Genomic DNA, 121,896 nt, shown 5'->3' on the forward strand with positions numbered 1-121,896 from the left:
AAACTTTTGCTTCGAGACAACCGCAAGTTCGACATATCAAAGTTCGATACAACGGTGTTTGGCTGTATATGTATCTGACAAGTACAACTGTATGGTTGCTATCTAGCTGGGGTGGGGGCGGGGGATGTAGGGGTGGGGGGGAGATCATAGATATTAACAACTTTGACATGCTGCTCACCATCAGCAAACCTTGGCACACCTAAGAAAATATTTCGCTTTGGTTTTTTTGAAGATAGCATGTACATGTCATGCTATATATTTTGAAGTTGCGAATTGTCATTTACCTGTTTCCATAGTATCAAAAGGTTGTATGTGTCTTGTTTTTTTTTCACATGTTCCGCAACTGACCGGAAATAATACAATGTTCTAAAACCCGACCACGACAGACCTGCTTGTTTCCGGTCGCAGGTGAACAGTCAAGATTGGAAAAACTAAATCATCCAACATCATATTTAGAAAATACTAATTCATTTTCCCAGAATAATTATACTTGGTTGAATTTGTAAATTTGTGTATGATACCAGAAACCACATACCGAGTTCTGTATATATAGTCTCTGATAATACCAATGAAAAAATATATGCATCCTTCCTGTCCTGGATGGTGATTCATAGAGACATGCTCGTGTCAGAATCGTAGAAAGGACTCCGCTTTTAGTTGATATTTCCTATGGTTTCTGAAATGGTTCGACTTTGTTAATGGCAAAGAACCGCCCATAAAATGCCAGAATGCACACATAAGGAAATAAAGACCACTGAACCGCCACAGGACCACTTGTGCCTGCTTCTAGAACCGCCACGGGATCACTAGTATCTGGTTCTAGAACCGCCACGGGGCCACTAGTGCCTGCTTCTAGAACCGCCACGGGACCATTGCTGCCTTGGTCTACATGTAAACAGGACCAGCGGGATGATAGTCATCAGTTACAGTTATAATTCATGAATCAAGGTGTCTCAACGACAACGTCATGCCCCGTGCTAATTTTCCTGAATAAACACTCTATACTCTAAGGTGTGTATTGAGGGTGTGGAGTGAAAGTGTGTGTGCTGGGGGTGGGGAGTGAAAGTGTGTGTTTTGAGGGTGGCTTGTGATAGTGGGAGCGATGATGGGGTGGGGTGTGTGTGGGGTGTGTATGTGTATGTGTATGTGGGTTAGTGAAAGTGTGTGTGTTCAGGGTTGGGGAGTGAAAGTGTGTGTTGAGGGTGGGTTGTGAAAGTGTGAGTGTTGAGGGTGGGTAGTGAAAATGTGAGTGTTGAGGGTGGGTTGTGAAAGTGTGTGTGTTGAGGGTGGGTAGTGAAAGTGTGTCCGTTGAGGATGGGTTGTGAACGTGTGTCCGTTGAGGGTGAGTTGTGAAAGTGTGTGTGTTGAGGGTGGGTAGTGAAAGTGTGGGTGTTGAGGATGGGTAGTGAAAGTGTGGGTGTTGAGGATGGGTTGTGAAAGTGTGAGTGTTGAGGGTGGGTTGTGAAAGTGTGAGTGTTGAGGGTGGGTTGTGAAAGTGTGTGTGTTGAGGGTGTGTGTGTGTGTGTGTGTGTGTGTTTATTCATTGTTTGTTTCTGAAACGCAGAGCCAAGACAAGTTAAGTATGTCCTCCTCAGGATTCAGGATCGCAAATGTATTTCTAAAAAGGACATACACATTATTATTTTGCTGCCCTAGTATTCTGAACCCCTCACAGCATAAAACATGTCTCTGTATGTTTAGTGTAAGATTTACTGTTATTGCTCCAAGATGAAAAACACAATGTAAAAACTGACGCACATTATGTAATCGGGTACACAATCTGAGCACGCAAATCTAAAACTCAGAATGTGGTAACATGGAGAATATCTCCCAGTTTCGCCCGAGATGCACTCTGTTGTCGCGAAGAAACAATTGCAAAAAAACATTTCCTCTCCACACTCAAAAAGCCTTAATAACACACTGTTAATAATACAATACTCAATAAAAAACAATTCCTGTAAGGGAGATAATCGCCGTGGTGATTAGACGAAACTGGTCTGATTTGTTTTCGTTATATAGATATGTATGCTATTGACAACATTTACAATGCGCACTCGTAAGATATGAACATCACTCAACATGATATCAACATGATATTACATTTTACACTAAGCACGCTGCATGAGCGCCAGGTTAACCAGTCTAAACGAAGCTGTTCTTTCAGGCACCGTGCTTAACAAAAGAATTGGTTCTTTGTACTGCAACTGTTCAAACCTGTTGTTGCGATTTTTCATCGAGTAGATTTGTGATTAGATTCTGTTTCTTGAAATGGCGAACAACTACTGTCATCGGTTATGTTAAAACACAGTAACAAGTGTTCACCTTTGTGCTTAGTGCGTGTTGGGTCGCGACCAAAATAATGATTTACATGCGTATTGTCGTTTTTGAAACGGTGAAGTGAATGCTGTTACGTGTCATCAGCACTATTCCAACTATACCACTCAAAAGAAGTTTAAGAGCCCCCGATTCTTTTATATTACTATAGTTAAAAAAACTTCTTAACTATAGTCACATTAATTATTCGGGTGTTCCTTAACTTCTTTTGAGTAGTATATATCACAGCGGCCTATATGTAACTGGACTGGTCAAACATATAGGCCTTGAAGCTATATATAATGTTAATGCACATAAGACATTGAAAATACGTTTTGTTAGCTTAACATGTTATCTTGTTATTAAATTTACTTTAGTTTTTTTTAATACGTTTCTTGTTCCTGGTGATCCGACCGCCCCTGAAACTGATTTTCACTTGTTTTATCATTTTTGCGTACACTATGCCAGTCAAAACGTGCCACGAGAACCTCGTCGTCATAACCGTAGATTCGGGCCCGTCTCTCCATTGATGTTCATGATGTCAATCACTGGATTTTCTGGTCAAGACAAGATATTTTCAGATCGAATATTACTGAGTGCGGCGTTAAACAACAAACAAACAAACAAACAAACACACATACAAACAAACAAACAAACAATAAAAGGGTATCCCAGGGAGTTTATGGCAGGAGATTGAGTGAGTGAGTCAATGTTGATTTACTCCGCATTAGCAATGTTCCAGTAATATCACAGATACCTGTAAACAGTCGCGGCTTGACTAGACAGACCATTTCGTGAAGCTGTCTACATACTTATATGTTTACACTCACTGACATTCATTCGCTTCATACTTCAAAAAGAATTAATTCGGCACATACAAGTATATCATACAAGTGGTTCATGGGTTCTGAGACCCAGTTCGATTCCCAAGTTCACTGTTAGCCTCTGACAAAGGATATTTATCTTGGGATCAAAACTTAAAATTATTTTCAACAAGTCCGAACTATACTGATACTGAGTTCAACATAGGTTTTATAATATTACATTGTACGAGGGCTGGTCAAAAGGTTCTAAGCCTAACAAACAAAACCAACAATTGTGAAAGTGTTTTTATCTTATTTTTCACCATAATGTCCCTGTTTTTCAATAAACTTTCTCATATCGAAAGTGAAGCTTTTCAATTCCCGTCAGGATTTATGTTTTCTGAAGCCACCCTTAAAACCCCAATCATGCCAGCTTTGAGGAAATGGTTGTCGTCATAGCCCTTTCCATGAAGGTGTTCTTTCAGCGTAGGAAACAGGTGGAAATCACTTGGTGCCAGGTGTGGCGCGTATGGGGGGTGAGGAATCTCTTCGAACGCGCATTGCCGCACAGCAGCCTGTGCAAGTCGAGAGGTTTGAAAAGAGGCATTGTCATGAAGTAGCAGAACTCCAGCAGTCAGCATTTCTCGCCGCTGTTCTTTGATATAATCTCTCAGGCTATGAAGCAAATCAGCATAATAGGCATCGGTCGTCGTCTTTTGACTTTCTAAGTAAGGTTACACACCTTTTGCATCCCACAATACAGTGGCCATAACTTTCTTCATTGAACTTGAAGACTTGAATTTCTTTGGTGCCGAAGAAGTGGAATGGTGATTGATGTGTTGACTCGGGATCATAGTGGTAGACCCATGTTCCAACACCCGTTACTGATCTCTTTTTGCACCCAACGAGCAGATAGTTTATTCATCTGTAAATGTTCATGAATAAAAGTTTCAATGACTCCATGGCTAAGACCTGTGTCTTCCTCATCTTCAGCAATGGTAGTAGGTCTTTCTAACGTATAATCTCCTTGATTGAAATTTCATTGGTGGAACAGCGGAATAGCTAGGGCACTTATCCCCATGCACTTGTGACATGCGGTCATGAATTTCTTCGGGGGTACTTTTCTCTAAAGTCAAAAACTTGATGACTGCACAGTACTCGTTCTTTTCCATTCATGTGTCCATTTGGACGACTATCGCGTTCAGCTGGCCGTCACTTATATACAAACGGCCTCAACAGGCCAAAAACACTTGCAATGAACTACTCAAACAATGTACTACATTGATTAATTCACATTGCAATGACTCATAGTTGAAAGTTGGTCAGACTTAGAACGTTTTGACCAGCACACGTGTAAGTGTAATATTGGGTCAATACTAAGTCATTCAAACAATAAAAATATTTATCACATAAATAAATAGGAACACTGCAGACTCCGTCGTCGAAGGAGCCGCAATGTAACACTGAAAACTAGCGGCGTTAAACCGGACTCGCTCATTCGCATTTATAATATTAAACCTATTTTTATTATATATTTATCATATTATTATGATTATACCTACAGTAACCCATTACACATTAACACCCTAACGCCACATTGTCACCTACAGCATCGCTTATTTTCACAGCTGTTTGTGTATCGGTATGACGCACTGTTTGTCCTCCCCGTAAAACCGCCGTAGACATTTCCACTAATAATTGAATTTACACACCCCGAACGCTAACATTTACCTAGTGAGAATACTGTGGTTAACACAGAGAGAGCAACTAAATAGAAATATATTGACAGGATTAGCTTAGTGAATTGTATGTCGCTTAATCATTATGCTTCAGTTTGTATAAATGTTTACTTCACAGTAATTCTGTCCGCGGGCAAATGTGAGACACTATAGCAGGTTTTGTCCAATGTTGCGGCAACGCTACGAAGCGAGATGGAAGTAAGAAAAACATTGTCATTACTAATGTATTGGCCAAACTGGAGTTAATTTCGTTACAGGCGTATTTGTATTCCGAATAACCAAATTGATCAATAATTGGTAGGTAAACGATAAATGTTTTATCTTATTCTTCTGTCAGTCGATTACCTGATGGGGTTTATTCATAAAACACACTGTAAACTGGATGTTGTTTTTTAATTATAAGGAGTAATCGAACCTTTTGAATAACATTGACTTGTAGAGGTAGAGAGCGTCATAATATCTGGTTGTATTGCTCATTTTCAGATTTGGTAACTTACACTCGTGTTTGGTCATGGCTCGAACCAGTTGAGATGTAAGTGCGTGACTGGGTGTTTTATTGTCTTGTGAACACTATGCCAGTTACGGTGTGCAGTTTAAATGACGAAAACCGCTGTAACACTTGGGGGAAACCCATAGTACTGACAAGCTTAGGTTTGTTGTCAGGAAGAATCCACGTTCATCGGATCCTGGCAAGTGTAGGGGAAGCAACTCAACTCGGATTGAGACCTCCAGATGGCTCAAATGGCTTCAGGTCGTCGCCTATGCTTTCAGTTTGTGATTTGCTTTGTCCAACAACAACGGCTATTACTTTACTCACTGACTCACTGACTCACTGACTCACCCACTCACCCACTCACCAACTCACTCACACACTACAATGATAAATCTATATCCACACCTTTTAGGCTTTTATGATCTAAGTTTGTAAAATATCATTGTCCAAATATGGCAAGAGGTCATACAAATATTGCCATTTCAAAATGTAATCCTACCTAAACATAGATGTGCGTTTCTTTTGTGCACGGGCCTACTTTCCCAAGTGATACATCTCATTTCTAGTTTTGTTCGGCGCCGATTCAACGTCGAATGAATAAAATCGTATTACTCACGCGCTCAACTATTCCTGCAATGATAAATTATGAAACTAGAAACGACATAAGAGCAAGTAAAACATACATCTTAACCAAACCCGGATGGTCTTTGTACGATAAACCGTCGGACAATAATGACATTGGTTCCTAGCCTCCCAGTGCTAACACAGCCACCAATGGCGTGTACTTGCTGACGTCTCTCCAGGTCATTTAGTCGTGTGTTGCACGTAAGTGTTTGTGTTGGAATCTCAAACACGACACAGGGTGTGAGAAAGTAACTCATTTCTTGGTCTCGTGGTCACTAGTCCAACAGGTGCGCGACTGACCCCTGGGGTCACTTCAGACAAGAGGGGACAGGTATTTACAAGAGCTCTTACGTCCGTACTTGGGCTGTTGTGTGTTGTCTTTCGTATGGTCTCTTGTTCATTTCATGTTTTGACATGGAGGGCATGTGACGGTAGCTGTGAGATAGCATGTGGGTGGATGTACATTTCGTGTACATTTCGTGTGAATGGCTGTTGATTTCAGAATGACGTCCATGCTCTGGGTGGACGTTGTATTTGAGTGAAAATTTGTGTTAATCTGATGCATTATTATTATCATTAGTATCTACACATATACGTGAAGTTTACTATATAGCTATGGAATTAAAAAAAATTAATTATGATATTTCAAATGAAATTCATTGTTTAATATTGACATATTGGCATATATGCATTAAAAAAAGTCAATGAATAAGTAGTGTACTTTCGATATACTCCATAGCCGACAAAGTTGTTTTGAAAGGCAAAGAAATATTTGTGTGAAAAGGTAAAGTGTGTCATTCTATCAATTTTTTTACCTCAATTCTTTCTTCCTGCGTTCCCCCCATGTAGTAGATTTTGATTATTAATCATTGATAAACTATGTACGCCGAGAACCTTAGTCGCACAAACTGAATTCATAATTCCAAACACTGAACAAACATTTACTTTTAAAGGTTGTTAATAATTGCGGCATAATTAGTGTTTTGGCCGGGATCTGCCTTTGTGGACCAGCAGTGAGTTTTATTAACAGATGTTAAGTAGGGGGAAAATCCTTACATATAACTCCGAAGTGATTAATTTTATATTAACATTAGCTCTGTTCATGTTAATGTCAATATAATTGCTCAAAACGGACTGATAGTCCTATAAATAACAGACACGCGTTATACCGAGATCAAGAGGGGGACAATAGTTGTAAACATTCGTTGTAATCGTTCAAGAATGATGGGGGTGGGGAACCACCGTGTCGAGAGCTCTTACCCTCAGCTGACCCCCTCAATGCCTGCCCCACCCCCTCTCCAGCCAAGCTCGCCACCTGGCGACGAGAAATACAACTAATGGCCATAGTTATTGTGCGCTGTGTGTGAAGATAAAATTATTCGAAGATAAACACTTGATAGTTTTGGCATTAATTTATGTGTGCCTTCACTTCCTATAGTTTTGTATGCCTCATCGTATGGATTTGTTTGCACGAAAACAGGACGACAGTCAGGTATTTGTTCCCATGAATACGACAAGCCCAGGACAGTTTTACATTCATATATATTTGTTGAATTTACATGGCGATAGTTCGCCGCGGTGTGAAAAGGTTAGTGTTTACATCCTTATGATGATATTATATTCAAATGTAAATTTGAATTAATCATGACACATTCATTCCAGGGTCGGGCCAGATGTCTACTAGCGAATATGGGTGTTCACATAATGATTCACATATTAAGCAACAAAATCACCATAAATCAACTTATAATGCTTATAATGAATACAATACGAAAATGATTTCGTTACAAACACTAAAGAACTACTTTTGAACATTTTAACTGCTATTTTGTTACCATTTCTTATTTATAGAAACGACACATTCACATAATAAAACCAAACTACCTGAAAAGAGAGAGAGAGAAATTGGAGTCTTAGTGTTCCTTGCTTTTCTTCAAATTCGTTAAAATAATTTAAGATTTGTACAAATTCTTAAATGCATGATTTGACAGTTGATATATTTATAGATATTTATATTCATGTTTGGATATATTTATTTAAAGTAAAGTAATGGCAGATGGACATATATTCACAATGCACTCTCGTTAAGAGACAAATCAGTGATTAAGCCAAAGCTATTTTTTATCCCGTTTGGACTTATCCGCCAAGGGTATTTCCAACTTTTTTAACACTTACTAAACTTCTAATATCACATTGACACTAAGACATTAAATGTTACTACAACTTTAAGAAATGATGCATAGTAATAATTTGTTTGGAAACAGGTTCAATCATCGATATCAAAATAATAAATAAACAATAAACAACTCCGATACCTATAAATGTGTCGTTTAAAATCCTGTTAAAATGTCATAAATAGCGTCCGTTACATTTGGCATTGTCTTTCTACTTAACACCATTTGCTAAGATCCTATCGATGAGTTATTTTCACTGTAAATGAAAAATGATTTTGTTTAAGCTTTGATTTGTTAAACAATGTAAGCTTATATACGCAATCAAACAAACCATTAAGTATCTTAAGAGAATAACATACACAAAGGTTGTCTTCCATCAACCATAGGCCTTGTTGTACATAATTTAGGAATTTCGCACAAAATGAATGTATTTCGCGTTAAAACACGTCCTACATATTTTCATTAATATTTCACTTTTCTTTATCAAGTGATTGAATGTGATAATAATCCCACAATCACTCATCCCGCTTTCAGCATATATGCTCTTTTTCCTCGGTCACTTAACGTTCTTGCTATACGCGCTTCATACACCTGACCCCACCCACGGCCACACCCACCTTCCGTAGCTGCACAGACCACCAGAAAACTTCTAGCCAGTGAAAAAGGAAAAATTATGATACTTTTCTAATAACTTTTCAATATCACTGCAGCTTATATTTTTGGCATTCGTTACACGTGCGTTCATCAACATTTGAATGTGGGTCACGGGTGTTGAACGAGTGCAAGTTCAACTCCTCGAGTCGATTGAGGTAGTTCGGGTGCAAACTGCCTCAGGTAAAACAAACGCCTCACTGTTTTACACCTAACTACACCATCAAAGATTCACAAGGCCAGATCGATTTCAGAGTGGAACTGGCTTCGCTTTGTCGATTTCAGATGAACTCATGAGTTGCGTAAACAGTGCATATAATGGCTACCTACCACAGACCGCTAGTTTCAAAGACAACCGAGGGCGTTTGTTATTTCGTCTCAAATCGTTACATTTTTCGCTGCATTCACGAAACAATTGATCTGGCTGAAAGATACACCAGCCGGGGGCTTGTCTATTGCAACAATTTGTTTGTATATTTCATTTTGCGGCAGGTGATTGATCCGTTATGTATTCAAATGTTTGTCTTTAAAAGTAAAAGTGCGTGTTCGTATCTGTCATTGTCGACATTGATGGAATGTGAACTATTGTTTGACACAATGTTTGAGAATTATTCGATTGGATAAACAGTTGTTAAATCAGTTTAAACATCTCGTGTGTTTTATTTATTTAAATGCCGCTTTCAGGTAGCATTGATTGGTTGCGTGTTTTCAGTCTAATCAGGTATAGTCGTTTAAATGAAACCATTCGTTCTGATCATTTCGCAGCGAGCACAATAGCTCACGTATAGTGTAAATATATGTCTATTTCATGTCTATATAACCACACGTTTCTAGGCTAGGAACAGAGTAGACTAAACGGATATAGAATTGTTTAACATTTACTTTTCATCCATGATATGTCGAGACGTGTTTACACGTTCTAAAGGCTTGGATTCATGTTTTCAAAAGACTTAATTATTATAAGATACAACAGAAAAAAGTCGTGCTATTTTTGCTGTGGTCGAAAGACGCTTTTTTCTTTTACTGTTAAAACATAAATAAATCATGTTCATAATTGTTGTTATTGCTAATTTTGTAACTTATTGTGTTTATTCACATAATCATGTCAATAACACTGTCAATAAATAAATAAATAAGGCTTATAATATATTGATTATGTATCAACTACTATTGTTATTTTTATCAAACTATTATTTCTGTCAATATGAAAATAATAGCCGTCATATTAATTTGAAGCATCATCGATATCTTGTTGTAACCTAGGAAGACAACTCCGCCATGTGGACATGACAACCCAGCCTCGTCACCTCGCATCAATTTCGCGCAAAATGATATGTTAATTATTTTCTCATGAGTATACCAGCACCCCTGTGCGAAACATTCTCCCCTCGCCGTGAGTGTTTTTGCAAGAAAAATACAGATATAAATGTTAAATGTTTGCGTTGCTTGTCGTCCCTGGAAAGAACCAGTCTAACAACCCACTCACGGCTCACGGGCTTTGACAACGAGGTTCCTGGTCACGTGGTAATTTGTGATTACTCTCGGAGCTTGAATGAAAAAAGATTGCCAATGGCAAAGTGTTGTCTTTCTTCTGTGCATCGAAGGAGATCGGCGTGGGGTCGTTAAGTGCTCGGATTGTTGACAAACACCTGGCCCATCTCACATGTGACGCGAGGGAAATCAAACGTCTTACAAAATCTGTCCTGTCCCAAGTCACGGGGTACGAGGCTCCAGTGGGGTGGGTGACGTATGGCCCATTAGAGTTATCTACCTTGATTCGTGTCTTTACAAGCTCCTCACAGAGATAGCCCGTTCCCTCAGCTCATTATTAGTTTAACGAAGGTTGCGCGCGCTGGAATGGAGCTTGACGTTTCGGGAAACAAGTCAGAGTTATCTCCCATTTCAGTGTGACTTGAATATTTTCAGATTAGAGGTTTGTTTTCCCTTGAAAGTTCATTGCTGCGACCAGGACAGTTGTGTGGTGTGCTTTATGAATGTGTTTGTTACATGACATGTTTTTTTCAGTTGAGTTAAAATAAATGGTGTTCATCCATTCTTTTCAAGGCTGTGTTCAATGGAACTTTGAATGGCATGTTCTAAATACAATGTGGTTCTTTTCGTTTTTAAAATATTGAGTGATAACGGGTGACAGGTCATAGCTAACATATTCATAAGTCAGTGGCATTTGTTTCTTTTTAAAATGTGTCTACAGATGGCCACTTACAGCTCCCTTCATTCAACCCCAAACTTTTTATTGTCATACCATTAAATTCAAGATTTATCCCCCAATCACAGACAATCGACAAAAAAAGATGATATGTCCATCAGTAGTTATTTCAATATGAAGCACGGTAAAATCTGAAGTTGATTACACTTGATTTGTTTATGCCTTCTGTAAACATTGCCTAAAACTGAGATTTATAAAGATCCAAAAGCAAAGCATTTCCAAATAAACGTCAATTATGGCAAACTGGACGATATCAAATATTTTGTGCTCCAAACTCGAAATCAAAATTAATGTTTTATCTCTCCGCTTACAGCTTAAAATATCAAACCGATCAAGTGACCCCTCGTTTGGCCCCTCAAAGCTTCCGTCCACTTTGCCTGTATAAGTGTTTATAATCCGGGGTGAGGGGGCCAAGGAGGGGGACCGCTGTACCATAGAGGAATAATTAACCGCGAGAGGATACTCGATCTGCCGAGTTGAAGCTCTCGCCTACTTTTCATTTTTACTCCGAGTAAACATTTGCCAACTCAGTTTTCGTTGTAATCATCGTTCTTTGAAAAAGAAATGACAGTAGGGCCGGTCGATTGCATAAATACTGCAATATTATTTTCGATATTTTCTCAATGGATAACGATCAGACGGTACTGCAATCAGTGACGGAAAGAAAAGCACTAAAAGTAGCTCAAAATTTATCCCCTGCTCTCTCGATGGGGTGTGAGCCAAAAATGACGACTCCGTAAACAAACGTTTTGTTCCGGCCGCCATGATGGTCATTGATTGTCGATGAGGTTGGTCACGTGACGTTGTCGTGCATTGTGGGATATGTGCCGCCGATTTCTGGCATGCCGTTAACGTTAAATGTGCAAACTTCCAAACGTTTGGTTATCAGTATAATCCTTTTTGATTTTCATCAAATGCTTTTTGGCCCTTTGAGCAAATGTTGACAAATTTTCAAGCCTAGGCATCGTCTTCATTTTGGTTTTTCAAAAGCAAGAACAAAAGGTTCGGATACCCTACCTCTGAATTAAAAAAGGGAATTAAGTGATTTTGTGCATTGCCTCCTGTTTCTTTCTTCGTGATTTTTTGTGAGAAAACATATCCCCCGACAGTGGACAATGGGCAGCGTCTTGTACCATCTGTCTGGACATCGTAGTATTGGTCCCTCCACTGTCCATTATTGGCCTTTATTGACTAGGGAAATGGTACTTTGATTTGTTGCCAAAGTCATTACGAGATTTAATATAATTAAAACTTTCAATGGGATAGCCTTTCAGAATTGTATTTTTTCATGTGCAAGCTGGATGTGTACGCAATTCATATCTATGTCGACTATATTATTATCATTATTATTATTATTATTATTATTATTAGTAGTAGTAGTAGTAGTAGTAGTAGTAGTAGTAGTGGTAGTGTTGTTGTTGTTGTTATTATTATTATGTACAGATTGAAATAAAAAATGCTGGAAAGAGGGCTTGTGGGATTCTGGTAGTCAAGCTGGTTAGGCTCATCAGCTCAGGGCCCTTGCCCCTCTACAAGCAGCCCAGACAGCGAATGGGACTTCTCCCAGGAAGCGCTGCCTAGTCAAACCCACCCAGAACTGTTTTGGGAATGTGAAAGACTCCCCAACACTGCAGCCCTCTGCATTGCCCAGATTGTCGGAAGGGCTGTATTCCTGGTAACAAACCCGGGTACTCTCCCAATAAAAAGAATGGGAGGTACCAAACCTAAGGCACCGAGAACAATGGGGAGTCTTACAACTAACTAAACTGACTAAAATGGGGATCGGTTGATAAGGCTCTATGACGTGACTGATTGGATGCCACCATGCCCCACCGGCGTGGTCCGTCCCTCATTACATCAACCTTCGGTCTGCCTGGCCCAGGTTCGATTGGTTACAGACAGCCGTGATATATCTAGACTGAATACTGACGACCAATGGTACGACAAAAAAACCCATAGTAATGCACCACCTAAGTAAATGCTGAAAAATGCAATCCTGGTCATTGCATGCAGGCTTCTCGCCCGGATAACCAAGGGTAAACTGTGCTAAAAACTCGCGACAGTATTGCACCTTAAAGTGTGACACAATAGCGTCAGTCCTGAAAGTCAAACGTGCGGACATTATAACACCGACAAGCATGTGTTCGCCTTTCAGCAGAGTAAACCATCGAAACATTAGTTTCCGATTGACTGCAAACCAGCTGAATGGTTCATGATTATCTCTCCTGCGAGATGGGAACAAGAAATAAGATAGGAATTATTTCCCTATTCTAATCTAACGAGTCTCCTTCAGTATGGTTTCAACGTTTCCTCGCCAAAATATTTTAACAGCAAACAAGAAAGTTTCAAAACATTTGAAATACTGTATCAGATTACTGATACACCATTTTCAATATTTTCACGCCTCTTTCTAACTTTTTATTCCAGAAGAAACAATTTGTTATTATTGTTTCAAAATACTTCATTGCGTAACAACTGTTTACCTTTCCGATTGGCGGAGTTGACGTCATATGATCTAGCCATTTCACCAATCATATTCAATAAAACCTGCTCCTTGACCCTTGACCTTCTCGTTAGATCCCTACAGTGCGACGCCCTCCATGCCGTCTGCTATTGTAATGGCGGTAGCTATCTCAGTTCATAATTAGGCTTATTGATAACTGCCTCGAATCAGCTAGCCTATTGCTTTGTGTATTTATTTAGAACCTGAGCGGCAAAGAAGGCTTATTTTCTTGTAAAGAACCAGTCGATGAAATAAATTGGATGGAAACAATCATTTTGACCTTTGCCGACATTTTCAAGATGGCGGCGAGAAATCCAGCTAATTATTGGCATTTTTTCTCGCCGCCGTTTCGAATGATCCGACTTTAAGCAGATGTTTGGGGTTGATTTAAACGAGATGTTTAATCCCGGGATTAAACTAATGAGGTCGATTTTCGGTCAAGTAAAAGCGAATGACCAAATATGATGGAAAAATACTGAGAAAATTTGCAAAGGTTTTTTAGACCTGCTTTTTATTTTACAGCAATCATAAATCGGCCTCAACTCATACAATAAGCCAAGCAATATTGTTAGTATCTACAGCCTGAACTGGTGCTTGGTTTGAAGATACTGTCGGGAACTTAAATCAGGCAATCATGAACATGTGCTACAAGATTGTGCCAACATAATCTCCTCCAATGTGACTTATCCCGAAAATTGGCAATCAGCGTTTCTGTAAAACAGAGACGGTCAAAAGGGGATTAGAGATACCAACTAATTCAGATGAATAAAAATATAAATAAATATGCAACGTTTTTCCGGCTTTGAAAATCAAAATTGTACGATCTTGATTCGTTTTTTATTATATATTTTTTATTCTTACTATTATTATTTTTTTATTATTATTATTATTTTATTTTTTGGGGGTGGGGGTGTGGGGTGGCTACTTATACCGTCGACGTTATCTGTTATTGTAGGGAACAGCTGATACGTATTTTATTGATAAAATCTTGATTCAATTTAAAAAAGTTAGTTTTTTCAATAACTGTAATATCACAAATTTGAGAAGCATTTCACTTGAAATACAGGTTCTGTTCCCACTGTTTACACGCATAGTGACGTTGAAGCGTTCAACGAATATATACACTATTACGACCCAACTCTTCATTGGTTTAACGTAGCAATTACGGTAGAGTTCTTACAAAGTGAAATTGATTTTGCGATCGAAGTTTTTAAGATGTCTAAATATCTAAATGAGTTGCTGTTTCAATATTCAATACGCTCAGAAGAGTGTTTCAAGCTTTACATGCGGGAGTCGATTCTCAGCGACGCTATGTTTTCTGTAGGAGGTGTGCGGAGTCAGCGTTCTGTGGGAGGTATGAAATCACCATGTAATTCCGCTTAAACAAAGAATGTCAGCTAAAACAAGATTAAATCATAATCAGCACCAAGATAATTTGTTTTGTCTTAAACGGAACATCGTTCCTTGAGGCACGCTTGCACAGGAGGAAACCCTTGTCTGCGCAGACTCACGCGGTGCACGAGATGATCGCGAGATCTCGCTGTGTTTATATCAACATGGCCGCACGTGTGAAAACACACAGTCTTTCCTACGTTTCTTCATTATCAACGACTCTCGTCTTGTGTACAGCAATCACTAATTAGATTCAATAAACTAATTACACATTTCTCGACGGGAGTTTGTGACATTCTCGAGCCCTCACATGCAGAACAAACACGTAAACACTTTCTGCATCTGAGAGATATGCCGAATTTGCTGGCGGTATTTTGTCCGGCCCGGCGGCCATATTTTCTCAACATTACTCAATGATATTTACAGATGCTGAGTAAACACAGTGAAATTGCCAATGTAACATTTGTGAACGATATGTTGGCTACACATTTTTATTTCTGGGTGGCTGAGGGGGTGAGGCTTCTAAACAGGATGAAGGGGTGTTTAAGGTGTCCCCTTTCCCAGGAAGTAAAAACCTGGATCTCAAAAAATATTTAGAAAATAACGGGAATATTTATCAAATTTTAAAACAAGGTTTTGTTTTCATACACATGGCTAGAATCTGTAATCCTAATGAGGTCGGAGGTCAAATATGACATTCTCGTTGATAGAAGAAATTTACTTGGGCCATTGAGCTAGTTATTTACTCATTGGCACAATGCCTTGTCGCAAATTATACACGGTACTCTTACTGTGGAATATGATTTAGTTAATATATGATGTTCAATGTTTAAAATTACACACTATAATTATACTGTAGTATGTATTTTATAGGGATCGGGTGATCAGGCTCGCTGGCTTGGTTAATGCATGTCGTATCCCAATGGGGTAGATTCATGCTCATGATGTCACACACACACACACACACACACACACACACACACACACACACACACACACACACACACACTTGCACAGGCTTTTTTTTAAATCGAGAAGAAGCTCATTTCTTTTCGATGAAGCATACACCAAAAAGACGCAGACCCTCTGAAGAAAGTTGTAGCATTGGATCTTGCATATAATTAAGACAGGAGCCCAGTCGAGACAGTTACCAAGGTGTGTCGCATTGATACCAATAGCAGGTTACGTTTTTTTAAGCATTTCTGTTTAACTACCATACCATGTGTTTGTTTCTTTGCCTAACTATCTTCACGATTTATCTGTAAAAAACTGTTTTAACTGTTTACACAAAATACGGTAACTCTTTTAAAATCCGATTACAACAGATATTCCGAAAACAAATATTTAAATTAGAGACAGAAGCGTCAAATAACATGTACATAACAAAGGAGGCTTGTTAATAGATTTCACGTGAAGTGAAATAATATTTACAAAATAAGATAACGATTCCTCAGCGAAGGTAATTCATTGTCTCTCGGTCTTCCCTTTTCACACAATGGCGAAATGGTAGTGGGTAACGCACGGGTAGTATTGAATTGAGCTTGATTGGGGAACGCATAAAGGCATATTTCGCGTAACGGCAGAGTGAGTGTATGAGTGATACCAGGGCGTGGCAGGTCTTACCACTTTGGGTATTGTACTGACACCTAGAAATATAATCTTGGTGAATCTAGGATTCGAACCCACGATCATAGGTTTCTGGCACGCGTAAGGGAGGCAACTCTGTACGTGCCACCTGTATTCCTGTCCTCTTGTAGCACCGGTTTCGAAATATACTACTGAACTAATTTAATAATCCTCGGATGCAGTGACAGATTAATTATAGTGATATGAAAGAATTGAATGTTCTGTATCGCCTTTTAACAAGAAAACTAAATGACTGTTGTCTTTAGTGTGGATATAATGCGATCGACCTTTTTAACCGACCGATGTGTCTTTGCAATTTGATCTCGATTGCGTGTACATTTAAACACAATGTTCAGTGAAAAGTCTTTTAAATTTCAATTCACTTTCACAAAACACAAAAAACAGCTAAACGGACCTAACTCGCAACCCCCTTACATGATCAAAGTCACGTGAATGGCGAACGTGAAGCAATGTCGACAGTAATAAATTGACACGATATTTTACGACAATCTTTTTATATTTTTATTCAAATACGAAATTTTATTTTATTTCGACACGCGGTTCTTTGTCTTAGTTTGTTCTTTTCAAAATACTAGAATATTGCCTATGGTTTCGTGAAGTTAAACGGCCAGAGACATGTATAAGTAGTATATTCTTTCCCGAACGCCATATGATTGAGAGTAACGACCGTCAGTTAAAAACATTCTCAACCTCAGTTTTATTTCTCGTAATAGATTTTGATTCTGTTGGCATGTATATATTCAGTGCCATTAATTTCCGACACCATAAACAAACATCGCGCTGATTCATTTCCGCCTAATAAAATCAAAGGACGGAGTCAAAACATTACATTAGCTAAAAAGCTTTAAACAGCTTTACAGTGCGCAACATTTTCCACCTGTGGCCTGAGATATTTAATGAACACAGTCAAAATCTCTTAACTACAAGAGCCTAACACATTTCAGTTAAGTTTCTTGTTGCCATGGAGGAAGAAGAAATAATCGTTAAGTAACTGCTAAAACATATTCAATATTTTGAATTCAAAATATCGCAATGGGCCCAGCTGCAATAATATAATTGTGAGGTTTTCCCTCCAACCCAAAATATCACATTCTCGTCTCATTACCAATATTTTTAAATACGCATTTTGCTACTGCAGAAAAACTTAACCTTATCCACGGGTGTCCAGGAAAAGGTGTTTTTACATATGGAGAAGTACAATATTTATAAAGAAGTCTAAACTGTACACAGTTCCCATAGGAATGTATAGAACTGCACACAGCTTGTTGGGAACGCGCAAGATATTTGGCCATGTGAAGTTATTCGTAACGTGTTAATGGGGTGTGATGTCGGAATTTCGCAGAATAACACTTTAAACAATCATGTCAACAAACAAACTTGGGATATAAAAAGCGAGTTTAAATACAAACAGAGGGTAGATGATGTTTTAATTGATAGCGAGGCTTGCAGTGCGGCCACAAAATGATGGTGTTAAGATTGTTCCCGTGGCGCTACGAGACATGGTTTGTGAGTCTGAAAGACGGAGATGGCGGGGGGTGGATGGGCGCTGAGCGCATAGCCGGTAGTTCGGAAAGTGTTGGTTTAAATTGAGTATGAAATCAAGATATATCACTTTCGAAAGAGTTTATGATTGGGGGCAATGAGTACTCTAGTTCAACTGATATTCATTGGGAATCAAATGTTTACGTGTTGTAAATTAAGCGGATCAAATGACGCCGTGTTGTTTAGGAATGAGACAGGCGACTTTATTTATGCACTGTATACAATTGTAAAATCATAGATGTTAGTATACTATCTGTAAGTACAAAAACAGCTGATGGACCCCACGTGTACATTCAACGGTGGATCGGATTCTTAGTTTCGTCTGCATTATGATCCTGCGTTTGTGGATGAGGTGTTTGGCTTTCATTTAAGTGGTACCGTCTATAGCTTATGTTTCTTTGAACTTTCTCCTACATTGAACTGATATGTGACTGAATCATAGTTAAAATAGTGAATTAGTGACTTTAGTTTTGAACAATATTTCATGGCTTTTCAGAAGACAGAAGTCACTGGTAATTTCTTTAAAATCCACGAACATGGACATGGTGCTGAGAAACCAAGAGCTATAAATCTGGAAGTTCAACAAACGATCATAGGTTTCTGGTACACCCAAGGGACGCAACTCTGCACAGCGAATTGCGGCGCCTGAGGCGACTGGGCCACCTTTAAGCCTACATAGACTGGCTATGTGCCCCAGTTCGTGGAGCATAGTTCCCCTTTAATGATAGATCTAGATCATTAAAGTAGAATCAGCAGATGGGTCAAGTATTGTTTGGGTGAAACTCACACTTGTTTTAAGGTTCACTGTAATGTTTTCTTCGTTTGTACTTCTGTCCTACGTGCAAGCTGTACACAAATAGCATTGGGCCGGGAAGACTTCAGTGCATGTGCCATAACGAAAGCTGTTCGCACTACTAGTCAAACGACTTTTCACTGTTATATCGAGTAGTGGAAGAAGTAGTATTTGTAATGGCAGTAGTAGTAGTAGTAGCAGTTGTAGTAGCAGTAGTAGTAGCAGTTGTAGTAGTAGTATCAGTTGTAGTAGGTGTAGTAGTCGTAGTAGTAGTAGCAGTAGAAGTAGTAGTATCAGTTGTAGTAGGAGTAGTAGTCGTAGTAGTAGTAGTAGCAGCATTATTATAAGTAGTAGTAGTAGTAGCAGCAGTAGAAGTAGTAGTAGTAGTATCAGTTGTAGTAGGATTAGTAGTCGTGTAGTAGTAGTAGTAGTAGTAGTAGTAGTAGTAGTAGCAGATAGCATTATTCTATTTCATGAATGGTACCTATATACCATTATTTCTTATCAGGCGTGACTTGTTTCGGGTATGTTATTCCAGTAAAATAAAATAATAAAATAATAAATCATAGTAATGAATTGCTTTTTTTGTGTGTTACAATTTCCGAAAATTCCGATTTGTCACGACGGAAACTTTCAGATTAATTACTGTTTTGATGATCAAAATATAGGGTGAGTGAATGTTGTTTTACACCGATACCAGCATTATATAATGGCGCATGTAGAACCTGGGTGACACACACCAGCACGAAAACACATTATGATAATAATAGGCCATTTATATTGCGCATATTTCACACCACACAGGTAATATGCTCCAAGCGCTATTATTACCCCGGTCAATGGATCAGTGCGTAATCAACAATCATTCTCAGCTCCCTTGGGAGTATACAACACAAGCTTCTCGTGAGGCGCTAGAAGGTTATAACCGGGTACCTATTCACCGCTGACTGAACTGAGCCACATTTCAAAGAAAAAATAACTTTCCCGAGGAGAGTGTCTGAGTGAGTTGGGTTTAACGCCGCTTTCTCGGACGTTTACCACTTCGGTGAAACCCACGAGCACGGATATGGTGCTGACAAACCTAGAAACATAATCGGGGAGAACCAGGATTCGAACTCTCAATCATAGGTTTCTGGCGTGCATAAAACGGACGCAACTCTGCACAGCGAATCGCGGCGCCTTAGACGACTGAGCCACCCGTGCCCCCTGCCCGAGGAGAGACCACATGTGTTACATGTGCATCGGTGTGCGGCAGAAGCCCTCGAAACCCACAGGAAACGCGGTCATTCATCCTGTCACACATTGTGACCACCCGATCCTCAATAGTCAGCTCTTACGATGGTCAGTGGACACTGGGGAGGTAATCCACCCCTAAAGTCCCACTAGGCTGATGTGTTTTTTGTTTGTTTGCTTGTTGTTTAACGCCGCACTCAGCAATATTCCAGATATATGACGGCGGTCTGTAAATAATCGAATCTGGACCTGACAATCCAGTGATGGATATTATGAGCATCGATCGACGAAATTGGGATACGATAACATGCATCAACCAAGTCAGCGAGCCTGACAACCCGATCCCGTTAGTCGCCTTTAACGGCAAGCATGGGTTGCTGAAGACCCCGGATCTTCACGGGTCAGGTTGATGGGGAGTCGGGCATGTCTAGGGGTAGGTTATGTAAACTGGGCGGCAAAAGAAAGTATAAGTCGAGTTCCATGATCGATAAAAAAATAACAAGAAGAGGTTTTGTTGTGAATTATAATATAATCTAGGGAGGGGTAACAAATGATTGATCAACCACAGTTTGAATGAAATTGTGCAATCACAGGTAATGTAAGCTCAAGGTAAACAATGGTGGGATGAGAAACTTCATTTTCAAAAGTTGTCTGAAATGTCACCAAACAATTGTCAGACACACTACAAGTTCATTGTCGACACAGTTGCCTTTAATAGCGTGTATGACTTCCAGCTGCCTCAATGTATGCTGTGATACACCGCCTCATCGATGACGTCAGTCTTCTGATGACGTGGACTGGAATCCGTTGCCACTCGTCTCTCAGGGCCTGCTGCAATTCTTGTCTGTTGACGGGAGGCTGATGGCTCAATAGGATTCATTTCGGGTGAGTGGGAAGCCTAGGGCAAAACGTCAACGTTCTGCTGGTTTAGAAAGTTCGGAGTCAGTCTTGCAGTTTTGGGCCTGGTATTGTCGTGTTTAAGCGATGGCCCTGCTGTTGGTTTTGTAAGAACGGAAGCACAACTGGCTGCAACACTTGGTCTCTGTACTGCACAGCGTTCAGGTTTCCCTGTATAATCACCAAATCAGTCTTCTGATCTCCACAAATACCGCCCCACACCATGACACCTCCAATGGATGGACCTCTCGAATACACGCCGGAGACAAACGTTCCCCTCTGCATCGATATACTCGTTCTCTGTCGTCATTTCGAAACAAGTTAAACCGACTTTCATCAGTAAACAGCACTCGACGACAATTTCTCACTTGCCAGCGTCGAACCTGCCTCGCCCATCGCAGTCTCAGACGTCGATGTTGAGGAGTCAGTACCATTCCTTGGAAAGGACGATACGATCGGATTCCAGCAGCCCGAAGTCGTCGAAGTACTGTACGTTGGCTACTCTATTGCTGCCGTCGCCGTCGCCGTTACGAATCCGTTTCGCAGGTGAATGAGCCGTATCTGACCGTCTTCCATTGGTGTTGTCACTCGGGGTCGTCCGGTTCTAGGCCTGTCCTGTGTCCTCCCTGTCTGCCTGTACCGTTGAATCAGCCTGGCTACTGTCAATGGTGTACAACCAAACCTTCTGGCAATTTGCCCCCATTTCGGCCATACCGATGGCTCTCTCTCTCTGCTCCTGTGACAGTCGTGGCATTTCTTTTGTGTGCTTTCATCACGTGTGGTTATACCCTGCAGACGAACGCATTTATACAGCTAACATGCACGTGCAATTTAAATTCCAACATGAAGCACAGTAACACAATGTAATCAAACAATTTTAATTAACTGTCGTTTTACCTACCAAAAACTTTTTCTTCAAAAGAAAAAAAAATTTAAGGACATGGAACACTGAAAAAAAAAAATAATGTTGAAATTTAACAGTTGGATGTGACCAAACAATTACACACGTCATCAAAACGTTGGGGCGGTCGGATAGCCTAGTGGTTAAAGCGTTCGCTCGTCACGCCGAAGACCCGGGTTCGATTCCCGACATGGGTACAATGTGTGAAGCCCATTTCTGGTGTCCCCCGCCGTGATATTGCTGGAATATTGCTAAAAGGGGCGTAAAACCATACTCACTCACTCACTCATCAAAACGTTACAAGGCTGAAAACAGTCGCTGAAAACACTGCAAACGTAAGTTCCAAAATACAACTATGATACCCCTATCAAATACATCACCATTGGAGAACCATTTCTTGTTTGTTTCATGTTTAGAAACATCAAACATATGGGCGTTTACTTTTTTTAGCCCGGCAGTTAAGTCATGATCGATATTAGAAATTCATGATAAACTAATTGTCAATTTTTATCACGCGAGTGGCTGCACGATTGCCGACAAACAATATTCGTTCATTCTCTCAACTTTCGACTCGTTCCATGTATGGCTACATCACTATTTGTTTCATATTAATCCTGCTTTTTTTAAATCTGAAATAAAAAAGGTTGAAAAGAAAGGAGTGCTCAGGACTACAAGCCAGATGAAGTATTCGGTGTTTCAAAACTGTTTTAACATGCCACAGAGGTATTGCATTCTTAGCTTCTGTTAAAAACGACACCATGTTGAACGTTTAGTTTTCTATGGCAAACATTTAAGTCGTTATGCATCAGCTGTGTTGCCTTGTCAGCTAATTCATCACAAGCCTCAACAGAGGGGTTTGATTGTCAACACAATTTCTTTGACTTCGGAACACTCCGAGTCATCACCTTTACCGCAGCAGATTTCAGAGGCAATTTCCAAACATTCTATTGCCATGGATACCTCCCCCTGTTCATGTGTATCCATCACCTTCAAAAACATTTTCAGAAACCCGGCAAAGGGTAGAGTAATGCACGTGCAGATCGTTTCATGTCAGCTGCGCAGTAACGAACATAAACAACCAGCACGTGGTTTAGGTTGCCACGGAGCAACACCCTTCTCCGTATCTGTCCGGATCATATCATTGTAATAAGACAACATAAACAAACAAAAGATGGCGTTTCCTAGGAAGAGAGCAAGCCCTTATGGCGGCCGCGGACAGGGAGATATTTCGAATTGGGCTGTTTGCATAACCCGTTAAATATGTTGGCAACTGCCATCGGTGTTACAAGACGGTTACTTGGCAAGGGGTGGAACGCATACAAGCTTATTTGAATAAACTGATGGAATCGAAGATAACAGATCCCACAACATGCGCCACAGGGCTTCTATGTAAACCACTTTACCAGTTATCGTCTGCAAACAGTTGCAATATGATGATCAGTCCAATATGGCGGCCATGGAGCAGACGACTCTTTGAGTCGTCATACCCGGATGTTGGGGCAAGATGGCGGCGATAAGACCTTGTTTTGCTTGCTTCGGAAAACATTGTGATTGCGAGAAAAGATCTTGATTAATGTTATGCATCCTTTGAAAACACGGAACAAGTATGTGATCTCCCTTTTGTCTGAGTTATGTGATGCCGATCTACTGGAGAGGAGTGATTCTCGTCATCTCTCGAGCTTTGTGGGACATCTATCTGAGTTTCACTTCACTGGGAGGCGTACAGCGCTATCGGGTGAAAATCTAAGAAAACAACATCTCCTCGGAAACAACAATGATGTTGTTCCCCAAGAAAACATTTACGGACCGCGTATCTTCTCTCTGGAAGCACAAATGGATTCCGTCTCCCCGAGTTCTTTCACACAGGCTGTCATTCTGCTGAAGGGTGAACGCCTAGTCCCGCATGTGAGTTGGAGCTCATTGGAAGCAGAAACAATATTTTATAAACATTACCATTGCAGTCAATGTTGCAATTATCGTTATCAGATATTCTGAAAAAAAACACCGACTTAGAAGATCAGTTCATGTATTAGATGGGGATGGTAAATATAACATGCAGCTTTTTTCAGGGGAACAATAGCGTAACTCATATCAGCGGGGTTTTTTTATTTCAGACAACGATATTTGAACTGAATTTCAAAGGAGCATTCAGCCAATCTTTGTCAGAACATGCATGGTGCCGATCCTGGAAATAAAATAAAAACAAATTTCGTGAGTTGGTTTTTCATTTGAATGAAATATAAACCGTCAACGCCAGAGAATAACCTGTCTCGGTTATCTGCACAATCAGATACACAGATATAAATGGGTCACTTATCAGTGAGTGAGTGAGTGGGTGAGTTGGCTTTAACGCCGCTTTGAACAGTATTCCAGTCATATCACGTCGTGTCAGCTTAATGTAGGAGGAAAGCCCGAAGTGATGCAGGTCTCAGACGTTTACCACTTTGGGGACGCTAGGCGTCCGCGAAAAGGGTCAGCTTGTACCGGATAGCACAAGCACTCGCATAAATTGCATAAAAAGAAAGATAAGTCAATCATCCACGAGAATGGTTATGGTGCTTGTAGACAAAGCACCAAACGATAGTATTCGATGCTAGATGCGGTTATAAAACGATACATATAACAACAACAAAAAAATTTAAAAAAATAAAATAATAGTAACAATATTCTATATGGAATGCGATTGAACTGGGAAAACTGCTGCCTAGTGGTCTTATGTACCCTAAACCCCTAATAAGTGTTGCTTCCCCTAGCTGATCTGATCCGCTTCGTTACTTTCTTGTGACCGATTATGTAGCATAAATACGCACAATGAGTCTGGGTGTTGATGGCGACAACTCAAAACTCCTACGTGGCCGGGTAATGACACGAACAAATCTGGCATGGCTGAGTTCTACATCCAGACATTAAATCGATAACTTTCTTTTAAATGAAAGGAGACCGATTGACTTAATTCAAAGCGATTATACAGCTTCATCTAACAGAATGTGCCCTGTGGTAGATACAGACTAATTTACATAAAACTGCATTTATTCCCTGTTTTCATAACAACTGAAACTGTGTACAGTGAAACTTGGTAAGTCGTGATTCGTTAATCCGGATTAACGAGGTTTCACTGAATTTGAATATGAACACATAAATCGTATACTAATAGTAAGCTTGACATAAATACAATTCCATGTACATAATTATCATAATAATTGTCTTAATTCGCATTTTAGAAAAAGGGATTTGTCCAAATAAGAGGATTTTTTAAAAATCAGTCAAAATAAATAATGTACTGTAACATGTTAAAAATATGGTTCACCACAAATGTCATATTTCTGGATTTTCTTCTCAGTCACGCAACTCATGTCTACAAGCTAACCAAAATAAGAGGTCCCCAAAACACATCTATCTTACGTCAGCAAAGTGGCTCTAGATCATACAATTACTCTTTGTTTTCACAACCCTGTCAGCGCATGCTGTAGAAATATGTCTTAAAAGCCAACAGCCGAAGACATCTGCAAGATACAGCGGCCATTTTGTATTCGGAACACCTGCCACGTTCATTTGTAAACATTGTGGGAAATGTGAAAACGTTTAACAACCAAATATGATTATTAACATACATATCTTCCTGTTTCGCTGTCCATACTTTAAACACACCCCATGTGGTCCGTTCACTAAAAATCATATTTGCAAATATCCGTTCCGTTTCCATTGATCCGTGTTCACCAACATCTGAGATTCCACGGCCTAGTCAAAGAGAGGCATATGAAAAAAACTCGTTATTGTTTATGAAACGCCCCCAAAAATTGTACCGGAAGCGGAAGGTCGAGGCAGGTGAGGCAAATGGGCTTCCACGTGCATCACACGTGCACAAGTCGAGGCGAGGCCAAGATTTTCGGCGAGTGTGTTTTACATTATAGTAATTTCCTAGAAGCGTGTATCAAAAGAAAAGAGGATCATTTTCGGCCTCTTACAATACATCGGCCACATCCTTGCTTTGACTACAATGCTAAACGCTTTGGGGTGTTTGTTCCAAATGGCCGAACCAGATTCCGGTGAAGGCTGCCCTGCCCATCTTTGTCCATTGCCTCGAGGGAACTAGTATCCCCTTCTCTTTGATTTCGACACCATAAGTGGGTTGGTAAATTGAATATCACTCTGATTTTCTTAGACATGTGAAAATTGAGGTCGGAATTCAAGCGATGAAAAGATAAAATATGACCTAATCAACTATGAATAGTTAAACGTCTTAAATCAATATGTTGTGTATCTAAATATTAAGTCAACTATACATATTTAAATTGTACTTGGAAAGACGAGGCTGTGATTGATTACTGGTTTTACGTTGAAATTTAAAATGTATAAACTATATAAGACCTTTCCACGACAAATGAACTAAAATACAGAATGTCCTAATAAAGGGGACCCTTTTAGAAAATAGAAGATAGCATGAAAATGTACAATCGCGTCCTCTAAATATCGATTGATATAAATAAGAAGTTAAGAAATAACGAGGTACGTTATTAAAACCAAACTGGGAAAGAGACATCAATCATTATCAAATATTGTATGAAAGAACTGGACACGGACATGCCTTTATGTGGACAAAACTAGTCAAACGTTATCCTTTTTTTTGTTGAAATATTGATTGTTGAATATATCTAAAGTAGCGGTGGATAGCGTCAATATCGGTACACGCAATGTCAGTACCGAACGCCTTCACTAAAACCACCAACCATGGACCTTATCTCGACTTAGCAGAAGTTCGAGACAATACTATAGCGCCGATAGTGTTACAGAGCTGAGTAGTTCAACTTAACGAAGTTAGACTTTAAAGTGAACTCTATATATGCAGATTAACCCTATTCAGGGAACGACCTTTTTAATATCATTGATGGGGAGATATGGGGAAAAAATAAGAAAAACTGGAAAAAATTAATTATGCTTCAGACTTTCAGACAAACTTTCAGGCAAATGTTGTTTTTAATTAAAAAACAATTAGGCTCATAGTTTGTTTTTGTTTTTTGTGTTGTTTAATCTTATTTTGCAGGTTCAGGTGAAAAATATCTAATCTCCATACAAAAAACCCTACACACAACCCTTTCCCCCACCCCACCCTACCCCAGAATAGGAGATGGTCGGTCTCTGATATGAAAGAATCGAATGTTTTAACTTCTTTTGAACGTGCACCAAATAAAACCTCCACGAAAGTAATATCCCTTCTCTCGAAGCTAAACGGAAATAATGTTGAATTTGTATCCGTCTAGTAATATACTGTAATGGTGTATTACCAGAACTTTGAAGTCGAAATAGTTCCATCGGTTTGGTCTCCAACTGTAGAAATATCCTTCATTCAAAGGAAGATATTAGTACCGAGAATTCGATTGTTTAAATACTTCATATTCGAGGGTTTCGTCTCTGTTTGTAGACGGTTGTGGTTAGGGTGGCCCACAATGAAGTCATTAGATTAAACGCTTAGCTCCTTACAGAACACATCAAACGTAGGCAACGCTCATGGTGTGTAGAGTTCCTTTGTACTCAGCGTCTAGATTAGAAACTCATTTCTTTCGCGTTATTCTAATTTATTTCATTTCCTCCTGATGAGAGCCGTATATGAGGTGGGGAGAAAACAACACTACTGTTGTGTTAAAAAACGTAAACTGTCGTGGGTTTAACCATAACTCTAAGTGCAAATCGTGCTCTTGACTCCAGGAGCTCTATTAGCGATCGCGCATGCTCGAAATTCGATAAACTATATGCCTGACAAAAGCTTTCATATGAGGTTTCGTAAATATTCTGATCAGTACTTATGATGTATATATATTCCTTGGCATATATGTGAAATCCTAATCATATAAAAATATAATGTTGATTTGCAAGCTCGTATAGTGATTTGGTTACACGCCACCAACATCGTCATCGTCAGTACAACTGTTGTCAGTGAAAGCAAGCAGCAGATGTAGTAGTCTTTGTGACAATGGTAGTCGATAAGAAGTAGAAGCAGAACCGCGACAGAGGTGACAGCCGCAGTAGCAGTAGTGGCGAAAGTTGAAGTAGTAGCTGTGATACTAGACGAACATTTAGTTCACGAAAACATTTGTCTTTAAATAAATGTAATGTATTTTATAAACACCACCACCACCCCAACCCCCCCCCCCCCCCCCCCCCCCACAGCCCCACCACCACCACCCACCCCACCCCCCACCCCTTCCCATCCTCTGTTTTAATATGGAATCAAGGAAACTAGACTTGCCTAGGCTTTTGGTAAAATAATATATATACATATAAATTCCAGAGTCATTGCACAGGACTATTGTGATGGCATTAGCAGCACTAATTGACAATGACAGCAGTATTACAGTGGTGACAGTAGCACCAGTAGTAGTGGAAAGAGTAGCAGTAGTAGTTTTCACCACAGTAGCAGAAAAAGTAGTCATGGCGACAGTAGCAGACGAAGTAGTCATGACGACAGTAGCAGAAGAAGTTGTGATGAATTCGAAGACAGCAGAGCAGTAGTAGTTGTCATGGCAACAGTAGAGCAGTAGTAGTAGTCATGGCAACAGTTGAGCAATAGTAGTCATGGCGACAGAAGCAGAAGTAGTAGTCATGACGACAGTAGCAGCTGTAGGGATATTGACGATAGAAGCAGTAGTAGTAGTAGTCTTGCCAGGAGACTTAGCAGTCATGACGACAGTAGCAGAAGTTGTACTCATAGCGACAGTAGCAATAGTAATTGTCACGGCGACAGTAGCAGAAGAAGTTGACATGACAAAGGTATCAGAAGTAGGAGTCTTGACTACAGTAGCGGAAATAGTAGTCATGGCGACAGTAGCAAAAGTAGGAGTCTTGACTACAGTAGCAGAAGTAGTAGTCATGATGACAGAAGCAGAAATAGTAGTCATGACGACAGTAGTATTGGAAACTTCATCAGCACTAGTTGTGACAACAATAGTTGTAATCGTGACAATACTTGTAGTCGCGACAACAGTATCTGTAGTCCTGACAACAACAGTTGTAGTCGTGACAACATTAGTTGCAGTGACAATAGTTGTAGTCGTGACAATAGTAGCTGTAGTCATGTCAGCAGTAGTCTTAGTCGTGACAACAATAGTTGTAGTCGTGACAACAGTAGTTGTAGTCATGACAACAGCAGTTGTAACCGTGACACCAGTTGTAGTCGTGACAGCAGTAGCTGTAGTCGTGACAATAGCAGCTTCAGTCGTGACAATGGTAGCTGCAGTGACAACAGTAGCATTAGTCAAGACAGCAGTAGCTGAAGTTGTGATAACTGTAGTAGTAGTCGTGACAGTAGCCGTAGTAGTGACAATAGTAGCCGTAGTCGTGACAACAGTGGTGGTAGTCATGACAACAGAAGCTGTAGTCGTGACAAAAGTAGCAGCAGTGATAGTGAAAATGTCGTGATGTGCACGTGGTAGGAGAAGTGAAAGTTTGAGTTGCCTTGTCAGTAGTAGCAATGCAGTTATAGTGACTTTATCTATGCTAATACTAATACACAGATAATACAAATCTTGCAATACCGGTGATAGTGGGAGCTTAATGTCATTATATTTGTGATAGCAGTACAGTTGTATTCCAGATTATAGGAGTGTTCCTAAAGCTTCTATAAATCAGCTTGCATCAGTATGAAACAAAACCCTTTCCCATCGTCCCAGAACCATTCTGCCCTCGAAGATACATATCTTAAACAGTTCTACTGCTTTATAAACAATACTTAATGGGCGTTTAGAGAGTCGAAAAGTTCATACAAATAATGAAGCAGTAAGTCAAATCAAAGAAAACAGGCGCCGTTTTTGAGTCGCTTTTGAGAGCATTTTCACAGTCTCGAAAAATAACGTTGTCAACGAGATCATAACGCAACTGACGGATAGACGTGCTATGGCAGAAGGGCCAAAAGTGAATCGAGAAAAATCGGAGAGAAAGTACACCCATCGCTACGTGTGCACACGTGTTTTGTCAATTTCAGAAGGCGATTTACACAATTACCTATCAGGCCTCGTTTATAACTGTCAATATTTTTCAGATGCTACGCGGGAAATGATGTTTCGCTAATTGCTACTGCAAACATCGCTGGGTTGCTGACGACAGATAGGTCGCGCAGTGTAAACAGAGCCGTTTCCCGTTCCAAGATGTTTTACCGTAATGGTTCCCGACTTCGCTTTCAAACATTTGTGCTTGTTTCAGACATTTCTACACCCATTTCTCTTTCCTCTCCGGTTTTATCTAAATTCCAAAATTGTAACTAAAAAAGTATGACTCGTGCGAAAACGTAAAATGGCTACAGATTTCATGATGTGTTAACGTTTAGGAAACAACTTTTCGAAAGCTTTTTTTGGTGCAAGTTGTATATGTTATAGTTTCAAGGGGTAAAACTAACAGTTCATTTTCTAAAAGTATAGTTTGGTATATATTCCACATAAAAAACGTGACAAGGAAAACCTAATAAATACGTTCCTCTTGGAGATACGTTTAGATTCAGTTACATGTATATGTACATGTAGCCATTTTTAAAAAAATATAATTATATTTTTAAAGTAAAAGTAAAATTAAGAGTGTCTACAATACTACTACAGTGGCGAACGTATGTTTTCAGTCATTGTAAACTATGAAGTTTCAATTAAAGTGATTATATTGTGGAAACGTTGAAAGATATAGGTAAACTTGACATCTAGACCCGTGTTTGAACCGGCACTCATACACCGGTAAACAACATTCACTCGCGCCGTGAACTAGTGACAGAACAGACCTCCGTCCCCCCATGTTGTGAATTCAGACAGAATATAGATAGATGCCGACCATGCTGTGACATGGGCTGCCGACTGTAAGATCTCTTTGTGCAACACGACCCTGGCTGACGTACTGGCGTGTCCAAGGTTTGTGCAACACGACCCTTGATAATGTGTTATGGTGTCCAGGGTTTGTGCAACACGTGATGCCGACCATGCTGTGACATGGGCTGCCGACTGTAAGATCGCTTTGTGCAACACGACCCTGGCTGACGTACTGATGTGTCCAAGGTTTGTGCAACACGACCCTGGTAGACGTACTGACGTGTCCAAGGTTTGTGCAACACGACCCTGGTAGACGTACTGACGTGTCCAGTGTTTGTGCAACACGACCCTGGCTGATGTATTGACGTGTCCAAAGTTTGTGCAACATGACCCTGGTAGACGTACTGACGTGTCCAGTGTTTGTGCATCATGACCCTGGTAGACGTACTGACGTGTAAAACGTTTGTGCAACACGACCCTCGCTGATGTGTAATCGTGTGCAAGGTTGCCACTGAACAACTTATTTGTCTACAAATTCCGTAAACATTTTTGCTTGAAATCACCATCCTAGCTAACAAAGGCTTACAACCCGTTCAGACACTTTGCCCTTCCATCGCCACCAAAAATATAAATTCGGTCTCGAAGGGAGATAACTGATGTGCACATTCAACTTGTCCTTGAAAAAGCGTGTAATTTGCACCACCGAGGCGGGTAATTAGAGATGAAATTACCCCTGCGTGGGTCTCAGGTCCAACCATTCTACAGTTGAGAAACATTTTGACGAGTTACGCTAATGTTGTCGATTACATATGTGTCTAATTGGTAACGGCATCTCCAGGGACGGACGCCTCCCGGTACAGACCCTGGGGGACAGCTCCACGTCAATCAGCTGTCGTTGTATATTGCAAGGAAGTAAGTTTCTTCACCCAACGCTAATTAACGTTAATCGTGCTATTGCATTTCCCCGTCAACATTGTGTAACAAAATTGGAATGATGTCTATTTCCTAGCAACGCGTTTGTAGTTGGCCGTTGCTTAATTATCTATGTAAATGCTATTTGCAGATGGTTAAGGTTAGAGTAAATTAACGGTTTCTCAACATGACATCCGTAGCGAAATAACAGTAACTCTCTTGTGGGGACATAGGATGTGATGTTAAGTTAGGAGTTGCCTTTGTTTACATCTCTTTGAGAAAACGATCAAATATGGTGATGTCTGATTTAATTTAACGCTTTGTTACGTATCAGTTATATGTCAACATCAGAGTGATGTAACAATAATAGTTCAAACGCATAATTGTAGCCATGATGTGTGGATGCATACGCACGCACGCACGCACGCACGCACGCACGCACACATACATACATACATACATACAAACATACATACATACATACATACATACATACATACATACATATATACATACATACATACATACATGCGAAACATGCATATACATCAATGCATATTGTTATTTTGGCAACAGGCATTACATTGGGTCGAGGTGAATAAGAAGCATGCATTAATGTATGCATGACTACTTCTGACGAAATCTATGCATTGTCATCAACCCAATGCATGCATCATGCATGCACATGTAGAAATACACATTTATGTTGCGACATGCATTTCATGCAACTCAATAAACGGCAAGTACAAGACTATGCATTTTGGTCAGTTGGTCACGTGCATGCATCTGTGTCAAGATGAACATGATGTTTATCGCAAGAGGCGACTAACAGGCCAAGGATCGGGTGGTCAGATTTGGTGACTTGGTTGACGCATGTCATCGTATCCCAATTTTGTAGACCGATGCTCTAGGTGTCAGTCACTGGGTTGTCCAGACGCGATTATTTACAGACCGCCGTCATATAGCTGGAATACTTCTGAGTGCGGCGTTAAACAACAAACAAACAAGATTAATAATGATATGTGTATTTCACCAAACACATATTATGCATGTACATATATATGCAAGTATAATACGACTATTTGGGCATACTTTTCAAACTGAATATGACACATGTATTTAAGTATACTGTCTGTATAAGTATGCATCACAAGGTGACTATTATGCATACATGTAGGTATGGTAACAATGGTGACTTTTCAACTTTGAATGCATTGTTAATATTACAGAGTACAGGATTCAACTGCATATATATCCTTGTATGGCATGTCAACTCTGGCTTCAGATATGGTTTGAAGGCTGTAAAGAACGTACAATGGAACCCCATTAATCCACACAGTAGTGTTTCATGCAAACTCGTCCGGGTTAACGAATGTCCATATCAAGGAGTCGTGGGAACAACGGAATGTATCTTTGTTCATGTGTAACGGCCCCCACCAGTCATCGCCAGGAATTAGGGGGTTCTGGATTAACAGATTCCGGACTAATGAGGTTTCACGAATCATCACAAACTCATCAGATATAGGGAAGGTGTACATGTACATATCACAGGTCAGCCGAAATTGCTAAGATAAAAGGCGACATCTTAAACACTTAACGCAACAACAACAACGTACATATCATTGAGACTCGTGAAGATCCCGGGTAGAATAGGTCTTCAGCAACCCATGCTTGCCGTAAAAGGCGACTATGCTTGTTGTAAGAGGCGACTAACGGGATCGGGTGGTCAGGCTCGCTGACTTGGTTGTTGCATGTCATCGTATCCTAGTTGCGTGATCTGATGCTCATGGTGTCAATCATTGGTTTGCCTAGGCCAAACTCGATTATTTACAGACCGCCGTCATATACCTGGAATTATGCTGAGTGCGGCGTAAAACAGCGCGGCGTGTGTGTGTGTGTGTGTGTGTGTGTGTGTGGCTGCTTGTACTAGTACTGTACTGATGCCGATTTATAGTGCTAGCCCACAGAGATACCATATAATTGTTTTGTTTTTTATAAATAGAGTTGATTTATTAAATATTCAGTTTTATTAAGTTGTTTTAATAAGTGTACACGATACGTTAAAACATGTCTAAGTGGTACATGATACATACGTGAAAACGTAACCAATGCAAAGTGCAATGAGGTACATTGTACATGATAGTACGTATCGCATCAATGCATTTTATTATGAAAACAGCGCCCCTAAATTCATAATAAGTATACACAAAATAAAAGAATAAGTTTATAAGTGAAATGAGCTGCTAAAAAATGATATAAATCCATCACAATCATGCCATTACGTGAGTCTGAAAACTACATAATTCGTATTCTCAGATAATTAATAAATATAACATGAATTATTTTAGCATATACAATAAAACAATAAGTCACTTTCAACCCGTTAATATATTATTTCCCCATTGCCTCCCCTCTATGCCACAGTGAGCTACTCTGCCGCTCCCTGCCCAAATCGTCTTACTGGCACGTGCCCGACGTAAAGGCCGCAATTACTCCTAGAAACATATTTCCCTCAATAATCCATCGAGTTTACATTCCACCTGTTTACTGATTTTAAAGCTCCAAAATTCAGTTTAAACCTTATAAAAAGGGTTAAACGGAAGTTGACCTCGCATAATTAAATAATTTTCTTAGTTGAAGTTAATAACTGTCGAATTCCGCCAAAGCAAAGGATTAAGAAAGATTCTTACAAGTTTTAGCGGTTCCTCGTTTTTCATAAAGCGGCCATGGCTGATTGTTAACTAGCTTGATTTAGACCCTCCGGGGCGTGTGGCGGGACCTCCCTGGTCAATTAAAACGGGAATGGATCAACCAATAAAACATTGACATCTCCATCAGTCACGAGTAGTCGCCATATTTGCATTAAGGGGCGTGCTTCGACCTGATGTAAATGCTGGAGTAACGTTGATGTACCCGGGGAAGTAAATTCAAAGAAAAAACACGATTTCGACACTGCATGATAATGTTCGATGCCAATGGGTAACATGCTCTTGTCCGACACAATTCTGAACACAAACCTTACATATCTCATAAACAATTAAAGAAAGAAATATTTCTCAAAGATCACGTGAAAAAGCAATACAATGAGATCTGTTAAAATACCGGTTGGTAATGGTCGGCTTATACATATCATAAATATTATTTCATTTGGGGATCGTAGAATCTTGAGCGCTTCTACAAAGGTTTAAAATACAACATAATTGAAGACGGTATACGTGATTGCTATAGAAGCAGTCGGCTTCATGTGGCTTACAGTATGGACGGTGTGTATGGTTATTTATTTAGAAATCGCTATGTTGAGGCTTGTTTATAACTGTGTTCAAGAAATAGTCCAAAGTTTATATCGTGTGACGTATACACAAGGTGAGACTTAAATAAATAACCTGTAGGCCACTCTGCTTGCTCTCAATACCCGTGTGCAGCTGATGCTAAATCTGTAGACAGAGTGTATTCGAATGATTTTATCACCAATTCACTTGATCTTCACTAAAGTAAAAAAACTCCTTTTTATCTGGAACCATTGTCGAGACAGAAAATATTTTCTTTTCATACTGAAATCTGTTTGTAAGGATTCTTTAAATACAGATGTCAGCGCTATTATTTTTACTTGACTGTGCATTTAGCGTATTGCTTTTTCTTTTTCAAAAACAACTTATTTGAAGTATATACATTAAGCTGTCGTCCTTGTTTGATGGAAGTCAATCATGAGAGATGTAAGTTTCGAAATACGCATAATTTGTTTGGAAAATAAGTGTGATGAAATATGCCATCAATCATATTATTCATAATCTGATTGAAGTGGATTCGTAAAGAACTTGATTAGAACTTGAAAATCTTGGAGTTTTCAACAAGCTTTGGATATTTATATATCACGTGTGAAATGATTTTTGAAGAAAATACCTTGGCATATGTCCGAAATAGCTGCAAGATATATTGACATTTTTCGTTTTAGAGCTTCAAAGTGTTCGTCAGTTGTCATGGAAACGAAACTGATTTGTGTCTTTTTCTCGCTGTATTGCATCTTTGTCCATACCCTTTCAAACACAGCACTTGGATATCAAAATTAATGTGTGTTCCATTAATTTGTTTACTTTCTACTTTGCACTTTCTTGGTGAGAGCTAATAGAATACACACATAAAATGTTGTCGATTTCATATTCATTAGATTTAACACAATTGCAAGTCAAATAATTTGTATGGGTTTGCTTCAAAAACTAACATTAACACCATGTTGTTACATTAAAGGTTAAAAGATTTTTCCATGTATTGTTAAATTAAAGAAAATGATTGCTACAAAAAAGGCTCGTTTTCATAGAAAACCGGCCCCTCGTTCGTATAACTGACAAATGTAATCCGTTTCCCAAACTTTTTATCGAACGTTGTCAATTTCGTCATTGATTTCATAGTCAGTTACATTCCTGTGATGGGCAGATGTAACAACGTATTTCCGTGCAGAGTAAACACATTCTAGTCGGCAACCTAGGACGAGTTAACGGTCCTAGTTCATGGCCCTACTTGCTTGACAAGGAGGCATCGTTCATCGGGCTTATGTCGTCGGCTTCACTTAGGTAAACAGCTTCACCCAGGCTTGTCAAATCTTTAGGAAAATTAAAAATAATCTAATTAATTCCTATGTCGATATTTTCTCATGGGAAGCTCTCTGTCCCCCTCTTAAAATCACTCATCTTTCGCCGAAGTTAAAACCTTGAGAGCATCTTCAGAATATTGATATTGATCAGGGGACGTAACCCTGCGCAGCTGTCGAAGATCGATACCGCTAAAGAACACATTTGTCCAATGAGCTGATACACATTTCGGATTGCAATCCTCACCAGCAGTTATCCCCCTTTGACCAAACATTCACATCTATAATAAACCATTTCCTGGCTTTTTTCTTCGGGTTGTGTCTCTGATTTTGGTCAATAGGGGTTGAAAAATCTTCACCCCTATGTTCAAAGGCGATAAACTCTAGTTTGTCAACATCTGCATCCTTATAGAGACTGTTTTGCGGAGACCAAGGGGTTCGATGCCAATATTTTGAGAATTTAAAGCTTAGAACTGTCAATAATCGTAAAGATTTGCAGACAGGTGTAACTGCGAGGAGTACAAGAGCGATGAGAATACCCTCGCTTCCTTTTGATGTTGCGTATCAAATTTCACAGAGTTTTTGTGAAATAATTTGTTAATGTGCTTGAGTATTCTTAGAGGTTATATCGAGGCAAGAGACAGTAACGATCGCACATAGATGAAACTATTCTCATAACACTTGGTTGGGCTTTAATCTCTGCTAAGATCTCAAAGTTGGGTTTGTAAACATTGGTGGAGACTTGTAAATTGTAGAAATGTTTGAAATGGGCTATTTAGTCGATGGCATTGATTACTGTGGCACAGATCTCGCTGGTCCCCCGTTGTCAATTTCACACGGATATTTGACAGCAAACATTGGTATTACACATCAACTGACCTGTCAAAACAATTTCAAAATCACCTCCAATATTTAACATTTTACTACATCATCGCTTAATATCGTAATGGTTTACATTTATAACACTTCCTCGTAAAATAAATTTTGTTTCGTTTTATTCATCATTACTTTCCAATCATTTCCGATTCATAATTGAATAAAAAGTATTAATTTTTAGAATTCAAAACAAAAGAATTGAAATGTCATATTTTCGGTTCAACTTTATTATAAAAAAACAAATATTATATTTTCGCTTCAACTTCCTATATAATGTGTTTTTTGTAAATATAATTAATGCATTAACGGATTTTTATATCAGTATTAAGTAGTGATAAATCTTTCCATGCGCTGCTAAGTAATGCACGTCATACTAGCATTTTCAATACTTTACAAGTTTTACAAGCGAATAACTCAAAACTGTTTTCATGTTGTTGAGTAATATTTTAAAAATCCCTCTCTCGCTCACTCACTCACACAGCCTGAGATCATTCTAATTTCAAAGGAAATACCTGTAACGTGATCATTTCCAAAAAATATTCAAAACAGTCAACAAAGCTCCAGATGTTTGATCCTATATGTGGTTCTCTACAAATGTGATTATTTAGCCAGTATCATCGAGTTGTGGGCGGTCTGGGGAGTGAGGGTTTGTTAGGAGTAAAACTAACAAACAAGGGCTAGAATTTCTGTCAACTGGAGTGTCTACTTGTGGCTAATAAAACCTAAGTAGCTCGCATCTTTAAACCGTGTTTATTTGACCCTGAAGCAATGTCAGTATCAGACTTGGATGTTACAATACAGAAGCGAGCGATGCGCCAACAATTCCCAGACTGTGTAGATTTCGCATTTCGCCTCAGGGGAGGCAACTCTTGCGAGCTCGCGAACACGTGCAACCGTATTTGCGTATTTTCTCAGGGGTTGATACACTGAGAAATTAGGTTTATTGTATGCCTCCCGCTTGAGAGAATACAGGAAGCAGAGTCTGAAATAATAAACTTGAAGGGTATTGTTTTATCTGTTGTCGCTGTTCCTTAGGATCGCTAAAATGACAAAAGCTGATTCATTTCATGTTGATTTCTTTAGATGTCAATTTCACTTGTAGATTTCACGTGTTGTTTGCTGGTTTGGGCGTGTAGATTTGACGTTGACAAAATATCGCACAAGAGGAGAATTTCCTGTTGATGGCACCCACAAGTGTTAAATTTACAAAATATCTTTGACTTAGCATAGTTTATGCAATTGTTCACGCCGCATTTTGGTTCCATAGAGTGCGATTTGTGTATTCCATTAATGCAACCATCACTTTCGACAAGGCCCGTATATTATTTACATAGCGCACGTGATGCATGCTGCACGTGCAAACCGAAGCATGCGACTCAAAGAAAAGCTCGTGTGATTTTTACACACGAGTGGTATGGGAGAAACAGATTTCCAGATGATATCTGGCAAGACTGGAATATATGTCTAACAGTTAATTGACTCAACTAGGTACTTGTCCTTTAAGACAACACTCTTCTCTGGGGATTTTATACTTTTGATCGTTTGTCCCAGGGAAAAGTTCTCCGTATACAGGTTTTTAAGGAAATGTCTCGTATATACAAGAGAGGGGTTTTGCCTTGCGCATTTAAGTAAACATCCCCGAAGATTGAGCGTATATCAATAAATAATGCCAATGGCAGATTTATTTATGTATATACATAAAATCAGGCATAGACTTTTCTTTATTTTCATTGTTTTTAATTAAGCGTAAATATTTTCTCATAATTGAACATGTCTCTCCATATTTTTGGTAACTAATACGAAATTCGTGCAACGTTTAAAACCCACTTGCCATTTGTACGATCACTGTCTGTTTTATTTGACCTATTTGCATAACATTCATCCCTTTTATATTGCTCTCCCGACTAGGGGACTTTATTGTAATTCTATCATATTCATATAGTATCTTAATATTCAATCGAAACTTCTTAATAATAAAGTTCGTGATTCGTTTCAGGAAAAAAGTAAAATCAATTTTGAAATACCTGTATCACGATTTGGATAAGTCGAAAAAACATGATTAAACAGACAGATATACAGATACACCAGTGTATTTGAATGATAAAGAAAGATTATGCCAATTGAAAAGTGAGCTTAATTGGTCATTGAAGCAGAATTATTTGTTTTTCAGATACATGATCTGTCAAAATGAAAGCACCCGCCTGTCAATTTAACTGAAAGCGATGATTGACACCAGCTTCGTGCTAATCACACGCACGCGCAGGCCCAAAAGGCTGACTATGGCTGTATAGCCCGCTTGTCATCAAACTGTTCAGCAGAACTCGGAATCGGATAACAAAAGCCATGGACTTGACAAGGCAGCTGGAATAAAAGGTATTTGGTCTCTACTTTGGATTCTAAGAACTTTTTCAACACACGGGACTGGCGATTTCATAACATTGAAACATCGTTAGCCCGAACACCTCACCTCCGGAACGATTGACTTTGTGAGCATTGTATATTCAAAAATATACAACCTTGTACACATTCCTCGGTATTCCGGGCGATTTCACTGAAATAGGTACGGTACGGATCAACGATGCGGCAACAATTAAAAATTATGCGTATGAATCCTATGCATGCATACATCAACTTCAATAACAATTCATGTCATCATTAGTCCACCTACATATACATCGTGTGCTTCTGGCATACGCAGGAAAAGACAGGAATAAAGTTTCAGTTCAGTAGAGTGGCCTAAATCATTTCAGTTTTCAGTCTGCACCCCACTCGATTGCAACTACATACAATGAACTAGAATTCGTCAAAAGGACGTGCGCCGCCCGGGAATCGAACCCGGGTCGCAAGAATGGGAATCTTGCATGATACCACTACACCAGCGGCGCTCCCTGATATCATTCTCTCTCACTCTATTCTTCTTGCTGTCCACAGATCAAAGAAAATAAACACTGTCGACCACTCACTTTTCTCCCGTGGTAGTCAGTTTAATTCTATATGCAACTCGAAATGATCCTTAAATGAAATTCTTGCTGACCATATATCTGCGTAACTTTTACTCCAGCTAACACCTTTCCTCAAAACATGGAACTGATGTGTCAAACACTCCTTAATATATTTGTCAGTCCCATCTTCATTTAAAGACATGTCCGTATGCATGCACATTTTCCACATACAAAATAACACAAACGGCAATTGAATAAAGTTTCAGTTCAGTAGAGTGGCCTAAATCATTTCAGTTTTCAATCTGCACCACACTCGATTGCAACTACATACAATGAACTAGAAATCGTCAAAAGGGCGTGCGCCGCCCGGGAATCGAACCCGGGTCGCAAGAATGGGAATCTTGCATGATACCACTACACCAGCGGCGCTCCCTGATATCATTGTCTCTCACTCTGTTCTTCTTGCTGTCCACAGATCAAAGAAAATAAACACTGTTGACCACTCACTTTTCTCCCGTGGTAGTCAGTTTAATTCTATATGCAACTCGAAATGCTCCTTAAATGAATTTGTTGCAGACCATATATCTACGTAAACTTTACTTCAGCTAACACCTTTTCTCAAAACATGGCACTGATGTGTCAAACACTCCTAAATATATTTGTCACTCCCATCTTCATTTAAAGACATGTCCGTATGCATGCACATTTTCAACATACAAAATAACACAAACGGCAATTGAATAAAGTTCCAGTTCAGTAGAGTGGCCTAAATCATTTCAGTTTTCAATCTGCACCCCACTCGATTGCAACTACATACAATGAACTAGAATTCGTCAAAAGGACGTGCGCCGCCCGGGAATCGAACCCGGGTCGCAAGAATGGGAATCTTGCATGATACCACTACACCAGCGGCGCTCCCTGATATCATTCTCTCTCACTCTATTCTTCTTGCTGTCCACAGATCAAAGAAAATAAACACTGACGACCACTCACTTTTCTCCCGTGGTAGTCAGTTTAATTCTATATGCAACTCGAAATGCTCCTTAAATGAATTTGTTGCAGACCATATATCTACGTAAACTTTACTCCAGCTAACACCTTTCCTCAAAACATGGCACTGATGTGTCAAACACTCCTAAATATATTTGTTACTCCCATCTTCATTTAAAGACATGTCCGTATGCATGCACATTTTCCACATGCAACATGAAACAAACAGCAATTGAACTAGTTTCAGTTCAGTAGAGTGGCCTATATCATTTCAGTTTTCAGTCTGCACCACACTCGATTGCAACTACATACAATGAACTAAAATTCGTCAAAAGGACGTGCGCCGCCCGGGAATCGAAACCGGGTCGCAAAAATTGGAAATCTTGCATGATACCACTACACCAGCGGCGATCCCTGATATCATTCTCTCTCACCCTATTCTTCTTGCTGTCCACAGATCAAAGAAAATAAACACTGTCGACCACTCACTTTTCTCCCGTGGTAGTCAGTTTAATTCTATATGCAACTCGAAATGCTCCTTAAATGAATTTGTTGCAGACCATATATCTACGTAAACTTTACTTCAGCTAACACCTTTCCTCAAAACATGGCACTGATGTGTCAAACACTCCTGAATATATTTGTCACTCCCATCTTCATTTAAAGACATGTCCGTATGCATGCACATTTTCCACATGCAAAATAACACAAACGGCAATTGAATAAAGTTCCAGTTCAGTAGAGTGGCCTAAATCATTTCAGTTTTCAATCTGAACCCCCCTCGATTGCAACTACATACAATGAACTAGAATTCGTCAAAAGGACGTGCCCCGTCTGGGAATCGAACCCGGGTCGCAAGAATGGGAATCTTGCATGATACCACTACACCAGCGGCGCTCCCTGATATCATTCTCTCTCACTCTATTCTTCTTGCTGTCCACAGATCAAAGAAAATAAACACTGTCGACCACTCACTTTTCTCCCGTGGTAGTCAGTTTAATTCTATATGCAACTCGAAATGATCCTTAAATGAATTTGTTGCAGACCATATATCTACGTAAACATTACTTCAGCTAACACCTTTCCTCAAAACATGGCACTGATGTGTCAAACACTCCTAAATATATTTGTCACTCCCATCTTCATTTAAAGACATGTCCGTATGCATGCACATTTTCAACATACAAAATAACACAAACGGCAATTGAATAAAGTTCCAGTTCAGTAGAGTGGCCTAAATCATTTCAGTTTTCAATCTGCACCCCACTCGATTGCAACTACATACAATGAACTAGAATTCGTCAAAAGGACGTGCGCCGCCCGGGAATCGAACCCGGGTCGCAAGAATGGGAATCTTGCATGATACCACTACACCAGCGGCGCTCCCTGATATCATTCTCTCTCACTCTATTCTTCTTGCTGTCCACAGATCAAAGAAAATAAACACTGACGACCACTCACTTTTCTCCCGTGGTAGTCAGTTTAATTCTATATGCAACTCGAAATGCTCCTTAAATGAATTTGTTGCAGACCATATATCTACGTAAACTTTACTCCAGCTAACACCTTTCCTCAAAACATGGCACTGATGTGTCAAACACTCCTAAATATATTTGTTACTCCCATCTTCATTTAAAGACATGTCCGTATGCATGCACATTTTCCACATGCAACATGAAACAAACAGCAATTGAACTAGTTTCAGTTCAGTAGAGTGGCCTATATCATTTCAGTTTTCAGTCTGCACCACACTCGATTGCAACTACATACAATGAACAAAAATTCGTCAAAAGGACGTGCGCCGCCCGGGAATCGAAACCGGGTCGCAAAAATTGGAAATCTTGCATGATACCACTACACCAGCGGCGATCCCTGATATCATTCTCTCTCACCCTATTCTTCTTGCTGTCCACAGATCAAAGAAAATAAACACTGTCGACCACTCACTTTTCTCCCGTGGTAGTCAGTTTAATTCTATATGCAACTCGAAATGCTCCTTAAATGAATTTGTTGCAGACCATATATCTACGTAAACTTTACTTCAGCTAACACCTTTCCTCAAAACATGGCACTGATGTGTCAAACACTCCTAAATATATTTGTCACTCCCATCTTCATTTAAAGACATGTCCGTATGCATGCACATTTTCCACATGCAAAATAACACAAACGGCAATTGAATAAAGTTCCAGTTCAGTAGAGTGGCCTAAATCATTTCAGTTTTCAATCTGAACCCCCCTCGATTGCAACTACATACAATGAACTAGAATTCGTCAAAAGGACGTGCCCCGTCTGGGAATCGAACCCGGGTCGCAAGAATGGGAATCTTGCATGATACCCCTACACCAGCGGCGCTCCCTGATATCATTCTCTCTCACTCTATTCTTCTTGCTGTCCACAGATCAAAGAAAATAAACACTGTCGACCACTCACTTTTCTCCCGTGGTAGTCAGTTTAATTCTATATGCAACTCGAAATGATCCTTAAATGAATTTGTTGCAGACCATATATCTACGTAAACATTACTTCAGCTAACACCTTTCCTCAAAACATGGCACTGATGTGTCAAACACTCCTAAATATATTTGTCACTCCCATCTTCATTTAAAGACATGTCCGTATGCATGCACATTTTCAACATACAAAATAACACAAACGGCAATTGAATAAAGTTCCAGTTCAGTAGAGTGGCCTAAATCATTTCAGTTTTCAATCTGCACCCCACTCGATTGCAACTACATACAATGAACTAGAATTCGTCAAAAGGACGTGCGCCGCCCGGGAATCGAACCCGGGTCGCAAGAATGGGAATCTTGCATGATACCACTACACCAGCGGCGCTCCCAGATATCATTCTCTCTCACTCTATTCTTCTTGCTGTCCACAGATCAAAGAAAATAAACACTGTCGACCACTCACTTTTCTCCCGTGGTAGTCAGTTTAATTCTATATGCAACTCGAAATGATCCTTAAATGAATTTGTTGCAGACCATATATCTACGTAAACTTTACTTCAGCTAACACCTTTTCTCAAAACATGGCACTGATGTGTCAAACACTCCTGAATATATTTGTCACTCCCATCTTCATTTAAAGACATGTCCGTATGCATGCACATTTTCCACATACAAAATAACACAAACGGCAATTGAATAAAGTTCCAGTTCAGTAGAGTGGCCTAAATCATTTCAGTTTTCAGTCTGCACTCCACTCGATTGCAACTTCATACAGTGAACTAGAATTCGTCAAAAGGACGTGCGCCGCCCGGGAATCGAACCCGGGTCGCAAGAATGGGAATCTTGCATGATACCACTACACCAGCGGCGCTCCCTGATATCATTCTCTCTCACTCTATTCTTCTTGCTGTCCACAGATCAAAGAAAATAAACACTGTCGACCACTCACTTTTCTCCCGTGGTAGTCAGTTTAATTCTATATGCAACTCGAAATGATCCTTAAATGAATTTGTTGCAGACCATATATCTACGTAAACATAACTTCAGCTAACACCTTTCCTCAAAACATGGCACTGATGTGTCAAACACTCCTAAATATATTTGTTACTCCCATCTTCATTTAAAGACATGTCCGTATGCATGCACATTTTCCACATGCAACATGAAACAAACGGCAATTGAACTAGTTTCAGTTCAGTAGAGTGGCCTATATCATTTCAGTTTTCAGTCTGCACCACACTCGATTGCAACTACATACAATGAACAAAAAATCATCAAAAGGACGTGCGCCGCCCGGGAATCGAACCCGGGTCGCAAAAATTGGAAATCTTGCATGATACCACTACACTAGCGGCGCTCCCTGATATCATTCTCTCTCACTCTATTCTTCTTGCTGTCCACAGATCAAAGAAAATAAACACTGTCGACCACTCACTTTTCTCCCGTGGTAGTCAGTTTAATTCTATATGCAACTCGAAATGCTCCTTAAATGAATTTGTTGCAGACCATATATCTACGTAAACTTTACTTCAGCTAACACCTTTCCTCAAAACATGGCACTGATGTGTCAAACACTCCTGAATATATTTGTCACTCCCATCTTCATTTAAAGACATGTCCGTATGCATGCACATTTTCCACATGCAAAATAACACAAACGGCAATTGAATAAAGTTCCAGTTCAGTAGAGTGGCCTAAATCATTTCAGTTTTCAATCTGAACCCCACTCGATTGCAACTACATACAATGAACTAGAATTCGTCAAAAGGACGTGCGCCGCCCGGGAATCGAACCCGGGTCGCAAGAATGGGAATCTTGCATGATACCACTACACCAGCGGCGCTCCCTGATATCATTCTCTCTCACTCTGTTCTTCTTGCTGTCCACAGATCAAAGAAAATAAACACTGTCGACCACTCACTTTTCTCCCGTGGTAGTCAGTTTAATTCTATATGCAACTCGAAATGCTCCTTAAATGAATTTGTTGCAGACCATATATCTACGTAAACATTACTTCAGCTAACACCTTTCCTCAAAACATGGCACTGATGTGTCAAACACTCCTAAATATATTTGTCACTCCCATCTTCATTTAAAGACATGTCCGTATGCATGCACATTTTCAACATACAAAATAACACAAACGGCAATTGAATAAAGTTCCAGTTCAGTAGAGTGGCCTAAATCATTTCAGTTTTCAATCTGCTCCCCACTCGATTGCAACTACATACAATGAACTAGAAATCGTCAAAAGGACGTGCGCCGCCCGGGAATCGAACCCGGGTCGCAAGAATGGGAATCTTGCATGATACCACTACACCAGCGGCGCTCCCTGATATCATTCTCTCTCACTCTATTCTTCTTGCTGTCCACAGATCAAAGAAAATAAACACTGACGACCACTCACTTTTCTCCCGTGGTAGTCAGTTTAATTCTATATGCAACTCGAAATGCTCGTTAAATGAATTTGTTGCAGACCATATATCTACGTAAACATAACTTCAGCTAACACCTTTCCTCAAAACATGGCACTGATGTGTCAAACACTCCTAAATATATTTGTCACTCCCATCTTCATTTAAAGACATGTCCGTATCCATGCACATTTTCAACATACAAAATAACACAAACGGCAATTGAATAAAGTTCCAGTTCAGTAGAGTGGCCTAAATCATTTCAGTTTTCAATCTGCACCCCACTCGATTGCAACTACATACAATGAACTAGAATTCGTCAAAAGGACGTGCGCCGCCCGGGAATCGAACCCGGGTCGCAAGAATGGGAATCTTGCATGATACCACTACACCAGCGGCGCTCCCTGATATCATTCTCTCTCACTCTATTCTTCTTGCTGTCCACAGATCAAAGAAAATAAACACTGTCGACCACTCACTTTTCTCCCGTGGTAGTCAGTTTAATTATATATGCAACTCGAAATGCTCCTTAAATGAATTTCTTGCAGACCATATAACTACGTAAACTTTACTTCAGCTAACACCTTTCCTCAAAACATGGCACTGATGTGTCAAACACTCCTAAATATATTTGTCACTCCCATCTTCATTTAAAGACATGTCCGTATGCATGCACATTTTCCACATGCAAAATAACACAAACGGCAATTGAATAAAGTTCCAGTTCAGTAGAGTGGCCTAAATCATTTCAGTTTTCAATCTGAACCCCACTCGATTGCAACTACATACAATGAACTAGAATTCGTCAAAAGGACGTGCCCCGTCTGGGAATCGAACCCGGGTCGCAAGAATGGGAATCTTGCATGATACCACTACACCAGCGGCGCTCCCTGATATCATTGTCTCTCACTCTATTCTTCTTGCTGTCCACAGATCAAAGAAAATAAACACTGTCGACCACTCACTTTTCTCCCGTGGTAGTCAGTTTAATTCTATATGCAACTCGAAATGATCCTTAAATGAATTTGTTGCAGACCATATATCTACGTAAACATTACTTCAGCTAACACCTTTCCTCAAAACATGGCACTGATGTGTCAAACACTCCTAAATATATTTGTCACTCCCATCTTCATTTAAAGACATGTCCGTATGCATGCACATTTTCAACATACAAAATAACACAAACGGCAATTGAATAAAGTTCCAGTTCAGTAGAGTGGCCTAAATCATTTCAGTTTTCAATCTGCACCCCACTCGATTGCAACTACATACAATGAACTAGAATTCGTCAAAAGGACGTGCGCCGCCCGGGAATCGAACCCGGGTCGCAAGAATGGGAATCTTGCATGATACCACTACACCAGCGGCGCTCCCAGATATCATTCTCTCTCACTCTATTCTTCTTGCTGTCCACAGATCAAAGAAAATAAACACTGTCGACCACTCACTTTTCTCCCGTGGTAGTCAGTTTAATTCTATATGCAACTCGAAATGATCCTTAAATGAATTTGTTGCAGACCATATATCTACGTAAACTTTACTTCAGCTAACACCTTTTCTCAAAACATGGCACTGATGTGTCAAACACTCCTGAATATATTTGTCACTCCCATCTTCATTTAAAGACATGTCCGTATGCATGCACATTTTCCACATACAAAATAACACAAACGGCAATTGAATAAAGTTCCAGTTCAGTAGAGTGGCCTAAATCATTTCAGTTTTCAATCTGCACTCCACTCGATTGCAACTTCATACAGTGAACTAGAATTCGTCAAAAGGACGTGCGCCGCCCGGGAATCGAACCCGGGTCGCAAGAATGGGAATCTTGCATGATACCACTACACCAGCGGCGCTCCCTGATATCATTCTCTCTCACTCTATTCTTCTTGCTGTCCACAGATCAAAGAAAATAAACACTGTCGACCACTCACTTTTCTCCCGTGGTAGTCAGTTTAATTCTATATGCAACTCGAAATGATCCTTAAATGAATTTGTTGCAGACCATATATCTACGTAAACATAACTTCAGCTAACACCTTTCCTCAAAACATGGCACTGATGTGTCAAACACTCCTAAATATATTTGTCACTCCCATCTTCATTTAAAGACATGTCCGTATGCATCCACATTTTCAACATACAAAATAACACAAACGGCAATTGAATAAAGTTCCAGTTCAGTAGAGTGGCCTAAATCATTTCAGTTTTCAATCTGCACCCCACTCGATTGCAACTACATACAATGAACTAGAATTCGTCAAAAGGACGTGCGCCGCCCGGGAATCGAACCCGGGTCGCAAGAATGGGAATCTTGCATGATACCACTACACCAGCGGCGCTCCCTGATATCATTCTCTCTCACTCTATTCTTCTTGCTGTCCACAGATCAAAGAAAATAAACACTGTCGACCACTCACTTTTCTCCCGTGGTAGTCAGTTTAATTCTATATGCAACTCGAAATGATCCTTAAATGAATTTGTTGCAGACCATATATCTACGTAAACTTTACTCCAGCTAACACCTTTCCTCAAAACATGGCACTGATGTGTCAAACACTCCTAAATATATTTGTCACTCCCATCTTCATTTAAAGACATGTCCGTATGCATGCACATTTTCAACATGCAAAATAACACAAACGGCAATTGAATAAAGTTCCAGTTCAGTAGAGTGGCCTAAATCATTTCAGTTTTCAATCTGCACCCCACTCGATTGCAACTACATACAATGAACTAGAAATCGTCAAAAGGACGTGCGCCGCCCGGGAATCGAACCCGGGTCGCAAGAATGGGAATCTTGCATGATACCACTACACCAGCGGCGCTCCCTGATATCATTCTCTCTCACTCTATTCTTCTTGCTGTCCACAGATCAAAGAAAATAAACACTGACGACCACTCACTTTTCTCCCGTGGTAGTCAGTTTAATTCTATATGCAACTCGAAATGATCCTTAAATGAATTTGTTGCAGACCATATATCTACGTAAACTTTACTCCAGCTAACACCTTTCCTCAAAACATGGCACTGATGTGTCAAACACTCCTAAATATATTTGTTACTCCCATCTTCATTTAAAGACATGTCCGTATGCATGCACATTTTCCACATGCAACATGAAACAAACGGCAATTGAACTAGTTTCAGTTCAGTAGAGTGGCCTATATCATTTCAGTTTTCAGTCTGCACCACACTCGATTGCAACTACATACAATGAACTAAAAATCGTCAAAAGGACGTGCGCCGCCCGGGAATCGAACCCGGGTCGCAAAAATTGGAAATCTTGCATGATACCACTACACCAGCGGCGCTCCCTGATATGATTCTCTCTCACTCTATTCTTCTTGCTGTCCACAGATCAAAGAAAATAAACACTGACGACCACTCACTTTTCTCCCGTGGTAGTCAGTTTAATTCTATATGCAACTCGAAATGCTCGTTAAATGAATTTGTTGCAGACCATATATCTACGTAAACATAACTTCAGCTAACACCTTTCCTCAAAACATGGCACTGATGTGTCAAACACTCCTAAATATATTTGTCACTCCCATCTTCATTTAAAGACATGTCCGTATCCATGCACATTTTCAACATACAAAATAACACAAACGGCAATTGAATAAAGTTCCAGTTCAGTAGAGTGGCCTAAATCATTTCAGTTTTCAATCTGCACCCCACTCGATTGCAACTACATACAATGAACTAGAATTCGTCAAAAGGACGTGCGCCGCCCGGGAATCGAACCCGGGTCGCAAGAATGGGAATCTTGCATGATACCACTACACCAGCGGCGCTCCCTGATATCATTCTCTCTCACTCTATTCTTCTTGCTGTCCACAGATCAAAGAAAATAAACACTGTCGACCACTCACTTTTCTCCCGTGGTAGTCAGTTTAATTATATATGCAACTCGAAATGCTCCTTAAATGAATTTGTTGCAGACCATATAACTACGTAAACTTTACTTCAGCTAACACCTTTCCTCAAAACATGGCACTGATGTGTCAAACACTCCTAAATATATTTGTCACTCCCATCTTCATTTAAAGACATGTCCGTATGCATGCACATTTTCCACATGCAAAATAACACAAACGGCAATTGAATAAAGTTCCAGTTCAGTAGAGTGGCCTAAATCATTTCAGTTTTCAATCTGAACCCCCCTCGATTGCAACTACATACAATAAACTAGAATTCGTCAAAAGGACGTGCGCCGCCCGGGAATCGAACCCGGGTCGCAAGAATGGGAATCTTGCATGATACCACTACACCAGCGGCGCTCCCTGATATCATTCTCTCTCACTCTGTTCTTCTTGCTGTCCACAGATCAAAGAAAATAAACACTGTCGACCACTCACTTTTCTCCCGTGGTAGTCAGTTTAATTCTATATGCAACTCGAAATGCTCCTTAAATGAATTTGTTGCAGACCATATATCTACGTAAACTTTACTTCAGCTAACACCTTTCCTCAAAACATGGCACTGATGTGTCAAACACTCCTAAATATATTTGTCACTCCCATCTTCATTTAAAGACATGTCCGTATGCATGCACATTTTCCACATACAAAATAACACAAACGGCAATTGAATAAAGTTCCAGTTCAGTAGAGTGGCCTAAATCATTTCAGTTTTCAATCTGCACCCCACTCGATTGCAACTACATACAATGAACTAGAAATCGTCAAAAGGACGTGCGCCGCAAGGGAATCGAACCCGGGTCGCAAGAATGGGAATCTTGCATGATACCACTACACCAGCGGCGCTCCCTGATATCATTCTCTCTCACTCTATTCTTCTTGCTGTCCACAGATCAAAGAAAATAAACACTGCCGACCACTCACTTTTCTCCCGTGGTAGTCAGTTTAATTCTATATGCAACTCGAAATGATCCTTAAATGAATTTGTTGCAGACCATATATCTACGTAAACTTTACTCCAGCTAACACCTTTCCTCAAAACATGGCACTGATGTGTCAAACACTCCTAAATATATTTGTTACTCCCATCTTCATTTAAAGACATGTCCGTATGCATGCACATTTTCCACATGCAACATGAAACAAACGGCAATTGAACTAGTTTCAGTTCAGTAGAGTGGCCTATATCATTTCAGTTTTCAGTCTGCACCACACTCGATTGCAGCTACATACAATGAACTAAAAATCGTCAAAAGGACGTGCGCCGCCCGGGAATCGAACCCGGGTCGCAAAAATTGGAAATCTTGCATGATACCACTACACCAGCGGCGCTCCCTGATATCATTCTCTCTCACTCTATTCTTCTTGCTGTCCACAGATCAAAGAAAATAAACACTGTCGACCACTCACTTTTCTCCCGTGGTAGTCAGTTTAATTCTATATGCAACTCGAAATGCTCCTTAAATGAATTTGTTGCAGACCATATAACTACGTAAACTTTACTTCAGCTAACACCTTTCCTCAAAACATGGCACTGATGTGTCAAACACTCCTAAATATATTTGTCACTCCCATCTTCATTTAAAGACATGTCCGTATGCATGCACATTTTCCACATGCAAAATAACACAAACGGCAATTGAATAAAGTTCCAGTTCAGTAGAGTGGCCTAAATCATTTCAGTTTTCAATCTGCACCCCCCTCGATTGCAACTACATACAATGAACTAGAATTCGTCAAAAGGACGTGCGCCGCCCGGGAATCGAACCCGGGTCGCAAGAATGGGAATCTTGCATGATACCACTACACCAGCGGCGCTCCCTGATATCATTCTCTCTCACTCTGTTCTTCTTGCTGTCCACAGATCAAAGAAAATAAACACTGTCGACCACTCACTTTTCTCCCGTGGTAGTCAGTTTAATTCTATATGCAACTCGAAATGCTCCTTAAATGAATTTGTTGCAGACCATATATCTACGTAAACTTTACTTCAGCTAACACCTTTCCTCAAAACATGGCACTGATGTGTCAAACACTCCTAAATATATTTGTCACTCCCATCTTCATTTAAAGACATGTCCGTATGCATGCACATTTTCAACATACAAAATAACACAAACGGCAATTGAATAAAGTTCCAGTTCAGTAGAGTGGCCTAAATCATTTCAGTTTTCAATCTGCACCCCACTCGATTGCAACTACATACAATGAACTAGAAATCGTCAAAAGGACGTGCGCCGCAAGGGAATCGAACCCGGGTCGCAAGAATGGGAATCTTGCATGATACCACTACACCAGCGGCGCTCCCTGATATCATTCTCTCTCACTCTATTCTTCTTGCTGTCCACAGATCAAAGAAAATAAACACTGCCGACCACTCACTTTTCTCCCGTGGTAGTCAGTTTAATTCTATATGCAACTCGAAATGATCCTTAAATGAATTTGTTGCAGACCATATATCTACGTAAACTTTACTCCAGCTAACACCTTTCCTCAAAACATGGCACTGATGTGTCAAACACTCCTAAATATATTTGTTACTCCCATCTTCATTTAAAGACATGTCCGTATGCATGCACATTTTCCACATGCAACATGAAACAAACGGCAATTGAACTAGTTTCAGTTCAGTAGAGTGGCCTATATCATTTCAGTTTTCAGTCTGCACCACACTCGATTGCAACTACATACAATGAACTAAAAATCGTCAAAAGGACGTGCGCCGCCCGGGAATCGAACCCGGGTCGCAAAAATTGGAAATCTTGCATGATACCACTACACCAGCGGCGCTCCCTGATATGATTCTCTCTCACTCTATTCTTCTTGCTGTCCACAGATCAAAGAAAATAAACACTGTCGACCACTCACTTTTCTCCCGTGGTAGTCAGTTTAATTCTATATGCAACTCGAAATGCTCCTTAAATGAATTTGTTGCAGACCATATAACTACGTAAACTTTACTTCAGCTAACACCTTTCCTCAAAACATGGCACTGATGTGTCAAACACTCCTAAATATATTTGTCACTCCCATCTTCATTTAAAGACATGTCCGTATGCATGCACATTTTCCACATGCAAAATAACACAAACGGCAATTGAATAAAGTTCCAGTTCAGTAGAGTGGCCTAAATCATTTCAGTTTTCAATCTGCACCCCACTCGATTGCAACTACATACAATGAACTAGAATTCGTCAAAAGGACGTGCGCCGCCCGGGAATCGAACCCGGGTCGCAAGAATGGGAATCTTGCATGATACCACTACACCAGCGGCGCTCCCTGATATCATTCTCTCTCACTCTGTTCTTCTTGCTGTCCACAGATCAAAGAAAATAAACACTGTCGACCACTCACTTTTCTCCCGTGGTAGTCAGTTTAATTCTTTATGCAACTCGAAATGATCCTTAAATGAATTGTTGCAGACCATATATCTACGTAAACTTTACTTCAGCTAACACCTTTTCTCAAAACATGGCACTGATGTGTCAAACACTCCTGAATATATTTGTCACTCCCATCTTCATTTAAAGACATGTCCGTATGCATGCACATTTTCCACATGCAAAATAACACAAACGGCAATTGAATAAAGTTCCAGTTCAGTAGAGTGGCCTAAATCATTTCAGTTTTCAATCTGCACCCCACTCGATTGCAACTTCATACAATGAACTAGAAATCGTCAAAAGGAGGTGCGCCGCCCGGGAATCGAACCCGGGTCGCAAGAATGGGAATTTTGCATGATACCACTACACCAGCGGCGCTCCCTGATATCATTCTTTCTCTCTATCCTTCTTGCTGTCCACAGATCAAAGAAAATAAACACTGTCGACCACTCACTTTTCTCCCGTGGTAGTCAGTTTAATTCTATATGCAACTCGAAATGCTCCTTAAATGAATTTGTTGCAGACCATATATCTACGTAAACTTTACTTCAGCTAACACCTTTCCTCAAAACATGGCACTGATGTGTCAAACACTCCTAAATATATTTGTCACTCCCATCTTCATTTAAAGACATGTCCGTATGCATGCACATTTTCCACATACAAAATAACACAAACGGCAATTGAATAAAGTTCCAGTTCAGTAGAGTGGCCTAAATCATTTCAGTTTTCAATCTGCACCACACTCGATTGCAACTACATACAATGAACTAGAAATCGTCAAAAGGACGTGCGCCGCAAGGGAATCGAACCCGGTCGCAAGAATGGGAATCTTGCATGATACCACTACACCAGCGGCGCTCCCTGATATCATTCTCTCTCACTCTATTCTTCTTGCTGTCCACAGATCAAAGAAAATAAACACTGCCGACCACTCACTTTTCTCCCGTGGTAGTCAGTTTAATTCTATATGCAACTCGAAATGATCCTTAAATGAATTTGTTGCAGACCATATATCTACGTAAACTTTACTTCAGCTAACACCTTTCCTCAAAACATGGCACTGATGTGTCAAACACTCCTAAATATATTTGTCACTCCCATCTTCATTTAAAGACATGTCCGTATGCATGCACATTTTCCACATACAAAATAACACAAACGGCAATTGAATAAAGTTTCATTTCAGTAGAGTGGCCTAAATTATTTCAGTTTTCAATCTACACCCCACTCGATTGCAACTACATACAATCAACTAGAATTCGTCAAAAGGACGTGCGCCGCCCGGAATCGAACCCGGGTCGCAAGAATGGGAATCTTGCATGATACCACTACACCAGCGGCGCTCCCTGATTTCATTCTCTCTCACTCTATTCTTCTTGCTGTCCACAGATCAAAGAAAATAAACACTGTCGACCACTCACTTTTCTCCCGTGGTAGTCAGTTTAATTCTTTATGCAACTCGAAATGATCCTTAAATGAATTTGTTGCAGACCATATATCTACGTAAACTTTACTTCAGCTAACACCTTTCCTCAAAACATGGCACTGATGTGTCAAACACTCCTGAATATATTTGTCACTCCCATCTTCATTTAAAGACATGTCCGTATGGATGCACATTTTCCACATGCAAAATAACACAAACGGCAATTGAATAAAGTTCCAGTTCAGTAGAGTGGCCTAAATCATTTCAGTTTTCAATCTGCACCCCACTCGATTGCAACTTCATACAATGAACTAGAAATCGTCAAAAGGACGTGCGCCGCCCGGGAATCGAACCCGGGTCGCAAGAATGGGAATCTTGCATGATACCACTACACCAGCGGCGCTCCCTGATATCATTCTCTCTCACTCTATTCTTCTTGCTGTCCACAGATCAAAGAAAATAAACACTATCGACCACTCACTTTTCTCCCGTGGTAGTCAGTTTAATTCTATATGCAACTCGAAATCCTCCTTAAATGAATTTGTTGCAGACCATATATCTACGTAAACATTACTTCAGCTAACACCTTTCCTCAAAACATGGCACTGATGTGTCAAACACTCCTAAATATATTTGTTACTCCCATCTTCATTTAAAGACATGTCCGTATGCATGCACATTTTCCACATGCAACATGAAACAAACGTCAATTGAACTAGTTTCAGTTCAGTAGAGTGGCCTAAATCATTTCAGTTTTCAATCTGCACCCCACTCGATTGCAACTACATACAATGAACTAGAATTCGTCAAAAGGACGTGCGCCGCCCGGGAATCGAACCCGGGTCGCAAGAATGGGAATCTTGCATGATACCACTACACCAGCGGCGCTCCCTGATTTCATTCTCTCTCACTCAATTCTTCTTGCTGTCCACAGATCAAAGAAAATAAACACTGTCGACCACTCACTTTTCTCCCGTGGTAGTCAGTTTAATTCTTTATGCAACTCGAAATGCTCCTTAAATGAATTTGTTGCAGACCATATATCTACGTAAACATTACTTCAGCTAACACCTTTCCTCAAAACATGGCACTGATGTGTCAAACACTCCTGAATATATTTGTCACTCCCATCTTCATTTAAAGACATGTCCGTATGCATGCACATTTTCAACATACAAAATAACACAAACGGCAATTGAATAAAGTTCCAGTTCAGTAGAGTGGCCTAAATCATTTCAGTTTTCAATCTGCACCCCACTCGATTGCAACTTCATACAATGAACGGGGGGGCACGGGTGGCCCAGTCGTCTAAGGCGCCGCGATTCGCTGTGCAGGGTTGCGTCCCTTGGGCACGCCAGAAACCTATGATTGTGGGTTCGAATCCCGGTTCGTCCCAATTATGTTTCTAGGTTTGTCAGCACCATACCCGTGCTCGTGGGTTTCACCGAAGTGGTAAACGTCTGAGACCTGCATCACTTCGGGCTTTCCTCCCACATTAAGCTGACACGCCGCGATATAACTGGAATACTGTTAAAAGCTGCGTTAAACCCAACTCACTCACTCACTCATACAATGAACTAGAATTCGTCAAAAGGACGTGCGCCGCCCGGGAATCGAACCCGGGTCGCAAGAATGGGAATCTTGCATGATACCACTACACCAGCGGCGCTCCCTGATATCATTCTCTCTCACTCTATTCTTCTTGCTGTCCACAGATCAAAGAAAATAAACACTGCCGACCACTCACTTTTCTCCCGTGGTAGTCAGTTTAATTCTATATGCAACTCGAAATGCTCCTTAAATGAATTTGTTGCAGACCATATATCTACGTAAACTTTACTCCAGCTAACACCTTTCCTCAAAACATGGCACTGATGTGTCAAACACTCCTAAATATATTTGTTACTCCCATCTTCATTTAAAGACATGTCCGTATGCATGCACATTTTCCACATGCAACATGAAACAAACGGCAATTGAACTAGTTTCAGTTCAGTAGAGTGGCCTAAATCATTTCAGTTTTCAGTCTGCACCACACTCGATTGCAACTTCATACAATGAACTAGAATTCGTCAAAAGGACGTGCGCCGCCCGGGAATCGAACCCGGGTCGCAAGAATGGGAATCTTGCATGATACCACTACACCAGCGGCGCTCCCTGATATCATTCTCTCTCACTCTATTCTTCTTGCTGTCCACAGATCAAAGAAAATAAACACTGCCGACCACTCACTTTTCTCCCGTGGTAGTCAGTTTAATTCTTTATGCAACTCGAAATGATCCTTAAATGAATTTGTTGCAGACCATATATCTACGTAAACTTTACTTCAGCTAACACCTTTCCTCAAAACATGGCACTGATGTGTCAAACACTCCTGAATATATTTGTCACTCCCATCTTCATTTAAAGACATGTCCGTATGGATGCACATTTTCCACATGCAAAATAACACAAACGGCAATTGAATAAAGTTCCAGTTCAGTAGAGTGGCCTAAATCATTTCAGTTTTCAATCTGCACCCCACTCGATTGCAACTTCATACAATGAACTAGAAATCGTCAAAAGGACGTGCGCCGCCCGGGAATCGAACCCGGGTCGCAAGAATGGGAATCTTGCATGATACCACTACACCAGCGGCGCTCCCTGATATCATTCTCTCTCACTCTATTCTTCTTGCTGTCCACAGATCAAAGAAAATAAACACTATCGACCACTCACTTTTCTCCCGTGGTAGTCAGTTTAATTCTATATCCAACTCGAAATCCTCCTTAAATGAATTTGTTGCAGACCATATATCTACGTAAACATTACTTCAGCTAACACCTTTCCTCAAAACATGGCACTGATGTGTCAAACACTCCTAAATATATTTGTTACTCCCATCTTCATTTAAAGACATGTCCGTATGCATGCACATTTTCCACATGCAACATGAAACAAACGTCAATTGAACTAGTTTCAGTTCAGTAGAGTGGCCTAAATCATTTCAGTTTTCAATCTGCACCCCACTCGATTGCAACTACATACAATGAACTAGAATTCGTCAAAAGGACGTGCGCCGCCCGGGAATCGAACCCGGGTCGCAAGAATGGGAATCTTGCATGATACCACTACACCAGCGGCGCTCCCTGATTTCATTCTCTCTCACTCAATTCTTCTTGCTGTCCACAGATCAAAGAAAATAAACACTGTCGACCACTCACTTTTCTCCCGTGGTAGTCAGTTTAATTCTTTATGCAACTCGAAATGCTCCTTAAATGAATTTGTTGCAGACCATATATCTACGTAAACATTACTTCAGCTAACACCTTTCCTCAAAACATGGCACTGATGTGTCAAACACTCCTGAATATATTTGTCACTCCCATCTTCATTTAAAGACATGTCCGTATGCATGCACATTTTCAACATACAAAATAACACAAACGGCAATTGAATAAAGTTCCAGTTCAGTAGAGTGGCCTAAATCATTTCAGTTTTCAATCTGCACCCCACTCGATTGCAACTTCATACAATGAACGGGGGGGCACGGGTGGCCCAGTCGTCTAAGGCGCCGCGATTCGCTGTGCAGGGTTGCGTCCCTTGGGCACGCCAGAAACCTATGATTGTGGGTTCGAATCCCGGTTCGTCCCAATTATGTTTCTAGGTTTGTCAGCACCATACCCGTGCTCGTGGGTTTCACCGAAGTGGTAAACGTCTGAGACCTGCATCACTTCGGGCTTTCCTCCCACATTAAGCTGACACGCCGCGATATAACTGGAATACTGTTAAAAGCTGCGTTAAACCCAACTCACTCACTCACTCATACAATGAACTAGAATTCGTCAAAAGGACGTGCGCCGCCCGGGAATCGAACCCGGGTCGCAAGAATGGGAATCTTGCATGATACCACTACACCAGCGGCGCTCCCTGATATCATTCTCTCTCACTCTATTCTTCTTGCTGTCCACAGATCAAAGAAAATAAACACTGCCGACCACTCACTTTTCTCCCGTGGTAGTCAGTTTAATTCTATATGCAACTCGAAATGCTCCTTAAATGAATTTGTTGCAGACCATATATCTACGTAAACTTTACTCCAGCTAACACCTTTCCTCAAAACATGGCACTGATGTGTCAAACACTCCTAAATATATTTGTTACTCCCATCTTCATTTAAAGACATGTCCGTATGCATGCACATTTTCCACATGCAAAATAACACAAACGGCAATTGAATAAAGTTCCAGTTCAGTAGAGTGGCCTAAATCATTTCAGTTTTCAATCTGCACCCCACTCGATTGCAACTACATACAATGAACTAGAATTCGTCAAAAGGACGTGCGCAGCCCGGGAATCGAACCTGGGTCGCAAGAATGGGAATCTTGCATGATACCACTACACCAGCGGCGCTCCCTGATATCATTCTTTCTCTCTATCCTTCTTGCTGTCCACAGATCAAAGAAAATAAACACTATCGACCACTCACTTTTTTCCCGTGGTAGTCAGTTTAATTCTATATCCAACTCGAAATGCTCCTTAAATGAATTTGTTGCAGACCATATATCTACGTAAACATTACTTCAGCTAACACCTTTCCTCAAAACATGGCACTGATGTGTCAAACACTCCTAAATATATTTGTCACTCCAATCTTCATTTAAAGACATGTCCGTGTGCATGCACATTTTCAACATACAAAATAACACAAACGGCAATTGAATAAAGTTCCAGTTCAGTAGAGTGGCCTAAATCATTTCAGTTTTCAATCTGCACCCCACTCGATTGCAACTACATACAATGAACTAGAATTCGTCAAAAGGACGTGCGCCGCCCGGGAATCGAACCCGGGTCGCAAGAATGGGAATCTTGCATGATACCACTACACCAGCGGCGCTCCCTGATATGATTCTCTCTCACTCTATTCTTCTTGCTGTCCACAGATCAAAGAAAATAAACACTGACGACCACTCACTTTTCTCCCGTGGTAGTCAGTTTAATTCTATATGGAACTCGAAATGCTCCTTAAATGAATTTGTTGCAGACCATATATCTACGTAAACTTTACTCCAGCTAATACCTTTCCTCAAAACATGGCACTGATGTGTCAAACACTCCTAAATATATTTGTCACTCCCATCTTCATTTAAAGACATACCCGTATGCATGCACATTTTCCACATACAAAATAACACAAACGGCAATTGAATAAAGTTCCAGTTCAGTAGAGTGGCCTAAATCATTTCAGTTTTCAATCTGCACCCCACTCGATTGCGACTACATAAAGTGAACTAGAATTCGTCAAAAGGACGTGCGCCGCCCGGGAATCGAACCCGGGTCGCAAAAATTGGAAATCTTGCATGATACCACTACACCAGCGGCGCTCCCTGATATCATTCTTTCTCTCTATCCTTCTTGCTGTCCACAGATCAAAGAAAATAAACACTGTCGACCACTCACTTTTCTCCCGTGGTAGTCAGTTTAATTCTATATCCAACTCGAAATACTCCTTAGATGAATTTGTTGCAGACCATATATCTACGTAAACATTACTTTAGCTAACACCTTTCCTCAAAACATGGCACTGATGTGTCAAACACTCCTAAATATATTTGTTACTCCCATCTTCATTTAAAGACATGTCCGTATGCATGCACATTTTCCACATGCAACATGAAACAAACGTCAATTGAACTAGTTTCAGTTCAGTAGAGTGGCCTAAATCATTTCAGTTTTCAATCTGCACCCCACTCGATTGCAACTACATACAATGAACTAGAATTCGTCAAAAGGACGTGCGCCGCCCGGGAATCGAACCTGGGTCGCAAGAATGGGAATCTTGCATGATACCACTACACCAGCGGCGCTCCCTGATATCATTCTTTCTCTCTATCCTTCTTGCTGTCCACAGATCAAAGAAAATAAACACTGTCGACCACTCACTTTTCTCCCGTGGTAGTCAGTTTAATTCTATATGCAACTCGAAATGCTCCTTAAATGAATTTGTTGCAGACCATATATCTACGTAAACATTACTTCAGCTAACACCTTTCCTCAAAACATGGCACTGATGTGTCAAACACTCCTAAATATATTTGTCACTCCAATCTTCATTTAAAGACATGTCCGTGTGCATGCACATTTTCAACATACAAAATAACACAAACGGCAATTGAATAAAGTTCCAGTTCAGTAGAGTGGCCTAAATCATTTCAGTTTTCAATCTGCACCCCACTCGATTGCAACTTCATACAATGAACGGGGGGGCACGGGTGGCCCAGTCGTCTAAGGCGCCGCGATTCGCTGTGCAGGGTTGCGTCCCTTGGGCACGCCAGAAACCTATGATTGTGGGTTCGAATCCCGGTTCGTCCCAATTATGTTTCTAGGTTTGTCAGCACCATACCCGTGCTCGTGGGTTTCACCGAAGTGGTAAACGTCTGAGACCTGCATCACTTCGGGCTTTCCTCCCACATTAAGCTGACACGCCGCGATATAACTGGAATACTGTTAAAAGCTGCGTTAAACCCAACTCACTCACTCACTCATACAATGAACTAGAATTCGTCAAAAGGACGTGCGCCGCCCGGGAATCGAACCCGGGTCGCAAGAATGGGAATCTTGCATGATACCACTACACCAGCGGCGCTCCCTGATATCATTCTCTCTCACTCTATTCTTCTTGCTGTCCACAGATCAAAGAAAATAAACACTGCCGACCACTCACTTTTCTCCCGTGGTAGTCAGTTTAATTCTATATGCAACTCGAAATGCTCCTTAAATGAATTTGTTGCAGACCATATATCTACGTAAACTTTACTCCAGCTAACACCTTTCCTCAAAACATGGCACTGATGTGTCAAACACTCCTAAATATATTTGTTACTCCCATCTTCATTTAAAGACATGTCCGTATGCATGCACATTTTCCACATGCAACATGAAACAAACGGCAATTGAACTAGTTTCAGTTCAGTAGAGTGGCCTAAATCATTTCAGTTTTCAGTCTGCACCACACTCGATTGCAACTTCATACAATGAACTAGAATTCGTCAAAAGGACGTGCGCCGCCCGGGAATCGAACCCGGGTCGCAAGAATGGGAATCTTGCATGATACCACTACACCAGCGGCGCTCCCTGATATCATTCTCTCTCACTCTATTCTTCTTGCTGTCCACAGATCAAAGAAAATAAACACTGCCGACCACTCACTTTTCTCCCGTGGTAGTCAGTTTAATTCTATATGCAACTCGAAATGCTCCTTAAATGAATTTGTTGCAGACCATATATCTACGTAAACTTTACTCCAGCTAACACCTTTCCTCAAAACATGGCACTGATGTGTCAAACACTCCTAAATATATTTGTTACTCCCATCTTCATTTAAAGACATGTCCGTATGCATGCACATTTTCCACATGCAACATGAAACAAACGTCAATTGAACTAGTTTCAGTTCAGTAGAGTGGCCTAAATCATTTCAGTTTTCAGTCTGCACCACACTCGATTGCAACTACATACAATGAACTAAAAATCGTCAAAAGGACGTGCGCCGCCCGGGAATCGAACCCGGGTCGCAAAAATTGGAAATCTTGCATGATACCACTACACCAGCGGCGCTCCCTGATATGATTCTCTCTCACTCTATTCTTCTTGCTGTCCACAGATCAAAGAAAATAAACACTGTCGACCACTCACTTTTCTCCCGTGGTAGTCAGTTTAATTCTATATGCAACTCGAAATGCTCCTTAAATGAATTTGTTGCAGACCATATATCTACGTAAACTTTACTTCAGCTAACACCTTTCCTCAAAACATGGCACTGATGTGTCAAACACTCCTGAATATATTTGTCACTCCCATCTTCATTTAAAGACATGTCCGTATGCATGCACATTTTCCACATGCAAAATAACACAAACGGCAATTGAATAAAGTTCCAGTTCAGTAGAGTGGCCTAAATCATTTCAGTTTTCAATCTGCACCCCACTCGATTGCAACTACATACAATGAACTAGAATTCGTCAAAAGGACGTGCGCAGCCCGGGAATCGAACCTGGGTCGCAAGAATGGGAATCTTGCATGATACCACTACACCAGCGGCGCTCCCTGATATCATTCTTTCTCTCTATCCTTCTTGCTGTCCACAGATCAAAGAAAATAAACACTATCGACCACTCACTTTTTTCCCGTGGTAGTCAGTTTAATTCTATATCCAACTCGAAATGCTCCTTAAATGAATTTGTTGCAGACCATATATCTACGTAAACATTACTTCAGCTAACACCTTTCCTCAAAACATGGCACTGATGTGTCAAACACTCCTAAATATATTTGTCACTCCAATCTTCATTTAAAGACATGTCCGTGTGCATGCACATTTTCAACATACAAAATAACACAAACGGCAATTGAATAAAGTTCCAGTTCAGTAGAGTGGCCTAAATCATTTCAGTTTTCAATCTGCACCCCACTCGATTGCAACTACATACAATGAACTAGAATTCGTCAAAAGGACGTGCGCCGCCCGGGAATCGAACCCGGGTCGCAAGAATGGGAATCTTGCATGATACCACTACACCAGCGGCGCTCCCTGATATGATTCTCTCTCACTCTATTCTTCTTGCTGTCCACAGATCAAAGAAAATAAACACTGACGACCACTCACTTTTCTCCCGTGGTAGTCAGTTTAATTCTATATGGAACTCGAAATGCTCCTTAAATGAATTTGTTGCAGACCATATATCTACGTAAACTTTACTCCAGCTAATACCTTTCCTCAAAACATGGCACTGATGTGTCAAACACTCCTAAATATATTTGTCACTCCCATCTTCATTTAAAGACATACCCGTATGCATGCACATTTTCCACATACAAAATAACACAAACGGCAATTGAATAAAGTTCCAGTTCAGTAGAGTGGCCTAAATCATTTCAGTTTTCAATCTGCACCCCACTCGATTGCGACTACATAAAGTGAACTAGAATTCGTCAAAAGGACGTGCGCCGCCCGGGAATCGAACCCGGGTCGCAAAAATTGGAAATCTTGCATGATACCACTACACCAGCGGCGCTCCCTGATATCATTCTTTCTCTCTATCCTTCTTGCTGTCCACAGATCAAAGAAAATAAACACTGTCGACCACTCACTTTTCTCCCGTGGTAGTCAGTTTAATTCTATATCCAACTCGAAATACTCCTTAGATGAATTTGTTGCAGACCATATATCTACGTAAACATTACTTTAGCTAACACCTTTCCTCAAAACATGGCACTGATGTGTCAAACACTCCTAAATATATTTGTTACTCCCATCTTCATTTAAAGACATGTCCGTATGCATGCACATTTTCCACATGCAACATGAAACAAACGTCAATTGAACTAGTTTCAGTTCAGTAGAGTGGCCTAAATCATTTCAGTTTTCAATCTGCACCCCACTCGATTGCAACTACATACAATGAACTAGAATTCGTCAAAAGGACGTGCGCCGCCCGGGAATCGAACCTGGGTCGCAAGAATGGGAATCTTGCATGATACCACTACACCAGCGGCGCTCCCTGATATCATTCTTTCTCTCTATCCTTCTTGCTGTCCACAGATCAAAGAAAATAAACACTGTCGACCACTCACTTTTCTCCCGTGGTAGTCAGTTTAATTCTATATGCAACTCGAAATGCTCCTTAAATGAATTTGTTGCAGACCATATATCTACGTAAACATTACTTCAGCTAACACCTTTCCTCAAAACATGGCACTGATGTGTCAAACACTCCTAAATATATTTGTCACTCCAATCTTCATTTAAAGACATGTCCGTGTGCATGCACATTTTCAACATACAAAATAACACAAACGGCAATTGAATAAAGTTCCAGTTCAGTAGAGTGGCCTAAATCATTTCAGTTTTCAATCTGCACCCCACTCGATTGCAACTACATACAATGAACTAGAAATCGTCAAAAGGACGTGCGCCGCAAGGGAATCGAACCCGGGTCGCAAGAATGGGAATCATGCATGATACCACTACACCAGCGGCGCTCCCTGATATGATTCTCTCTCACTCTATTCTTCTTGCTGTCCACAGATCAAAGAAAATAAACACTGTCGACCACTCACTTTTCTCCCGTGGTAGTCAGTTTAATTCTATATGCAACTCGAAATGCTCCTTAAATGAATTTGTTGCAGACCATATATCTACGTAAACTTTACTTCAGCTAACACCTTTCCTCAAAACATGGCACTGATGTGTCAAACACTCCTAAATATATTTGTTACTCCCATCTTCATTTAAAGACATACCCGTATGCATGCACATTTTCCACATACAAAATAACACAAACGGCAATTGAATAAAGTTCCAGTTCAGTAGAGTGGCCTAAATCATTTCAGTTTTCAATCTGCACCCCACTCGATTGCGACTACATAAAGTGAACTAGAATTCGTCAAAAGGACGTGCGCCGCCCGGGAATCGAACCCGGGTCGCAAAAATTGGAAATCTTGCATGATACCACTACACCAGCGGCGCTCCCTGATATCATTCTTTCTCTCTATCCTTCTTGCTGTCCACAGATCAAAGAAAATAAACACTGTCGACCACTCACTTTTCTCCCGTGGTAGTCAGTTTAATTCTATATCCAACTCGAAATACTCCTTAGATGAATTTGTTGCAGACCATATATCTACGTAAACATTACTTTAGCTAACACCTTTCCTCAAAACATGGCACTGATGTGTCAAACACTCCTAAATATATTTGTTACTCCCATCTTCATTTAAAGACATGTCCGTATGCATGCACATTTTCCACATGCAACATGAAACAAACGTCAATTGAACTAGTTTCAGTTCAGTAGAGTGGCCTAAATCATTTCAGTTTTCAATCTGCACCCCACTCGATTGCAACTACATACAATGAACTAGAATTCGTCATAAGGACGTGCGCCGCCAGGGAATCGAACCCGGGTCGCAAGAATGGGAATCTTGCATGATACCACTACACCAGCGGCGCTCCCTGATTTCATTCTCTCTCACTCAATTCTTCTTGCTGTCCACAGATCAAAGAAAATAAACACTATCGACCGCTCACTTTTCTCCCGTGGTAGTCAGTTTAATTCTTTATGCAACTCGAAATGCTCCTTAAATGAATTTGTTGCAGACCATATATCTACGTAAACATTACTTCAGCTAACACCTTTCCTCAAAACATGGCACTGATGTGTCAAACACTCCTAAATATATTTGTCACTCCCATCTTCATTTAAAGACATGTCCGTATGCATGCACATTTTCCACATACAAAATAACACAAACGGCAATTGAATAAAGTTCCAGTTCAGTAGAGTGGCCTAAATCATTTCATTTTTCAATCAGCAACCCACTCGATTGCAACTACATACAATGAACTAGAATTCGTCAAAAGGACGTGCGCCGCAAGGGAATCGAACCCGGGTCGCAAGAATGGGAATCTTGCATGATACCACTACACCAGCGGCGCTCCCTGATAACATTCTCTCTTACTCTGTTCTTCATGCTGTCCACAGATCAAAGAAAATAAACACTATCGACCACTCACTTTTCTCCCGTGGTAGTCAGTTTAATTCTATATCCAACTCGAAATACTCCTTAGATGAATTTGTTGCAGACCATATATCTACGTAAACATTACTTTAGCTAACACCTTTCCTCAAAACATGGCACTGATGTGTCAAACACTCCTAAATATATTTGTTATTCCCATCTTCATTTAAAGACATGTCCGTATGCATGCACATTTTCCACATGCAACATGAAACAAACGTCAATTGAACTAGTTTCAGTTCAGTAGAGTGGCCTAAATCATTTCAGTTTTCAATCTGCACCCCACTCGATTGCAACTACATACAATGAACTAGAATTCGTCATAAGGACGTGCGCCGCCCGGGAATCGAACCCGGGTCGCAAGAATGGGAATCTTGCATGATACCACTACACCAGCGGCGCTCCCTGATTTCATTCTCTCTCACTCAATTCTTCTTGCTGTCCACAGATCAAAGAAAATAAACACTATCGACCACTCACTTTTCTCCCGTGGTAGTCAGTTTAATTCTTTATGCAACTCGAAATGCTCCTTAAATGAATTTGTTGCAGACCATATATCTACGTAAACATTACTTCAGCTAACACCTTTCCTCAAAACATGGCACTGATGTGTCAAACACTCCTAAATATATTTGTTACTCCCATCTTCATTTAAAGACATATCCGTATGATACGCATGCACATTTTCCACATACAAAATAACACAAACGGCAATTGAATAAAGTTCCAGTTCAGTAGAGTGGCCTAAATCATTTCAGTTTTCAATCTGCACCCCACTCGATTGCAACTACATACAATGAACTAGAATTCGTCAAAAGGACGTGCGCCGCCCGGGAATCGAACCCGGGTCGCAAGAATGGGAATCTTGCATGATACCACTACACCAGCGGCGCTCCCTGATAACATTCTCTCTTACTCTGTTCTTCTTGCTGTCCACAGATCAAAGAAAATAAACACTGTCGACCACTCACTTTTCTCCCGTGGTAGTCAGTTTAATTCTATATGCAACTCGAAATGCTCCTTAAATGAATTTGTTGCAGACCATATATCTACGTAACCTTTACTCCGGCTAACACCTTTCCTAAAAACATGGCACTGATGTGTCAAACACTCCTAAATATATTTGTCACTCCCATCTTCATTTAAAGACATGTCCGTATGCATGCACGTTTTCCAAATGCAAAATAACACAAACGGCAATTGAATAAAGTTCCAGTTCAGTAGAGTGGCCTAAATCATTTCAGTTTTCAATCTGCACCCCACTCGATTGCAACTACATACAATGAACTAGAATTCGTCAAAAGGACGTGCGCCGCCCGGGAATCGAACCCGGGTCGCAAGAATGGGAATCTTGCATGATACCACTACACCAGCGGCGCTCCCTGATATCATTCTCTCTCACTCTATTCTTCTTGCTGTCCACAGATCAAAGAAAATAAACACTGTCGACCACTCACTTTTCTCCCGTAATAATTTTTTTCCTAAATATAACAGGCTAGGTCTCTAATTGCAATGGCAGCCATCTACCCGACAAGTTCGTCATATCCTCAGAATATATAGCCGATCTGGGTCACAGTAAGTCCAATGTCCAATGTTTTAGTGTTGTTATATTATCGGGTTAAGATTAGTAAATCTGCACATGCCGCGGTAGACTAACATCTAGTCTCTGAAGTGAACATATCGTACAGAAAAAAACAGTTGTTCAGTTATCTCAATAAAAATATAATAAAAGGGAGCCCAGTGACTCTCGTCATTTCCTGATACGGCAGTAATCTAGACTTGCCAAACATTATAGACTTGCAAGGGCTGTATTTGATATATATTTGTATCAGGGTCTGTAAGACAGAATAATGCCGCGGCTACTCTGTCTAGGCTAATGATGGACACGGTCCCCATGAACAGTTAGATATGTCATGTTGGCACCGCGGTTCTCAGGTACACTGAGACAGGGCCCGGGGAGGACACACATGTTTGCTCCGATTAGGAACCTTGGTCTGACGTGACCCTACGTGTGCTCTTCACTTTCAATAAGGCTGAAACCGCAACGACCTGAGTCATCTCTTGCCGGATTTGCTGACTCGCCGTTATATTACAGAAATAATCTTCACAGCGGCGTTAAAGGGGCACTTATCTCTGGCTTCTTCCCGGCTGTCTGACTCGGCCCGCTATCTGCCGTGAGGTGATTTAATGGCTCACGCAACTGAGCGTGACATGAGACAGGGCTACCGTCTGTAAAGGCAGCTTAAATGAAGCAATATATGTACGCATTTCTGAACACTGGTAACCCGTGATCTGTGAAGATTTCAAAATTACAAAGGGCGCATTTTAATTAATTTCTTTAGCCTAAACAAACAGTCAAAAAGAACGGTGAAAGCTTATCGTATGTCGTTATTTAGAAATATCCCTGATGGTTATAGTTGGGGTTTTTTAAATGTATCCCCGCAGTTAAAATATTTTCGTATTTCGGATTGCGTGGATAAAACGATGACTGAGATTGATTTGGATTAACCAATTGTCCATTTCCCAGTACACGTTTTCGGTTAGGGATGAAGCCATCACTCGAGGTGGATGTTGGTGCGGGGTCCAATATTTCCATATTGATTCCACGAGCGCCCTTGAAACCTGGCGTCATAGTCATGTAGTCATGTAGTCATGAAGTCATCTGAAGAATCTGATCTTCTCGGGGTCAGGGCCTTCTCCCATCACTGCGAACCAGGCATCTTGAACTTGGCCAAATGACTGGCTACATCTTAGCATTCAGCATACAGTGAACTGCATATAACTGGTCCCACAAACTGGGACACTCACAGAACCTGCCATCCACGCACCACGTGTCAGCCTCCTGGAGTATGTTCAGCATATCATCAGCGGCAAACACAAGGAGCTTGTCATCGTCACCATCATTCACACACACAATCGCTGAATATTTGCCATCATGTGATACGGTGACTTGCCAACATCTAGTTTTATACTTTTCAATGTGATGGGATTACAATAAAAGAAGTGTATACATTGACACATTTTAGTCAGTCTTATGGTAATTGCATTGACCTCTAAAAGAAAATACCAGTCATATGTATTAACATCACTGCTCAGATGACGAACTGGCTTGTTGGAACAACAGATTAGAACGTAAATTGCATTGGTCTTAAAAAAGGTTAAATGATGTGATTGGTTCGATCTTATTTTGTTGTTGTTGTTGTTGTTGTTGTTGTTTATACGGTAATACGCATATACTCAGTCTAATGTTAACTGCATTGATCTCTAAAAGAAAATATTGTTTATACAGTCATATGTATTAACATCTCTGCTCAGCTTAAGAACTGTTGGAACAGAAATGAGTAGTTGATTCTTCTACTCAGTTTTTTCAGTTACTAACATTTTATACAGGAAGCTGCACCAGTACAAGCCTGACCTGATTGGGTAACAGATATTTAAAAATAATAAGTCAAACAATAGTGGTTCAGTCCATTTACATAAATAGGGATGCAACTGAGTTCCTATGGTGCCTACATTATTTTCTGTCGGCAAATTGGGATGCAGAATCGGATCGGCACACTGGGAACCCGTTAGACTGCCGGTCATTGCATATAAACTGCCGGTCAAAAGTGAGTAAAAATGATGGTGCTAAAATGAATAACAAGAGATCTTATTCCATGGTGATGTATTTGATACGGGTATCATAGTTTTGTTTTGCCTTGCAGTTTTTTGGCGATTATTTTCAGCTTTTCGCGTATATACTTTCTTTTGTCCGGCAAATTCGTTCCATCTGTATCATCATTACTCAATAATTAATAATTGTTTAATAATCCGTCTATTTATTTAATAATGCTCTCGACAAAGGCACAACAGAAATGTAGACCAGGCACATGTTCCCTAGTTTGGCAATAAACTTTGCGTTACTATTTTTCACAGTGCGCGAGACATACACTAAAGTACATGGCAAGAGAACCCCTCCCCAGCAGTGCAACTAGAATTGTTTAGTAGTGCGTTGGTCTCTGATGGCGTACGTTTCTGTAGAACATGTGGCGACAGCTTAATTAATACAATAAGTTGTAGGGGATCGTTTTATGAAACTTCACGCGGGACGCATATAACCACATCTACACCGACGGATGCTGCTGCAAGGAATTTATCTTGCCGATATGTTTCAACCTGCCATTGTAAACGAATTAAATCAAATTGAAAAGTGACAGAAAATATCTGTTGAGCTGAGGTTAACTTTTGCTGTGTCACGTGACTTTCATTGACTCGTAAGCACCGTGCAGCTTTTTTCTTCGTGGCGGGGTGTAAAGGATTTATTCTTCCCACTCAGAAATGTAAGCCCCTCCCAGGCTCGATACATAGTATTTTATCAAGATCACGTGAATCAGTGAGATCTCAATATTCTGACATGGGGGTAAGATAAAATTATTATTAACCTACATACATATATATGTTTTTCACGAAACCATGTCCCTATTGAGTTTTTACACATCCCTAGCAAACATGGCAAACGTTTTACAAATAGTTTACAAATATTGTCATTTACCAAAACCACAACTGAAACACGTCCCATACTTGTGCACATATATTCTACAAGAGATGACTGAAAAGTTCTGAACCTAACTATGAAGGACCGCGTTGTAGGACGTGGTTGCAACACAATGGCTATGGATGCTCTCCACGGTCAACACACTTCGGTCAACAACGCTGGAGTACCTGGATCACACTGGTGTAGTAGGCCCCCTTCCGGTGCTGTAGAAAGTCTTCCATTTTTTAAATACATACAGAGGATGTTCAATGAGTTCAAAGCCACGTTTATACATTGCAGCCATTGGTACAAACAGACTTGTTTACAGATGCATGGTCCTGATGGTACAACACACCCCTAGTAAGTGTTCTACGATGTTTAGTCTTGATATTCTAAGCAGATTAGTATAATACTGTCCAGTCATTGTCTGACCTTTCCAGAGGTAGTCCAGAAAACCAAAGCCATCACCTTGCCAGCCGATGGAACAGATTTTGCCTCCTTCTTCTGAGGGGACGTTAGAAGTCTCAACTGCCTCGACAGTTGTTTAGTCTCTGGCTGATGGCGGTGAACCCAAGACTCAACTATTGTTACACATTCGCTCAACAAAATCTGCATCGAGTCAAAACGTCGTAAAACAAATTTCACGGGAGATGATGGCCCAAGAGCGTTTCTGATCAGTCAGAAGCCTTGTAAGCCACACTGCTGAAACCTTAGTCATGCCAAGTTCATCTCTCAGGATGCCCTCATCTCTCATGAGAGATGCCTGCTGTATCAGCTGTGTGGCGTGTGTTGTCGATCATCCATAATCATAATCATGTCTTGTATCAACATTGTCTTTGGTGGTGGCAGTTGAAGGTCCTCCTGATCTTGGATCATCTACGAGGCTCTCTCGTGGCAGTAAGGAGCATCCTCCCCTATAGCTGACATGATGGGAGATACTTGATGACAACGCGGTAGCCAATGTTGTCCTTTTTCATTTCCACAGAATATCTTGTGAAATACCCTGCCTAGTTATGTACAGCCAAGTCCATTTAATCCGATTTGGTTGGTTACATATGAATATGTCGAATTAACGAGTATGTATTTGGTTCAAATGCAGCCTGTAATTATGGAACGCAATACGCAATATTAACAATACATGCAAACTGGTATGGGTGTACTGTATTGGGTGGGGTGGGGTGGGGTCGAGGGTGTGGGTTCTGGGGCTGTGGGTGTGGGTGTGGGTGTGTACGGCCATAATCAAGACAACATGAAAATTCCAGATACTGTGTTGAAAACTGCAAGACATTATATTGAAAGTTCAGGATAAAGTATTCATTAACAATCTTATAATTTCAAGTTTCAAGAAATAAATACAAATGATTAGGCCCTCATGGGCTTCCGTTCCCTGATGTGTTTACCATGATGTTCCATTCCTATTGAGACAGATTGGTAGTTTTCCCTCAAGAAACAAAGCTATCCAAACGTTGTACTTGATAGAAGAGAAGTCAAATGCAATCTGCTGAACTCCCTACAGCGCTGATTAGTAACAACAATGGGTAGAGTGTATCGAGTATTCGCCGCTCGTTAACAACCGTCAAATATTTCGCTAATGTCACCTTATGGGGCCCATCAGCGTTCAGATCTTATGAAACTTTCATGGATGTTTTAATCAACACCAAATTAATCTAAACATCGACACGGGCTCTCAAAATCTGTATTGTAAATGTTTCCACTGATGTGGCTTGTAGTAAAGTGGCTCCGCAGGAGGTCGTCCACGTGACCATCTCGCACAAATCTCGCGAGATCCTAGTCCGAGCGTGTGAACAGATGCGCAGGAGCGTGCGCCGCTGATGTCATCGTCTGTCTAAGATGTGATGATTGTCTACTGTAACCCTGCTTCCCACATGGCTTGTTATTTCAAAATAGCTCATTTTCTGTTTTCGTAATTGCATTTTGAAGAATTTGAAAAGCGAAATGCATGATTTAAGCAGTATAACATTTTCATTTGTAATTTACATACGTCAATGACTTTCCGTCTTAATGTGGTGCACGATAGAACCAACGCGGTCGCTGTTATTCCTGCTGAATATCCATATATCTGCTGGATGTTATTGCTTGAAGTGTTGGAGAGGTCGCCTTCTGCCTTAGCAATTTCAGCTGACCCGTCCCTCTTTGGGACATGTGTGTGTGAGTAGGGTACACATATCTATTGTGAATTTGAGTATTGATACAATTCATATACGTTCGAGTAGCTGTCCATCTCTCAGAAATAGAGTTCATTTGGCCTTCGCTATTGCATCTCCTGGCTTAAGGAGATCTACGACAGATATCGTATCTAACTGCAATTCTTGTTTTAACTGAGACGGGTTGGGGCGTGGTCTTGACATTCCAGTAACAAGTGAGCAATGGATTCAGGCTGATTGCATGATGGATGTTGATAATGATGGGCTGTATAGGTAGTTATCATAAATCCATTTCTTGAACGGCGTGGATGAAAGGTTTCTGTAAAAACACACAGGTTACTATACAAATTTACTGAATGATTTCTTCGTTTTTCGAGATATGTTTTTATCAAGATGTTTACAGAAACTGTGTTCACAAATGGAATACTGTTGTGGCGTATCAGTATATGTCGATGACTATCTTGGGTTACTATTTCCCTGTCAACTGTCTTACAAAAGTGGGGGTACGGGTGGCCCTGTCGTCTAAGGCGCCGCGATTCGCTATGCACAGTTGCGTCCCTTGGGCACGCAAGAAACTTATGATTGTGGGTTCGAATCCCGGTTCGCCCCGATTATGTTTCTAGGTTTGTCAGCACCATACCCGCACTCATGGTTAACGTCTGAGACCTGCATCACTTCGGGCTTCCTCCCACATTAAGCTGACACGCCGCGATATAGCTGGAATGCTGTCACAAGCGCGTTAAACCCGACTCACTCACCAAGTGATATATCGTGGGTCCTTTTACCGTAGGAGACTAAACTCAACCGCTAATAGTCCTGCTATTACAACTACCACTGCTACTGTCATTTAAATTATGACTATTATCGCCACCATCATAATCATAAGTATTGAGGTGGTATTTTGGGTAGCACAGAACAGGTGAGGTGAGGTGAGGTGAGGTGAGGTGAGGTGAGGTGAGGTGAGGTGATATGGGGTTTAACGTCGCGTCCAAGATTATTGCACTTATATAGCGACGTGCATGTACGCATGTGTGTGTTTGTGTGGCTGCTTGTACTAGTCCGGACTGATGCCGATTTATACTGTTAGCCAACTGAGATACCATGCCGCAGTTTAACATGAATACCCCACTCAGACACAGTATACTGACTCCGAGCCGACCAGTCCTTGGTTTAGCCCCTTAATGCCGAGCGCCAGACAGGGTAACAACAAGTACCATCTTTTAACGTCTTTTGGTATGACGCGGCCAGGGATCGAACCCCGGACCTTCCGCTCTCAGGGCGGACGCTCTACCATTAGACCACGGAGGCGGTCTCAGAACAATAGAGAAATAATATTGATCCAATATTTTAACAACCAAATAATCAGCGTCATTGTCAATCAATCGCTGCAGTAAGTAAAACTGTAGATACAGATTGTAAGGCTGAAGGGAGTCGATAAACCTGCAGCTTGGCTTCAGAATATCCTCATTGAATTTTATGAAGGAACAGTTTGGATAATATCAATCGGCAAAAAAATCCACAATCAGCATTAGAATAAACTTAAATAGATATTTATTCTGCAATAAACGATTTCATAGACTTTATGTTAGTCAATGGAGTCGACAGAGACAGATGTTGCTGAAACAGTCTTGAACGATCTTATATCAGCGCCAGTCCGAGGATGGTGTGCCGTGTGGTCATGTCAGACAGACAGCGTTTGACCACAAGTCGCCACAATAGGAGAACGTCCATCAATCAGATCCGAGTTTTACACGGACAAAACGCGGTACTCGAGTCTACGTGGGCCACGTGCACCTCAGATGGCCATGCTTTGACAGTGATATTGACAAATTAGTTTGGCGGGTGACATGTCACTGGCTCTGATATTTGCCGTAGGTTCAGTGCCATATCGGAGAGGCGGCAGATTGGGGTCTCACTGACAGGTTGGAGGAGAAGGTCGGCTTGTCAGTTACTACACAATGCCGTGGCATTTCTTTTCTTTTTTTACCATAAAATACCCATCTAGTTTCTTTGTTGGTTAATTGGAAAAGTAGTACTCTCATATTAACTTGTCGGATTTGGAGAAAAAAATCCTGTGAAATATGTACGAATGCCTCAGTGTCTGCTGTGCGTAAGGAGTGTTGATGTTTAAGAGTATTCCGATGCGTACGTGTTTGTCGGTGTAACTCTAAATGTTTGTGAATGTTTAAATGTGTGTGGATGTGTAAGTGCGTCATACTTATCACACTTATCAATCTGTATTAAGGAGTGGCATCCTACAGTTACATCATTGCTTGACAGAATAGCACCATATATACATTGGTAATTTGATATACATTGTTCACATACACGACTGTCTTAGTTGCATTGATTTATATACAAACGTTGCAAGATTTTTCTCAGTTTCTGAATTTTGGAAGACATTAGTAAGTACAAGTTATGTAATGTTGGATATAAGTAGTATTTTGGGGTATATACACACTCCTGAGATTGCCATAAGCATAACACACAAGTACAAGATGGTATCCATCCTCATTGTATCTTAGTTTGCGTACATGACATATTCTATCTGATTTTACTTCTTTAACATATCCACCAGTTTCAGTTTGGAGCCGGTGAGAAGAACATCTAAGCTGAACTAATGCAGTAGTTTTCTATCTTAGTGTGTCTATAATGTATCTATTTTTCTATCTGAGTGTGTCTATAATGTATCTAGTTTCTATCTGAGTGTGTCTATAATGTATCTAGTTTTCTATCTGAGTGTGTCTATAATGTATCTAGTTTCTATCTGAGTGTGTCTATAATGTATCTAGTTTCTATCTGAGTGTGTCTATAATGTATCTAGTTTCTATCTGAGTGTGTCTATAATGTATCTAGTTTCTATCTGAGTGTGTCTATAATGTATCTAGTTTTCTATCTGAGTGTGTCTATAATGTATCTAGTTTCTATCTGAGTGTGTCTATAATGTATCTAGTTTTCTATCTGAGTGTGTCTATAATGTATCTAGTTTCTATCTGTGTGTGTCTATAATGTATCTAGTTTCTATCTGAGTGTGTCTATAATGTATCTAGTTTCTGAGTGTGTCTATAATGTATCTAGTTTCTATCTGAGTGTGTCTATAATGTATCTAGTTTCTATCTGAGTGTGTCTATAATGTATCTAGTTTTCTATCTGAGTGTGTCTATAATGTATCTAGTTTCTATCTGAGTGTGTCTATAATGTATCTAGTTTCTATCTGAGTGTGTCTATAATGTATCTAGTTTCTATCTGAGTGTGTCTATAATGTATCTAGTTTCTATCTGTGTGTGTCTATAATGTATCTAGTTTCTATCTGAGTGTGTCTATAATGTATCTAGTTTCTGAGTGTGTCTATCATGTATCTAGTTTCTATCTGAGTGTGTCTATAATGTATCTAGTTTTCTATCTGAGTGTGTCTATAATGTATCTAGTTTCTATCTGAGTGTGTCTATAATGTATCTAGTTTTCTATCTGAGTGTGTCTATAATGTATCTAGTTTCTATCTGAGTGTGTCTATAATGTATCTAGTTTCTATCTGTGTGTGTCTATAATGTATCTAGTTTCTATCTGAGTGTGTCTATAATGTATCTAGTTTCTGAGTGTGTCTATCATGTATCTAGTTTCTATCTGAGTGTGTCTATAATGTATCTAGTTTCTATCTGAGTGTGTCTATAATGTATCTAGTTTTCTATCTGAGTGTGTCTTTAATGTATCTAGTTTCTATCTGAGTGTGTCTATAATGTATCTAGTTTCTATCTGAGTGTGTCTATAATGTATCTAGTTTCTATCTGAGTGTGTCTTTAATGTATCTAGTTTCTATCTGAGTGTGTATAGACTGAAATCATCCTATAAACAAGATTGGCATGGGTCATTTTTTCAAGTTCTCAGTTGGTACCCTTAGCCTCCTTCTAAATGTCCATTGGCCTCGAATTTTATGTTAAAGAAATTTCCATGTGTCGTTCAACGTGTGCGAACTCGCAACTGTGTGCAGTGGTTTTATGTTTATGACGTAAAGTCTATGTTTGTTGTTATTTTGATGTGTGCCTATCTAAAAATGGTGCAAAAATATCAACGAAAACGGATAATAAAAAATGCATCTGTAATAAGTCTATATTCATCGGTTAGTCAGACCCAAACGATATATAGTTTGCCAATAAGAAAATGCTTACATAATATATATTTCAGACACATGGAAATAATATTATTATCTGTAATTTATCTGTTCAAATATATACATTATCCATCCGGTTGTCTAATGAATTTAAAACACTCTAACACTGAACTATATGAAAGTACATTTTTATTAAAAAAAAATTTAAAAAATTAAAAGCGAACACGCAACCACAGATAGAATATCTCAATTTCCGTCTTTTTCCATGTAAATGATCATTCCACTTGGCCAAAATATCGGCTATCACTTTTCATTGGGTCTGTCAAACAACTATTAAAATTCCATGTGAAAAACGTGACAGGAGACAGATAACATTGAACGAGTCCCGGGTTTTAATTAAAACACATCAAGTGTTGGACTCTACAAGTTGAAGATGCTGCGATATAATATAAATGTCATTTTACCCAATAGTTGTCAATAGGCCGCCATTTGATCTCACTACTTGGGGCCCCTCCTGAAATTTACCCCGGTTTTCGGATTACTTGACAAAAATGGCAGATTGCTCCTTATAGCTCGGAGATCATGTATTGTGAGTGACAGTACATTTTCATACTATTGTTGCCTTGAGTAATTTCTGTGACAATTCTGCATCTTTTGTTTAGAAAACATTTGACCTCGCGAACAGTCGATCAATGAAGAGACCGCTTTATTGGCTCAGACAACCAATATCGCTGAAGGCGTCTCGGCCGAGTCTTGAAATTCTTTGACAAAATATTACAGTTTCTGGAGCGCTCTTTTTAGAGGCAATCTCATTCGGTGAGTTAAGAAGGTCCAGCCACGTCGCCCCTAGCTTTCACGTGACGTCAAAAAACTCGTATCGACGTTGGATAACATTTTCAAAATGGCGTCGTGTCTTGAATTGGTTCTTCAATAACTGCCCGTATGTCCCTATACATAACAACTCCCCAAGGCCAAGGATGCTCAGACTTTTAAAATTATCAGTAAATATTTGACATTGGGTACAAGGGCACCCCACTGCGAGGCGTGTAATGGGGACTTGGGGTCGATAACGTTTGCAACGAGATTTCGCGAGATCAAGGTGCCATCTTCTTGTTCTTTGACAACCAGATTTGGGCCCCCTGATTACATGCTGTGGACAGAGCTTTCGGATAATCACCGAGAGTCGGAGGTGAATGTTATACATTTTTATTGTGTATAAAAATATCATGTTTGATCACAAAAAGTTCTGTAACATTTCCACATTCTTTTAAAAAATCCAAAGAAATATATCGACGTTTGCTACTTAGATAACAGTTAAATAAAGTAAAAAAGTATCGTTTTCTTAAATAAGTGGTATTTGTACTTGATAGCGAATTTAAAACTACATTATCCCTATAAGATAGATTTGGTGGTGAAAAATAAAACGGAAAAGAGCAAGAAAGATTACTTTTTGATGATAAAAGTTAAACCTAAGTTGAATTATTTGAGTTTTTCTGGAAGTGTATGATTTACCAAGAACACAAAATACATGGTACATTATCGAAAGGATAGTGTTTTATCATTATCATTATTATCAATATAGTTATGAGCATGTCAGTATCCAGTGAAACAAATGATACACTTTATATGTACCACATCAGCTTTTTTATCCCAGTTAATTGACACTTTGATCCTTATCACAACAATGTCAAGTGTATACATATCTTATCCTCCTTGATCGATTTGGCCCTTAATATTCATTATCGTCAGGAGAGTGCACATGCATTTAATATGCATAGTGCTAAATAGAAGACCCCGTTATGCATATATACATTTCTATAAAACCATGTTTCGAAAGATTGTATTAAAAGCGTGATCTATTTTTTATGTTGAATATTGCAGCTATGGAAATATTTACTAAGTCCAGCTTTAAAATTAGACGTGTACACCTTCTTGTAATATAATGCGTTGACTGCGTCTCCTGTTGTTGACGCGCTGTCCAATTTCCACCAGTCCCCTGTGAATGAAATAAACATGAAATGAACAAAGTCATCAATTTCACACACGTCGCTCTTAATCATCCCTCCGAATCCGTAAAATCTCGAGCCACGCGCACACCCTCTGTTTTCACGAGCACCGGCAATGCTTCAAATATTAGGATATGTACAACGGTCCGCGCGCGACTAGCGCACGTGCCGTGAGCACGCGAGCTGAAATGAACAAGCTATTCGTCAGCAGTTGTATATTGCAACGCATGGCATCAATAAACATGATCATCTGCCGGGGATCAAACAATTTAACAGATGCAAAAACGCCATCGCGTGTCTATTGTGACACGAAACATTGTATTCATTAGTTTTTTACAAGAGTTAACTTGAGATTTATACTTTATTCGCGGAAGAACGGGGCACCACATTTCCAGGGAAATGTGAACCTCGGTTTAATTTGATTGAGCTTAAATTAAGCGACAAGTTGGGTGGTTGGAAATGAGAAATCAATTTTGACTAATTTTTCATGGTCTTTTTACGACGTTATGAAACAATATTTTTTTAGTTAAAGTTCATTTTTTTTATATCGCAAATTTAATATTTGAAATTAACTGTTTAATTTTGTAATTTTATCGAAGTAATGAAGCATCATTTCTGCTTAAATTTATGTACATTTTGAATTATTTCATAATGACGGTGTGTATGTAGCATGTGGCTCACATTGTGAAGTGTTTGAATAAAATATATTAAAAAATGCCACTAAACCTCGAATTTCAATGAAACAAATTATCCATGAAAGTACTTGATCGAAGAGGAAAGCTGATTTGTTAAGAATCTCATAAGACTTCGGCCTCTTACCATTCGAGTGGGTGAATGGTAGTTTAGTTTAATCGCAATTAATAGAAATGCGGCAATATAACGGTCGGGGTACCGAACAATAGGCATATAGGAAACAACCACCCTCTCTCTTGCCTTAGACGTGCGTGATATCAAAACTCATGGGCAGGTTCAGTTTATAAGATTTCAGTTGGAACAAAAACCAAAAACTTTAAAGTTAATTATTCCCAAGGTACACTTTGGAGACCGAAGTGAGTTTATGGGTGGTGAAAATGATGGGTGTAAATGATATAACTCAAAAGCCTCATAGCAGTGGTGTGATTCGTAGACGTTGGTTTAATAATGATGATGGTGATGATGATGATGATGATGATGATGATGTGATGATGATGATGATGATGATCAAAAGCCTCATAGCAGTGGTGTGATTCGTAGACGTTGGTTTAATGATGATTGTGATGATTATGATGATGATGATGATGATCAAAAGCCTCATAGCAGTGGTGTGATTCGTAGACGTTGGTCTAATGATGATTGTGATGATGATGATGATCAAAAGCCTCATAGCAGTGGTGTGATTCGTAGACGTTGGTCTAATGATGATTGTGATGATGATGATGATGATCAAAAGCCTCATAGCAGTGGTGTGATTCGTAGACGTTGGTCTAATGATGATTGTGATGATGATGATGATGATCAAAAGCCTCATAGCAGTGGTGTGATTCGTAGACGTTGGTCTAATGATGATGATGATGATGATCAAAAGCCTCATAGCAGTGGTGTGATTCGTAGACGTTGGTCTAATGATGATGATGATTATGATGATGATGATGATACGTCAAACACATTTAATAAAAATGTTTAAGAAAAGCAAAAGTACAACCGCCTGGCTGTTGAATGGTGTAAGTAGGGTTAAGTCGGATCAAGGATTTTCCTAGACGGCTGGGCGCTTTGAAATGTTTAACTTCAGTGGGGATCGTATGAGGGGATTATGTTCAGTGAGTTCACTTGTCAATATACATGTGTATTTCAATAAAGTGCTCGTATATTGGTGGGCCATGGGGTTTTCTTTATTTGGGTCCAGAAATATATTGATATTTGTTTGTCGTAAGAATCGGCTAAATAGCATCGGGTGGTCAGTCTCGGTAACTTGGTAAATTGTGTGTCATCGTACCCCGACGGCGTGGAATTTTGATCATAATATCAAGTACTGGTTTGTCTGTTCCAGAATCCAGTATTGCAGGCCGGCATGACCTAGCTGCACTATTGCGGACTGCCGGATGAGACAATAAACGACGAAACAAATCTCCGTCTTCTACATTTCAGATCATAGTATCCTACACTTGTGAGTTGGGTTCAACGCCGCAGTGTAGTTGAAGCACAGTACGTCAGTTTAATGAATAAGGTAAGCCCGCAGTGACACGTTTAGCACTTCAATCCACAGCGTTGATAGAGCAAGGGCGATAATCTGGGATTCAAACCCACAATAAACAGAACTTTGGCACGGCCATTGCAGTGACACAGACCACTGGGTTGCCGGCCCAGGCTCCCCATCAGAAGACAAGTCAACTCCTGAAAACTTGCTGTATCCGTCGCGACTGACATCTGTCTGCCTTTCGACGACAGTGTTTAATCTGCTGCGTCACATTTGTAATAGTGTAATTGTATTAATAACGTTAACGTTTCCAGTCACAAACCACTCTAAGTTGTATCAAATTTTGGTTCAATCTTTCAATGACCCGTGAAGATCCGGGGTAGGATAGGTCTTCAGCAACCGCTGCTTGCCGTAAAAGGCGACTATACTTGTCGTAAGAGGCGACTAACGGGATCGGGTGGTCAGGCTCGCTGACTTGATTGATGCATGTCATCGAGCCCAATTGCGCGGATCGATGCTCAATCACTGGATTGTCTGGTCCAGACTCGATTATTTACCGACCGCCGTCATATAGCTGGAATATTGATGAGTGCGGAGTTAAACAACAAACCATCCAACCAACCAACCAATCAATCCGTCTTCCCCCAGCATACTTTAAGATTAAAACGGTCTTTATCTGGAATTGGTTTATTTGTTGTCATTTCAAATACTGTTCTTTTCTTAAAGCAAGATAACAGTACTTTGAAAATAATTCCAGATTATTTCGCACAGGAATGCTCAAAAATTCTTTTAACATAATTACTCTGTTGTAATATATCTATATTTTTCCTTGGTACTCCAAATATAGGGTACTCAGGCGATTTTTCGCCTTCGTATAACGAACTTTCAAGATGGATGGATTTCCTGATGAGCGTCCAAAGATTCACCAGCACCGCCTGAGCGAGAACAGCAATGTATTCTCCACTTCTGCTTCGAAGCACCATATTGATTGTGAGTGGCGCTACGGCCTAAGGGAGATCACTCATGATCACTAACATTTCCAATGTCGGGTGGCGGTTCGAGTTGGCTCGCCTCACGGGAAAGCCGGGTTCGAGCCTCCATCTGTGGTGGGGGCTCATATTTTGCCAAAAGCAACATAATACTCCATTCATGCACTCATTCATTTTAAATCACTTTTGAACCATTTGTAATTAAAATCTATAGTATTAGATTTACTTTTTTATACATGTAGTTTAAGCTTGTTTTATCTCTTTACACTTTCCTGTGACAGCAAACTATGAGTGGGAGACAGTTTGGTTTAACCCAGCTTTGTTATATCACGTCTCAGCTTGATGCGGGAGGAAAACTTGAACTGATGCAGGTCTTAAGGCCCCGTTACACTTCAAAAACTTTGATCAAAAACTTGGTCAAAGAAAACTTTGACCAAGTTTTCTTGGTCCAAGTTGGACTGTTTACACTCATCAAAGTTTTGGTGGGAATTATCTTGCCAAGGTGGATGCTACAGATGAAGTATTGTTTGCTGTTGCCAGATGTATTTTGTGTATTGCCATGTTGAGAAAGCGGCTTCAGGGTAAGCAATGGCTGCTTGTTGTTGAAACAAATCAATTAATTCTTCCAACATCTCGTCAGTCCAAAATAGTTTACTCATTTTGACTTGACTCTATGCATTTCCAGTTGAAACTTTGATCAAAGTTTGAGGAGAAATATGATCGGTTTCTACTCCATCAAAGTCCCATCAAAAACTTTGTCAAAGTTTTTGACGGCATGTTACACTATCCAAAACTTGGTCAAAATGGTCTTTGACCAAGTTTTTTTATCAAAGTTTTTGATAGTGTAACAGGGGCTTTAGACATCTACCACTTTGGTGAAACCCTGAAGCATGGCTATGGTGCAGACAAACCCGGAAACAATCAGGACGAACTGGGATTCAAACCGGGATTCGAACCCCCGATCAAAGGTCTCTGACATGCCTAAAAGACGCACCTCTCCACAGAGTATTGTGGGACCTAAGATGACTTGGCCACCCATGCCTACTACAGCAGTGAGGCAAGGCACACCACCAAATTGTTTTTTCACCAAAGGGGAATAACTGATATTTATCAATACAGACAGACAAATATATCCCTAAGGCTGATTTGTGTTTAACTTCCATGTGAATATGATCAAAACCTCATAAATAATTTAAGTATCATAACCTTCTCTCCCTCGTCTAAGAGTTACGTCCCTTGAGGACGCCAGAAACCTATGAATGTTGGTTCGAATTCCGGTTTGCCCAGATTATGTTTCTAGGTTTGTCAGCACCATACCCGCACTCATGGGTTTCACCGAAGTGGTAAACATCTGAGACCTGCATCACTTTGGGCTTTCCTCCTACATTAAGCTGGCACGCCGTGATATTACTGGAATACTGTCAAAAGCAGCGGTAACCCAACTCACTAACTCTCTCTTCTTCAATTTCATCTAACAATATTGAATATTGACTGTATGTGACATTCCTTTACAGATGAATAAAAATGCTTATCTATAAATATTTCATCACCAATTTTTAAGAGATTACATCAGTCAAACCTGTGGTTGATAGCATGAGCATAATTCACACGTTGTAACCCGGATCTTCACTGTATCTGCTCAAGGCCAAGCATCGTGCTGCGGGATCTTCTCTACATTCAGAGTAGCTACAGCTGACATCAAATGAAAACATGACACATATTTTATAATTTATCCCTCATAACAACATAATTGTTTGGTACAGATTTCAATTTTCCGGTCTTCTTGATCTTCTCCATCCTGTTGGCTGTCTCTCTGCTATATGCCTTCACTGACATGCCCTTGTCTCCAGCCTTGTCTCCAGCTCTAGTGTCATATTTGTCCATAGCCTTGTCACTGACACATGTAGCGCTGGGATCATCAGAGATTTCAGTGATAGTAACAGTTGACTTGCTTGCTTGTTGCTTGACTGTTTCAGATGCCTGTCTGCGTTGTCGCACCAGGGTGTCGGCCCACATCAGATCCTCCTCCCACAATTCCCGGTCAGCTGGGTTGAGGTGAACCGCTGTGGAGAAGCTGTGCAGAGCCTGAAGGAGGAAACACAAACTGCACATGGGGAATTTGTTGATGAGGAACTTGTAGTTTGGGAATTTGTTGATGCGAAAATTTGTGGATGAGGAATTTGGTAATGAGGAATTTGGGGGGAGGATTTGTTAATGGGGAATTTGTTGATGAGGAATTTGTTGACAGGGAAAGTGTTTATGAGGAATTTGATCAGTAATCCATTGAGGAAGAATTTGATGTTGAGGAATTTGTTGATGAGAAATTTGTTGAGAATTTTTTTATGAGGATTTGTTGATGGGAAATTTGTCGATAGGGAATTTGATGATGAGATATTTGATGTGGAATTACAGATTAATTATCCCTACCTTACAAGACAAATGAGATTGTATAAAATATATGAAGCACATTGAATAAAGATTTCATGACATAAATGACAAAGACATAGTTAAATTCATGTTTGTATCAAGGGGATCCAGGGTGTTTGTAGCTGTTTGTGTGTGAGTACAAATTAGTACGAAGGTATCATGTTTTTTCTTGCTATAGGGATCCATATCTGAACCCCGTTTTTTAAAGAAATGACATGCTTCATGTTAAAGCCATAATATTATTTGCACATCACAAAGTAACTGTGAAATACATGTGTGAGTCAATACATCACATCAACACTATTTCAGATATATGGAGACCAAAACTACATGTGATAGTGGCAGAGTGAAAAGTCTAATAGAACCCTCTTGAAAGATTATTTCAAGTTCAGTTACATTCCATTTTCATGTTGAAGAATCACACTAACCCAGTTTCTCAATTTAGCCACTTATAGATCTGGTTGATGCTGTAAACAACTTAAAGACTATGGTCAAGGGGAGGTAATCCACGAACGAGTTATCTCCCCTTCATTAGGGGCAAATGAAGGCAATTAGACTCTGGTATGCCAAAAAAGCATCGAACTACTGCCAGACAGTTAATAATGTTATACATTATATATTCATAAAACACAGATGCATGGTAAGACATATTTCCTATAGCAGATAGTATGGTATAATGAGCTGACCCCTTGAGGATGTCTCACATGGCGCCTACAAGAACTCACCAGTCTCACTTCTCCCAGGTTGAGTTGAGCTCGCCCCAGGGTCTGGTGACCCACCCACCAGGTGGGGCAGACCTCCACAGCCTTCCGCGCCGCCGACACCGCCGGGTACAACTCATTCAGCGCCATCAGAGCCTAGACAAACAAAATTAATAACTGTATTTAAATAGGAGTAAGGGATGCAATTTTGTATTTTGCTCAAGTGGTTTTCTAGAGGAATTTAACTTTGGTGTCAACTCCTATGGAGGTATCCTCAGGACTTCATGCAGAAAGTATCGTCTCAGAGTAGATCTTAAAGATTTTTATGAGATTGTCCAGTGGTTAACATTAAAAACCTTGACCAGGCGGGGGTGAGGTGGGGTGAGGTGAGGTGAGGTGAGGTGGGGTTTACGATTATTGCTGTGCGTGTGTGCGTCTGTCTGTGCTTTTGTACTAGTCCGGGCTAATGCTGAGTTTATAGTGCTAGCCCACTGAGATACCATGCTGCAGTTCAACATGCATACCACCCAAACACACACAGTATACTGACTCGGAGCCGACTAGACCTTGTTTTAGCCCCTTAATGCCGAGCCCCAGACAAAGTAACAACAAGTACAATCTTTTAACATCTTTTGGTATGATGCTGCGAGGGATTGAACCCTAGACCTTCCGCTCCCCGGGTGGACGCTCTACCACTAGACCACTCAACAGGTCGAAGGAAAGACGACAAAAACAAGTTCAGATGCTTTTTCATAAACACTTTGCCCAGACACTTAAGGGAAGAAAGACCATGCAATGATCTGCCAGCAGACCCTAATATAATAGGTTGATGGCTACCTTAAAGATGGATAAGATTGAGTGAATGTTGTTTTGCACCACAGTCAGCAATGTTCCAGCCATAGTATCTATGCATAATTCTAGAGTCTGGGTAGGTGACCCAGGTGTTGAGAGCATGAACAAGAAACATCACTTAAATTGTAACCATGGTAACCACCAGATCCTCCCTACTCAGCTGCCTGTGACAAGAACTGGGAACCTGCAAGAGAATCCCTCGAGGGATGCGTGTAACAATGTGCGTGAAGGAAGTTGGGTGAGAAGGGTGTGCTTTCTGTGTCGCTAGAAGCACCACTCACCTGGGCCTTCATCTCATAGACCTTACAGTTGAGCGGGTTAAAGTGGAGAGCTTCATCCCATTTCTTGATGGCCTCCCAGTATCTGCAACACATTACAAGTAGGTAAACAAAAACAAGAAATTGAGTAATGTGGTATACTGTACCCTGGCCTACATGTTGTTGGGTGAAGAAATCATTGACATGAAATTTCAATGACACTGACACATTTGATGCCATTATATGAACATATGAAAATTTCACCTTTTTTTGAAGTTTTTAATGAAATTTCTTATCACTGTGTACTCTTTCTCAAATGTTGTTGTTTGTTTGTTTGTTTGTTGCTTAACGCCGCACTTAGCAATATTCCAGCTATATGACGGCGTTCTGTAAATCTGGACCAGACAATCCAGTGATTAATATCATGAGCATCGATCCACGCAATTGGGATCGATGACATGCATCAACCAAGTCAGCGAGCCTGACCACCCGATCCCATTAGTTGCCTTTTACGACAAGCATAGTCACCTTTTATGGCAAGCATGGGTTGCTGAAGACCTATTCTACCCTGGAATCTTCACGGGTCTTCCTCAAATGAATGGAAGCATGTGCTGAATTGCTGAATACGGTTTGAAGGTGGATAATTGCCTGGATTTATCACAGCATATGAACACTTTCCTCTATAAGGCATTTCTTACCATATTCCAAAATTTTAAAAAAACATTTGGAATGGTGATATGAATACAGGAATCATTATATATCTACTTGACAATTTTAGAACTTTTAGAATATTATTGAAGAGTTGTCATATTTATTGTATTGTGAGCATACAGTGACATTCCTAGTATGTTTGCACTAAATATTCAACAACACTCATGAATATCTGAAAGCACATCATGTTGTAGCCATCTTCCCTAGTGGTGTAACCTGTGGCGATTCCGGAAAAGAATGTAGGTCTTAGGCAACCTATGCTTGTTGGAAGAGGCAACTAAATGGATCAGGTAGTCAGGCTTGGTGACTTGGTTGATGGTATGTCATTGTATCCCCATTGCTCCTCGATGCTCATGATGTCAATCACTGCACTGTGTGGTCCAGACTTGACCGCTGTGACATAGCTGGATTATTATGAGTGCGGCAACAAACAACAAAGAAAGCGTACACCCTAAAAGTAGCCATGTTACCTGTCAGACTCTGCCAGGACACAACCCTCGTTCTTCAGTCTCTCGCTCTTGCCGACAGCATCTTCAAGGGAGATAATTCTTCTCTTTGGGGCGAGAGAAATCCAATCTATATCACCATTACGAACCTCTTCATCATCATCCTTGGTGTTCCCTTCAAATGACGCGGAGGTTGATTTGGAAACTTTTGTACCGGTTTTCCTTTTCCATCCAAAACTTGTCATAATATGTATTCAAATTTGAGATCAATAACCTCTAAATGGTCTGAAAAATAAATAACCGTCATATTATGTGATCCTTATTTATTTTAGGTGAGACTTTATTCATTTTACTGATTCTACTAACCCCAAATAATTCTGGTATTCGGTGTGGGGAGTCATTTATATTGTCTACAAATAAACGTAGTACCTGATCAGTAACTAAATTTCACCAAAAAATCTTAAAACTTGGCACATTTGAAGAACTTTATCGTGATCGAAAACTGAACAGGACAATATAAACATATGCCAGGGTCCTCAAATGAGTCAGCGTTAGCACCAACAAGACAGACACATCCATGAATGTGTTTCCAAGTAAACGTAAACGTACCCACTCTCTGTGTTATTAGTAGATACAGCAATTAGCATATATTTTATGTTCTTGTTTATCAGCTGGTCAAAGGTTCACTTCCGTAAATAATGAATAACATGTAATGTATGTTTTGATTGGTTGTATTTTACAACCGATGATTTCATTGGCCGCATGGTCACGTGATTCTTGACGCATTGTCGCACATGTTTCAAATGGCCTTCGCCGCTGAATGAACTTCTTCTAAGAATGTGTACAGAGAAGAAAGCTGTATAACCTTCGAACCGGTATTTTCTAGGACCCGATCAGGTTTCAGTAATCTTTGATTACATGATTTTGTTGACATTACAATTATAGAAATTACATTGCAGCTTTTTTCAAGTGATCTTAATCTTACACCACACCCGAAACTCGTAAATGGCTTTGTTTACAAAATCCAGTTCAACTATCAGCAGATTATTGAATTAGAATATAGGCTGTCTCACTACGAAACAGTGGATAAAAACGTACTTTGTTCATATTTATGACAAGTTTTGATGATACCAAAACACGTTTTCTTTCAAATACATATCATTATTATTATGAATAATTTTGACAGATGGTGAGGTAAATACCATTGGCTAGCTTATGATCAGCTGTGAGGTGATCTATTGATTTTAGATTACTTGCTATATGAATTTAAAAGGCATGTACCCATCGTGATCCTGCTGCAACTTAAAGTATAAGAGGGTGGATTATTAGGCGGGCAGCAATAAAAAAAATTAATCATTATCACCAGATTCTGCCTTTACCATGTTAAAACATTTTGAAGGAAAGTTTATTGGAAAAGTTTTGTTTTTTTCAGTTAATAATTATGGAGTCTGGGTGTATCACTTGTACAGTCACAATAGAGGAGCTGACAGCCACTGGTGATGTCATCAAGAAAACTCAACACAGAAACCTCATGCTTGTCCTTGGGCGAGACCAGTTCTCCGAAATGATTCTCAAAGTCAGTTACAGCAAGAAAGAAGTCAAATACCCAATTCGTGAATTAGTAATCCACAAGAAGTTTGTGAAAGATGGCAAAGCTACCATCAAACTTCCAGATCATAAACTTCAATTCCTTTTGAGTAACTGCCCTCCGGACAAACTCATCATGTTTCTGAAAACAATGCATACAAAATTAGAATGTCTACGTCAAAAGGGATTTCTTAGTATGCGCAAGAAATTTTTATCGGATGCTCCAAAATCATTCCAAGACATCAGCCCATTGACAATTAAAGATCTGCAGACAGTTCACACTGCAAAAACTAAACTGGAACAGAGCAAACTCGCAGCACCAACACAGAAGTCCACAGTGACAGGGAAGAGGAAACGTATTGATGAGAAGGAAAATGTGACAGAGTCTCAGATGTCTGTGCAAGCTAAGAGGGCTAAGAGCTTAGCGATGATGTCTCCGTCTAGAGTCGTGAACCCGCTGAAACTTAGCAAGGAACAGAACACTGTTCTTGAAGCTGTTCTCAGAAAGAGGAATGTGTTCTTTACTGGAAGTGCTGGGACAGGCAAATCTTTCTTGTTGAAGAGAATTATAGGTAAGGATGCCGACATATTATCTAGTATAAACATCGCAAATATCCCATGCTTTAAGGATGGCCTTCAGTAGTGGGGAGTGATCAGCTTTATGTGTAACCTGTTATTATCATCATTAATGTTAGCTATGTTTATTGACATTGATTTGAATTACGTTAAGTTCAGCTGAACGTGTGATGTTTAGTTTGACCTTAATTTTCAGGAGCTCTACCTCCTCATCACACGTTCGCCACAGCCAGTACTGGGGTCGCGGCCTGTCATATAGGAGGGACAACTCTACACGCCTTCGCAGGTACATCTTAAAAGCTCAACAGTGTCTAGTCTCAGTGTCTGGGCCCAGTGACATGTTTGTTCCTCATGCTGGAATTCCAACATGTGAAGATCCAGGGTAGACATGGTAGAATAGGTCTTCAGCAACCCTGCTTGCCGTAAAGGCGACTATGCTTGTTGTAAGAGGCGACTAACAGGATCGGGTGGTCAGGCTCGCTGACATGGTTGATGCATGTCATCGTTTCCTAATTGCGTGGATCGGTGCTCATGTCAATCACTGGATTGTTTGGTCCAGACTTGATTATTTACAGACCGCCTTCATATTGCTGTGTGTGGCATTAAACAGCAAACAAACCAACTGTAATTCCAGTGTCAATGATATGTATATACCACTTTACAGACCCATCCCATTTGTAACTTGTTGCCTAGGTATTGGTTCAGGAAGGGCCCCCCTACAACAGTGTGTGGAGCTTGCATCTCGCCCCCAGGTGGCGCAACAGTGGAAGAAATGCAACCATCTGATTATTGATGAAATATCTATGGTGGATGGAGACTTCTTCGACAAGCTGGAGACTGTTGCTAGGTAACCTAATATTGAAAAATTGCTGAATTGAAATATTGATGAGATTTTGTCTTCTCTTAGTAGACATGGTAGATAGAATATCTTCACGGACGTTAATGTTAATGTCACATTACAAAGTAAAACTCGATACAACCACAGTGGGGATTCCTGGTTAAAATATGTGCTTGTTGTACGGCCCTGTGACAGTGATCATACATTCAAACACATTTTTCTGATCTAGACTTAATCATCTACCTGCCGTCATTAACCCGTGATGATCTGGGTAGAGAATAGGTCTTTAGAAACCCATGCTTGACGTAAGAGGCAACAAAGGGGATCAGGTGGTCAGACTTGCGGACTTGGTTGATGCATGTCATCTTATCCCAATTGCATAGATAGATGCTTATGATGACGATCACTGGATTGTCTGGTCCGGACGTGATTATTTACAGAACACTGTCATATGGATAGAATATTGCTGAGTGCAGCAGTAGACAACAAACGTCAGCATATTTATAGCTGGAATATTGTAATTATTGCTGAGAGTGGTGTAAACAGCAAAAGCAAATAAACAACCTCTTCATATAATAATTTTTACAAAATATGAAAATAAGAAAATAAACCTCAAAATAACTTAAACTTCATTTTTAGGATATTTTAATCTTTTTGCCTTGTGCAACTTTGCATTTGACCAAGAGATCGGTATTACCTCAAACATGTTAAACCATGCCATAGTAAGTCAAATACCGGTAGCATGAATCTGAGAAGCACTTGTTTGAATGTGATTTGTGTGTGACTGTTTACATGCTCCAGAACATCCTAATGAAACAGTTGAACATGTATCGACACTCCATTGTGATTAGCATATAGATTCACCGCTGGGAATTCTGGGTAAGAAAATTGATCCCCAGCAACCTGTGCTCGTTGTTAGAGGCGAATAAATGGTCCAGCTCAGTGAGTTCATTGATGGAATGTTGTCATATCTCACATTGCGGGGATTAATGTTCAATGATCATTGATCGATCACTGGATTGTCTGGTCGAGGCTTGGTCATTTACATACAGCTGTTCTATAGCTGGAATATTGCTGAGTGCAGTGTTAAACAACAAACAAAGAAATAAGTTTGATATGTACTGTATTTCCAGAGTCGTGCGTCAGACAGACGAGCCGTTCGGCGGCATCCAGCTGATTGTCTGTGGAGACTTCCTGCAACTGCCGCCAGTCATCAAGGATCAGGCGGTCAAGAGGAAGTTCTGTTTTCAGGTTAGTCTAACACAGTAACATCTAAAATAAACACACATTATTTCATGGTAATTTTGGCTATGTTCCTCCTCAACCCTTTCTTTTCACTAAGTAATTTATTTGGTAAGGAAATCTTTTACAAATGTCATGCACTTGTTCATTAAAGTTGCTCAGTCTGAGAATATACGGGTGTTGCTTAACTAGTTTCCATGTATATACATTGAGAGATTGTGTCATACATTGACAGATTGTGTTATACATTGAGAGATTGAGTCATACATTGAGAGATTGTGTCATACATTGAGAGATTGTGTCATATATTGAGAGATTGTTTTATACATTGAGAGATTGTTTTATACATTGAGAAATTGTGTTATACATTGAGAGATTGTGTTATACATTGAGAGATTGTGTTATACATTGAGAGATTATTTTATACATTGAGAAATTATGTTATACATTGAGAGATTGTGTTATACATTGAGAGATTGAGTCATACATTGAGAGATTGTGTCATATATTGACAGATTGTTTTATACATTGAGAGATTGTTTTATACATTGATTGTTTTATACATTGAGAGATTGTGTTAAACATTGAGAGATTGTGTTATACATTGAGAGATTGTGTTATACATTGAGAGATTGAGTCATACATTGAGAGATTGTTTTATACATTGAGAAATTGTGTTATACATTGAGAGATTGTGTTATACATTGAGATTGTGTTATACATTGAGAGATTGTTTTATACATTGAGATTGTTTTATACATTGAGATTGTGTTATACATTGAGAGATTGTGTTATACATTGAGAGATTGTGTCATATATTGAGAGATTGTGTCATACATTGAGAGATTGTGTCATACATTGAGAGATTGTGTCATACATTGAGAGATTGTGTCATACATTAAGAGATTGTGTTATACATTGAGAGATTGTTTTATACATTGAGAGATTGTGTTATACATTGAGAGATTGTGTTATACATTGAGAGATTGTTTTATACATTGAGAGATTGTGTTATACATTGAGAGATTGTGTTATACATTGAGAGATTGTTTTATACATTGAGAGATTGTGTAATACATTGAGAGATTGTGTCATACATTGAGAGATTGTGTTATACATTGAGAGATTGTGTCATATATTGAGAGATTGTTTTATACATTGAGAGATTGTGTTATACATTGAGAGATTGTGTTATACATTGAGAGATTGTCTAAGTTGTATGAAAGGATGATTGAGTTTTACACTCAGTAAGGTTGTGTCACATAGTGATTGAGATTGTTTTACACAGGGATATTGTGCTATACAAATGAAAGTTGAGTTCCACAGACGGTGATTGTGTTAGACTCAGATGTGGGGACAGTGTCAGGTGTGATGTGATTGTTTCATTTCATGTGTATATATGTATGTGCAGGCCTCAAAGTTTGAATTTTTACCAAGTAGCCATATGGCTACAAGCATTTTTTTCCAGGTAGCCAGTGGTAAAATCAAGAAGTCAAGCCAATACTGTAGGTAGCCAAAAGCATTTGAAATTATCTTTTATCGACTATCATAATATGTACAAGTCATAGCACTATTCTGAAGCTGTCATATAGCTGGAATATTGCTGAGTGCGGCGTTAAACAACAAACCAACCAACCAACTAGTCTTGGAATTGTATATTAGTGGAAACTGTACTTGATTTTTGTTATTTGTGATTCAAACAATGATGTTACTTATGCTACTAGATTATTTAGGTATATCCTTGCCTATCCAATGAGCATTGTCAACTGAAATAAAATTCTAATTACATTATCATTTTTGTATTTCTGTTCATTGTTGACTTTAGGAGGACTTGTACGCAAGTACAATTATTGGCAGATATGTTTTCCACAATCACCTGTTATTTGTTTTTTGTGAAGCAATAGAATTTAGTTGCCACAAGATATTTTCAAGGTAGTCATTTGGCAACCTCTGAGTTTTAGACAGTAGACAAATTGAAATTTAGGTCGAATTGGTGACTATTTTAGTCACAACTTTGAGGCCTGAATATGTCCTGTACGTATATATATATTCAACATGTATTTGTGAAACAATTATAAGCCTGTTAGTGTTGACCAGAATGATTGTTTGTCACTGTTGTAAGGTGTATGTGTTGCTTACAGTCGCGGGCTTGGCAGAAGTGCATGCATGTCAACCTGGAACTGAACGAGGTCCGGAGACAGTCGGACAGACACTTCATCAACGTGCTGCAAGACATCCGAGTGGGCAGGTACGCAAAGTGCCTGTGGAACAGTCAGACATTGTGACCACCCAGTACTCATTATTTAAGAAATAAACGAGTGGGAGTTGTTTATTGTACAATTAAACACTGCAGGGAGAATAAACCACACAGGGCTGCACCTTTATGATGTATTCTATTATACATGTATAAGATAGCTACGCGATAAATCACAAAGAATAATGAAGAACGAAACTTGGTTCATTTCACGATAAGACATTGTTCTATCATGACGTCATTTGTGGAGATTCGAATATGCACTCACAACTTGATGACATCATATATTGAGCGACATAATTTTTGAGAGGGAAGTGTCAAGTGAATCATTCCCCATAGATGTAGCTGGGCTATGCAGATAATCGCATCAAAAAGTGGGAGAAATACCTGTGGGTATTTCCCACATATTCTCACAATCCTGACGATCCTCACATTGATTACCTGTACCTTTTCTCCCAATACCAACTGTCATCTCTCTCCCACTTTTGGCCACTGCTTTTATCTGTGTTGCCCAGGTACATGTGTGGGGCACCCATGAAGTTCTGGTGTAGAATAGGTCTTCAGCAACCCATGCTTGTCGTAATGGGATCGGGTGGTCAGACTCTTTGACTTGGTTGATGCATGTCATCGGTCCCAATTGTGTGGATTGTTGCTCATGATGTCATCCACTGGATTGTCTGGTCAAGACTTGATTATTTACAGAAGCCGTCATATAGCTGGAATAATGCCGAGAGCGGCGTTAAACAACAAACAAACATCTATGGGGAACAACTCACTAGACACTTCCCTCTAAAAAATAGTGTTGTCCAATTTACAACATTGTCAAGATGCGAGCACATGTTCGAATCTCCAGAAATGACATCAAGATAGAGCAATGTTTTATCGTGAAATAAACCACACTTTGTTCTTCATTGCTCTTTGTGATTTATCACACAGCTTTCTTTTATATGGGGGCTTAAAGACGAGCTTGGAACCTGTCTTGTCATGGAAGGGGGAAAACATCTACTCCATAATGTCTTTTAGACTTTAGACACTGTCCATTTTTCTGTATAATTGAGACGCTATAGTGAGTCTTAAACTTCAACTGTCTGAACTTTGCAGTGATTTGTATAGATCAAGTTTTAACAGTTTCATTTGCCAAAGCTTTGAAATATTACATGCTTTTCTTATATAACCCATGGCAGATGCTCCGATGATGTTCAGAACACCCTGAAGGCAACAGCCCGTCACAATATCCAGAAAGACGGTATCCTAGCAACCAGACTGTGTACACACAAGGAGGATGTGGAACAGCTCAACAACCATCATCTGCAGAAACTGACTGGTAGGGACACACCAGACAAATAGGCACTAGTCCTGTAGTCCTTGCCAAAGTGCCCAATAGTTAAGGTATCATAAGGACTAGTGGAAATTTGCCATTTTTAAGGGTTTAGCTAAGGACTAATGGACTACAAATGTTGGGTTCTATCGCTGTGTTGGGAGTTGTCGAGTGATAGTGAGTCCAGGTACAATGAGTTGTCGAGTGATAGTGAGTCCAGGTACAATGAGTTTGTGTTTGTACTACGTGGCATGGTGGGACAATGGTGAAATATATGGTTGTTGATTTCAGGTGAAAGTCGTATGTTTCACGCAACAGACACAGATCCTGTGTACAACAAGCAGATCAACAACCTGTGTCCGGTGCCAGACAAACTGCTGCTGAAACTTGGGGCACAGGTGAGTCGTGGTCTCGGTGTTTGTTATATAGCACCATGAACCATGGAAGCTGTGTCCAGTATCCCATGCATGTCTCTCTGGTGATTCCAGGACGGAACAGTTCCCAGTATCCCATGCATGTCTCTCTGGTGATTCCAGGACGGAACAGTTCCCAGTATCCCATGCATGTCTCTCTGGTGATTCCAGGACGGAACAGTTCCCTGTATTCCATGCATGTCTCTCTGGTGATTCCAGGACAGAATAGTACCCAGTATCCCAAGCATGTCTCTCGGGTGATTCCAGGACAGAATAGTTCCCAGTATCCCATGCATGTCTCTCTGGTGATTCCAGGACAGAATAGTTCCCAGTATCCCATGCATGTCTCTCGGGTGATTCCAGGACAGAATAGTTCCCAGTATCCCATGCATGTCTCTCTGGTGATTCCAGGACAGAATAGTTCCCTGTATCCCATGCATGTCTCTCTGGTGATTCCAGGACAGAATAGTTCCCAGTATCCCATGCATGTCTCTCTGGTGATTCCAGGACAGAATAGTTCCCAGTATCCCATGCATGTCTCTCTGGTGATTCCAGGACAGAATAGTTCCCAGTATCCCATGCATGTCTCTCTGGTGATTCCAGGACGGAACAGTTCCCAGTATCCCATGCATGTCTCTCTGGTGATTCCAGGACAGAATAGTTCCCAGTATCCCATGCATGTCTCTCTGGTGATTCCAGGACAGAATAGTTCCCAGTATCCCATGCATGTCTCTTGGGTGATTCCAGGATGATTCCAGGACAGAATAGTTCCCAGCATCCCATGCATGTCTCTCTGGTGATTCCAGGACAGAATAGTTCCCAGTATCCCATGCATGTCTCTCTGGTGATTCCAGGACAGAACAGTTCCCAGTATCCCATGCATGTCTCTTCAGGAATTCACGTTTCTCTCCCTTTGGAGATTCTGTTACAGTCCCCAGGTGACCATTAATCAACCACAAACTCCCTTATGGGCAGGTTCCGGAGATACAGCCAAAAGATTTGCCCAGAAAATACTCTCACTGTCACTACCATTTGCATTATCATTTTAAGTAATTACTTAAACATTATCATGTTACAATCAGCATTGACAGTCACTGTCGCTATGGTTACAGGTGATGCTGGCAAAGAACATGGATGTGCAGAGAGGGTTGGTGAACGGAGCTCGTGGAGTCATCACCGGCTTTGAAAACACTAGTGATGGTGTGTTGAATGCTGTTTTCAATTCTGCTTTACATGGAAAGATCTCAGTTTGATTTAATGTTAGGACTGTCTTTTGTGTCCAGTGTTATTCAGATATAACCGTATATGTGCCGTATTACATCAGCTTTCCTGTATCAAGTGGCATCACTTCAAATTGTGTTTGTTGCACTTGTTCAGCCCAGACCAATGTACAGCAGATTTCGGATATGTTTTAGGATTGATAAATTTAAACTTCAATCTTAATTTCAATGTCTACCCAAGACTTAAATAAGCTTCTTGCCAAACAATGAATGTTTTAGAGCAGGAGAAAGTTTGAGAAATTTGTTAACCTCAGTTAGGATCATTTGTTAACCTTGGTTAGGATCATTGGTTAACCTTGGTTAGGATCATTGGTTAACATTGGTTAAGATCGTTTGTTAGTCTTGGTTAATGTCATTTTTTAGCCTTGGTTTGGATCATTAGATAACCTCGGTTAGTGTCATGGGTTAACCTTGGTTAGGATCATTGGTTAACCATGCTTAGGATCATTGGTTAACCTTGGTTAGGATCATTGGTTAACCTTGGTTAGGATCATTGGTTAGTCTTGGTTAGGATCATTTGTTGACCTCAGTTAGGATCATTGGTTAACTTTGGTTAGGATCATTGGTTAACCTTGGTTAGGATCATTGGTGAACCTTGGTTAGGATCATTGGTTAACCTTGGTTAGGATCATTGGTTAACATTGGTTAAGATCGTTTGTTAGTCTTGGTTAATGTCATTATTTAGTCTTGGTTAGGATCATTGGTGAACCTTGGTTAGGATCATTGGTTAACCGTGGTTAGGATCATTGGTAAGTCTTGGTTAGGATCATTTGTTAACCTCAGTTAGGATCATTGGTTAACCTTGGTTAGGATCATTGGTTAACCTTGGTTAGGATCATTGGTTAACCTTGGTTAGGATCATTGGTTAGTCTTGGTTAATGTCATTATTTAGTCTTGGTTAGGATCATTGGTGAACCTTGGTTAGGATCATTGCTTAACCTTGGTTAGGATCATTGGTTAGTCTTGGATAGGATCATTTGTTAACCTCGGTTAGGATCATTGGTTAGTCTTGAATAGGATCATTTGTTAACCTCGGTTAGGATCATTTGTTAACCTTGGTTAGGATCATTGGTTAACCTTGGTTAGGATCATTGGTTAGTCTTGGTCAATGTCATTATTTAGTCTTGGTTAGGATCATTGGTTAACCTTGGTTAGTGTCATTGGTTAACCTTGGTTAGGATCATTGGTTAACCTTGGTTAGGATCATTGGTTAACCTTGGTTAGGATTATTGGTTAGTCTTGGTTAGGATCATTTGTTAACCTCAGTTAGGATCATTTGTTAACCTCGGTTAGGATCATTAGATAACCTCGGTTAGTGTCATTGGTTAGTCTTGGTTAATGTCATTATTTAGTCTTGGTTAGGATCATTGGTTAATCTTGGTAAGGATCATTGGTTAACCTTGGTTAGGATCATTGGTTAACCTTGGTTAGTGTCATTGGTTAACCTTGGTTAGGATCATTGGTTAACCTTGGTTTGGATAATTAGATAACCTTGGTAAGTGTCACTGGTTAACCTGGGTTAGGATCATTGGTTAACCTTGGTTAGGATCGTTGGTTAATGTCATTTTTTAAGCCTTGGTTACCTTGGTTTGGATTATTAGATAACCTCGGTTAGTGTCATTGGTTAACCTTGGTTAGGATCATTGGTTATCATTGGTTAAGATCGTTGGTTAGTCTTGGTTAATGTCATTTTTTAGCCTTGGTTACCTTGGTTTGGATCATTAGATAACCTTGGTTAGTGTCATTGGGTAACCTTGGTTAGGATCATTAGTTAACCTTGGTTAGGATCATTGGTTAACCTTGGTTAGGATCATTGGTTAGTCTTGGTTAATGTCATTATTTAGTCTTGGTTAAGATCATTGGTTAGTCTTGGTTAATGTCATTATTTAGTCTTGGCTAGTGTCATTGGGTAACCTTGGTTAGGATCATTGGTTAACCGTGGTTAGGATCATCTACCGTATTTCGGAGAGTCCAAGTGGAAGGTTAATGTGCCTTCCAGGTGTCATGGTTTACTGACACAACTGTGTTTTTGCAGGATTCCCGCGTGTGAAGTTCGCCTGCGGCCTAGAGGAAGTGATCAAGCCCGTGCGCTGGGCCATGAAGGTTGGCAGTGGGGTGTGTCTCATGCGCAAACAGGTGCCCCTCAAGCTGGCCTGGGCCATCTCCATACACAAGAGTCAGGTCAGTCGCGCCTACAGTTGGTGACCAGTGTTGCTGTTAGGGAGGTAGCCTAGTTGTTAGAGCAGTCACTTGTCAAGTCATAGGCTTGGGTTTGATTCCCCTCCTGGGTGTGATGTCTGAAGCCCATGCCATGGCTGGAATAGTGCCTGGGAAAACGTGGTGTAAATCAAAATCATCATGCTCATTCACTACTTGAGTCAAAGATCCGCCAACCAACCATTTGACACATTAGCATAAAAAGTCCTTTATCACTTCTTCCTATATCTATTGAAATATTTCAATATAATAATAAATACCAAAGTAGCTTAATTTGGGAAGGGAAGGGAAGAAATTAAAAAGAAAATGCATATGTTGTCGTCTACTTCACTGCTTTTGTTGACCGACGATATCATTGTATGTTTACTGTTTAAGGACGTTTCTTTAGTTGTTCTAATTTCCGCAATGGAAAAAGATATCAAGTTTTATAACACTACCAGTATTTGTTGGTGCAGACATTTTATTGTCATTTTTCATCAATGGATCATTGTACAGCTCACGCAACTTTTCAATGCACTTCCAATGAATTTCCAAATGTAAATGCATGGAACTACACCACTGAGATGAGGTCTGCCAGTGTAGTGTGTATGAATATGATACAGTTAGTGTGTCGTGTTCCTCATGTGTCTGTCTGTGCAGGGCATGACGCTGGACTGTGTGGAGATCTCGCTGGCCCGGGTGTTCGAGGCAGGCCAGGCGTACGTGGCGTTGTCCCGGGCCAAGAGCCTGGAGGGCCTGCGAGTGCTGGACTTTGACCGCAGCTGTGTGCGGGCCAACACGGAGGTGCTGCGCTTCTACCACAAGCTGCAGCTGTCACAGAAGATGCTGCAGACAGGCATGGGGGACTATGTTGCTGCAGATGCACCCCTCCCACCCAGTCACTGGTAGAGAGGGGCAGTATTAATACACTTAAGCCAGTAGTTCAAAATTCAGAAGTCGGAGGAAATTATTATTTTTAAAATAACATAAGCTTCAACTTTGGTACCTTTTTTTCTATACGACAGCATCTCTATGAAGAAGGTGCTTTATTTTGTCAAAGACTGTATCAAGAACAAGGGTCCTAGATTTATTATGCAAGGAATCCGCAACAATCTTTACTTGACAAAAACACAGTATTTGCCTAACATTTTTGCTGTATTGACCTGTGAGGAAAAGTAAGTTTTGATATTTTTTTTTAATATTCTGTGATCCTACAAATAAAACATACTGACCTCATTCTTGTCGCAAGGGATGAAGCAAGAGATTACAGGAATGTCCAGTTGACTATTAATATGTCTTCAGACACTATTTAACACTAGTGTTCAAAAATATCAAATGAATAAGCTACAGTATTGTTTAAATCTAAGATTTACATTGATATTTACAAATCTTCGTTTGACGATTCTACAATCTTATTAATCTCTGTTCAGTGACAGCGAGAACTAAGATCTGATTTTAATTAGATTGAAACTTGTACATTCCTTGGGATGCAAGGATCATGGATCATTCAACACTTTAATGATAACTGTCCTTTTAGCTTTTTTCCCACACAGAACTGTTGAATGTAGTGTCACACTCACTCACTCACTCGTTCATTCACTCTCTCTGGTGGCAGTTTTAATAAGACTAAACTAAACCATGTTTCACTTGGGTTGAACTGTAGGATCAGAACACCCCCACTGTTATGTTGGATTCCTGCTGGGTAATAGGAAATACGGTAGCATTGAGGTTACGGCAGGAAAACACTTCAGTCTTTCACATGCTCCAAATGATTGGTGTCAATATGATCTCAACCTGTGTATTTATTCTTGCGATGTCCTTGTACTGTGTATAATCTGTATTATACAAAATATTTGTGGGAATAGATTTCTTAAAAATATCACATCAGAAACAATGTTTCACTTTCTTGTGAAATCAGTCTCCATTGAAAAGTTAAATATTGGTAGTTCTACATGGATAGTAAAATATTGGTAGTCTTACATGAATAGTAAAATATTGGTAGTTTTACACGAATAGTAACATATTGGTAGTTTTACATGGATAGTAACATATTGGTAGTTTTACATGGATGACGTAATGATGGTAGTTCTACATGAATAGTAACATATTGGTAGTTTTACATGGATGATATAATGATGGTAGTTCTACATGAATAGTAACATATTGGTAGTTCTACATGGATGATATAATGATGGTAGTTTTGCTCAGGAGGGCCTCCATGATGGTGTTAATGTGTGAGTGTTTCCCAGGGTGTCTACAGTATTAAATATCAGTTTGTATATACACTTCTTAATGTTATTAACTCAAGGATTGTATTGTTGTTTATATATGTATGTTTTATATGTACACCAACTCTTATTGTTTTTTTATGGAATGAAAATAAATATGTTGTGTCACTAGGCCTAGCTATTTCCTCCATCAATCAACAGAAGTGCATCGAATGGTTACTATGTTACTACATTTTTGATAGGGACATTTTTTATCTTTCTTATATATATGTATGTATGATGTCAATGGTGATAATCATGCAGTTTGTATACTGACTGGTTCACTCAGGCAATGTACATATTGACTGGAAAATGAGACTGGATTTTAGACAGATTGAATGAAATGAATTAAGACTCCTTAATTTAAACTTCTGATTTTAATTTGGATCTATTTTGATGTTATGATGAGATGGCCTGGAGATCCAAAGTCCGTGGACAGGTGGGTTTGACAACTACTCCCTTTGTTGTGGTTCGTTTACCCTTCCAGTGACACTCTAAGTGATTTCTACTTTTCTACTCCGTCACGCGTGATATTAGCATATTTAGTCAATGCTTTCAACATTTTGTCACAACCACCATGACAAGTTGAAATGTGACCTATCTTAATGATGTCAAAGATATCCTCGATATGGGTTCTTGAGCTCTGTCATTGTGTTTACAAATGAACTTTTCAATATCACCACACTCAAGTATTTTATACTAACCAAGTCCAAGGATGTAATACTGATGAGGACTTAGTATAGGAAAACATGATTCTTTGAGTTCATCAAATAGCAAAAAATATTCGTTCATGATCAATAATAAAGACTCTTCCAGTGAAGTAGTCATTGCAGGAGTCGATAGAGCAAAGTTTATAGTATTACAGTCCATTTTATCTGTAAGGTCCCCGTCACCTATTGTTTTGATATGTAACCATTATAATTATCTAGCTTCTAATCAGGGTATTTTCTGAGAGGAGGAGACTGCTTCAGGCCCCTGCTCCCTATTACTTGACTAATTAACTACAGGGCGTCTGATCTGTTTTACTTCTTATTTATTAAAAGGAAAAAAACAATTAGTGATGTATTGACATGTGTTAATCAGACATCTTTCCGGGGGCAGAGACCTTACACAATTTGAGAATTTGCTTCAGGTAAGGGGAGATAATCGTAAACACTTGGATTTAAGTTATGGAAAATTATTCACAGTCGCCTCAGTCTTAGCTGCAGCGAACGCAGATCAGTGTGATAGATATATTTTGGATACAAAGATTTGTTCCTGTGGATATCATACCGAAGATGCTTTACATTTCTTTTTTGTGTGTACACATTACTATGTTCTTAGAAATGAAATGTATTTTTACCAACATGGTAATTCTTTACAAACAGTGCTATGCGGAAATTCGTATTTGAGTAAGGAAGAGCAAATCCAAACATTAGATTTTATTCAAAACATCATATTAAAAACTGGCAGATTTTTAATTAAATGAATTGTTTAACATAAACTGCAAATAAATTTATGATATAACTTCTGATTTGAATTTTGACTGGCCTAACTAGTCTATGCAGTACGCATAATTCAATAAAAATTGCGTAACGAAATCGACATCCGGTTCGTAAACGACATGACAACTGCCGTCATATTTCAGTCGGTTGTAGGATTTGCAAAGCATGTGTGCCGTCAACTGGGCGTCGACGGATACTTTCCAAATCTTTTCATGCAAGATGGAATCTGATTGGTCAATAGGTGTGACCAAGGTGGGAAATAGCTCGCAATAGAAATTGATGGTGCTACAATTGAGCCACGAAATCCAGTCTAGTTTGACTGTTATAGTCAGCTTACTCCTTTGCCTGGTGAAGATTTGCTTTCCAATCCATGTGTAAACTGCATACTTAGTGAAGTTACATAAGATCAAAACAGATCCAAATATAAATGAGTCTAATTCATTTCAGTCTGTCCAAAATGCAGTCTCATTTTTCAGGCTCTATTGACTGAAAATGTTAGCTGGAATATTGCTCAGAGTGAGAAAACCTTGCTCACTTATTGTTTGTTGTTTAAGGCTGCGGTCAGCAATATTCCAGCTGTATGATGGCGGCCTGTAAATAATCATGTCTATATCAGACAATCCAGTGATTGACATCAGCATGGATCCACCTAATATGTGATACGATGACATGCAGCCAACCAATTCACCGAGCCTGACCACCTTATCCATTTAGTGGCCTCAGATAAGCATAGATTGCGGGGGACCTATGTTCTTACTCAATCAGACACTAGTCTAGTTCCAGATCAGTGTCAGATATGGCACATTTTGAGTCAAGATATGACAAACCCTCAATTGAATGAACTTCCAACTTGTCAGAGCAGCAAATATCATATCTGTATATATAACGGAGCGTAAAAAGGCAGTTCCGATGGGACAGTAATTCTGACCGCACTGTGCCATGGATCGTTTACACTGTCTTATCTGAGCGCCGTGGAATCCACAAAAAGACAAAATGTATAAAAAAATGCATGTGAGATGGAAAACTCCGAATCAGGAACCGAGATGGTGAAGAATTGAAGCCAAATGAGTTCGAAAACACCTGATTGATTTAAAACTCAATTGTTTCCCCCGCTTTAACAGTTTGCCCAGAGTTCTCATGGTGTGACCTGGATGCAGAGGTTTCGTACCAGAGCAAATGATATGTTATTAATTAGCTGTACAGACATCATCAGCACATATTAAACTGTAGAGCTGTCACGAAATACAACAAAAAAAGCTTGAATGAACTCGATTTCAAGTAATTTAATTCAATTCTGAATTTATTTCTCGTAAAAGGGGATATATTCCTCCAAAGATGACAGTAACAAGTATCCGATAGTACAGTGCACAGATCTTAAGGTTACTCACCCATGTGTGTGCTGGCATAATAGAGTCTGCTACAATGGTCACCAAGAAGGAACGACACAATGAAAGGACAATTTTTACACGTACATTTATTTAATATCGCAAAAACTGTGATCTAATACTGACATGTGTTGGGTATCAAACACGATGGCATTCCCGGCCATTGTATCAGTTTAAAATAGACTCCGTAGAATCTGTCTCAACCTATCAAAGCTGTTTTACCGAGAAAGCACCCGGGAACCAGTCGTCATGACCATAGGTTCAATTGCAGCAAGGGACCCATTCGCTCACGGACAACTCGACATACTGCACCCTGCAACCCTGACCTTGCATCTTTACGTGCATGTCATACACAAATGAAATGTCTCTAAAATCAATGAAACAAGTATGTACAATACGACCATACATAAATACCAAATGATGAGTAAATGCACGCACAAAAACATGGAGGAAGCCTATCTGGGGATGCATGTGTCGAGGTTACCGTTGAACAGCCAAGCCTCTTAACGTTGAAGGAAGCCAGGGAAGAGTCCACTGTGTACGGGGTGGCATAGGAGGTTGATGCAACAAGAGTAACATCTGTTCAGACCATCAATGCATCATGTATAGACCTTACTGTCTTCAAATCCATGGACCAGCAGCATATCCGATATTCAAGATCAGGTACAGAGAAGTCCTACAGGTTAAGGTAGAATAAGACCACACCAACATACAACCTAAAGCTATGCTACCCGAAGAATGTTATCAGAACGCTGTGCCCCAAGTTGTAACTGATTCTGGCGCACAAATATAGCCATAGCAACGCAGTTGAGTTAGGTCATGGTCCTCGCTTGTAAAATGTTTTTGAATGTTGGTGTGTCAACACCAAGTAATATGGTTTATGGAGAATGCGGGACATTCCCATTGTACATTATATCTTACACTCGTTGCTTGAAGTATTGGTGTAAAATAATAATAAAGCCTGAACACCGTTTACCTAAGAAAGCCTACAAAATGCTTGCACACCTCGATAGTCTTGGAAAGAACACATTGGCTTCTTGTATACGTACATTGCCTTTTACATATGACTTTGGTTTCATTTGGCTGTCATTACTTGAATCTTATTAATCAACTTACGGTACAGGAATTTTCCTTTAAACTTGGCCTGAATTATCTAAAATACATGGATATTTCCATCTGTTGAGAAATCCCTAAGGTTATGCCTATTTTGTGACAGTGTTGTCGAAGATGAGTACCATTTAATGTTTATTTGCCCTGTATACGAAAATCTAAGAAACAAGTACTTGCCGCAGTGGTCTTTATCTCATGTTAAAGCTATATGATTGTCTTCATTACTGTCCTGCAAGGATCTTCTAACACAACATCAACTGGCTTTGTACATACATCATGCGTTTTTGTTACGAAGTGAATTGTTACCTTGACTTTGTATCTTATAAATCCGTTGTGTATGGGCCTGTGGCCTTTCATACAATAAAGAGTAGAATTGAAAAATATATATTGTGTCAGTCTTCAAACACTATATACAGCACATCCTGGTACGCTTATATCTATGGATAGCTGGTAAGAAACAAAACGTGGTCGGTGAAATAATACACCCCTCTGTGTATTTTGATATAACCCTCCTAGGGGCATGTTAGTTTACCGCCATGTCTCTTCCAAGCTATTCGAATCCCCCCGTGGGGATTAGCTTGGGCTACGTTCAGTTGATGTGATCAAACTTCGCGTTCAAAGAGGATATCGTCGTCGATAATGGAAGACGAGTCGTCATTCGTCGGGAAGTCCAGGGATATCCCCGAGAGGTCCAGGCCTTGAGGCTTCTTCTTCTGTATCCGTCTGACGATGGTAGATGGCCGCCATTTTTCGGGTACGCTGACCTTGCCCTTGCACCTGTCACTGAACCACCTCGCTATTCGTTTCCGCATGGCTTTGATTGACAACAGGAACAGCAGACAGTTGGCCAGCCCGATCGAGTTGTCGCCTACGGCCTGGGTTTAGGATGATAAAGGCATATATATATTTAAATATATGGAAACACATGCTATCACTGAGTTCCTGTGTTTTCAGTGCCAGGCGGTGTGATAGCCTAGTGGTTAAAGGTTCACCCATTGTTATGAAGCCCATGTGTGCATTTACTGAAATATTGCTCAAAGCGGCATAAAACCTTACGTTACTCACTCAAAGACTCTCAGTGTCAGGTCAAAGCGTTGTCGGGACTCGGGCTCTTATAATTGTTTTAAATATTGCTTGACCGATCGGTTACTGTCTGTATAAGCTGGTTTATGACCCTACCAAAATGCTGTAAACTACGTTTATAACAAACTGTTTATCCCGTCCATTTGCTGTTTATATGCTTAAAACAAACCACGGTTATAACGAACTAAAATGAGTGGTCCCTGTTACTGTATGTGTATTATTTTTGGGACTCTCCCGTGATTCCCAATGACCCACCCTTCCCAATAATACATGACCGGCCTCTAGTGTATCTGAGTGGGGTGTCCATATTAAAATACGGCATGCTATCTCCGCGGATTAGCAATAAAAACCCGCTATAAGTCCGGACTTTAACATCAGTCACACACACACGCACACACGCACGCACACACACGCGCGCACACACACACATTCGTGAATGTACGTTGCTATATTAGTGCAGTAGTCTTGAACGCGACGTCAAACCCCATTTCAGCTCACCTTGATTGATCGAGACAATAAAACGTGTTATGTCAGACGAGTAAAGTTGGTTCTGTGTGGGGTTCTTTTGAACAAATCGTAATTTCCGAATCAAGGGGGTACAAACATGAAGACGAATCGTTGTAGAAAGCTGACAGATGACTGATTCGCCGAAGAACCCGCCCGCTGTGACGCGACCTTCTATGGATGTGTTCTCAGATTGTTTTGTTTGTTTGTATTTAACGCCGCACTCAACAATATTCCAGCCCTATGACGGCAGTCTGTAAATAACAGAATTTGGACCAGACGACCCTGTGATTGACATCGTGAGCATCGACCCACGTAATTGGGATACCATGACATGCACTAACCAAGTCAGTGAGCCTGACCACCCAATCCCGTTACCCGCCTTATGACAAGCATGGGTCGCTGAAGATCAATTCTAACCCGGATCTTCATGGTATTTCTCAGATCACAACGCAGAGTGGTATCGTATCGATCAGAGCAAAAGATCTGATTTTAATGGGTTTGATCTTATTCTACTCCTTTATTGTCAAAGTACACACATACGAAGTTAATAGCTACATGTATTCCCTCTGTACTTCGTGTGATAAAATTAACTACATATACACATTACTACAAAACATTCTTGACTCACATCTGTTACAGTTACTGTACACACATGATGTGAACAGTTTGTTTTTGTCCTCTCCTCACAATCATTTCTTTAAAAATTGGATGAAGACGTAATAATTTCATTATTATTGGAGCAGTTTTCAGAAGCTGTTTTATTTCCAAAGAACCTTATGTTACAGTAAATATCCTGGAAACCGTTTCTCATCGCAGAGCACAATGACCAAGTAGTGTGACCACGTATCAGTCTTAGACGTAAAGCAGCTTTGTGGAACGGGCTCTCAGATACAGTTTACTTGGTTTGAGGTCAGCCAATCACATACTTTAGTATTTGTTGAGGTATGACCTACCGACCAATCAGAAAGTTTATTTTGTTTCGACTACTACAGCACAGCTCACCTTCATAATAAGTAACGAATCACCAAACATGTCCCTTCCCTTGGCCGGACCGTACTGGACAAACAGGAAGTAGAATGTTCCCCAGATGCGCAGACATATGAAGATGAGGGGGATGTAACGGAGTTGTTTATTGGCTGTCTGAATCGCCATGTCCTCTATGACGTAGTTCCGGTCAATCTTTTTGACTGCCTAGTAATAAAAGGCAAACGGTTTGACAAGGCCAGTGTGAGTTAAAATACCAATCTGCACACCAATCACTTCCTTAATCACTCACATTAAAGTACGTTTACAATATGTCATCGAAAGTGAATTAATTCCAGATCGGAAAAAACGGTTGTGTTTTCCGCCATCTTGTATTCATAAACCCGTAACTCGAATAATAAGCCATCAGGTTTCTTGTCTATTTCCGAGTAAGCAATGTGCTTGATTTGGCCTAATCTAAGCTTTTGCATTCAGCATATTTCACATATATGACGACATCAGTAAATAAAGGATTCAGGGCCAGGTGAACGAGTGGCTGACCGCATGAGCAACGATCCAATCTGTTTGACACCTCGACACAAAACTACGCCATTGTATCTATGTATTTGATCCTCATTAGCTCTTTTTCACAAGCGTATGTGCTGGGGACCTGTTCTGCCCTAGAGTTGACTTCAAATAAATGGAGGAGGAGGCTGTTGATGAAAGTGTTTGTTTGTTTGTTTGTTTGTTTGTTTCGCACTCAGCATTCCAGCTATATGACGGCGGTCTGTAAATAATCGAGTCTGGACCAGACAATCCAGTGATTGACATCATGAGCATCGACCCACGCAATTGGGATACGATGACATGCATCAACCAACTCAGCGAGCCTGACCACCCGATCCCATTAGTCGCCTTTTACGGCAAGCATGGGTTGCTGAAGACCTATTCTACCCAGAATCTTCTTGGGTCTACCTTTAACGACAACGACGTTGATGACGTACCTGACACTTGACGCTGCACGAGATGACCGTATACAGCAGGATAGACGCTAGGTAGGACGCGAGCATCCAGCCTTCGATAGTGACAAAGTACCAGTCCATCTTGTTGGAGACTCTGTCGCTGATCCAACATGGCGCTGGGCGACGGTGCCTACGCAGAAACGTGTCATCGTAACCGTACACGTCGGAGGCGCCGGCCGAGAAGGCAACGACGGCTGAAACAAAAGATGCCATAGCATCACGATGGCGGTTTGAGGGAATGGTTGGGGTGAACGCAACACATTATATGCTGGTTTTCAAAGTGTTGCCGCATCACGCCTGTCAAGCGGATAAGCGTAAGGGTAAAGACAGTCGTAATGTTAAAGGCAGTTTCTTTCAAGTCACGGCGGCACGTGCGGCCCTGTCCTCTAAGGCGCTGCACGTCGTTGACAGCAACCTATCATTGTGGTTCGCCCCGATATTGCTTCTAGGTTTGTCAGCAAGATACCCGTGCTCGTGGATTTCATCGAAGTGGTAAACGTCTGAGATCTGCATCACTTCGGACCCCCACTCACATTAAGCGTCGTGATGTTAATGGAATACTACTCAAAGCGGCGTTAAACACAACTCACTCACTTTCAAGTCATTCCTCTTTGTCCGCTCGCTAAAATGTTATACCAGACAACACAACGTCTAAACCTACACTGACAATGGACACCCGACCGTGGAACATCGCCCCTCTTCAAGATGGACCCGTGTCACTTTAAATCCTGCGCAAGTTATTTTAATGGCAATAAAAATATACTTTTCAAGTTCCATGCGGTAAATGAAATCGACTCTTGAATACAATGTCAGTTATCAAGCAATGTTTCCGAGGCAAGGGAGTTAACTGATTATATTCGACAAGGGTGGCAACTGGACTAGACAGTTACCTCCCTTGCCTCGGAAACATGGCTTGATAACTGACATTGTATTCAAGAGTCGATTTCATTGTGTGCCAGGTGTGTATGTGGATATTCTTGGTGGTGATTATTTTTTAATTCAGCCTAATCATGCCCAATTAACACAACCCGACTGAGTTAAGTTCACAAGCAAATATTTAATTATCGTTAACGCACAACATTACGAACAGGTAAGAGGTGGTAGGTCAGTTCAGTTACCGAATTGAAGTACGATGTGCCATTCTCGACTATCTTGTATAGTATATCGCCATGCTACTTGATAAATACCCTGGACCCATTCGCCACCATAACTTCGTTTCGGAAGTAACCACCACCAGTGGATTTCTCGGGCTTATGACTGTGACTTATTTGGGCGGCCATTTTAGCGTCGTGACTCGTGATAAAAGTATCGGAAAGTTACATCTTGGTCACGTGACATTTCCCCTCGGAAATAATTAATGAAATTTAAAACATTATTAATCGCTTTTCAGCCTTGTTTACTAAAACTAAAAGAGTTATTCCGAAACAGGTAGCAGATATATCAATACACATCATGATGAATGCTGCGTTTTAAAGGGGTTTCAGTATACTCTTTATTTATTAATTTGGGGTGGGGGTGGGGGCGTAACGCCGCACACAGAAATTGTCCTGCTATATGACGGTTGTCTGTAAATATTCGAATCAGGACAAGATAACCGAGTGATTGACATCATGAACATCGATCTTCGCAATTGGTTACGATGACATGCATAAACCAAGCCTGACCACCCGATCCCGTTGGTCGCCTCTTATGACAAGCATAGTCGCCTCTTACGACAAGCATGGGTTGCTGAAGACCTAACCCAGATTTTCAAGGGTCGTATACACTTTGGACAAACAGATTTGGTCACTTTCATAATTTCTAACATCATACTCTTGTTTCAAATGTATAATCATAATAACAAGGAAATGGATTTGTCATACCAAGTACCTGGCATAACCCATGAAAAGATATGGAACAGCCACGTCACCCTGTTGGCCACCACGATAAAGCGTAACGTCACACAGAGGAAGAGATAGAAGCCGATGGCGTCCGTCCACAGACACGTCGCCGTGTTCGAGTACACTGTAAACAACGCTGCTGTCTCACACAACACACTACGTTCCTGCGGCACCCGCTCAGTGCTCTTGTAGAACGTCGCCGCCTGCAGCAATGCCCCTACACACATGATGAAGTTAGCGATGCTGAGGGAGACGAAAAGTTTGCGACCAGTTGTTCTGATGTCGTTGTACAAATAGTAGCACCCGATGATGACGAGGTTGCCGACAATGGACACGACGGACAGGCCGTTGGTTATGATGACGTAAGCGGCGTCGACTGAGGTGAAGGTCGCGTTGGGGCTCGGACTGACCGGAGCCTCGGTCTGGGTTTCGTGAGCCATGGTCTCTCGGTGTTGAGTTGATCACAGTGCTGAAATCACAAGTTCTACATGTATTATATTGTGGTGCAATAGTGTCCATGTTTTGTACATACAAATATATGATTATTAGCGCTACGACGATCGTAACTCTCACACATCAGAATAGACGTATGACAGTCGTTGCGCTAATGTGGCGTTGTGCAACTGGGCCCTGAATTAGCAACACATAAGAGCGGTTGTGATTTAACGTTGCTTGTAGTAATATTCCATCAAGTAAAAAACTCGTTCACCCTCGATTATCCAGTGTATTGTGTTTCCTTTCTACTACTATGAAAATTCTGAAACCTACCGGAAATGACGCTAAATACAGTCACATAGATGGAGCGAAGCCCTGTGCTACGTTCGTAATGAGAGAGTTGGAGATTGTGACGTCAATTCAGAAACGAAGCTTTGACGGTGAATGGACCCAGGGTATGTATCATAATAGGATGGAGACATGATACACTGGATAATTGGGGGACTCCAAGACCTTGTTTCCATCAATAAGGGGAATCCAACCCCGACGTAACGAGCGAACACACCACCAACAAGACAACAAGACAAAACATTGAAATCGTGTCCATACGGCGTTATGAGGCCCTTTAGGGAAGTGTTTGTTTCTGAGTTGTTTACCGCCGTACTTGGCAATATTCCAGCAATATGATGGCGGTTTGTAAGTAATTGAGTCTGAACCAGACAATCCAGTGATTGATATGAGAATCGATCCATGCAGCTGGGATACGATGACATGCATCAACCAAGTCAGCGAGCCTGACCATCCGATCCCGTTAGTCGCCTCTTACGACAAGCATAGTCGCCTCTTACAGCAAGCATGGGTTGCTGAAGACCTTTTCTTCCCCGGATCTTCGCGGGTGAGAGTGTTGTTCGCCGTAGTATGTTCCAGATATGTACTAGTACATCACGGCGGTCTGTAAATAATTGTGTATTGGACAGACAAGGTGATGTGAAATGGGGTTTCACAGATGATTGAGCTAATACAGCGACGTGCATGCACGTGTGTGTGTGTGGCTGCTTGCACTTTTCCAGACTCACGCCGGGGTCAGGGACGGGTCTGTCAAAACACGCCGTGCTCCAAGAGTTTTAAAACAATGTTTCAAGAGAAGTGAAAAATTACCAGTAAAAACCTGCAGTCATCCTGTTTATCTCCAGGGCTGGCATGTCGGTTAACCTAACCTTACCCTGGATCGATTCCGTTGTTCTCATGATCTTAAGCATGATGGCAAGCTTAGAGGTTACTTAAACATGACATACAGTTTGAAGTATGACATTGTTGGGGTTTTTTCCTCCCAATTGTTATATATAACGTTGAACATAGGTATATAATTTCCCCACTTTGCCAGATGCCCGTGTGGCTCTGCACAGCGATATGCCCGTAATTAAATATAGACATGATTTCACTCGCTTCTGTGTGTATTAATAATATCTGATCCACCATGACCTCACTGACGTTGGCATATCTCCACCGAGAGTCAATTAACCCTGTTGTACTCTGACAATATGTAGCACCATACACTATCTCAGCTTAAGCTGTTCACAGATAAGATTTTCACATAGTGAACCTTATTTATATTTTCAATGTAGGATGTATGCATATGGCAGAATGGCAATGGATAGCGATTGAGTGGATATCGTTCTACATCACTGAGGAATATTATGATCGAGTCTGAACCAGCCAAACCTGTGGTGAACAATCATCTACTTTTTGGTGCTGGGAAACTATTGGAGGACGAAGGAGGCATCAGTAATAGGTTCTTATTGTGTAAAGTATTCAACATTTGTTATCACTGCCACCCAATAGGGTACTAAGTGCCCTTGGCAGGGAAATTGGGGGAAATCGCTATTTTGTTATTGTAAAGTTCTTATTTTCCTAATTTCAAAGGTATTTTCACATTACATGAGCTACAAGTCTAGATAAATCCCTGGCAAGGAAGCAGCCATCTCCCTGAACTTGGTCGTAAAAGGCGCATTTTGTTGTTCATATTTAAGCACCACTTAAATTCTCGAATAATAAACACGAGGTGGCAGGATTAAATTTTTTGTCCTCTTTTATCCCCGAAGAGCATGCATACAAAATAAATCTGACTCAAGAATATAAAAACTCACCACCCTTTTCAAAAACAATAAACTTATATATGTATATGACTCCAATTCGATACCTTATAATCTAATTTTTTTTACATCATTTTAAAACTCGTTTTCCACCAATTTAATACCATGAACAACATTCTAACATATTTTGGGTTTGTTATGAAATGTGGATTTGTGATAAGAATCGGATTGAGAATCGAAATAATAATGTAAACATATTTGGGAAGACTTTTAATCTAGGCGGTATGACGAAACAATAGTTTTCCAAACGACGCAATAGAAAATACAATGTAACTCGTTTACCCGGACAGTTTTCATCCCGTCTTATGGATTATAGATTTCCACACCAATACATCGAGATCTTAGTGAAGAGAGAAATTCCTCACACGTAAGATTGTTCTGAACAGGAAATGACGGCAGTACAGCGGTCTGGGTTAATGAGAGTATACATAACACTTGAATACTTGTATCTGATCATGCTGTAAGGTACTGTGTTGGTTATAAATAGAGCCAGACAGTGCGGATGGATTTCCTACCTTATAGTCTCTTGTACTTTTCATCCAAGCATGTTCATGTCACTTTCAGCAGCTATCACGGAGCATGTCGATTTCATCCTTAATTTGTGGGATCTGATGCCAATGAGCTGATCTCTGAATATACGCGTTTATGTCATCACAATGACGGCTTTGACCTTTTACCTCCACGTCGACTCCCTCTGCAGCAGATAACGTCGATATAGGTTGTTCATGGCATGTTGATATCATCCTATTCGCACTTACCGATGGGGCGTTATCTTGTATATTGCATGTCGATAACAGGGGTGAACGTACATGCGCGACAGTACTGTTATGATCCTTCATTCCAGTGAGAGGTTACCTTGACTCTACAAGAATAAACGGCTAATATACCTCAAAGATATGAAATAAGCATCATGTTGATACTATATAAGATATTTTACATAGTCCCTTCCCAACTGACAGCGCAGAGTTGCGTCCCTTTAGGCATGCCAGGATCTGCTGATCGTGCGTTTGAATACCGCATCCTCGAAATTATAAAATAGAAATTACGTTTTTTCTCCTCACGCAGAAATGAAGAACTTGCCGGTGGGTTTTACAATAGGTGTGGATATTTTGCCTGGGGATTATATATTTTTTCAGCCGCAGCTGCAAAAACAGATTTCTTTTTTCATTAAAACTATGCGCAGAATCATTTTTTTTTTTAAAAGAAGAACAATTTGAAACAATCTAATTTTTGTGCCAGAGAGTATCTTTTTTATTGAACAGTATGAAGCATATTATTTTCAAGATTATTAGAGGACAACATATCTATTTCGATGAAATCCCAGCCCCGTGAGATGCCGTTTTTATTTCAACGAAGGTAACGAGCGAAAGCGAAATGCACGAGTTGTAATAAACTGCCGGGCAAACGAAAGTAGACACCCATGTTTAATGGTGGTTTGAAATGAAACAAACAAGAAATGGTTACTCAGTGGTGATATATTTGATACGGGTATCACATATGTATTTTTGGACAATACGTTTGCAGTGTCTCGGCGACTGTTTTCCTCCTAGTAATGTTTTGGTAACGCTTGTACTTCGGGGGTCGTATCCAGTTTTCAAGTGTTTACTCTCTTTTGTCCAGCAGTTGTGTTGTAACAGTATCTACGTTGGACAAAGAGGGTCACGGGTAGCAAGTTGGCGTATGAATACAGCATTCGAAGCTGATGATTCCACCATAGACATTATTCAATGCGCGACCAATAAAGTGCAAACTCCCTCCGAGTTCGGGTATAAGAAAAGATGAGATGCAGATTCTAATTTCGCTCTTTAGATACCTTTTGAAAAACATCTCTATTAAAAACAAGCGTATAGTTGACAAAGTCATCTATATCCCCCGCCCATTTTAACACGTTATGGTCCCAAACCAGGTAACTGACCCAACATTTCTCTTAGCCCATGTCAAAATAGCTGCAATGGAAATTCTAAAATAAACATTTCTAAAACTCCTTAATATCAAATGGCACTAGTTCAGTATGCGCTTTATATATAGACATGCAATCTTTGGCAAGGAAATATTTAACAGTTTATTTGTTATACTACTTAAGTAAACCAATCCTATATTAAAACTTAAATCCAACTTGTTGTCATGGAAACATAAACAATAAAAATTTATAAAAGTGCTATATATCAAAAGGCACCAGTTCAGTATGTGCCTGGTAGACATGCAAAGTTTTGTAAGAAAGTATTTAACGGTTTTTTAGTTACACTCTGGAAACGAACACGACCCCTGTAGAACCTTAGTCCAACTTGTTGCAATGGAAACGTAAAAAATAAAAATTTATAAAATTCCTAAATAGCAAAAGGCACCAGTTCAGTATGTGCCTGGTAAACATGCAAAGTTTTGTAAGAAAGTATTTAATTGTTTTTGAGTTACGCTCCGGAAACGAACACCACCCTTATAGAACCTAAGTCCAACTTGTTGCCATGGAAACGTAAAAAATAAAAATTTATAGAATTCCTAAATAGCAAAAGGCACCAGTTCAGCATGAGTCTGATAGACATGCAAAGTTTCGTAGAGAAATATTTAACGGTTTCTGAGTTATGCTCCGGAAACGATTTCGGGACGCACACACGCACACACACACGCACGCACGCACGCACGCACGCACACGCACGCGCACACACACACGCACGCACGCACGCACGCACGCACGCACACACACACACACACACACACGGACGGAACCCATTTCTATATCCCCGCCAACTTCGTTGGGGCGGGGGATAATAACAGAAGGAAACGGGGACCTCGTCGTTCTTTGAACCGCGCATAAAATATAACATACAATAAGCGAAGCGGTCGTACAATTTTTCCAAAGGTTCATATGTTTATTTCACAATTCACTATCAGTATTGTTGGAAAACATGCTGCCAATAAAACTACATTGTAACTCTTCACAGGTACCACGCAAAATGATCACCAGGAGCATAAGTTATGTTTGTTTGTTGTTTAAAGCCGCAATCAGCAATGTTCCAGCTATATGGCGGCGGTCTGTAAATAATCGAGTCTGGACCAGACAATCCAGTGATTGACATTATGATCATCGATCCACACAGTTGGGATACGATGACATGCATCAACCAAGTTAGCGAGCCTGAAGACCCGATCCCATTGGTCGCCTCTTACTTGTTACGGCAAACATGGGTTGCTGAGGACCTATTCTACCCCGGATCTTCACGGGCCCAAGAGTATTAGTCGTACCATCAGCAGTTGTCATAGTTAGGTCTTACATTATTACACTTATAGAATTACGTGTCAGTTTATGAAACCAACGAGGTAGAATCTGGGATCCGAATCAATGACCAGCGGATTCTAGCAGGGGAAGGAGATGGAGGAGAAATTATAGCCCTGGGCCACCCGTACGTCCTTCGTTCTGGTATAGTGGGTGGACGTTGACACCCGCCCAGCCAGCTGACAAATTACCACCTGATCCTCATTGATCATCTTTTACTACAAGTAGGGCATACCGGAGAGCTAGTCTACTACTACGCCAGCGCTTTCGCAGTTGTAGTAGTAATTTTAGTAGAAGCAGTCGTATTAGTAGTGGTTGTAGTATCAGTCGAAGTAGTAGTTATTTTAGTAGTAGCAGTCGTAGTAGTAGTAGTAGTAGTAGTAGTAGTAGTAGTCGTAGTAGCAGCAGTAGTTGAAGTAGTATCTCTAGTAGTAGTAGTAGTAGTAGTGATGTCAACGTAGAGTTGAGTTTGTCTTATTGACCTAAACGTGCCTACACGCAGCTACAAAAGCTCTCTCAAACAAAAACCATATCAACACATACACACAGCTGCAAACGCTCTCTCAAACAAAAAACATATCAACACATACACACAGCTGCAAACGCTCTCTCAAACAACAACCATATCAACACATACATTGACGAACAGAGTCAAGCCACACTATTGAAGTGTCTACTGCACATTTATCAGAGTACACTGTTTTGTCCGCCGATGACTAAACACACATGCATGTACACACCACGGTGTGAAATGGTGATTTCATGTTGGAGTTTCACTGACATGGCAATACAAACGTGTTTGGTGCGTGGATTTCCCCTGTAAATGCCCCCAGCAGTCAATACTGTGCACGCTGCGCGCCACAGATTACAGTAGTACGGGATAAAGTGGTTGAGTCACGGTATCAGTTAAGTGCGAGCGGAAATTACATATTTGATTCAAGAAGCGAAAATGGCATTAACAAATCAAAGTGTGAAATTACTAGTCGATGTTTATTGCGTTGTCACGGTAACATGTAAACAAATCATTACGTGAAGAGTGCGTGTTTAATGTCAAGCAACTGATCAAGATGTGTCAAGGGTCAAAGCAGTAAAATATGACAATATAACATGCGAAATGTATTGACGAAGCAAGCATTTCATAGATATATCAGATGATTTTGATATATTTCTTTTTTAAACCATTAATGGTAAAGGGCATATAGTATACACTGCAACTATACTACTCAGCTTTCGAAAAGGTTACTGAAATATTTCCTTCTTATGGAATATACTAAATATAAGAAATCACACCTTTGGATTTTGCTGAAGACTCGTAAAGATCCAAGCAGTGAATAGGTCATCAGCAACCCATGCTTGTCGGAAGAGGCGACTAACGGGATCGGGTGGTCAGGCTCGTTGACTTGGTTCATGCATGCCATCATATCCCAATTGCGTAGAATGTTGCTCATGATGTCAATCACTGGATTATCTGGTCCAGACTCGAGTATTTACAGACCGCCGTTTCACAGAGGATTGAGCCGTGGTCAGGGATGGGTCTGTCAAAATATGCCGTGCTCAAAGAGTTTTAAAGCAATATTTCAAGAGAAGTGAAAAATGACCAGTAAAAACCTTTTACGGCAAGCATGGGTTGCTGATGACCTATTCTACCCCGGACCTTCACGGGTCTTGACTGGATTTTTTACTATATCCTATATGTATCATAGCATGTGAGGTTGTGCAAAGTCATTGCGCACCGACCGCCTCTGTGGTCTAGTGGTAGAGCATCCGCCAGGAGAGCGAGTGGTCCCCGGTTGCGTCATACCAAAATATGTTAAAAGATGGTACTTCTTGTTTCCTTGCTGCCAGTCACACACTCAGGATTTTTACTGCCGTCTTTGATAGGACCATTTCCGATAGAAAAAAATGTCAAAAGTCTGATCAAGATCCTTTGATTCGTGGCGGGAAATTAACAGACAATCAGATATTGTTCAGGAAGCCCGATTCAGCCGTTTCCAGCCGAATTCGTCCCGATTCTCCCGTTCTCAATCCGACTCTGATCCGATTTGTATCTTATGCATGGTAAAAAACGACCGAATCTGTCCACACAGTGTCCCGATTTTCCCGAATGCGATCCAACAGAGATCAGACAGTGACCGGACAGTGAACCGACAAAGACGGTTCGCATTCGTCAAGATCTGGACGCAATCTGGACTCAAGCGACAAGAAACAGCAATGAACAATTCAAGCCCGTTCATCACAACATCGTCCCGATCCACAAGACACCGTCCAGACAACACAGGACATTGTTACGAATTTGATCCGATACAGCAGAATCTGTCACGACATAGTCACGATTGTAATCCGACTGGATAAAATAGGCTGAGTTTCCCGAATGTTACGGGAGTGCTTGGCCGACCTCTCTGGAACTTTCCCGATCCGAACCTATACGACTGCGTTGAGACAATAATAGGACATTCCAGATCATTGAGAATAGTAATCCGACTTTTTCATTTTTCGTGTCGTAGCGAGGTCTGATCTCAATCCGGAGCCATAATCGGCACTGTGTGAACCCGGCCTAAGGGACGAGAACAGCGACTGGTCGGCTCGGAGTCAGTATTGGTTGTTTGTGTTGGGCATTCATGCACGTCGCTCTGCAAGTGCAGTAATCTTGAACGCGACGTTAAACCCCATTTCACCTCACCTCACCTCATTGCCCACTGCATGTTCCTTTCTGGATTGCACCAAAGATTCTGAGTCAGCAGTGTTTGTATTGGTTTTTTTTTAACTGACTTGAACGTTACTTGCCGGGACTGCCAAGTACCCCGAGCCAAACTCCCCTTTTTTTAAAAGCTGTTCGGTGTCTAAGTCCTTATAATAGTTCTTGTGAAGTGTCGCTTTCTGTACATTTGTACATATTTTGAACTGTTCAGTATAGTTATTTGGAGAGAAATCATTAGTTTGTTTCAAATGTATTCCCGAGAATTAACCTTTGCCCACAAAACGTAACATTGTGTTTTCAAAGCTTCCTGGGTTAATACAAAATGACGTACATTTTAAACGAAATCGCATGGGGACGCTAGTGTCATTCCGAAGTAGAGTCAACAGTGGTTCGTGGTAGGTTGTGTATTTGTGAAGACCATTACTTCTCCTGCAGAATCCTGCCCTTGTAAGCGAGGAGGTTTGCTTTGACGGTAAGAGTGTTGATTTGTATTGACTTTTCCCTTTTTCTGTAGGAAGGGTGTCAACCTGGGCCACGGAGAGTATGTGGCCGTCTTTTTAATTGAAACACAGTCTCCAGAATCTCTTTGGAACGTTATAAATCAAATACAGTTTGCGATGATTTGGAGTAAATGAGGTTACGTGGGCTGTTTTCAAGGTGGAAATAATGTAGTTTTTGGTCTGTACTTGGGAGAACATTGGTAAAAATGTGCTCTGTGTCATTTTAAACTGTCAAACAATGTCTATTACATTCGATTATTTTAGTTAGCTATTAGAGCGAGGATCAGTCACCTTTCAGATAACTAATTCCATCTTCAGTATAACGCGTACAGTGTTACATTTAGAACACATCTTAGGGAAAGTTGATCTCTCTCTTAAAGACGTGTGATTATATCTTATATGGTACTATAATCGCAAATACCGCATTCTATAGGATGGTACATTCTAAACACGGAGTTCGATATTTCGGTAAATTTTAAACACGGAATTCTATATATCGGTACATTCTAGGTACCGAATTCGATATTTCAGTACATTCCAGATACCAAATTCGATATCGGTACACTCTAAATATCCCTGTCGATATATCGATTCATTCGAGGTACCGAGGTCGATATATCGGTATATTTCAGATAATGTGGTCGATGTATCGGTTCATTCGAGCAGAGACCATATAATAGATTCGAGGTACCGAGGTCGATCTATCGGTATATCTGAGAAAATGTCGATATTTATAAATCGATTGATTCGACTTAAACAAGGACAAGTAGCAAATTATGCCAAAATTGCTCTTCAGGGATAAAGTATTTAGTTTGCGCTACGTTCAAAACAAAAATAGAAAACAATACATGGTTATTATTTATTTTCCTACTTTTATATTCGTGTTAAAACAGAAACAATTATTTCTGGAATTAAAAAAAACGCAAAATGTAAACACCGTGTACTAAGCTAGACGGAGTAAAACCTGACACTGGTTGCTCATACTATCAACAACTGGTTTATATGACCCTGTCTCAGATACTTACAGGCCGTCGTTATACAGCTAGAATGTTGCTCAATGCGAAATAATAGATCTTTCACTCACCCAGTGTATTTAGTGACAGCAGATATACGCACCCATGACTATAAATGGACTCGTCCGAGTGTGTCCTTGCCCTAGTTAGCTGTTCTACATCCTGACATTTGACTCCGTAGAAGAAATATTAGGTTTTTGCTTGTTAAACATCGCACCGTAGTGACTCCCAGGATACAATCTTATACAAAGTGCTTATGTTCCTTTTTTTTTACCGTTAGTCAGTGAGTGTTGCTTAACACTGCATTCAGCTCTTTTAGCGTGAGGACGCAATCTATATTTAGTAAAATTATGAATTCATTTATTTTCTATTTTGTACCATACCAGATCAAAATAAATTAGTAACATTACTTCGTAATTTAGTAACACAAAATACTAATTCATCGATAGTTTTTGTCGAGAGTCATTGAATTAGTAATATTACTAAATAGCAATTTTGCACCCCAGAATAGTCAAGATGTATCACGAAGGCCTTTATGTAGATTATGTGACCGAAAACACTGTGATTGATGTTACGATCAACTTTATCAGAGGTCACGATGACACAGCCAGCCAAGTCAGGGAGTGGCCACCCGATTACCGCGGCGATTATGTGTTTGTTGTTCACGCCGCACTCAGCAATATTCCAGCTAAATGACGGCGGCCTGTAAATAACCGAGTCTGGGCCTGATAATCCAGTGATTGATATCATGAGCACCGATTCACACCGTCGGGGTACGATGACACTCAACCAAGTCACCGAGCCAGACTACCTGATCCAATGAGTCGCTCTGACGTTAAACATTGGTTACTTAATAATTGGGACCTAGTCTACCCCGAAAGCCCAA

The 121,896-nt window shown here is 40.3% G+C and overlaps 3 protein-coding genes and 51 non-coding genes across 55 annotated transcripts; 1 reads left to right on the forward strand and 53 right to left on the reverse strand.

The window, feature by feature from the left end:
* Positions 1 to 39,899: 39,899 nt before the first annotated feature.
* Positions 39,900 to 39,970, reverse strand: Trnag-ccc (transfer RNA glycine (anticodon CCC)). Its single transcript has one exon. It is a non-coding gene; the product is annotated as a tRNA-Gly (tRNA).
* A 415-nt stretch (positions 39,971 to 40,385) lies between these two features.
* Positions 40,386 to 40,456, reverse strand: Trnag-ccc (transfer RNA glycine (anticodon CCC)). Its single transcript has one exon. It is a non-coding gene; the product is annotated as a tRNA-Gly (tRNA).
* A 415-nt stretch (positions 40,457 to 40,871) lies between these two features.
* Trnag-ccc (transfer RNA glycine (anticodon CCC)) lies at positions 40,872 to 40,942 on the reverse strand. The gene has a single exon. It is a non-coding gene; the product is annotated as a tRNA-Gly (tRNA).
* Positions 40,943 to 41,843: 901 nt separating this feature from the next.
* On the reverse strand, positions 41,844 to 41,914 carry Trnag-ccc (transfer RNA glycine (anticodon CCC)). The gene has a single exon. It is a non-coding gene; the product is annotated as a tRNA-Gly (tRNA).
* A 415-nt stretch (positions 41,915 to 42,329) lies between these two features.
* Trnag-ccc (transfer RNA glycine (anticodon CCC)) lies at positions 42,330 to 42,400 on the reverse strand. The gene has a single exon. It is a non-coding gene; the product is annotated as a tRNA-Gly (tRNA).
* Positions 42,401 to 43,787: 1,387 nt separating this feature from the next.
* On the reverse strand, positions 43,788 to 43,858 carry Trnag-ccc (transfer RNA glycine (anticodon CCC)). Its single transcript has one exon. It is a non-coding gene; the product is annotated as a tRNA-Gly (tRNA).
* Positions 43,859 to 44,273: 415 nt separating this feature from the next.
* On the reverse strand, positions 44,274 to 44,344 carry Trnag-ccc (transfer RNA glycine (anticodon CCC)). The gene has a single exon. It is a non-coding gene; the product is annotated as a tRNA-Gly (tRNA).
* Positions 44,345 to 44,758: 414 nt separating this feature from the next.
* On the reverse strand, positions 44,759 to 44,830 carry Trnag-ucc (transfer RNA glycine (anticodon UCC)). Its single transcript has one exon. It is a non-coding gene; the product is annotated as a tRNA-Gly (tRNA).
* Positions 44,831 to 45,245: 415 nt separating this feature from the next.
* Trnag-ccc (transfer RNA glycine (anticodon CCC)) lies at positions 45,246 to 45,316 on the reverse strand. Its single transcript has one exon. It is a non-coding gene; the product is annotated as a tRNA-Gly (tRNA).
* A 415-nt stretch (positions 45,317 to 45,731) lies between these two features.
* On the reverse strand, positions 45,732 to 45,802 carry Trnag-ccc (transfer RNA glycine (anticodon CCC)). The gene has a single exon. It is a non-coding gene; the product is annotated as a tRNA-Gly (tRNA).
* A 415-nt stretch (positions 45,803 to 46,217) lies between these two features.
* Positions 46,218 to 46,288, reverse strand: Trnag-ccc (transfer RNA glycine (anticodon CCC)). The gene has a single exon. It is a non-coding gene; the product is annotated as a tRNA-Gly (tRNA).
* Positions 46,289 to 46,703: 415 nt separating this feature from the next.
* Positions 46,704 to 46,774, reverse strand: Trnag-ccc (transfer RNA glycine (anticodon CCC)). The gene has a single exon. It is a non-coding gene; the product is annotated as a tRNA-Gly (tRNA).
* Positions 46,775 to 47,189: 415 nt separating this feature from the next.
* On the reverse strand, positions 47,190 to 47,260 carry Trnag-ccc (transfer RNA glycine (anticodon CCC)). Its single transcript has one exon. It is a non-coding gene; the product is annotated as a tRNA-Gly (tRNA).
* Positions 47,261 to 47,675: 415 nt separating this feature from the next.
* Trnag-ccc (transfer RNA glycine (anticodon CCC)) lies at positions 47,676 to 47,746 on the reverse strand. Its single transcript has one exon. It is a non-coding gene; the product is annotated as a tRNA-Gly (tRNA).
* Positions 47,747 to 48,161: 415 nt separating this feature from the next.
* On the reverse strand, positions 48,162 to 48,232 carry Trnag-ccc (transfer RNA glycine (anticodon CCC)). The gene has a single exon. It is a non-coding gene; the product is annotated as a tRNA-Gly (tRNA).
* A 415-nt stretch (positions 48,233 to 48,647) lies between these two features.
* Trnag-ccc (transfer RNA glycine (anticodon CCC)) lies at positions 48,648 to 48,718 on the reverse strand. The gene has a single exon. It is a non-coding gene; the product is annotated as a tRNA-Gly (tRNA).
* A 414-nt stretch (positions 48,719 to 49,132) lies between these two features.
* Positions 49,133 to 49,204, reverse strand: Trnag-ucc (transfer RNA glycine (anticodon UCC)). Its single transcript has one exon. It is a non-coding gene; the product is annotated as a tRNA-Gly (tRNA).
* A 415-nt stretch (positions 49,205 to 49,619) lies between these two features.
* Trnag-ccc (transfer RNA glycine (anticodon CCC)) lies at positions 49,620 to 49,690 on the reverse strand. Its single transcript has one exon. It is a non-coding gene; the product is annotated as a tRNA-Gly (tRNA).
* Positions 49,691 to 50,105: 415 nt separating this feature from the next.
* Trnag-ccc (transfer RNA glycine (anticodon CCC)) lies at positions 50,106 to 50,176 on the reverse strand. The gene has a single exon. It is a non-coding gene; the product is annotated as a tRNA-Gly (tRNA).
* Positions 50,177 to 50,591: 415 nt separating this feature from the next.
* Trnag-ccc (transfer RNA glycine (anticodon CCC)) lies at positions 50,592 to 50,662 on the reverse strand. The gene has a single exon. It is a non-coding gene; the product is annotated as a tRNA-Gly (tRNA).
* A 414-nt stretch (positions 50,663 to 51,076) lies between these two features.
* Trnag-ucc (transfer RNA glycine (anticodon UCC)) lies at positions 51,077 to 51,148 on the reverse strand. Its single transcript has one exon. It is a non-coding gene; the product is annotated as a tRNA-Gly (tRNA).
* A 415-nt stretch (positions 51,149 to 51,563) lies between these two features.
* Positions 51,564 to 51,634, reverse strand: Trnag-ccc (transfer RNA glycine (anticodon CCC)). The gene has a single exon. It is a non-coding gene; the product is annotated as a tRNA-Gly (tRNA).
* A 415-nt stretch (positions 51,635 to 52,049) lies between these two features.
* Positions 52,050 to 52,120, reverse strand: Trnag-ccc (transfer RNA glycine (anticodon CCC)). Its single transcript has one exon. It is a non-coding gene; the product is annotated as a tRNA-Gly (tRNA).
* Positions 52,121 to 52,534: 414 nt separating this feature from the next.
* On the reverse strand, positions 52,535 to 52,606 carry Trnag-ucc (transfer RNA glycine (anticodon UCC)). Its single transcript has one exon. It is a non-coding gene; the product is annotated as a tRNA-Gly (tRNA).
* A 415-nt stretch (positions 52,607 to 53,021) lies between these two features.
* Positions 53,022 to 53,092, reverse strand: Trnag-ccc (transfer RNA glycine (anticodon CCC)). The gene has a single exon. It is a non-coding gene; the product is annotated as a tRNA-Gly (tRNA).
* Positions 53,093 to 53,506: 414 nt separating this feature from the next.
* On the reverse strand, positions 53,507 to 53,577 carry Trnag-ccc (transfer RNA glycine (anticodon CCC)). The gene has a single exon. It is a non-coding gene; the product is annotated as a tRNA-Gly (tRNA).
* Positions 53,578 to 54,475: 898 nt separating this feature from the next.
* On the reverse strand, positions 54,476 to 54,545 carry Trnag-ccc (transfer RNA glycine (anticodon CCC)). The gene has a single exon. It is a non-coding gene; the product is annotated as a tRNA-Gly (tRNA).
* A 415-nt stretch (positions 54,546 to 54,960) lies between these two features.
* Positions 54,961 to 55,031, reverse strand: Trnag-ccc (transfer RNA glycine (anticodon CCC)). The gene has a single exon. It is a non-coding gene; the product is annotated as a tRNA-Gly (tRNA).
* Positions 55,032 to 55,445: 414 nt separating this feature from the next.
* Trnag-ccc (transfer RNA glycine (anticodon CCC)) lies at positions 55,446 to 55,516 on the reverse strand. The gene has a single exon. It is a non-coding gene; the product is annotated as a tRNA-Gly (tRNA).
* A 710-nt stretch (positions 55,517 to 56,226) lies between these two features.
* On the reverse strand, positions 56,227 to 56,297 carry Trnag-ccc (transfer RNA glycine (anticodon CCC)). Its single transcript has one exon. It is a non-coding gene; the product is annotated as a tRNA-Gly (tRNA).
* A 414-nt stretch (positions 56,298 to 56,711) lies between these two features.
* On the reverse strand, positions 56,712 to 56,782 carry Trnag-ccc (transfer RNA glycine (anticodon CCC)). Its single transcript has one exon. It is a non-coding gene; the product is annotated as a tRNA-Gly (tRNA).
* A 415-nt stretch (positions 56,783 to 57,197) lies between these two features.
* Positions 57,198 to 57,268, reverse strand: Trnag-ccc (transfer RNA glycine (anticodon CCC)). Its single transcript has one exon. It is a non-coding gene; the product is annotated as a tRNA-Gly (tRNA).
* Positions 57,269 to 57,682: 414 nt separating this feature from the next.
* Positions 57,683 to 57,753, reverse strand: Trnag-ccc (transfer RNA glycine (anticodon CCC)). Its single transcript has one exon. It is a non-coding gene; the product is annotated as a tRNA-Gly (tRNA).
* A 710-nt stretch (positions 57,754 to 58,463) lies between these two features.
* Trnag-ccc (transfer RNA glycine (anticodon CCC)) lies at positions 58,464 to 58,534 on the reverse strand. The gene has a single exon. It is a non-coding gene; the product is annotated as a tRNA-Gly (tRNA).
* A 415-nt stretch (positions 58,535 to 58,949) lies between these two features.
* Positions 58,950 to 59,020, reverse strand: Trnag-ccc (transfer RNA glycine (anticodon CCC)). Its single transcript has one exon. It is a non-coding gene; the product is annotated as a tRNA-Gly (tRNA).
* A 413-nt stretch (positions 59,021 to 59,433) lies between these two features.
* Trnag-ccc (transfer RNA glycine (anticodon CCC)) lies at positions 59,434 to 59,504 on the reverse strand. Its single transcript has one exon. It is a non-coding gene; the product is annotated as a tRNA-Gly (tRNA).
* Positions 59,505 to 59,919: 415 nt separating this feature from the next.
* Positions 59,920 to 59,991, reverse strand: Trnag-ucc (transfer RNA glycine (anticodon UCC)). Its single transcript has one exon. It is a non-coding gene; the product is annotated as a tRNA-Gly (tRNA).
* Positions 59,992 to 60,403: 412 nt separating this feature from the next.
* Positions 60,404 to 60,474, reverse strand: Trnag-ccc (transfer RNA glycine (anticodon CCC)). The gene has a single exon. It is a non-coding gene; the product is annotated as a tRNA-Gly (tRNA).
* A 708-nt stretch (positions 60,475 to 61,182) lies between these two features.
* Positions 61,183 to 61,253, reverse strand: Trnag-ccc (transfer RNA glycine (anticodon CCC)). The gene has a single exon. It is a non-coding gene; the product is annotated as a tRNA-Gly (tRNA).
* Positions 61,254 to 61,667: 414 nt separating this feature from the next.
* Positions 61,668 to 61,738, reverse strand: Trnag-ccc (transfer RNA glycine (anticodon CCC)). Its single transcript has one exon. It is a non-coding gene; the product is annotated as a tRNA-Gly (tRNA).
* Positions 61,739 to 62,152: 414 nt separating this feature from the next.
* Positions 62,153 to 62,224, reverse strand: Trnag-ucc (transfer RNA glycine (anticodon UCC)). Its single transcript has one exon. It is a non-coding gene; the product is annotated as a tRNA-Gly (tRNA).
* A 415-nt stretch (positions 62,225 to 62,639) lies between these two features.
* Trnag-ccc (transfer RNA glycine (anticodon CCC)) lies at positions 62,640 to 62,710 on the reverse strand. The gene has a single exon. It is a non-coding gene; the product is annotated as a tRNA-Gly (tRNA).
* A 413-nt stretch (positions 62,711 to 63,123) lies between these two features.
* Positions 63,124 to 63,194, reverse strand: Trnag-ccc (transfer RNA glycine (anticodon CCC)). The gene has a single exon. It is a non-coding gene; the product is annotated as a tRNA-Gly (tRNA).
* Positions 63,195 to 63,609: 415 nt separating this feature from the next.
* On the reverse strand, positions 63,610 to 63,681 carry Trnag-ucc (transfer RNA glycine (anticodon UCC)). Its single transcript has one exon. It is a non-coding gene; the product is annotated as a tRNA-Gly (tRNA).
* A 412-nt stretch (positions 63,682 to 64,093) lies between these two features.
* On the reverse strand, positions 64,094 to 64,164 carry Trnag-ccc (transfer RNA glycine (anticodon CCC)). The gene has a single exon. It is a non-coding gene; the product is annotated as a tRNA-Gly (tRNA).
* An 899-nt stretch (positions 64,165 to 65,063) lies between these two features.
* Positions 65,064 to 65,135, reverse strand: Trnag-ucc (transfer RNA glycine (anticodon UCC)). Its single transcript has one exon. It is a non-coding gene; the product is annotated as a tRNA-Gly (tRNA).
* Positions 65,136 to 65,547: 412 nt separating this feature from the next.
* Positions 65,548 to 65,618, reverse strand: Trnag-ccc (transfer RNA glycine (anticodon CCC)). The gene has a single exon. It is a non-coding gene; the product is annotated as a tRNA-Gly (tRNA).
* A 415-nt stretch (positions 65,619 to 66,033) lies between these two features.
* Trnag-ccc (transfer RNA glycine (anticodon CCC)) lies at positions 66,034 to 66,104 on the reverse strand. The gene has a single exon. It is a non-coding gene; the product is annotated as a tRNA-Gly (tRNA).
* A 414-nt stretch (positions 66,105 to 66,518) lies between these two features.
* On the reverse strand, positions 66,519 to 66,589 carry Trnag-ccc (transfer RNA glycine (anticodon CCC)). Its single transcript has one exon. It is a non-coding gene; the product is annotated as a tRNA-Gly (tRNA).
* Positions 66,590 to 67,009: 420 nt separating this feature from the next.
* Trnag-ccc (transfer RNA glycine (anticodon CCC)) lies at positions 67,010 to 67,080 on the reverse strand. The gene has a single exon. It is a non-coding gene; the product is annotated as a tRNA-Gly (tRNA).
* A 415-nt stretch (positions 67,081 to 67,495) lies between these two features.
* Trnag-ccc (transfer RNA glycine (anticodon CCC)) lies at positions 67,496 to 67,566 on the reverse strand. Its single transcript has one exon. It is a non-coding gene; the product is annotated as a tRNA-Gly (tRNA).
* A 16,291-nt stretch (positions 67,567 to 83,857) lies between these two features.
* LOC139480059 (tetratricopeptide repeat protein 33-like) lies at positions 83,858 to 88,231 on the reverse strand. The gene is made up of 5 exons (XM_071263039.1): positions 88,145 to 88,231; positions 87,560 to 87,820; positions 86,403 to 86,484; positions 85,294 to 85,425; positions 83,858 to 84,226 (listed from the first exon to the last, which is right to left on the reverse strand). The coding sequence occupies exons 2-5, from the start codon at positions 87,778 to 87,780 to the stop codon at positions 83,864 to 83,866; spliced, it is 798 nt and encodes a 265-aa protein (XP_071119140.1). The 5' UTR covers positions 87,781 to 87,820; positions 88,145 to 88,231; the 3' UTR covers positions 83,858 to 83,863.
* A 745-nt stretch (positions 88,232 to 88,976) lies between these two features.
* Positions 88,977 to 101,578, forward strand: LOC139479762 (ATP-dependent DNA helicase PIF1-like). Its single transcript, XM_071262619.1, has 10 exons — positions 88,977 to 89,694; positions 89,895 to 89,984; positions 90,392 to 90,545; positions 91,670 to 91,787; positions 93,920 to 94,026; positions 95,217 to 95,356; positions 95,642 to 95,748; positions 96,876 to 96,963; positions 99,079 to 99,224; positions 99,900 to 101,578. Exons 1-10 carry the CDS (start codon positions 88,977 to 88,979, stop codon positions 100,146 to 100,148), a joined length of 1,917 nt encoding a protein of 638 aa, XP_071118720.1. The 3' UTR covers positions 100,149 to 101,578.
* A 2,861-nt stretch (positions 101,579 to 104,439) lies between these two features.
* Positions 104,440 to 114,211, reverse strand: LOC139478980 (G-protein coupled receptor 157-like). 2 transcript variants are annotated; one of them, XM_071261700.1, is made up of 5 exons: positions 114,044 to 114,211; positions 110,930 to 111,409; positions 109,043 to 109,254; positions 108,078 to 108,266; positions 104,440 to 106,360 (listed from the first exon to the last, which is right to left on the reverse strand). In XM_071261700.1, exons 2-5 carry the CDS (start codon positions 111,378 to 111,380, stop codon positions 106,088 to 106,090), a joined length of 1,125 nt encoding a protein of 374 aa, XP_071117801.1. In that variant the 5' UTR covers positions 111,381 to 111,409; positions 114,044 to 114,211; the 3' UTR covers positions 104,440 to 106,087. The 2 variants fall into 2 exon arrangements, with proteins under 2 accessions (XP_071117801.1, XP_071117802.1); XM_071261701.1 differs by lacking the exon at positions 114,044 to 114,211 and adding an exon at positions 113,811 to 113,852.
* Between the last annotated feature and the right edge of the window lie 7,685 nt (positions 114,212 to 121,896).

The sequence above is a fragment of the Haliotis cracherodii genome, unplaced genomic scaffold (genome assembly GCF_022045235.1).
Source record: "Haliotis cracherodii isolate W230 unplaced genomic scaffold, xgHalCrac1.p SCAF_4, whole genome shotgun sequence".
NCBI lineage: Eukaryota > Metazoa > Mollusca > Gastropoda > Lepetellida > Haliotidae > Haliotis > Haliotis cracherodii.

Coding starts and splice junctions, on each gene's coding strand:
- LOC139480059 (XM_071263039.1), bottom strand. CDS start 87,780: ATGACAAGTTTTGGATGGAAAAGGAAAACCGGTACAAAAGTTTCCAAA. Junction 85,426..86,402: donor TCTATGAGATGAAGGCCCAG/GTGAGTGGTGCT, acceptor TTGTTTGTCTAG/GCTCTGATGGCGCTGAATGA. Junction 84,227..85,293: donor ACCTGGGAGAAGTGAGACTG/GTGAGTTCTTGT, acceptor TTCCTCCTTCAG/GCTCTGCACAGCTTCTCCAC.
- LOC139478980 (XM_071261700.1), bottom strand. CDS start 111,380: ATGGCTCACGAAACCCAGACCGAGGCTCCGGTCAGTCCGAGCCCCAAC. Junction 109,255..110,929: donor CTTTTCATGGGTTATGCCAG/GTACTTGGTATG, acceptor CTTTTGTTTCAG/CCGTCGTTGCCTTCTCGGCC. Junction 106,361..108,077: donor ATTCGTTACTTATTATGAAG/GTGAGCTGTGCT, acceptor TCCTAAACCCAG/GCCGTAGGCGACAACTCGAT.
- LOC139479762 (XM_071262619.1), top strand. CDS start 88,977: ATGGAGTCTGGGTGTATCACTTGTACAGTCACAATAGAGGAGCTGACA. Junction 91,788..93,919: donor AGAGGAAGTTCTGTTTTCAG/GTTAGTCTAACA, acceptor TGTTGCTTACAG/TCGCGGGCTTGGCAGAAGTG. Junction 96,964..99,078: donor CTTTGAAAACACTAGTGATG/GTGTGTTGAATG, acceptor GTGTTTTTGCAG/GATTCCCGCGTGTGAAGTTC.